Consider the following 143484-nt stretch of genomic DNA (forward strand, 5'->3'; position numbering starts at 1 on the left):
TAATGTTCTTTTATCAGCTTCTTAGGAGGTGTCCGCTCCGTTTGTCTGCATGAAACCAGGAGTCTTAGTAGGAATCCTCAGTTTTGGTGTGTTTTTTCCCCTTTTCCTTAAGAAGAATTCTCTAAATCCAACAGTGCTCCTTCTGCCCAGATATTATCCTTCCTCCCATTCCTCACAGCACTTGTTTGGGGTGGAGGGCGGGGGGGAGCGGAAAGAGGGGAGAGGAGGAGGAGGAGGAGGGAGAAGATCTTTCTCCTGTTTAGTCATTAACTTGCACGGCTCAAAGAAAAGGAAGATTTAATGGGAGAGATCCTGCATGTGTGCTTTGTCCTCACGGCATTCTTGCGGATGGGAAGACCGGAGGATGCATGGGTTTAATATTTGACCACCACCTGGGCGACCGATTTTATTTTTATTTTATTTCATTGCTGCGCTCAGTACTCCTGCGTTTGGTCTTCAGCTGAGCTGAGAGAGAGACAATGAAGTTCTAACACGCCTGACTTCTCCCAGAGTCAGTAAAACCCAAAAAATTTCCAGGAGATCACCTCAGGTTCACCACTCACATGTCAACTTTCCTCGGGAGCAGGGGAGCATCTCCCCCCTCCAGACGAACCGGAGCTCCGTGGTTCTAGTCCCTCTCCCAGCCATGCGAAACTGCAGAGCTTGGAGAAACCCCACTGATGTTCCAAAACCCAGCCATGCCCTTGCGCTCAAATTGATTTTGCCTCACTCCCGCGTATTGATTTACTGAGTCTGCACGTAAAACCCTAATTCCTCCCGCCCCTACCACCCCCATCCCCCTTTCCCTCGCTAGACATAACCCCAGAAAGTATCTGACCTGGTGCTGTGGGAGGGGAGAGGGGGGGTTGGTTTTTAGCTGAGGTGGGGGTGTGGAGCAAAAAAAAAGAAGTAGCTCAGGACAATGCTTAATAGAAACGGGACTAAATAAAAATGCAGGCTACAGCCGCTTTGTCTTTGTCTGCTTGCCTTCATCACCCAGATACCTTTCTTTGTGAGCCTTGATCGTTAGTTTCCACGGTTTTAAATAATCAGTCACAAAAGAGGCAGACAACTAGGTGTTGGGAGGCATAAAAGTTGTTTTAAGTGGAATTATTTATTTTATTTTGCGGCCAAAAAAAAAAAAAAAAAAGAACTTTTCACCAACGTAGAAGTGATTTTGGTGATAGTAGTGCAAGCTCTCTTTTCTCCCAAACGCTTGTGAGAAATAAAAAACCTGGAGATGACTGTCTTTTATTTCCAGGAGTAGACTTCAAAATACGTGCCAGAAATGGACAATTCGAGTGTCCTTTCTCCACATCAAATGCGAGCTGGAAGGGGGATTAAAAACCAACCACGTGGTAGATCTGGTTTTATACTTTGCAACCTCCAGCTCCATTTATGTTCTTTACCCTGCTCAGGGAAGATTAGCCTCTAGATGGATGTGTCTGAGGGATCACCTCGGGGGCAGATCTGCATGCAGAAACCGGTTTTTGTCATGGCTGGAAGAGAGCTATGACCCAGCAGAGCGCTCCATCCCAGCGGCTCCCCCAGCATCGCAGGAGCTGCTGAGCGCTCCTGCACAGCAAGCTTTGTGAAGGCAACAGCTTGGAAGGGGAAGATCTTCAGATCTTTCCCCCTTCTTCTCCTCCTCCCTGGCCTGTGAGTGATTCAGAGTCCCAAACCTTAACTTTTTGTTACCACCTTCATCCTCTTAATCTCCTTCATCTTCAACACCTCCTCCTCTATCACTACCATCTTCTCCTCCATCTGTCTGCCTGCTGGATCTCCCTCGCTTGCTTGCTTTCCCCCCTCCTCTTCCACCTCCCTCCTCTTTCTTCTTGCCTTTTCCTCCTCTCTTTTCTTCTCTTTTCTTTCTCTTTTTCCTCCTCTTCCCCTACACGTTGTTGTTGTTGTTAGAAAGGATTCTTGCACCCCCTGGTGCTCTTGCGTTTTGTGTGGTAGGAGAGGAGATTGTCTTCTTTCTCTCTCTCCCTCTGGTTGCTCATTATTCAGAGAGAGACACAGAGGGTGAGAGAGAGAGAGAGAGAGAGACGGATATCTCAGGTCATCTGCAGCTGCAGCAAACCAGTGAAGGAGAGAGAGAGAGAGGGAGAGGGAGAGGGAGAGAGGGGGGGAAAAGCAGGGAAAGATGGCGATCCTCCATTGCTGAGACCTGGCAAGGAGCACATGAGACTCACAAAACAACTTCCACAACAATAACAAGAAGAACTAGGCAGAGAGGAAGAGGAGAGGAGAGGAGGCAGCAGCAAGAGCAGCAGTGCCGGGACGCTCCTGTAAGTTCTTGCAATTAAAACCCATCTCTGGTTTGGCATTGGAGAGATCATCTCTCGTCTGTGTTGTGTGTGTGTGTGTGTGTGTGTGTGTGGTGTAGCGTGTGTGTGTCTCCGTTGTGTGTGCGTGTGTTATTTTGTTTGGTCTTTTATGTCTGTCTTTCTTTCCATCACCTTCCTCTGAAATCCATTCATTCGGTCAACGGAGGAAGAAGGAAGAAAGAAAGGAAGGAAAAAAAAAGAGAGAGAGAGAGAAGAGAGGGGAGCGAGAGCGGGGTGTTTTGTTTGAGAGAGAAGTCTCTTGCATGGAGGAGGAGAAGAGGAGGAGGTGCTGGTGGTGGTGGTGGTGGTGGTGGGAGGAGGAGGAAGGCGGTTAATTAATTTTTTGTTGTTGCATTACGGGGGGGATGTGGAGGGGGGGTAGAGGTGGGGGGAAATATGGGGAGATAAGTGAGATACCAGCCGAGCTTTCGGGGTGGGGGGTGCCTGAGAGGATATGTGTGTGTGTGCGAGGTCTGGATGGTGCTGTGCGTGTGGACTTGGATCAGAGACGGGAGACACACGGAGGAGAGAAAAGCTCCGTGCTGGCACGACCCAGGCAATCGGGTGACCTCTTTCTTCCTTCCTTCCTTCCTTCTTTCCTTCCTTCCTTCCTTCCTTCCTTCCTTCCTTGCTTCCTTTTCTTCCTTTCTTTCTCTCTCTCTTTCCTTCTTGCTCTCTTTCTTTCTTCCTTTCTCCCAGCCACTCTTCCCCCTCCTCCTCCTCCTCTTTCCTCCTGGTCCCCTCTCGCTGCCCTCCTCACCCCGGCGGTGGTGCCCCCTCCGCGGCTCTCCTGGAGTTGGGATGCGGGGGTACCCGGTGGCTGGAGCCGGGGCTGGGGGGCTGCTGGTGCCCGCAGGAGGTGGCTTGGAGGAGAGGACAGCGTTCAGCTGGAGAGCAGGAGCCATTACACACGCTTGTGCTCTCCTTTGAGAGAAAGGAGAGCGAGAAGGGAAGAAAGGAAGGGGAAGGAGCCCACTTCTACTCGCTCAGTTCCCCGATGTCCCTACCTTTTAACCAGGCAAAGGAGAAGGCGCTTTCTCCCCTTTGCCCCTTTCTCAACCCACCCGGAGCAGGTTTCTCCCTATCTCTCCCCCTCTTTCCCTTTCTTTATCTCCCTGTCCTCCATTTGCAAGCTGTCTGCTTTGGTTCCAGTCCAGGCTCCACAACACAAAGCTTCTCCTCGCTCTCACACACATGCACACACACAGTCCACAGGCTCTTTATGTCTTCTGGAGTAACCTTCTCCTTCCTTCTCCCCCCTCTCCGTGCCCCCCGGCTCCCCTCAGCACTGTGGTTTCTATTCTCCTCACACAGAGAATCCTCCTGGAGCTTCATGTGGTTGTGATCTGATAGGATTCCTCCCCTCCCTTTCCCCTTCACCTCCCTCTCTTTTTTTTTGGGGGGAGAAAAAGGCAAAAGTTTCATTTGTTTCTCTGGTGTTTGGAAGGGGAGAGACCTCCCAAGTTTTTTGAGTGCTTTCTTGCTCCTGCTTTTGTGTGTGTGTCTGTGGGGGTCTGTTTGTCTCAAGAAGGCTGCTTGCATGTCTAAGAGGAAGTGACTAGTTTGGCAGAGAGCTGTGATCTGAGTCAGGTAAGCCATGTCATGTTCTCTAGCTCCACCAGAAAATGGAGGAGAGAGAGAGAGAGAGAGAGTAGACAAAGCTGAGATGGGAAGTGCTCCTAACATTGTGGATGTCCCTCCATGTTTCGAGGCTTTGCTGGGCAGAGGAGCTGGCTTAATCATGATTTTTTCCCCCTAAGGTTTTCCCCTTCAGATTTTTTCAATGCACAACATTGTGATGGGTCTTCTCTCGCTGTCTTCATGCTATCAGGAAATGAGGATTGGAGGAAATTGCTCAGATTCTCCTTCACACAGAGAAACACATCCTCAGGCTTTTTTTCTCTGATGCTTTCATGTGGAGGTCACCTTTCTAGATATTTTTCCTTGGTTAAAGACCACAGGATTTTGGAGGTTGATCAGTTGGCCAAGTAAATAGTGTATATAAGCATATATTTTTAGATTTCTGAAAGCATTTGGAGGTAAGTGCATGCAGCTTGAGGCTGCTCAGGTTCTTCCAGAGGGTATCATGAAATGTCTCTTTTTTTCCTAGGTGATGATGCCTAATTTTTGGGATTTCTAACATCTCATTTTCAAGAGCATTCCTTCTTTTGGATGCCTTTTAAATTAAGATGGAATATTTCTCCCCACTCACTAGGTTGCATTAAAGTGATACTGGCAAGCTTTTAGTAGGTTCCTCAGAGCATCATAACATACATAATTTCTCTTGGAAAAAGCAAAACAGTTTTCACAGCTGTCTTTTTTGGTGTCATAAAATACTGTTTTTTCCTGAAAACTTACAGCAACATTCTTACTGTGATTTTAATGTCATTATGGAAACCTGAGATCTTTAAAGCGAGATAGCAGTTGAGCAAGAATCAGTGTGCTTTGTTTTTAACCCACCTTTTAATCTGAAGCAATTTTGAGTAGACCCAAAGCAGGCCTCGGATCTTCTCCCACCCACTGAAATCTGCACAGTAGATGCAATTCCTCAAAAAGTTCAAAATACACCCTAAAATGCAGGAGAGGGAAACGGGTGCAGTTCTGCTGAGCTTGAAGGCATAGCTCCATGGAAGGGTGTCAGTGATGTCCATACATTGATTATTCTAAGATGTTTAAGGAGAAATGTGGGAAGATGTTAAGTGGCAGGATGGGGGACCAGTGAATCTGAATCAGAATACCCTCCCAGATGTGCAAAAAAACCGGAAGGATTTGAGGATTGCCGTGACAGGGTGATGAACTCGAGATCCGTCTTAGAAGTTAAAAATCAATGCCCTTGTTTTATTTTTGCTGTGGAAGAAATGTTTTAATGTGTAATCTAATATACCTCGGAAGGATATTGCTTTATCAACTGTGCATTTCTTAAGTTCTGGTTGCTGATGTGTCACCCAAATTATTGAGGTTCTCTGGTTGCCTCCATCTTTCAGAAGAAGGCCTTGGAACATACCATTTCAGGTATGTTTAATCATATATTTTGACAAAAATAGAGGCTAACTGCTTTTGGTTTGGGGGTTTTGTTCGTTTGCTTGTTTGTTTTTGCTGCTGTTGTGGTGTTTTGGGGTTTTTTTCCCCCCCCTGAGGTGATATTTTTTGATGGATTTTTCAGACCTCTGCACAGGTCTAAGTCAGCCATTGAAGAAAAATTGAAAAATTGCCCACTGACCTTTGCTTATTTGGGTCAGATCCCAAATATCCATCCCCCTATATGGACTGTATGCAGAGTGCTTGTGGTTCAGAGCTGTGAATTCTCCTTTTACTTCTGGGGAGGTCAGCCCAGTGCTGGCACTACAGGGTGCCCTGCAGACACACTGCCCTTGAGCGTGGCATGTGCAATCCAAGAACAGCTCTGAGATTTAAGTCAGGATCTTTTTGGGAGGGCCTATTAACGCCCTAGAAAACCAAATGACGTTGCAGTAGTTTTAATGGGGTTTTTTTGGTTGGTTTTTTGGTGTTTTTTTCTGGGTTTCCTCACTATGAGATTGAAACCTCTTCAGAGAATTGTACTCTTGTCAATGGTGCTTCTTGCTGTGGTTCTGCTCAGACAGACTGAAGTTCACCTTGCTGTTAAAGTTCTAGCTGAAGAACTTTGATTAAAAAAAAAAATCCCAAAACAACACAAAACAGTTCTACCCACCAAAAAAAAAAAAAAATCCCAAACAAACAAAATCCCCAAAACCCATTGGTTTTTAAAGAAGCTCCAGAAAGATGATCTTAATTCATTCCATGGTAGTGACATGAATGTTTCTCCTAATCAGGCATTAATTTCTTCATTCAGACAATGGCTTTCAATTGCTTTTGGTTTGGGGTGCACAGAATCTTTTATTGGTCCAATCTCTAATAGAAAGTGTAAGCATTGGTAGCTTATTCTCCACTATTTAAATATGCTTTTCTTAATCACTTCTCTCACACCTACTAGACATAGCCTATGAACCACTGCTTTAAAAATATTTAAAGGATTATTTGATTTCCTTTTACATTTTCACTAGCTTCACACCCGGCTATGTTGTTGAGAAACTTGATATGTCATGTTTACAATTTCCTTCCATAATTAAAAATATTATTTTTTTGCAAGAAGAAAACTAAGAATACAATAATGTGTATGCTTGGAGTGTGAAGAATATGAGTACATAATGGGGTGCTGGAAAGGGAAAGCAGGGCAACTGCAAGTGGAAATGGAAAATAATATGATCATCCAGTGACCTTTATAAGAAAATTCGTTAGCATTGTGCACTTTGACTTAAAAGAGGAATTGACTTTTATGAAGACCGATAAAAGGATGATTAAAAAGACAGTTGACAAGTAGATGACTATTGTTCAACATAGATGTCTGGACATCTGGCAGATGTTCCTCTGGGCCCCAAGGAATGGGCAAGTTTAATTTTAACCTTAAAAAGGAAATGGGAAGAACTTAAGTCTTATAATAGTACAACTTGCATTTTGAGGAAGATTACTTCAGAAGAGCTCAAAAGATGTCTCTTGAAATCTGGAACTCCCAGAAACCCAGTGTGAATAAGCATTTCCTATTGGGTTTTCCCATTATTCCAAACAACATTTGTGGAGTTACTATAGAAATTGAGATTACCTCAGTTTACTGAAACACTTTCTCTGTGTGGTCTTGTGGATAATTTCCTTAAACGGGCAGAACAACACTACTTTGAAGTAAGAAACTTCATAAAAAGGACTTGAAAGTGTGAAACTGGTGAATAGCTGTGTACTACTCATTAACTAATATTGTCCAGTGTTGAAGCTTCACCAGGAAAACCCAGGGACAAATAGGGATTGGAAGAAGCTGCTGATGGAGGAATGAGGTCCTGTTTTCCACAGATCAGGAAAGGTCTACAAAGGCCAAGATGTCTGTGTTATTTTGTTTCCTTGTATTTTGCTACACTTACAATCTACTGTAGAAGAAAAATAATGGAAATACTCCTTTGGCATCGTGTATTTCTTTTATTTTGACTCTTTAACAGATACTTTTCTACTTTGAAATAGAAGGTTATATATTTTATGAACTTGTTCTGGATGAACATGATCTGCTACCAGTGCCAGAACTGTATAATTGGCTCAACTTGCATGTTTGATCCAAGATGTGTTCAAGTGTGAACTTCTAATTGCTGGCTTCAGCAGAGATGTTGAACTTCATCAGCCCAAATGCCTACTTGCTTTTCCATCAGTTGGGTACTAAACAATCAAGAAATCTCTGGGCCCACAGGAGGTGAGCAGGAGGTCTGCTGAGTGTTAATTGAGGAGAGAATGAGAAATTCCATCTCACTCTTCAGAGAGTGAGAATAACTTTTGAGAGAGGGGGAAAAAAATAAAAGGAGAGTGATGAGAGTGAAGGTTGCTTAAACATCTGCTAAGTTCTCAGAGAGAGGAACTCTAATGGTTTAATCAAGAGGTGCTGGAGAAGGTGGTGTGATGCAAGTCCTCAGCTGCTGGCAGAGACACAGTTAACATTGTACACGGCTGAACTTCAGCATGGCACTTCTCCAAATGAGTTGACTGTTGAAAATAAAATGTTCCAGAAGAACTGGGAGAACAGGAAAGAAGTTAAAATAGCACGGTTTTTATGCCAGTGCTGAAAGAAGAAAAGGGGGGAGGAAGGGAGATAGATCGACTTATGATAATTATCTTGTTGGTTGTAGCAAAAATAAAAAAAAAAAACAAAGGTCTTTAGTAGAAGTTTCCAAACTTAGGGGACCAGGTTTAATAGAAGTGGTCTTTATTTGCATCCTGAGTTTTGGAAGTGTTCTGCTTTCAGCTTGTGTTTGAGAAGTTCAGCACATAGGTAAACACAAAGTCGTGTGAGTTCTCTTGTTTTTGGTTTCTGTTCAGTTTTGTTCTTTCAACGTTAAAAACAATACCAAAGATCTAAAAAGTCTGCCCCTTGTCTCTTGATCTTTATTAAGCTGTGCCAGAGGTTGCAGCACAAATACATCTCTGAAGGGATTTGAGGAAGAGGAGAGAGCTTGAGGTAGGGAAAGAGGAGCCATTGCGTTTGGTGTCTTATAGTTGAACGCAATCTTAAATATAATGGTTTTTTTTTCCTCTGGGCTCTTTTCAGCTGTCTGGGAGTTGAAGGTCTTGGTGTGGTTGCTTTGGTCAGCTTGAGGCAACAAATGTTACTGCAGTAACTCAAAATCTCCTGGCCTAATCACTACTTGAAGGAACATTTCCTTAAGCAATGTTTGGGACAGAGCTTTCCCTCATCATTGGTTTTGACTGCTTTGTAGCCATTTTTGAGATACACTTGCTATCAGAAGATAATTCCCAGACCTAGCAGCAGAGCTATACATTGTATTTTACCTTGATCAAAAGTCTTATCGTTTTCGGCTGGTTTTTGTGGTCCATAATTATAATTATGGACTCCACAGCTGCTGTCTAGGGGGAATACAGTGGGGTTTTGGCTTGGGCTAAAAAGCAGCCTCAAAGGTAGAAGATGTTAAGATCCATCAGGAGAGGCAATTAATTAAGTTGAGTTTAGCTGGTAATTGAAAGAAGATGGAAATAGGAGACCTCAGGATGTTCAGGAGTTGTTCTTGAGTGGAGTCAAAGGCAGTGTCTTAAAGAATACTTGTTTAATAGTGTCAGCATAGAGAGCTGTAGGCGCAGCATCGATGTCATGAGTGATTAGGAAGGACTTATTTAGAGCTTATTAGGGTAGCAATCATTGCAAGGCCAGTGTGTGTTGAGGACAAATAATTCTGGGAAAGCACTTGTATCACTGGGTTACTTCTATTAGTTTTGAACCAGTTAAATTAAGAATTCAGTTCTTGACGTGTGTCACTTGTTACTTCCTGGTGGAAAATAAGACCTTCTAATTGGGATTATGTGTGAAGAAGCTAAGTGCTTGCATTATGTGACAGTGTTTTTCCTTCTCCTTCCAGTTCCAGGAATATGCAATTAATAACTTGAAGTCATTTAGATAATGGGTGCTCAGCAGCCCTGGATGTTGTATTTGCAGCACTTGTTACAGATGGAGGCTTTGTGCTGACCTGAAGATTAGGAAGTGGGATGTTCATCAGAGTGGCATTACAGTTGCTATTAAAAAGGTCTGGAAAGGGGCCTGAGAACCCCAGCTGCTGTCATGGTGTGGAGGAAGTCAGGCCTTCAAAGGATACAAGGATTAGAGCTTCAGGAAAAGTAAATGGTAGCATCAGCACAAGTAGAAAATAGGCAGAGCTGTTCAGCAAACAGAAGAAAAGTAGGCTAAGGCATGCCATAATTATGTGCAGTGGAAACTTGCTGCTAATGGAGCAGTGGCGTGGGGTAGAGAGGCAGGAGAACGATTTTTCAAGACAAAACAAAGCAGACATTGCAGAGAATGATATGGGAAGACTGAGGATTCAGTGTGCTCGTGATAATGTGAAAGAGAAGACTTTGTTTTGAAAGATGCTAAAAATGGAATCTTCTGATGCACATGTGGTCAGTGTTTCCGTGGCCTGGTAGGACAATAGGGGCTTCTTTAGCACTGCTGGGATGAGCAAACCCTTCCTTTCCGCCTGCAGCTCTTGGGTTCAAGCAGTGGCTTGGGATGGTATCGGTGGCTGTGGAAAGAAGGCATCACAGGATATTCCTTTTGAGAAGAAGATGGGTCATCCTGGGCTGCACTGTTGTCATGCAAATGCTTCAAAACACAATGGCCACTTATCACAAGGGCCAGGCAGGCACATTCCTCCCACACACTGTCCCCAGACCTCTCCAAAGAAAAGGGCAGAATGGGAGGGAATGTGCTTGGAACCTGTGCTCCAGCAAACACAAAACACTTTCTTGAATTTATCTTCATTTTTCTCTTGAATTTCTTAAACTTTCTCCCCTTTCTGTCAAATAAGGAGCAAAGGCTAAGGGAGAGACTACTTGTGCTGGAAGATTTTGGTCCAGCGTGATGGTGATGTGGAGGGTGGTTCATTTACCTTTTTAATGACTAAGTTGCTGGAGAATTTGATTGTGTAGCTGGAGAGGGATCATTAATAAAGGCCTTGCTGTAGTCCAAAAGTCACAATTCGGCTGGCTGATGGTGCTTAAAATGGTTGGGGTTTTCTTTGTGATTTTTTTTTGTTAGTTTGTTGGTGGGGTTTTTTGGTGGTGGTGATTTTTTTGTTTGTTTGTTTGTTTGTTTGTTTGTGATTTTTAATTTTTGTTTTTTTGTTTTAATTTTTGTGGGTTTTTTTTAATTTTAGTTTTTTTGTTTTGTTTTTGTTTTTGTTTTTTTATTTTCTTGGGGGTTTGGTTTTGTTTTTTTCATTTCTGCCTCCCTCTCATTGCTATTAAATGGACAGCTGAAATACATCCTAGGTCAGAAATTCAGAGGGATTGGTAAAGGTGGTTTATGTCAGTGGTGATTGTTTAACAACTTCTTTGTAATTTCCTTTTTTTCCTATTTTAATTTTTAATTTTCATGGTTTTATTAAAGTGAAAACTGCAGTCTGGGCTAAACTTGGGATAGTTTGAGGAGTGCTGGTCTTGAGGGGGATGCAGTGAGTCAAGGATGAGTACTCATCTCTAGTTGAGCAAACTGCTGCTGAAGAGAACTTAAGAGGCCCATGGATATTTATTTATTTTAACTCAGGCTTGGATTCTGCAGTCATAGTCAGACTCAGCTAGATTTGTGAGTAAGTGGCTCTTTGTTAAGGGTATTTGGGTCTCTCTGACCAAAAAGAAAGGAGACCAAAGAATTGCTGTACAGCCCTTGAAATATTGCTCTTTTTTTTTCTTAATTCATTCAACTATCTATCCTTCTACCCAGTAAAATAGGCATAATTAGGATTTAACATGGATCTTGGAAATGACCACCCTGGTGCTGGATTCTGCTGCTGTGTGTGTTAAAACAAGCCAAGATAAGGAAAGAAAAGCCTCCTTTTGTGAGTGGTTCTGGTGTGTGAGACTGGAGCACAGCTGCTCTTCTCTTGGCGAGCACTTGAGAGATGAGATGTGGTTACCTGCCACCTTGTTTTTGTGTCCCTGCTGTCATCCTGACTGAGCCTGTCTCCTCAAGTGTGTTGTTGCTTGTGGTGAGTATGGATGAATATATTTATATATACACAGTACCTGCTTAGTTGGTGATGCAGCCAAGTTTGGAAGGCAGTGGCCAACGGAGTCATCTTCTTGTTTTCCGCTGTCTTGTGAGACAAGTGGTGCCCTGAAGACAAATAAATAAATAAATAAAACGTCAATGTGAACAAATTTGGAATTATTTCTCTCTGTATTTGATTGGAAGATCTGATTTTGCATTCCAGTTTTGTCTGCAGCTGGGTGGCTCAGGCTGCAGGATGTGGGACCTTCGAAGCCTTGCTTCCATCATGCTCAGCTAAATAGCTTGACGAGTGTAAAAAAATGTAACAAATGGCTGATGGAAAATCGAGAGCAGCCAGACAGCTCTCAGCCTGGTTAATTAGCTCCTTGACTGCTGAATTGTTCCTGCCCCGTCATATGGCTGTGGCTTGCAGCCCTGCGAGAAAGGGTTTGGCTTCCTGGCCAGGAGCGCGCATCCCAAAAGTTGAATTAATGTAACTTGAAGTCAGTGTGGACAGGTTCCTTTTGGTCTAAATGACCTTTTATCTTTGCTGGGGGTGGGCAGTGGGGAGAAAGCATATCGGCTTTCAGCTGTGCCAGGTCATGCAGAGGCCAAGTTCTCTTGTCTGTGATCAAGCATATGGTGTGAAACAGCCCGGTGTGCAACAGCACTGGGGCAGAGGAGCACTCCAGCAGCCCTTCTGTAGGTAAATGTGACCCAGGGCCACGTCCTGCCATGCAGGATGGGTGTGTTTAACCCTTCAGTGGCTCCTGCTGTGTTTCCATCCTGGTGGGTTGGGAAGATGTCACTCAAGAGCGCACGGGTTTCTCCTGCCAGAGCACCCGTGCTTGTGTGAGACCTGAAATCTCTGGCTCCAAAGGCTTCACTGTATTACTCACTGGGGCTGCTGAGAGAGTGAGTCAGTGTGTTTGGGTCTTTGCATGAAAAAATGAGCAAACCTGAATTATTGTAAAAATTATCAGATTGCAGAGGTGATAAATAAACTACAATGAACTTTCCGTTCCACGTCCTCTACCACTGTTCTGCTCTCCTTCCACCGTGGGTCAGGGGGGAAGACAGAGATTTTCAGTGTGCTGTTCTCCCAAGGAACCACATAAAAAAACCCTGCTGAGGCTGTACTGTAGTCAGAAAATGTCTTTCAGACAGTCAGAAGTTGCTTGGCAAGATGTCAGGCAGGTTGACCAAAGGTTGCAGGAGTTGCGCTCCTGCAAAATGAACATGGAATGGTTCCTGCCCTCCATGGTTCTCCAGTGCTTCCACAGGTTCTCCAGTTGGTGTACAGGAATATAGTTTGCTTGCTGGTATTCTGGTCTTATCTCTGAAGATATTTATTTTAAGAATTCATGTCTACATAGGTTTGTTAATACTGTACTGTAATATCAGATGGGCTGCTGAGACCTCAAGGGGGTGAGGAATCTATTTTTAGTGTGTTTGAAGGGTAGATGATGTTTCAGGTTGTGGAATGACTTTCTAGGGGGCCTGTCACCATATACTGAAGTTTTGTATGTCATGGCAGTGGAGGCCAGTCATATGATGATGAGTTAGTAACTTAAATGGGACATTAAAAAAAATCCTGCTCTTTGGGGAAATTTTAAAGATAGATGGAGCTAAAATGTCACACTGCCTGTTCTCATGCTTTTTTCCTTGATGTGCTGAAGACATCTAATCCTCTTTACAGGTGAATTAAGCAGTCTGCTTATGAGCTGAAGGCAATACCTGCTGATCTGTTGACATCCAGATTGGAGGGTTATTCATGTCTCAGTAAGACTTTTAGTAATGGATGACCACAAGAGCATTTTAGCTGCCCAGGTGGTGTGAAGAAGACGGTCTGTGATCTCCTTCCACATCAGAAGTTAGTCACATGTAGGAAGTTGGATAGTAGCAGTAGTAGATGGATAGTGCCATCCTCTTTGAGAGTGTTTGACACCCCAGCCTGCAGAGGTTTGGAGCTTTAGGTTGAAAAGATCCAGCCTCAGACAAATGCATGTGTGCAGCAATCTGAGCAGTGAACCCAGTTGTGCTTTTGAAGCCCTGCACTGTGGTGGCAGCCACGGAGAACAGATTTTAATGATTTATTATAGTTAGATTTTATGCAGATTTGCTTCTTATTTCCTTTGGAAGACAGCAAAACTGCAACTTTTTACAGGATTCCTCTTACATTCCTGGGATTTTGTTTAGTGTGCAGGCATGTGCGCTTTATTTATTTATTTTGTAACTGCTCACTGCCACTGCTAGGAATGTTAACAAAGGCTTTTTAATAGGTCAGACCTCACCACTGTTGCATTTTCATAGTTTCCATAGTGCATTTGGTAGATAATAGATGGTGGGGAGGTAAAGCCCTTTATGCTCTGAGAGCTCATTCATGTGAACAGTTGCTGTGCCCTGGTTCTGAATTTTCACTGCAGCTACTTGTGTGAGTAAACATTTGAAGATCAGATCCTTAGCTGCTTGGAGTAATTCTCGTGGAGCTTTTCAGGGAGGCGTTTTGAAAATTACATCTTGAATTGAGGATGCCCTTAACTTTCAACAGCTTCCACCTACATACATGAGATGCTCATTTGTGGTTGCATGTGAGGGCATGGCTGTAGCAGATTTGCAGGATTCAGCGGAAGCATATGCATTAGATAATTCTTTCACTTTCATTTGTGTGCTCTTTCTTTCATTCTCGCTGTTTGTATTTTGACAGCAGGAGCATGTATGTTATAAATACTCAACTTTGACTTCAATTAGTGCTGGCATGTCCCTGAAGTACTGTTTCATGTGACTTTGCAGATGTTCTGGTGAGAACATCCCTGTTGCTGTGTTGTCTGTGGATAATGCTCACGTGTTCTGGAGCCCCATCACTAACTGTGGTGGTTTTGGAAGCCGCTTCTCCCTCTCAGTTTTCCTCTTAATTAAAGGGATTGGCTTGCATAGATACTAGTATGGTAGTGGCTTGTTAAAGACAAATGTTTTGGATCAGGAAAAATGCAACCTATGTCCTTTTACAATGGCAGAAGCATGTAGCTTTGTGTGTGTGTACATAATACAAGTTCCTATCCATGTGGTTCATGCTGCTGTGGTGCTTCATCTGGCAGATCATTTAAATATTTACTCCAAAAGAGCTTGTTCTCTGTTGGTGTGAAGCAGCATTTCCAGTTATTTTTAGGTCATTTTCATTTTAGCAACCCTGTTGGAGATAGACCAGATACGAGGGCTCCAGACCGTCCCTGCATTTTGGTAGAGATTAATAAAATAAAACTTAGTGGTTTGATCCCAAGAAGAGAGAACAGGTCATCTGGTTAACAGAAGGTTAGGCAAAGCAGTGCAGCGCTGAGAGTGCCATAAACCAACCCAGAATATCTGGTAGTCTGTCCAGTGGCTGTGTGTGAAGCTGAAATGGTGCTCTGGGATCTGCAGAGCCAGCAGTTCTGTTACCACTGCTGTGACGCAGGAGATAATTCTGTTGGGCAAGCATCAGCATGGGGGTGGATCTACAGCACAGGATGTGTAATGTCAACATGAAGCATGGGAGCTGGCAGTAAGAAGGAAAGCAGCCATTTCATGCCAGTGCAGGAAGCCCAGATAGATTTTTTTTCTTTCCCCCCCTCTGCATCTTGTCCTTTTGTGCTGCTTTCATACTTCGTATTAAACAATTACCTTCTCTGCTTTGTCATCTGGAAACTTCAGCCCAACAGGGTTTCATTTCTTCCTCTCTTCCTGAACCTGTGGGATTTTTTTCTTGTTTTTGTTTTTGTTTTGTTTTGGGGTTTTTGTTTGTTTGTTTTGTATGTTTCTTTTTTAAAAAAAACATACAAAACAAGTAGCAATGAAGTGCACTCCAAAAGCATGTCTGATGGATTATAAAAGGGGCTGGGGAGAGGCTGAATGGCTGAAGAGCAGATCTGGAGAAAGAGAAGAGCTCAGTCATGTGCAAGTCCTGAGCTTCAGATGAAGCTCTGCTGTAGATCCTGTTGGCTTTGGTGCAGACACAGTTTGCTCAAAAGCTGTAACCATTTGAGAACATCAAACTGCAGCTGGGAAATGCAGAAGGTATGGAGTGCTGTGATACTGCGTAGACCTTGAAACTCTGAAATTACTAAGAAGCTGTAGAAAGCTACTGTAACTGTTCCTGCTTTCTTTTTACCAGAAATGCACATTTAGAACGCCTTTGTCCTATTTGGCTAATGCATAACACCCTTCTGGATTGGTTGGGGGTTTTTCTTTGTTTTTTTTTTTTGTTGTTGTTGTTGTTTTTTATTTGAAGAGCCAAACATTGTTGCTAGTCTATCTAAATCTGCAGAAAGATTTCTAAATAAGTCTACTAAGCGTTCAATGGACTTTAAAAATCTGGTGGTATGGCTTCTGTCAGCTCATCACACACTTGGCTTTGTGGTTTAGGTTTTTTTCCCACCTATAACATTTGGAGATATCTTCCTGTAGCTTCAGCATGGGAAACTCTTGGATACCAAAGCTTGCTCCTTGATGGGTACAGCAGAGCTGAACTTCATAATCAGAGCTCTCATGGTTCCCATTGCCTGTTCAGCAGGACCTTCAGATAATGTATTACACATCCCCTTGAATGAATCCTTGTCTTGGATGCCGTTCTGTGGCAGCCCTTGGAAAGCATGACTTTCTTCATGTGCTCCTAAGAGCTGGAGTGGGAGTAGTCAACCCACAGGTATGTTTTCCCAGTTGCAATTTGGTGATGGGAGGAGGGGATGCATATAAAACATGGCTTGTGTGTGAAGACTGTTTGTTCTGTTCCGCAGTAACTCCATCCTTTAAACTGCCCCACTGGCCCCGTTCAGATTTTTTGGTTGGAGCTGTGGGACTCTGGCACTTCTGCATAGGGAACATGCAAATAAATGGCATTGAGGAGTTACATGGGACTTGAACACCATCTCTCAGGGCAGAACTCCTCTTGGTTCCATAGATAGGCCATGGTGTGGCTGTTTCATCATCAGAAGTATTAAGGATGCAGGTGAATCAAAATATTTTTTTAAAAAAATAAAGTATGGGCACTCCGTTCTGTCTATCTATGTAATTTCCACTGCAGGTTGTACTTTGTAGTGGCTGGTAGTTTTGTGCTTTTCCTGGTGGTGTTGGAACAGTTTTCAGAGCATGCTGGAGGAATGTTCATCAGAAGTGAACAAATGAACAATGCCACCAGAGATTGTCTGCATGTTTTCTCATAGACCATCTCTGCACTGGGAAGAAAATACATTGTCCTTGACTTTTTTCCTACTGAAAAAGGTGCTACTTGCTGAAGATAGTTTATTATAAATAACTACTAAGATGATAATCTCACCACAGCATGCTTGGCAGTCTTCCACTGAGTTAGCCTGTTTCAGCAAGGAGCTGTCGCTTAAGATACAAAGCAATCTGCAGGGACATATGATCACACACACTGACTGTTTTCTCAGTCATCATGGATGCCTTATCGTTTCCTGTGCCTGTAATTAGGAACTGGAATTATTATCTGGTGAACCAGCAGGATCCACCTCCAGAAAGATGGACCTGAGTTCCCACCTCACAAACATTATGGTTGCAGAGAAGCTCTCAGTTGTGGAGGCTCTAGTAGACGAATGTCTGTTAGACATGGGCTTTTTGCCTTTTATTTTTGTCACAAGGATGGATGTGAACTACTGGGGAAACTCCTAATATATATATATATATATATAAATTCATATGTATATATATATATATGTATGTATATATGTATGTATGCTTACAGCAGTCATTCCTATTAGAAATTATGGAGAAATGCAAGCCTACCCTTGGCAATGATGTAGAGAGGTTTATTTTTTTTTATTGTTAGCTTTGTTTGGGTAAATAATGACTTCAGGATCTCTGAATGTTTAGTTTTGTAGGGATGCTGTCCAGAAGAAAGATAATGATAAAGAGATAAGAGACGATATCCACTTTTTATGAGAGTATCCGAAAACTAATATTAGTATCTGTATACACCTAGTGTCAAGATTTGGCTGTAGTTACATAGCTGGATAGTGATTTTTTTTTAATTAGAAAAGTTTACACTGCTTTGTGGTACATGACTGTTGAGTTATCATGTTATTGCAACAGTTATGTGATGGATATCAGTGGCAAACTTCCTTTCAATTAGAGTGCTGGCAAGTGTTTGCCTTTTATTTGTTTGAAAACAACTTGATCAGGCCATCTCTACTGCTTTGTTGACAGTATAATATGAATCAGAACTTTTTCTAACTTCCATGTTACTCATGGATTTCATTCTGTGGTGCTTGATGCTTCTCAGTCCTTAAAACTTCTCTTTAAAACTTGGGCATCTGTGGTTGCTTTGAAGTGTGGAATGTGATATTTAGTGGAAGAAACTGGTGTGATTGAGGTGGAACAAATGAAGATACCAGCAATGATGATGGACTTTTTCTTCTACTGGATTTGGCAGATGATGTTAAATCCATGTATCTCAACGAGATCAATGAGAAAGCAGGAGACAGGAAGAATTTAGGCAATTTAGGCAGACACTGACTTGCAAGGCTTAACAACAGCCCTTTTTTTTTCCCTAAACATTGCAAAAGCATGGAATTGACTCATCCAGACAGAGAGATGCCAAATCTTTATCTAGTGATGGTATCCTTCCCTAGAAACTCTACAAAGGCTCTGCTCTTTTCCTGTGAAGTTGTGGGAGCAGATTCATGGTGGAATGGGCTCTGCTCACGTCTAAGATGAGGAAATTCTTGGAGCAGGTTCCTGGTATTCAGTGTCTCACGCGTGACTGTGGATTGCTCTTCATCTCAACAACTGACCCAGATGCTTTTACACTCTGGGATGGCTCTTCAGAGTCTGTCACGTCCATAAATCACCTGCCTTGGACGACCTTGTGTCTTTAAGGAAAATCCTGTGGAACAGTTCGCTTCAACCTTACTGAAGGACACACTCTGAAGAGCCAGCTCATTAAGCGAGCTTTGAAGGGTGTGCTCTGCAGAGCAGCTTCCTGTTATTTGGTTAATGGTTGACCTAGTTCTACTGCCATATGCCTCCTGGAACGCATTCTAATATAAAATATGTGCTAAAGCAAGACTGGGATAATAGATGGAACATCAGAGCCTCTGTGGAACAGAAATCATATAATGCTGTTGCGTTTTGGAGGGTTATCATAGTTACTAAAAATGGCAATATCTTCATGGAACTGTGCTGATTCTGATGGCAAGCTCAGGAATGTTAAACTCAGCCACCCATGTTGGGTTTTTTTTTTTTCAGGCTGGCCTTGTACAAAAGGTTTGTATCAGTAATTCCCCCGTGCTCCGTGTGTGAAGCTAAAGTTAGGTAGTGAAGCATTCAGAGTGATATTACAGCTGTGAGAAAAGATTAGATTAGATTTGGCTAAAGGCAGGAGGATTTTTTCCCTGTGGTAGGTGTTTTTTCCATTGCAACCATGGATTAGCAAATTTTTTTTTTCCTTTTTAAATGCTGGCAGAAGCCAGAAATTGGTATTTGAGCTTTTTATCTGATAACAGAGACTGCATATTTATGTACATACTTACACTTAGGCAGAAATATAAGAAATTTGGAGGTGGTGGGTAAAATTCAACCTCCAGCCTGGGTGTGCTGAAGTTCTGAAGAACTTGACTGTCTTGTGTTTTCTGGTTGATTTGGTTTTGTGCCCTAGGAAGAGGAAGGATGTATGATAACAACTGTTTCCATAAGCAAGTGTGCATTATGGCAGAATAAGGGGAAGGGAAAATCAAAGCCACGTTTTGTAACCTCTTGAGAGCTCAGGACTCTCTATCAGTAGAGGCTGGCGATTTATTTTTCTTCTGGCAGTGTGGGAAACCAATCTGCTCAGCAGACAGCATCACGGTCGTGTGTTCACACAACCTGGCAGTGGCCAGCCTTTGTCTCTTGGGCTGCAGATGGCTTGCAAGCAGCCCAGGTCTGGATTCTGGGCAGAGGTATGTCACCACAGCGGTGGGGGTGGCTGGGGCCAGCCCAATTTGTCTGTGTGGGAAGCAGAAAACTGTCAGGACACGCAGAGGCAGCTGCTGCTGATGAGCACGAGGAGTGCCCAACCTTCAGAGAAGTGGTGGGAAGTCTTGGGAGTCACAATAATCTTGTGCCTCTCCAACTCCTTCAAGCCTGTTCAGGTGCTTCTGGTGGCTCTGTGGTCTTTTGTGTGAGGCTGGGAGTATTTTACTTCATTTGTGTAGGACACATGCAGCAACAGTGTTGTGCAGTTTCCACTTCTGCCTTAGCATTTAAGGATGAACTGAGCTTTTTGTAGGAGAGCTGCCTGGTGGAAAACAAAACTGCAACATTTTTAGCAGGATGCGGTGTGTTCTGTGAGCTGTAAATCATATTGGTCATGAAAAAAAAAAAGAAAAAAAAAAAGAAAAATCTCTGCGACTGACACAAGCACAGCTATTTGTGCAACCTGATCAGAACAAAGGATAATGCTTCTGCTGCAAGATCAGACAGATCTGACGTTTCAGCAGGCTGGGCAAATGAATGGCGGAAGTGGTCCGCCTCCTCTTATCCATTGTCTCAAAGATGCAGGCTCATGGAGAAGAAAGGGAGTTTGAATAGGGCTTCTGAAGGAATATGCTGCTTTGTGTTCTGTGGGAAGAGAGCAAGGAGGAGTTCTAGAAGTTCTCTGCATTGGCAGGCTGACAAGCTCACAATGGGAAAATGTGGCAGTGGACTGCTGGTGTTGGAGGAGCACTTTCCCTTCTGCAGCCTGCCTAGAAAATCTGATCTGTAATTAGGAAACTGGTGAAATGTTCCAGGCCTGGAATATGGGACCAAGTCTATCCTGAAGGAAGGTCAGTGGGTTTTTAAATCCAGTGAACTCTGACCTCCTGCTTGAGACTTCTTCTATAATTCTTTTCTTTTTTTTTTCCTTTCCTTTTTTCCTGTGTCCCCTCAATAGTCTGTGTGTTCCAGGATACCTCTCAGTTGTGTTCCTGATGGGATTCTTGCATAGGAAAGGCTGGACTGATCAAATTACTGGGACAGTCAGGACCTTCTGCTTGGGAAATTCTTGTGGTTTTTCGTGTTCCAGCTGTCAAATTAACCCAACTGGGATTTTAGTAGCAATCTCCCTTTTTAAAAGCATAATGAAGCCAAAGAAATGTGAGAAGGGAGAGAGCAGGACAGGGATTTTTGATAAACTGGGTAGAATTGAGGGTTACTTCACATTTCAGAACTACAATATATGAATTCCAGCCTCAAGGGGTATTTAATCTGAGAAATGGATCCTTTGGAGGGTGGGGGGTAGAATTTATATCAGTAACCTGGCTGGTTAGATTTCTGTATATTACCTTTTTGCATGGTCACTGGGACTAGAAAATGCTAGCAGTTATAGGTGCACCATGATCAGAAGGCTTTCATATGGAACCAGTTTTCTTTAAAATCGAGCATTCCTTGGCTCAGGGATCAACAGCTGTATTATTTTTTAGCCATGACGCTATTTTTCTTTAAGTTAATGGAGATTAGATTTGTGTCTGTGATAACAGAACCAGTCTTGGTCGTCCATGAGATCCCTTCTGCCCTTTGTTTTCCCACGTACAGCCTAGACGATGCTGTCAATCCAAAAGAGACATAAATTAATTCCACAGGATGTTGACAGTCCATCATCAGCATGCACTGGGAGCAAAGCTTGCTGCTTTAGAAGCCCACTTTAAAAAAGCACATCAGAAAGTCATCAGACTCTCCTGATTGGAAGCCTCTGTTGAAAATTTTAAATGTGTGATGGCCAGGCTGCCGTGATTGGCATGTTCAGTGTCCCAAAGCAATTGTGAAAATTCACAGAATCACAGCAAGGATCAGGTTGGGAAGTGACCATTGGAGATTTTTTGGTCCAACCTCCTCTTGTCTCTTTTCAAGAGGCAGCCCCAGCTCCCCCAGCCTTTCCTGGTGAGGGAGATGCCTCAGGCCCTTCCTCACCCCCACAGCCTTTGCTGGCCCTGCTCCAGGAGCTCTGTGTTCCTCCTGCCCTGAGGATCCAGAGCTGGACACGGCCCTCCAGAGGTGCCTCCAGGGCTGGGCAGAGGGGCAGGATCCCTCCCTGACCTGCTGGCAGTGCCCTCCCAAGGGCACTCCAGGATCCCCTTGGCCTCCTTGTCCCCAGGACACTCTGCTGGCTCAGGGACAGCTCTTTGTCGCCCAGGACCTGCAGGTCCTTCTCTGCAGAGTTGTTTGTGCTGGTGCTTGGGCTTATTCCTGCCCAGGTGCAGGACCCTGCATTTTTGCATTTCAAAAGGTTCTGCTGTGCCCATACCCTTGAGAAGGGCAGCAGAGCACTCCCAGTTTTGTATCATCAGTGAACTTGCTGAGGGGACACTCTCTCCCAAGCCACCAAACAATCATGGACCCAGTACCAAACCTTGGGGACACCACAAATTAGAGGACTCTGTGCCGCTGGTGACATCCTCTGAGACCTGCCCTTCAGCCAGTTCTCAGTCCACCTCACTGTTGCCTCTGTTTATTCTCAGCAATAAAAAAAAAAAGGCTAAAAAGCCATCCCAGAGGATGTGCCATGCTGGATTTGACCCAAAAACCACCAGCATGTGTTTCCAGCTTCTTTGACCTAAGGGGAATAATATTGGGGATGGGAAATAATACCACTAGTGTTGCTCCTGTATTCAACCATGGTTGCAAACTGTGTCTAAACTAAGCCAGTGTTATTTGGACAGAGTGATCAAAAATGTTTATATTCAAAAATGTCTAGTGGAAGGAGTTCATTGAGCTTTCCATACATGCCTGAGTGTGAGGACAAGGAGAAAAATCTCATGGTTGCATATAAATCTCTCTCAAAAAAAAAAAAAAAAAGGAGTATGAGCGTTCTCTCAAGTTATAAAGTTTTGGATCTAAAAGTGAAAGAACAGTATCAGCCTGGCACTAAGCAGAGATTAAAAGGTCAATTGTGTATCAGTGAAGGGTGCAAAATGATTTCTTACAATCCTCTGCTTACTCACCTCTTCAGGAAATAGGAGGGACAGCAGAGGATCTTGGCTAGGTTCAGAGATCCTGAGAAAAGTATCCTTTGAAGCTGTTACATTCCCAAATTTATATTGGGCAGATCTTATCTTTGTGGGATATTTTTATTATTTTCTTAGTAACATGACTCCTAGTAATAAGACAGCTGGACCAGGCTCTGCTTTCTGAAAATTCAGAGCACGGTGCCAGTCATAAAGCTGATAATTTTTTTTTGCCAAAAATAAAAAAAAATACTATATTGTGGCCTAAATCATGCGAAGCATGGAGGATTGGCTTGCATGAAACTTTAAATGACAGCAATGTGCTTGGCATCTATTAGGTCAAGCAAGGTGGATGTCTGAAGTTCCTGTGGACAAAACTTGAATTTTGGAATTTATCAATTACACTTAAAAGACTCCTGGGCTGCCATCAAATGTTCCCAGTGGAGCTGAGCTGAAGGACACAAATGACCAAAACATGTATTTGTACCATCTTTAGATCTACGTCTGACATACTTTGTGGTTTGGTTTTGTTTGGTTTTTGGTGTAAAAGGGATTGAGAATGGGTCAGTGCCTCAGGGATCATGCAGATGGAGGAAGCTGTTTTTTGCAGCTCTAGGAGAAAGGGACCATGCAAAAAGTGCAGGAGAGTCATAGATCTCCTTGGCCATTGGCTTTTCTGGTGTATCAGAAGACTTTTGGATCTTTCCAAGACTGAAGTAAGTAATGACCTTGCTTTGATGTATCAAACAAATAACACCAGTGTTGTGCCTTTGAGAGCCCTGATCCCAAAGAGATAAGCAAGGGTTTTCCTTTGTATCTTGGACCCATTCCATTCAAAACAAAAGCATCCCACAGGTCAGGCAAGAAGGGTATCTGACAGGATTTAAAGAGACTTTTCCGTTTTTTCTGTCTGTTTTCTATGCCAGTAATTTGTATTTTTTTATGTGTCAGACCTAAACGCCTGTCATTCAGTTTCTATCTGTAAAAGACAGAAAATGTGGAACAGAAAATGGTCTGTGACTCACTCAAGCCACTGTGTTGGCTTTGAAGCTTGTATGGACTTGAAGAAAGACTCCTGTCTTCCTTTTAATTAAAGAAAAAAAAAGTGATCCTGCAAAGTAGTAGATATTTAAAATTGTTGGAATAGCTAAGTGGACTAGGCTGGAAATGCTTGTGCTGGTAAAGGTCTGAAGCCTGGAAAATCGTGCTTCACCATGAGAGCTCTCAGGTAGTCCATTCCTCCCCTTCAGAGGTTTTCAGGAGTGCATTTGGAGGACTAAAAGGAGTCAATTTGCCTGCCTGTGTACAGTACCACAGGAATCTGGATAAAGCTGTAAAAAGATGTAGTGGCTGGAACCTGAGACTAGAAAGATGCTCATTATGTAAACAATTCCTAATTTCTAACTGAATTGCAGGGAAAAAAAAATTAAGACCTATTGGAATTTCTGATGGACTGTCAAAAGTTGTAAAGTGTCAAGTGTAGCTCCTTCGCAGATGCTCTGGTAGGAGACAGGCTTCATTGAGTTGTTTGTGGACAAATTGTGTAGCTGTGAAAGCTGAACCTTCAGCAGGAGGACTCCCAGCGCTGCTATCTCAATTTAGGGATTAAAGCCCCACTGATGAGAATCCTGCCATGTGGAGCTGCAGGGAGTCCAGGGAGGTGGTTGGGTTCTACCAGAATGTGCAAGAAGATTCTTGCACACCTGGCAAAGAAATGGGAAGCAAACAAACCAAATTAGGTGAGATGATAAGGCTGACTGTGGGTTTGTAGTTATCAGTTAAGGCTTTATTATTTGTACTGGGCATTCCTCCATATCTCCATTTTAGGCTTAAAACTATGGACAAGTGATATGCATTAGGGCTCTCCAAGTGGAATCTGTGCAGAAGGTTGGTAGAAGCTGCTTTCCTCTTCTCATTTTTCTGTTGTCTCTACCACAGAGGAAAAAAAGGAAATAGAATTTTTTTGAAGTCTGACAGAGCTACTGTAGATTTTCACACTGTAATTTCTAAAGGATAAATACATCCCCCAGAAGGAACATCTCTGGTTTCCTCTGGAATTTAGCAGCACTTCAGTCACCTCGAACTTTCGTCCTGGCTTTACAGATGGAAACCAGAGGCTTTTGTCCTGTAGTTACCATAGAGGAGGTTGTTGCACAAAAACCCAATCATAATTTGTCAACATGTCAGTTTCCTGGGGTAGCCTAACATTCTACTATAGATAGCCCAACCAAGCCATCTGAAATTATTATTAGCAGCAGAATTATTATTGTAAATGCTTTTCAGTAGATTTGAGGGTTTCAGCAATTTCAGTAGTAATTTGGTTTTCATTTTTTGGTAGTCATCTCTCAAAATCTTAGGCTTTGGTCTGTCAAGGGTGATAAATCTAGGAAACCTAGAGATTAGGCCATTTTGTGTTCTGTGCTTATAAAAAACTTCAACAGTTAGCACTGTCATCAGATCCTCTTTTTTGATAACTGATGCAAAAACAAGTCAGTTTCAGGGGAAAAATAGTTCATTAGCTTGGTTTTGAAGGTCAGCAGTAGAGGCCTCACTGCAAATGCTTCTTTTTTTTTTTTTTCTTCTAAACCAATTACTACAGCAGGATGAAGGAGAATTTTGATTCCCTAATTGACAGGTTGCTTTCAATTCTAATTTATAGTTTCAGTTTTAGAAGTGTTCTTTCAAGATTCAGAACTCTCTATGGCAGCAGTCTGACTGAAGGAGCTCTAGAAGCCAATGGGAGAAGAAAGGAGATAAGGAATGAAGAAGGGGGAGGATGTTGAAGCTGTTCCCCTTGTTTTTGGAATCAGTGACTCTTTTAACCTGTAAATAACACTCTTAATTAGTGATGTCCCATCATAAAATGCAAGTGAAGATAAGACAAGATATAAAAAGATTGCTTCCTCTTGACAAACCACTTTTTCTCCATTTCTCTCCCATGTTCTGTGTCAGATCTTTTCTCCCAGGCATGAGGTGCAAGTCCTTTTGTCTTCAGCTTGAACATTTCCTTTGTTCTAGTAATCAAGCCTACAGATATAGGCCCTGTGTGCTCAGCTGAAAAGGAAACAATTTTTTTCTCCTTTTTTGACAGTGAACCTTCACTGCTGAAATGATCCTGTAGTGCAGGTGGCTTAGAGGTACATGATATCAGTTATTTTGTCAGCTTTTGCAACACATCTGAAGGCTCTCCAGAAAGGGTGGAGAATAGCACCAGTCCCTGATTAGCATGTCTGGGTTCTGCCTCCTTCAGCTTCTGAAACCTGGGAGATCCATTGCAGGTTCTGCTTTCAGGTGAGGAGAAACTCACTCCTGTTTCAACCCTCCACTTCATGATAAAAGGCTGTGGTGAGCACTGATTCACACAAAGGTCTGGTCCTCAGCTGGGGAAAACTGGCAGAGCTCCAGCAAATTTCTAGAAATAAAAAACCTAGAGAAGTCTCTAAAACCACAGCAGTTGCTGGGGCTTGCACAATATTCTACAGCTTGCAACAATACAGCAGCATGAAGCTGGGATGACACTGATGGCTTAATATTTTTTTGTGATCTCCTGGGGTGTTTTCCTATTTTTTGTGAGAGCGAAAATCCTAAGGCGAGAACTTTGCTCCTGTTCTCTTGGTGGCATTGGCTTGGGTGGCTTTGTTTTTCTTTGAAAACTGATAGCAGAAGACTATCCAACCTTCAGGAGTGGAGCCATTATATGTGGGGCTGTGCAACAGGAGCCAGAGTTTAAAAATAAAACACCAGGCTGCCTTCCTGAGGATCCAGACATAGCAAACACACACGCACACACATACGCAGGACCTCGGCTGGCCACGGTTGTATCAGTTACAGAGCCCAGAGCAGCAGACAATGAGAACCAAAAAGGGAGCCTTGTTCCTCAAAAAGAAAGAGGAAGAAATACAAGGCTTTTGTAGCCTCAGATGCCAGTTTCTGGTGTGCACTGGAGGCCCCTCAGCAGCAGAAGGTTGAGGGACAGACAAGTGCCAGTCATTCCTGGTGATGTTTGCTGTAGGTCCTTCCCTGCCTTCTCTCTCCCACATTTTCTCTGCCCATCTGAGTAAGGGGGTCTGAGCTGAGCAGTTCTTTTTTGAGAATGTGCTCCTTCCTTAACAGAGAAAAGCACTGGCTTTTACATCATGCTGAGTGCTGAGTGACCTGGATGGCAAACACCTTCAGAAGAAAGGAAGGACCAACTATTTTGTCTTCAGAGCTGTGTTGCTCGCGTGTTGGACTGCAGATGATCAGATCATCTTTCTAGAAGATCTGAAGGCATACAGAGGAGATAGTGGATAGACCAGGAAGAATAATTTGTGGCAAGAAAGCAGAAAGGTATGGCTTAGTGCCAGGAATACAGCTTGGAAAGCAAGACAAGTTAGGTTAGAAAGGAATGGTCTTTTGAAAGAAAAGGTGACTCTACTCAGACAAACAAGTCTAAGAACCTAGGAAGATACAATTCTTCATTAATTATGAATGTGGAGAGGGATGAGGAAGGCGAAAGATTTAACCCTTTTTTGGCTGCTTCAAAGTGCTGATGTGATCTCACGCCAACTCCTGTCCAGGGTGGGAAGCTAGGGTACCTCCGGGGTCTGGGTGTGGAGCAGCTGGGATTGTTCTTCTCTCAGGTGACCCTGGCAGAAGCTGTGTGCAGGAGGCAGCTGTGTACAGCCTTACCTGTAGCCTGTGTGCCACCTCAGGTGTGCTGAAAGATTGGAGCCCATGCTTTTGACTGCATGGTGTGCCCAGATGCATCTTGTAGTAAATGCAAAATGAGTTTTCAGCCAGGTGTCTTCCAACTGCACCAAGAATGTTTGTGTATCTCAGCTGACAGCTATAGGCAGGAAAAAAAAAGAAAACCACCCAATGGAGGTTTTTCCTCATCTCTGCCCAGGCAAAGTAGCAGTCACAGCTGCCCATGACACACTTGGCTTTCAGCAGAGCTCAAGCTGGTTCTGCTCTGCAGACATAGGATGAAGCATGCTCAGTGTGCTTCCTTTCAGCAGGAATGCCAGCAGTATCTTGGATTACTACAGAGGCTGCTCTGTGTCTGTAAGCTCCTTTTGCAGAGTTTGGGTTCACATGAAATGGGATCAGGAGTCCTTGGTAGGCTGTGCATGGCTCTGAGCACAGAGCCTTTTGGAAAGATGTGTTTTCTCAGACATCCAGACTCTCAGTAGGGAACACTTATTTTATTGAAAAACCTTATTTTCAGAAAAACCATAGTAGCTTTGCATACTGGTTGAACATAGACTGAAGGTGATGTGTAGCCTAAAGGTTTTGTAGGATGTGATTCTCATACAATCTAAGCATTTAAAAAAAAATCTATAAAATACCTTTGTCTTGCTTGTGGTAATATACAAACAATGAAGGATAGGTGCAACTGTCAGCATGTGAAAACTAATTGCTTGGTTTGCTGCTGTCATAAATTTTGTCAGCCAGGGTGGAGTGGAAGTGTGCACATGCTTTGTGGCTCCAGCTAGCATGTGTGAAAGAGAGGTCTGATTAAATCAAACTTCCTCTTCCATGGCCTGAATATCTCCTGCTTAAAAAAAAGACATTAAGGAAGACCCAGAGAGTTCCTCTTGCAGGTATCTTTACGAAGGTGCTATAAAGGAGACTCTCTTTGATGACTGCTAGTGAGTATTGATGGGGTTTGGTCCAGATTATTTGATAGAACAGAATTATTATTATGTTTCTCATTATTTAGAAGAGTTTGGGAAGAAAAACTCAGCAGTTTGGGCAAAGACCTCTTAAGAAAAAAGCCTCTTAGATCACCCAATAATTTCAGTTTTTCTAGCTGCCAGCCCTGCAAAACAAATATTCTTCCTCACCCTCATAAAAAGCTTCCCTAAAAAAGCAGGTTTTTTACCATGTGCATCTTCCACTGCAGTGTCAAGTAATACGAGGGTTAGACCGTGTTAACCAACCCCAAACTCCATCTCCACTGATATTCTTCTCTGCAGCTCTGCAGACATTTTGCCGAGTTGACCTAAATTCTTCAGCAAAAGGCCTGGATTCCGTGCAGAAGGGTGGAAATGGCAACTCCAGCTAGAAAACAAACACAAAGATAAATAAAGATCATCAGTTGTATCCTTGCGTGTGGTGTTTTGATTTACCCTTCCTTCTGGAATTACAACTTCTGCCATGCTGGTGAGCTTTTATAATTTCTTGTGGAAAGTTAGTGCTGGGATTCCAGGGGCACAGGAAGGTAGTGTGGCACCACAGGGAATGGCTGGGGTCTGGAAAGCCACTTTGTGCTGCTGGCTGTGCCACAGACCAGCTGTGTGACCTGGAGCCAGGCTGCTTCACTTCTTCGTGGTTCTCCACCGCCAGGGAAAGGAAGAAGGCTTTTTTTGTGGTGCAGACTCACCCAGCTCGCTTTTCACACAGACAGAGCCCACCAACAAGTGTGGCCCGAACTTAGTGAGTCAAATAAACAGGTTGTGATTGGATGGAGTAGACTGTCAGTATTGCTGCCTGAAATACTTACAGATGTCTGACTTTTTGTTTCTTATCTGCAACTTGAAATCTTCAGCCTTCAGATTTCATTTCAAATTTGCAGCCATTTGAAAACCAGGAAGATACTTCAGCCTCTGCTGTCTCTGAGAGCAAGTCACTTCTGCTGGCCTTAATGACTTGTCTGTGATAAATGAATGGAAACCTGAAACATATGATCCTGTCTTTTGTCATGCTCCAGTGTTCCATAAACAGCAGAAGGGAAAATGAAATTTGCGCAGAACTGATTGTACACTTCTCCCATAGACACTTTGTCAATGAGGTCATAAATTAATGTGGAACTTTGACTCTGCCTGCATTCCTGCAAACAAGAACCCACGCCTGAATGAATGCTTGTTGCTTGAAGTGAATAAAAAAAAAAGAGCAAATGCCTCTTAGTCAAATGACTTTTAAAAGGGAAAAAAGTCTGGAGTGGACTGCAAACCACATTAGGTTCTTTTTTTCTTTTTTTTCTACCATACCATTCAAGGATGTTGGCTAAAAAGAAATCAAATGTCACAGAACACTCTTTGTATGAATTCTGGTGTCATGTATGCCTCTTTTGGGATGAAAGAAACAGGGAGGAGATCCACCTGGCTGGCACGTGGTGTTGCTGAATGCTGTGTCTGAAGAGCTGTTCACATAGCTGGACTCTTAATGCAAGGAGAATATGTTGTTTATATATGTGATTGTCCTTGTCTCCTCTCCATTTGTTAATGACAAGATTCACCCCGTCCCTTTCAACCACCATAAATTAATTTTTTTTTAACAGTGGAGTCTAACATAGGTCTTTGTGCTTTAGGTTTTGCTTTCTGGTTTTCTTTGCTTGTTTGTTTTTGGTTTTTTTTCCCTTGCTTGCTTGTTTCCATCTTTATTCCTTTAATAGGAACAAGAAAGAATTCTTTACGTGGTTCTGCTTTGAACTTAATCCTGCTTTATTTTAAAATTTTCTTGAGCTGGAGGATTCAATGACACTTAATCTACTGAAAGTACTTAGATGTACATCTTGGAAAATCAGCAAGTTGGGAAGGTTCTAAGTGCCTTCCTTTTAAGTCAAACTTGGTTCCTTTTTTTTTTATGGTTCTACAATAATCAGTAAAGATAATAGGAATTATGTACTCATTTGCTTTGGAACTGTGGAATGCAGCACATGTGCCTTTGTCATTATCATAGGTGAATTTACTTCATTGAAATCACTGAGAGCCAGAAAAGCCTTCCATTGCTTTCAGAACATTACTTCTGAACGTCCCCAGATTAAAAGGCAAGCTAAATTCCATAATTCTGTTTGTATCTCATCAGTCTGAAGGTTCTGTTTGGTTTATAGATGGATTTTAAACCACCACAGGGCTTCAGTCTTCTGGGTTTCTTTTGCATATTTTGAAAATTTTTTTTTCCATCTTTCTTAGCTTAAAAACATCTTACCCACTCCTGTCCACTTTTGCATGCAGAGTAAATGTCAAGGTTTGCCTAGCCATGGAGTTATTTAGACAGAGGCACTGCAGTTCCCTACAGCCTTTTTGGGTCCCAAAGCACATAGCCAAAAGCAGAATACCTGTCCTGAAGAGCCACTGTCTCACCAATTTTCAATAATGAAACAAAATAAGGGTTTTTCTGAGGCCAGGTCTTATTAGAAGACCATTTATTGGCCGTTTATTTAACAGTTCTCCCAAGGCTTGTCTTTATTGCTTCTTATTATACACAAAACCAAAATCCTGACAAAGCCTGAGTTGCCACTGTGCTGCCTTTCCTTGAATTTGTCTAAGAATCTTGGTGGAGTTTTAAGTGCATTTTGTTTTCTCCTAATTGGAGACTGTTCAAATTTTTAATAGGCACACATGTAAGTGTTTTTTTAAAATTAATTTTCCCAAGAATTCTCCTCTTTTAAGCCAGGAAAACTGAAAATCTCTTCCAGTCTCCTCTTCTCTGTTACAAAAACAAAGATTTGGGTGCAGATTCCAGGTTACTCAGTTGTTGGCTGATTTAGTTTTGCTTTCTTTTTTTTTTTTAACCTCAGGAGATACTTTTTATTTTGACAGCCTAGTCTTGAACAGAGCTTTCCTTGTGACGAGAGACACTGGGGGTTAAATATGTAGTTTGGCAATTGTTTACATATTCTGGAGTGAAATTTTTGCTTCACTTTTTCTTTTATCAGGTGTCATCCTGTATCTTTAAGGCCACATGAGAATGGTTCTTCAGAAATAAGAGTCATCTTATGACAATGGAGACTGATTATTTTGTTCTAAAATTAGATTTTGTTACCTTCCTAGGTAAATTTAAACACTCAAAGATTGCTGAGTTTTAAATCATTAAGTGCAGAGCATTTGCAACAGCTGAAAAAAAAAGGTGTTGTGTAATGGACTTGAAGAAGAGAAAAAAAACTCTTAACAGTTCTGTAATGTCCACATGTTTGCAAGGATTGTAGCTTTTGAAGGAAGCAGTTGCTTATAATCTAAGCCCTTATTACAAAGAAAATCAGGACTTTTTTTTATTCTTTATGATCCATTTCCTGTTTGAATATTTCTTAGGAGAAAGAAAAAGAAATTGGGTGTCAGTGGCTGACCCTCAAACAGCTTATTTAAAGCAAAAAGAATTAAACTAGGACAGAAGAACTCCATTAGGAGCTTCAATTTCTTACCATTTTTGATACAACTGAGCCATAGTACTAGATTTCTCCTTAATTTGAATGCATTCATAGTAGTCAGGGACACAAGATGTTTATTACTGGAAAGACATGAAATAAGGTTAACAAGAGGTTGGTTGTGGTTTCTTTTTTTTATTTTTGTGTGGGAGATTGTTCTTAATTGTTACCTGCATAATGAAGTATATTTTATTTACAGACAGGGACTAACTGCTTTTTCCTTGTTTTAATGTAATAGTTTCTAATTCCTCTTTGATTAAACCACTTTCTGGCTGGAGAACTTTCATTAACCCTGGTTGATCCACAAATGTTGTGATCCATAATTGCAGGATCACTCAGAATTCCCTTTCCTCCAACCCTGAAGTGCACTGTAGATGTTCCACTTGGTTTCTTCTAGAGCCTGTCTGCCATCTATGTATCACATTAATGATTATGATTATGAGCCAGAGTGCTATTTTAAGACTTGAGCTTTGTATTATTACACCAACTGCAAAAACCTGATTCCTGGAAGGAGTAAGTGAGGGAAAATGGGGAGTAAAAGGAGCAAGTTTCTCATTTGGACCCAGGATATTGCACTCATAGTGCACCTCAATATGCAATCCAAAGGATTATATCTATATCTGAAGTTGTTTGGGACAAATAAGTTGTTATTTTGGGCAATGTGTTACCAGCAACTTGCTCCTCCTTTTCTGCAGCATCCTTTCTCAGCTGGCAGGACCAGCATCTTGCTGCCACCATCACAAAACAGACAGAGGACTTTCACTTGCCCAGGTGGACAAGAACTGTTGGGAGGGGTTTTCAGGGAGAAAGGTGTCAGCCTAATGGTAATCACTGGTCTGAGATCTGTCAAGCGCTGGAAAAGTATATGTTCTTTCACCTGGGGCAGAGATGCTGGCTGCCGTCCTGCGTGTCAGTCAGCGGGCAAATAAAACTGGGTATTCTGTCTGGTATTATAAATGGGTCAGTGATGGATTTGTATTACCTGAGGAAATGAACTGGCGGACAGAGAAGCTTCTGCTTGCTGCCCTGCAAATGTCAAATATAGCAGAAAGCTTGGGGGAAGGGGATGGATAGCTGGAGACAAAGGCAGTGTTAAAATAGCCAGGGTGTCAGTGGAGCTCCTCAAACAAACATGTGCTTCTGAGGGGTAGGCTGGGAGAGCTGAACAATCTTTAGGCTTTGTTAATCAGCATTTTCTTGCCCTCCAGCAGGGTTTTAGCAGTGGATCTTGCTTTATAATTGGAGTCATGCATGAGGTGGGCTTGTATGAGGTGGTGTGCTGCTGCACTCAGCTTTGCTGGCTGGTACAGAACATGAATTCTGGTGCTTTGGTTTTGTGGGGTTAAAAACATTCCTCTGAAAGTCCTTTTCCATCCTCTTCACAAGCTCTGTTGTACTTTTAAAGTACTTCTGGAGCACACAAGATCTCTGGATGGACTGAGGGAGAGGGTTTCTTACTCCCCAGGGTCCTAAGGAAGCTGAGCTCTTATGGGTGTGACAGACAGGCAGAGGGCTATGGCTCACTTGGATCTGATCCAGGCAATGTTCCTTTGGTTCCCAGCTGCCCTGTGAACTTCTCTTAGCGAGTCTTGAGTGACCAAACAGGGTAACAGGGTGCCAAATTAGGGAAGTGATCTCTGGCTGGAGGATTACTCCTCTCACCAGCCAAGTTCAATCTTTGTCACCACAGCTCCATCAGGTCCAGTTCAGTTTTTGCACCTAAAGGAGGAACATGAGTCCAGAAAAACAACTTTTGACATACATCTTTCAAGCTTGTGATATTTGGCATCACATTTTTTTTTAGTTGGGAGGCCCAAAGCAGAGCCTTCTCCTTTTGCATTTGTGGTTTCTGAGTGCTAGTGACTCGGTTTTCACCTCTGTGACTACACTCAGAGCGCCTGCATGTGTTTTAAACCAGCTGTGTTGGCTGGTCTAATCTGAGATCTTTTAAGATTAAAATTCTGTGGCCCCTAAAATAATCCAGCAGTTTCTGTGTTCCCATGGTTTAGCCCTGTCACCAGTTCATAAAGCTGTATTTAACCTCTGTAAAAATACTGTGCTTCTTGTAAACTGAGATTTGGTCCTCTTTAAAGCTCGCAGCACTGCCAGCCACCATGGAACGGGGCATGGGAGTTCAGGGTGAATGGCAAAATTACCTCTGAAGGCACTGGAGGGTGTTTTAAGGGCAGATGGCTATCAGGAGATAATCTCTTCTCTCTTCAGACTTTGCGACTGCTCTTTCAGTCCACGGTCCTGCATGGAGTTTGTCATACCTGCTTTGCCACTGGCAGGACCCCCTTTTAAACAGCTTTTTCTGGCAAGGACGAGGTCTTTGCTGCGGTTGTGCCAAGCTGAGGAGCCTGCTCCTCCCCTGCTCCTTCCAGGGTGAGGCTGGTAATGCATCCTTTGTGTGAAAGCTCCTGGAAGGTATTTGCAAATGCATGAGAAGGAATTAGGTTGTTTTCTGGAGTACCCGGGCACAGGTGCTGCCGTGTTCTTCAGCACCACCTACTGACATCTTCTTCCTCTCCCTCAAACTCAGCACACACCGGGGTTTTGCACCTCTTTCTTACTCGAAGTAATTAACAATACACTCTTGGCTGGAAATTAGAAACCCCAGACCCCAGTGCATTCAGTTCCATTGTGCCATATGGGGAGCACTAATGAGCAGCGTACAAAAGCCAAGCTGCTTGGCTCTGGTGTCTGTTTTCCTCGCCTGGGCCAGCCCTCTTGCCCCTTGTGTCTGTGGAGAAGAGCACTGAGGGGCTGTGGGTTGTGTTGGGGAGGTTAATGACTTGGCTCATGTCCTGTTAGTATGGGAATCAAGTGGCAAAACCACATTTCTGCTCAGAATTTTTGCACCATCCTGTTTCACCTCCCTCTTAAACTAGTTTTGTGCAGCAAATTAAGTATCATACTTAATAAGGGAGAAAGTCCTACTCTGACCATCCAGTTGCTCAGATTCTCATATACATATATTTAGTGTCTTTCTGAACTCTGTAGGGATTAATAACTTGCCATGAAAGTAATTCAGAAGATCAGAAGAACCCATCCTAGCCTTGCTTGGAGCAAGAGCATTTAATGTTTGAGAGCCTTTCTCATCAGGGAAGTTCTTTATCCTCAGACTCTGTTGCCTGTGCTCTGTATCATATACTGCCTCACAGCTAACCCAAAGGAAAGGGACAAAAAAGGCCAGAATTGTAACTTGTATGACAGTCTAAGTTTGTCATTTAATAAGACTGTGGCATTTTATTTGCAATCTGCTTTTATTTCAAAAGTTTGAAGTTTGAAAGTACCCTTCAGGCATTCAGATGGCCTCTTAATGTATTTTTTTTTAAAACAGAACAGGTATATATGTAGACCTCAGGACAGAAAAATAGAGAAGAAACATTATTTGTGAGAAAATAAGGAGTCATCAGCACTTAGGTAGCTTGAATCAGTAAAGCCCTAGAAGCAGACAGATAGGTGCCACTATCTGTGATTCTCCTTTCACCTTCTTCTAAAATCCATGGTGTGCCTTTATCCTGCTATGGTCTTACAGTGAGATGGCTAACAGGTATTAATATTCAATAACTACATTTTTCTGGGGTTTTGGATTTTCTGTTTATTTGTTTTGCCTTTTTTCCACCCCCATTTTTGAGAAGTCATAGTCGTGGGGAGCCAGTTGAGTTGATAGCAGTATATCAATCATTTGGACCCATTTAATCTCATTTATGTGAGAGGTTCTGTGAATCCTTGCTTTCTTGAATTAAAAAAAAAAAAGAAAAAGAAAACTCAACTGTGTTTCTGGCAGCAATGAGAATCATCTCTTCCATGAGCTTTAAGAATAATATGGTTTAGGTATTTTTTTAATGTAGAAGATTTTGCAAGCTGTGATAGATTTAGTGTGGTATTAGTGTCTGTATTCAGGGACATAAATAAATATCTACTGTATGGGGTTAGCCATTCTATTTTCCAAGACAGGGAGATTTCTGAAAAGTTTGGAAGATAATGTAGAAAGCATGTGTAGAAGAACTCCTTTTGTGAAATCAGATCTGAAACCCACTTCAGGTTCAAACAGTCTTTCAGGTAGCTGGATAAGGACATTTTGGGAAGAAAATGAGTTTGTGTCTTCTCAGTTTAGATTGGTTTCATCATTGATTTGTACTGAATTTTCAATAGTAAAGTTCTTCCTGAAAGTACCTTACATTTTGATATACATTTCCAAGTAAGTAAAGGGAAATTTTTACTGGAAGAATGGAATCACAGGCATGAGCTAGTGTATCTCTTATGTCCTTAGCTGTTGACTTTCAGAATTGAAAAAACAACCCTAAACTGGATATATGGAGATATTGATAATTAAAGCTGTAACCAGTGACAGTTTTATCATTAATTCCTTCACCAGAAAATATGAAGCACAAAGTATGTATATTATGGAGTTGCAACCCAACCCACGGAGTTCTAGCAAAATCTGGTTGTATCAAATAAAAATGAAAAAAAAACAGTGAAAAAAATGGTGTTTCAGTTTAGTTTATGTTGTTACCAGCTCAGAGAAGTAACTCCAAAGACAGTCCTCAGAGGACCAATAATACCAACAGCTTGACTGGAATTCAGTCATTGAAAAAGATCTATGAGTTGAGTAGGTTTACCTGACTGTAGTTGAGAGTTGAATTTATTCTCTGAATTCTTAATTAATTATGGGGTTTCCTTTCCTAAATGAAAGGAGAGGTTGGCTCCCTCCAGTTGGAATAGCCTTTAGGTTTCCAGCTTCTCAAAAGTGTCAGGTTTTGCATTACTCCTATGATTTTCTTTGTTTAGTCCTCATTTTTGCTGTTGTCACCTTACATTATAAAAAGTGTTTAAGAAGAAAAAAATCAGGGGCAAAAAAAAGCCCAAAACCCCAAATCCAAAGATGAGGGCTACAGCTCCACTGTGCATGGGCTGAACCTGGCCAGGAGCCCAGGCAGCTGGGCTGGAAGGTCCTGAGCACAGCTGTAGGCACTGGTATAAAACCCAGGCTTCTCTAGCAGGGAAAAAATGCCTGAGGTGTTCCTCATGGGAATTTTGAAAACTTGTCTTATCTGTAATTATATGCCAGCAAATTTTGTTTCCGTAGTGTTTGGTAGTTAATTTCTGGAAGGGTGGGGAAGACTGGAAGAACCTCGAGAACCACGGAGTCCTCATGTTCACCCACTAAACTGTGCCCCCAAGGTACACATCCACCATCTTTTAAATACCTCCAGGGAGGGTGACTCAACCACTTCCCTGCTCCAAGCTTGGGGGAAGAGATTTTCTCTTCAGCTCCACCTTTTTGCTGAGTAAAATGAGTGCCCTGAGTGCAACCTGCAGTTGTAGGGACAAAGCGGGCTCTGATCATCTGATCAGAGGAAGGGCTGGAGAGCTGGAGATGCCTCTGTTTCACATGCAGTGTTACTAATGCTGAGCTGGAAGCTGGTGGAGTGTTGTGTGGTCTGACTGACCTTTTTAGTTGTGGTTGTGCATGTGCATATTCTTAACTTGGAGAAGCTCTGCTGACTCCATCTCAAAATATAACGGATGGGTAGTCAAACCACAGAAGCTCAATTTTTGAGGTCAGTGCCTTGGGCTTTACAATTAATTTTGTATTTTGAAGCTTTAAAACCAAACTTAAACATAATGATTTGTACTACTTTGGCTGCTGCCAAATTCTGTAATTACTGTTGTTCAACAAGCACAATTATCTTTTGTTTTGGATTTTTAAAAACCTCAAAATCTAATGCAACTGTGTCTCAGATGTTCTCAGGCGTTTATGAGTGTAGAGAAGATGCTGTAGACGATTTGAGACCACCTCATGTCTTTAAAACGGTGGCTTTGAGAATCTCTGCTGCCCAATGTTTTGAAAGCTTTTTGCTCGTAAGAAAAATGAGAATACCACCATATTTAAGAAGACGTTGTAAATGCAAATTAGCCAGACAATGGCATTTTAATAATGTTTTGTGAGGTTAGCATTGCATTAGTAAGGGTATTTTAGAAGTCACATATTTATACACAAAGTTGTCTCAAGAGATTGCTTGTGAATATGTTCAAGGACTTCTGGGATTTATGGATTCATTTAATGGTGGTTTTGTTTGGTTGCTTCAGGTTTTTCTTCCCACACTTCTGCTGCTGAGTTACTACATTTGGTAACTCCTGTCTCACTCCACCTCCATTTCCCCTCTAAATGTTTTTAACTGAAAATATAAAGGGTTATGGAATGAGTTAGCTTAGCTGACCATGATGGAGATGTGTGAACCTTGCTTTGTCTCCATGGCTTGGGATGTGTCCTGACTGTGTTTTAACATCTGCTCTTGAAAATGCTCTTTGCTCTTTTCACCGGGTGAGTCTCTCCTGGTGTCACGTCCCATGCGGACAGAAAGGAAGAAAGATGCACATTGTGTTAAAGTTTCTTTTGATATATGAGCTCAAACTGGCAGTGTGTGTTTTTAGCCCTTATGCAATGGTGGAATTTTAAAGAGCATGGAAATGGTGGAGCAGAATCCCTTATCGAAGGCTTCATCTGCTCTCAGCAGGTGATGGGTGGTGGAAACATCACACTGAAGTCCTCTCAGCTCTACCTGAACTGAGGTAGAATGTTCCTCACGGGAAGAGCAGCAAGATTAACCTCTTCTTGAGCTTGGTGCTGCCTTTGTGGTGCAGACCCTGCTGAGATTGGAGCTGGAACCCATTGGAGAGTCTCCTTAAATTCTGTAATCAGCAGCTATTAATGATACCTCTCAACACAATGGTCGGTTTAAGCTTGTGTAGACAGCAACCAGCATCCTCAAGGATGCTTTCTCCAAGCAACACTGCGTGCTGGAGAAGAATGAAGATGGTGGTGGCTTTCACCTCTTGGAGTTGCCCGGATTGTCCTTTTTTTTTTTTTTCCATATCCTCAGCGTTGGTCTCCCTTCTGGTTTTCTATTTCATAAGCTGGCCTGAAGTTTTCCAAAAGAGACAGAGCTCAGAGCGTTTTGCGGTGATGTTTCTCAAGGGTCTGTAGTTTTCAGGGGGCTGAGGGGGGCGAGGGCTGAGGGGACGGGAGGGGAGGAGAAGAGTGAGATTTTGTGTGTGCGCGCCGTTGTTTTTCATCTCTTCCACACAATGGAGCTTTCAGAGAACCTCTCTTAAAAGGCATAGCTACAGCCTTTGTGTGAAGGGTGTGTCTGCTGGCAGGGTTTGCTGATGCAGACAGGCTGGGTGGTGATTAACAAAGGTCATTAGACTTTGGAATCTGGCAGGGCAGTGGGGTGGTGTGTCTACTGCGCCAAGCAGGAGAGCTCCCCAGGGACAGGCCCGGCTGCAGCCTTCCCGCCTGCTGTCCCCCCTCACTCCCCCGCGCCTCCTCCTCCTCCTCCTCCTCCTCCTCCTCCTCCTCCTGCTGCTCCTGGGAGGCTCAGCTGCATGTCGCCTCTGCCTGTAGGACAGCTTGGACCAGTGTCTGACGCTGTGAATTCAGCGTTTTGTGGAGCCACGTTTTGTCATCCATGGGACAGGGGAACCCAACCCTGAGGAGATGTTTTGGGGGAAACCCCAAAGCCTTCTGCTGAAGGAGAGAAGGTGCAGCTCTGAGGGAAAGGCGCAGGGGGAGGAGAGCAGAGACACGACTTTGGAAGGCAAGCCATGCAGGAGAAATGTGAGGGAGATGTGATTCTGAGGGGTGGTGATTTTTAAAGCATCACCTTGAGGAGGAGGAGTTCAAAAAGGGTGGGGAAGAAAAAAAGAAAAAAAAAAAAAAAGAAAAAGAAAAAAAGGCTGGTGTGCTTGAGCTGAAGCTGAGATAAGTGAGGCCATGTTGTGCACAGGCAAGGAGCTCCGAGGCTCTGAGTGCAGGAGTTGTCTGAGCTAAAATGGCTGCTCCCAAAGCTCAGAGGACTAGGGCAGCTTAGTGAGTCTTAAAGCTTCAGTGACGCAGGGGCTCATATCTCTTGAAAGTGTGATAAACACATTCAGTGGAGCTGTGGCTTGTTTGGCTGAGATGAAAGGACTAAGCTTGGGGGATGGGTAGTGAAAACTGGATGATCTGCTTTTCTGTGAAGTGCTCTAAATGCAGGAGTCGTCTGCTCCATGGAAAAATTTGTTTTCAGGTCTAATGGACTGTGCTAAAGGAGACGTGGGGTGGGGCTTCATTCACTGCTGTAATTTGATCCAGAGCAGATAGCAACCTCTTCCACACAATTTGGTCTGGTGCTTGGACATAAAAGCTTGAGTATCTCGATTATTGTAACTTTGTTAGCTGAAAAGAAGCTGGTGCAGCGTTCATTTTCTTTATTGGTGGTGAGAGGGAGTGGGGGGAGAGAAAGGACGCTGTGCAGCCTGCAAAGTACTGTAGGTAAATGTGAGGAGAGGACTGTCCGGAGTTTGACCAGCTAGAAGTTTATTTTCCAGGCTATCAGAAGAAGCATTCTTTCATCTAAAATCCTGGTGCAGTACCCTCTCTTGTTTCTGTGACTCTCTTGTTTCTGTGAGCATTCTCCTCACTTTGTTAGGTTGCTTCCTTCATACTCCACACACAACAAACACATGGGATTTAAATTGCTGTGTACTGCTGCTGTGTCTTGGACCTCTGAAATGCTCCATTTGTCATCCTTTTCCAGCAGATGCATGGAAGCTTAAAGAGGCAATTGCTGTATTAGCATAGGAAGGTGGCTCTTGTGCCTGAGCACTGCACACAGGGTAGGAGGGTCTAAGTCTTTTGTTTGGCTTGTGCTTTGTGTCTCCTGTCCTTCAGGGCGACAGCCCTCTGTCGCAGGATTAATTGTCACAACTGAACCACTGTTCTTCACTCTGTCTTGTGTTGCTTTCTACTTGAAAGTATGCAGGGCTTTTGGATAAATCAGGGAAGTCATAATGGCTCTTGAGTCTTTGTAACTCATGTTTCCATTGTACTTTTTCAGTATGGTTATTCCCGTTGCTGTCTTTTTCTTCCTCCGGCTGTCTCCATCCCCTAGACTGCTAAAGGCACAAAGGTCTTGTCCCTAGAATAGACTGAAATGAAACTGTAAACATTTTAACAAAGAGTGGAGGTGCCCTTAAAAGCTTGGTGGAAGTAGGGCAGAGCAAAGTATTCTGCCTTGGGTTTGTGTAAGTATCTAACCTTGCTGTTAGGTCTAGGTTTTCAATATCAGGACCAATAGTAGTATGCTATGAAGACAGATTTCTCCCTGTGGAAGCTTTTGATGCATGGTACTGAATGAGGCAGGACTTGGCAACTTCCAGGAAGCTTAGAGTGTGTCTCCTGAAGGCAGAAGCTGCTGTTTTCTGATTGTAGATTCCAGTGTATGACTGGGAGTAATGTGCCATTTCTCTACACATGGGCTGTGGTCTTTGAACAAGATCAAATTCTGAAAAAAACAGCCCAATGTAATGGAAAAGCCAAGAGGACAAAGTCCACTGGATCAGTAGTCACTTGTCAGAGAGTTGAGTCAGCAGCTTGTGAGCTACCTAGATAGGACTTCTTGTGGATCTGAGCAGACGCTTCTTAATAGGGTAAGGAAAGGTTGAGTTCCACGCCGCTGTGTTTGTGGAATCTCTGCATGTGACTGAGTCATCAAAAGCTTGGTGTTACCTTGGTATTCCCAGGATTTGTTCCAAAAACGCTGCTGTAAACTCATACCGTTCTTCTTCTTCTTCTCCTGTTTCTCTTGCAGATTTTTCTAATGTAAAAGATTATCCTGAACCATGGAGGTCCTGCAGTGTGATGGCTGCGATTTTCGAGCTCCATCTTACGAAGACCTAAAAGCTCACATTCAGGATGTTCACACTGCTTTCCTGCAGCCAACTGATGTCTCTGAGGAGAGCCCTACCCAGCCAAGGTCTGGTTCCATCAACGCCAGCAACCAGACCGAGGTTGAATTTTCTTCTGTAAAGGATGAATTCGCAATTGCAGATGACATAGCAGGTAAATCTCAACTCCAAGACTGATCTCAGCTCTTAAGATCTCAGCTCTTACCCCCCTATTTTACATGTGTCTTACTTCAGTGTGTTTTGGTTTCTGTCTTAATTGTGGCTTAAAAATATGCATTATCTTTATGGCTGTGTCAGCAAAGCAGATATGCCATCAGCCATACTGGCTCTGACCATGGCTTTTTTTTTTTTTCCCTGCAAATGCAAGCATGGAGGATGGTTTTATTTCCCAGCTTCTTTTCATGGGGTTCTTCATACAGATTTTTCATTTTCAGCTTTTCGTGGTTGTTCTTCACTACCATGAACCACCTCAAAATTACAACTTTTGTTAGTTTTCAAACTGAAACTAGTTTTATCCACCCCCGGAAGGTAATTTTGGAAACTATCCACCCAAAACTGTACACCACAGTCATTTATATGTAGAAATTATGCATAATGGTCACTTTTCTGACCATTGCCAGATGTGTAGATATTACCATAAACAAGTGAGGGAGTCCTGTAATGGTTGTCAGTTCAGGGTGTGGTTACATTCTGAAGCATACAGGGTGGGTGAAGGAAAAGCCTTTTTTGATTTTATTTACAAATTTACATATACACCTTAATTCTCATTTTAGGGCAAAATGCAACAAGTCAGATGGGGACTGGAAGTTACTATAGCCAGAGCCAAACTTTCTATGGCCAGCATATGGCTCCAAACCCTAAACCAACCAGCAAGTTTTTCCAGTGCAAGTTCTGTGTGCGTTACTTCCGTTCCAAAAACCTCCTCATAGAGCACACACGGAAGGTTCATGGAGCACAGGCTGGGGGGAGCTCAGTGGGGCCACCAGCTTCTAGTTCCCTAAATTACAACATCATGATGCATGAAGGGTTTGGTAAAGTTTTCAGTTGCCAGTTCTGCACCTACAAGTCACCCAGGCGTGCAAGGATTATTAAGCACCAGAAAATGTATCACAAAAACAACCTGAAAGAGAGTTCAGCTCCTGCTGCTGCTGCTGCTGCTGCTGCTGCTGTGTCTGAATCAACGTCTGCTTCTGTGCCAGTGCAGGAACCCTGCAAGGAGCTGCCAGCAGAGGTGGTGGAGCGGAGCATTTTGGAGTCGATGGTCAAGCCCCTGACCAAGTCTAGGGGCAACTTTTGCTGTGAGTGGTGCAGCTACCAGACACCTCGGAGGGAACGCTGGTGTGACCACATGATGAAGAAGCACCGCAGCATGGTGAAAATCCTGTCCAGCCTGAGGCAGCAGCAGGATGGAACCAGCACACCCGAGGTGCAGAGTAAGAGTGCCCAGAGTGCCTCTCCAAACTCGAACTACATGTCCATGAACACTACAGGACGTGAGATGTCGAGTGCTAATGTCTCAAACTTCAGGGGATCTATGGGCAATTCACTCATCAGGCCCAACTCTTCTACATCTTCGAAGTTTTCTTCTGTGTCTTACCCTCAAATGAAGCCTAAGTCACCTCACAACTCGGGCATGGTTAATTTGTCTGACAGATCCCGCTATGGAATTGCTGATATGACGAATTCTTCTGCTGACCTGGAAACAAGCAGTATGCTAAATGACTCCAGCTCAGATGAAGAGCTAAATGAAATGGACAGCGAGAATGGCTTAAACTCCATGGATCACCAGACCTCAGGAATGTCTGCAGAGCAGCTGATGGGATCTGATGGCAACAAACTATTGGAAACAAAGGGGATTCCTTTCAGGAGATACATGAACAGGTTCCAGTGTCCTTTCTGCCCTTTCCTGACGATGCACCGCCGAAGTATTTCCCGTCACATTGAGAACATCCACCTGTCTGGGAAGACGGCTGTCTACAAGTGTGACGAGTGCCCCTTCACCTGCAAGAGTTCCCTGAAGCTCGGTGCCCACAAGCAGTGCCACACAGGAGCAACATCCGACTGGGACACCATGAACTCCCAGGCTGAGAGCATTGCCTCGTCCCTGAACGACAGCACGGTGTCCTACGAGAGTGGGAATATCAACGGCAGGAAGTCAGCCGGGATGATGGAACCCGTGCAGCCGCAGCCGCCCCAGCCGCAACCGCAGCAGCAGCAGCAACAGCAGCAGCAGCAGCAGCAGCAGCAGCAGCAGCAGCAGTCACCCCAGCCCCATTCACAGCATCCATACAAGTGCACGTTGTGCAACTATTCCACCACCACTTTGAAGGGCCTCAGAGTTCATCAGCAGCACAAGCATTCCTTCTGTGACAACTTGCCAAAATACGATGGGCCGCAGTCAAACGCACCGCAGGAGAGCGAGGCAGATGCTCATCCCTCTGCCAGCACAGTGAAGAAGAGCCAGACCTCCATCCTTGGGCTCTCATCTAAAAATAACTTTGTTGCAAAAGCCCCTAGGAAGGTCTCAAATGACTTCCCTTTGGATCTCTCTCCCGTGAAAAAGAGAACTAGGATTGACGAAATAGCGAGCAACCTGCAGAGCAAGATCAGCCAAAACAAACAGCAGGAGGATTCTGTGATTAACGTAGAGGATGATGAGGAAGAGGAGGACGACAATGAGGTGGAGATAGAGGTGGAGTTGGACAGAGAGGAAGAGCAAACAGAACCAATGATAGAGGTTTCCAGTTCTTACGCACCCCAGCAAATGTGGGGCAGGGAGGCTAACGATTCCCAGAAGGAGGCGAGCTTCAGGAGCATGCAGCATGACTACAATTCCACCAATGGGGCGGAGATTGAGCTCACTTTGTCTGAGGATGAGGAAGACTACTACTCTGCTGTCAGCATGAAGGACCATCAGAGCCCTAATGCCTCTGTTCTGGGCAGCCAGTCCAACATGTATGGTACCGACCAGAACAACGAGAACTCGGAGTTCAGCGACTCTGGCAGGCTTTACTATTGCAAACACTGTGATTTCAGCAACAAATCTGCCAGGAGTGTTAGCACCCACTACCAGCGCATGCATCCCTACATCAAATTCAGCTTTAGGTACATCCTGGATCCCAATGATCACAGTGCAGTGTACCGGTGTCTCGAGTGCTACATTGACTACACAAATTTTGAAGACCTGCAGCAGCATTATGGGGAGCATCATCCTGAAGCTATGAATGTACTGAACTTTGATCATTCTGATCTGATTTACCGCTGCCGCTTCTGCTCTTACACAAGCCCAAATGTTAGAAGCCTGATGCCACATTACCAAAGAATGCATCCCACAGTGAAAATTAACAATGCAATGATATTTTCGAGCTATGTTGTTGAGCAGCAAGAAGGGCTGAACACAGAGTCTCAGACGCTGAGAGAGATCTTGAATTCTGCTCCAAAAACTATGGCAACCTCCACCCCCGTGGCTCGCGGGACTGGTGTGCCAGCTGGTTTTAACAAAAGTGCCACCAAGAGTTTCAGTCCTGAATGTGAAAATCAGAAGGAACCTTCAGTTAACACTGTGGTTGTTTATGACTGTGACGTGTGCTCATTTGCAAGCCCTAACATGCATTCAGTTCTGGTGCACTACCAGAAAAAGCACCCTGAAGAAAAGGCCTCATATTTCAGGATCCAGAAGACCATGCGCGTAGTCTCTGTTGACAGGGGCTCTGCCCTCGCCCAAATGTCCTTTGAGCTGGGGGCCCCCATCTCCCCAAAGCTCTCCAGCTTGGGCTCTCAGCCTCCACCACCCCCTCCACCACCCCCAGACCTCTCTACGGAGCTCTACTACTGCAAGCACTGCTCCTACAGCAACCGCTCTGTTGTGGGGGTGCTCGTCCACTACCAGAAGAGACACCCGGAGATCAAGGTCACAGCCAAGTACATCAGGCAGGCCCCGCCGACCGCAGCCATGATGAGGGCAGGGGAGCTGCCCCCGGGCATCCAGAGGCCGCCAGTGTCCATGCAGCAGCTGGGCCGCGAGGGCTCCATGAACCCTCCGGAGAACGAGATGTTCTTCTGCCAGCACTGCGACTACGGGAACAGGACGGTGAAGGGTGTGCTCATCCACTACCAGAAGAAGCACCGCGACTTCAAAGCCAACGCGGACGTGATCAGGCAGCACACGGCCACCATCAGGAGCCTCTGTGACCGTGGGCAGAAGAAATCGGCTGGCAGCCTGCCCGCCCATGCCTCCGGTGCCGAGCGGGACAAGTCCAAGCTGAGAGCCCTCAAGTGCAGGCAGTGCAGCTACACCTCCCCTTACTTCTATGCATTGAGGAAGCATATCAAGAAGGACCACCCGAATCTGAAGGCCACGGTGACATCCATACTGAGGTGGGCGTTTCTGGATGGCTTGATAGAAGCTGGTTATCACTGTGAATGGTGCATTTATTCACACACAGAGCCGAGTGGCTTGCTTGTGCATTACCAAAGGAGGCATCCTGAGCATTATGTTGATTATACCTACATGGCCACCAAACTCTGGGCAGGTCCCGATCCTTCTCCTCCTGCCCTAGTGATGCCAACAGAGATGAAGACCTATAAATGCAGAGACTGCATTTTTGAAGCATCTTCTATTTGGGATATCACCAATCACTACCAAGCATTTCACCCTTGGGCCATGAATGGAGATGAATCTGTGTTGTTAGATATCATCAAGGAGAAAGATACTGCTGAGAAAACCATGCCACAGCCTGATGAAGGTGCGGTCAGGATGGAATCTGAAGACCAGATAGCAACGCCACAGATGGATCAGGATGCAGAGTGTGCAGAGGATCCCAGCCTTTCCCATGAGAAAACTGTCCAGCTGGCTTCTGCAAATCCTGCCATCTCCTCCACTCCATACCAGTGTACAGTGTGCCAGTCTGAGTACAACAACCTGCATGGCCTCCTGACACATTATGGCAAAAAGCATCCTGGCATGAAAGTGAAGGCAGCAGACTTTGCTCAGGATATAGACATTAACCCAGGGGCTGTGTACAAGTGCAGGCACTGCCCCTACATTAATACACGCATTCATGGCGTCCTCACACACTACCAGAAGCGTCACCCGTCAGTGAAAGTCACTGCTGAGGACTTTGTGCACGATGTGGAGCAGTCAACTGACATAGCTCAGAACGACGTGGAAGAGACAAGCAGGATTTTCAAGCAAGGCTATGGTGCTTACCGCTGCAAACTCTGCCCCTACACCCACGGAACCCTCGAGAAGCTGAAAATCCACTATGAGAAGTACCACAACCAGCCCGAGTTCGACGTTTTTGCCCAGTCACCGCCAAAGGTGTCTGCCTCAGTGGAGCCAGACATGGTGACCGAAATCAAGGCCTCCCCAGAAATTGCTGCTGAGGACGTTGGGGAGGTCTCCATGCCAGCGCCTCATTTCTCCAGTTCTCACCTAGTGTCTCACACAGTTTTCCGGTGTCAGCTCTGTAAATATTTCTGCTCCACCCGGAAGGGGATAGCAAGACACTACCGCATCAAACACAACAACGTCCGGGCGCAGCCGGAGGGCAAGAACAACCTCTTCAAGTGTGCCCTGTGCTCCTACACCAACCCCATCCGCAAAGGGCTTGCGGCACACTACCAGAAAAGACATGACATCGATGCTTACTACACCCACTGCCTGGCAGCCTCCAGGACAGTAAGCGACAAACCCAATAAAGTGATCATTCCATCTCCTCCCAAGGATGACACTCCTCAGCTCAGCGAGGAGCTGAGGAGGGCTGTGGAGAAGAAGAAGTGCTCGCTCTGTTCCTTCCAGTCCTTCAGCAAGAAGGGCATCGTGTCCCACTACATGAAGCGTCACCCCGGTGTTTTCCCCAAGAAGCAGCACGCCAGCAAGCTGGGGGGATATTTCACTGCCGTGTACGCTGATGAGCATGAAAAACCAGCCCCAGCCGAGGAGAGGAACGACTTTGAAAAGCCTGAGGTGGAGGCTGAGGCTCAGGAAATCGAGTGGCTTCCCTTCAGGTGCATTAAATGTTTCAAGCTGTCCTTCAGCACAGCAGAGCTGCTGTGCATGCATTACACTGACCACCACAGCAAGGATTTGAAGAGGGACTTTTCCATACTTGGAAGCGGCACCCGCTCTCAGAGCCCTGTCTACCAGTGCAAGCACTGTGATACAAAATTGCATAGCACAGCAGAGCTGACTGCACACTTGAATGGTCACAATGAGGAATTCCAGAAGCGTGCCAAACGTCAGGAGAGGAGGAAGCAGCTTTTGAGCAAGCAGAAATATGCAGATGGTGCTTTTGCAGATTTCAAACAAGAGAGGGTAAGGATTTGTGTGTCTGGTCTCTTTCTCTGCCCCCTGCTCCCCACCAGGGAGCCCACCAGTGCCCACTTGCATGTTCTCTTTGACAGCCAAATGACCACAGGCTAATGAATGACTCAGAGTGCCAGTGAGCTCCATAAGTCAATTACACATCCTGCTTTAATTTCCTCATCCATCCTCCCTAGGTTCTGTAGGAAACCTTGTTCCTTCCTACCGCTTCCTTATGTATTTTCTTTATCTTCTTTCCTCCCTCCCACGCTTCTGGAGGGCCATCCGTGTCTGACACTTGCTTGTTCTTTTGTAGCAAGGCTGCCATGTACTTTCTCTACAAAATGTCCCATCCCCTTCTTCCATGTTCCTCTGAATAACACATCAGTTTTCTTCTCAACCTTCTCTCTCTCAGTCCTTTGTCTCATTGAGCACTCGGGGTTAGCATGACACAGATCTGTCTGGTGACAGGAGCTTTGGGCAGGTGCCTCATAAGGAGAGGACCAAATTGTTTCTCCATTTCTTGACCACTTCCCCCTTCCTTCTGCTTCAGTTTGAAAAAATACACTTGCTCAGGAAAAGCTTTGCACAGAAGTTGGGGAAGTTCTGGGGTCGTGGAGGAGGAGGCACAGATTCAGGCCAAACCAAAATGGTCTTCTAGAGTACCGCTGTTAGCCATAAAATGAATGTTTCTTCTGCACAGATGTCTTGTCCATGTACTTTGTAGGAATTAATGATCTCAGCAGAAATTGACCTTGCAGTTCTGCAAGACTGGACATCAAGTGTAACATCAGGTCTGAAGTCTGGTCTGTGCTCCTAAAAAACGAGGTGGCAAAACCTGCTTCAGTGGTTTGTGCTTGTGTGCTCAAACAGGCTTTTGGACACTTGGAGGATGTTTCAAAACTCAAGGAGAGGAAGGTGGTTGGCTACAAGTGCAAGTTTTGCGTGGAAGTCCATCCAACACTCAGAGCCATCTGTAATCACCTCCGCAAGCATGTCCAGTATGGGAATGTCTCTTCTGTGTCGGCCACTGTAAAGGTAAGAATTCCTGAAAGGTGACTGAAAGGGACTGAAACTACTTGCATTGTTTGAAAGAAAGGCCTCGTTGATAACCTGTGGAGGGCTCTCGTGTAGCTGGATGGGTTTTGAACCGGGCATTCCGGTTCCGCATTATGTTTTAATCTAACACTGAGTTTCTGAAGTGTGTTTGGTTCGTTTCAAGATGTTTTTTAACTTCTTTTCACTCCTGATCCAGGGGCATGAAGACTCTCTAATTCTCATTTCTTCTCAGACACAAAGGAGTTGGTGTCGTTGATGACCAAAAGACGGTTTATGAGCAGGAAACTTTCCCAGCTGTTTTATGGGCTACATTTCTACTTAGTTAAGCTCAAAAAGAGTCGTTTGTTTCCTTTTTTTTTTTCTCTGTATGTATATGATTTTTATTTTAGGAAGAGGAAGTGTGCACATACAAATGTGTGAAGCTGCTTGTGGTGCACCTTTCCACATGGAATTTGCACACTGGCTCCAGACAAAGCATTCAGTGGCCAGCTGAGCCAGTGATCCCCTCCAGGTGATTAGGTGCAAACATGTTGTTCCTTTCTCCCTGTGGAAAGGGGATGCCTCCTATGATATCTCCAAGGACAGGTGGTGTTCCAAAGTCTGATTTCCAGGATGTTTATTGGCAGGGGAAGTGAAAGTGAAGCAAGGCTGTGGGAATTAGCTCTTGTCAGAGGCTCCAGCTGCATGAGTGACAGGCCTTTTTTGGTGACATAATCTGCTTTTTGTGATGAAGCCCTGTCCTTCACAGCCTTACTCTCCCCACCTAAGAGAGCTTTCTTTGCCCTACCACTGACCTTTCCTTACCTTCTCACCTAGTACTCCTGACAGATTCAGATGCTTCTCTCCTAAGAGTCCTTTCCTTCTTCTCAATTCTCAAGTGATGCTTGTGCAGTGCTTTCTTTTGAGTTAATAAAATCTTGCATCAGGGAACAAAAGCTGAAAGCCATGGCCTAAAGAATGTGCTGGAAATGCCTCTTAGAGGGTGTTTAAGTAGCTGCACAAATACATGCTCTGGTTAGAAATGGGAAAGGAAGGTTATGAAAGAGACTAAAAAAAAGGACTTTTTCTGTTTGCTCTGTATTTTTGGAGGGTTCTAGGGTCTTAGTCTACTTGCTTCTTGAGCGTTTGATGCTAGCTTGTTCTAGCTTGTTTCTTGTGAGTTTGATGCTGATGAACAAAGTCTATTGAAGAGTAGACAGTTATATTAGTCTGCAGGGTAGCTACAGTCAGCTAGAGCAAAATAAACTAAAATTAACTTCTCTGTAACTTACTAATTATTATCTGATCAAGTTTAGAAGAGTCACACCAAGACCATGGAAAGATAGGTTTCTTGTCTTTTTGCATGATCTGACACAAACTTGCTCAAGGAATGAGTTGTTTTTTGGTTTTTTTTACATATGCATACATCTATGTAATAGATGTAATTATGTTTTTCTCTCCCAAGAATAGGTCTTTTTTTTCAGAAAGCCATTGATGTGGAGCTTGTGTAGGGATATGTTTTGAGAAATAAAGCAGTGGGAAGCCTGGAGGTTCTGGTGAACACAGGGAAAAGCCTGAGGGGCAGAAGGGAGAGAGAATTGATGGCTTTGGGGGGATATGTCTTTTTTAGCAGGAAGCTGAAGATCCTTCAAACAGAACTTTGATGGAGGGTTTTGAGGGAGCCAAAGACCCTGGCATTGTGGAATTTACAGAAGCTGAATATGGAGCATCCCTGGAAGATGAAGCCAGGCCTGGGGGCTACCACTGCAGCCAGTGTGACCGGGTTTTGATGTCTATGCAGGGTCTGCGGTCCCACGAGAGGAGTCACTTGGCTCTGGCCATGTTTGCCCGGGAAGACAAGTACAGCTGCCAGTATTGCTCCTTTGTCTCTGCTTTCAGGCACAAGTAAGTTGTGGCTTTTGCTTTTTTTTTTTTTTTTTTTTTTTTTTTTCTTTTTGTTTTTTCTTTCTTTAAATTTTTTAAAATTATTTTTGGTTTCCTAAAGAATCGCCAGCTAGCGGTGCTGGTTTATGGGCTGACACTGAAGGAGAGCTCACCTGCATTTATGTTGAGCCACACTTTTCTCGTGGTGTTTACCTTATTTTCCACACTGCAAAGTCTTTGGCCGTTGTGATTGGCTGTTTGTAAAAGATTGCACCTCTGTGTGTTCCTGAATTCATGTCAGCCCTCTTTTTGCATGCAGGGGAGAAGCATGCAAGCCAAAGAATAAGGATTATTTCAGTGTGCAAACAGTGCAGCCCCACCACTTTTGCACCTTTGTAAAATGCATGAGAATTAACAAGCCAAAAAGAGAAAAGTTAATCTTACATATTTGAGAAACTTCTGCTGCATATAGCTACCTTGTTTGTAATTACTGCTTTTTTTGTTGGCTGAGTTTTCATTTCTAATGTTAAAACAGTGTCATAAATTTACCTTAAATCAGACTTCTTTTCTTAGTTATGGCATGCAGTTTCAGTTAAATATTTCAAATTTATAACAGTGTGTTGAATGAGTGACTCCCTCATCCTGCTTCCTTGTCTGATATATGCTCATCATTAATAGTCACATTTCTTGTCAATTTTTCCCTGAGATTTGACTTAGCTTTAAGTTTGTCAGTTTTAAAAATTATTTTAATAATAAAAAAATATATATCCCTCCCCAAAAATGGGGTTTGTGATATATCTTCCCATGGCACCCGGACCTGATTCACAGGTCTGTGTTTCCTCTTAATTTCTGGGGAGAGAGATGCTTGTTCACTGTTTTAACAAAAGGAGGCAGATCCAGGTGCTCATTTGATGCAGCAGTCTTAAATTTGGTGATGACGTCACCATTTTGCAATCAAATGCATGTGGAAGAGAAGACATTTTTTAGTTCCTTGTGTTAAAAAGCAAAGTTTCTGCTGGTGTCACAGCATTGCAAATTGATGCCACAGTAGGAAAGGTCCCCAGAGTTGAGCAGCCAAGGCTAGGAGAGGTACTTGGGGGAAGGATGTGCACTGCTGGGTGTATCCCACCCTGTTTTGGCAAGGCTGGCAAGTGAGGGGAGCCCCTGCAGGGCTTGCTGTTTGCCTGCAAACTTGCTTCAACAGTCAGACTTTTGTTGAGTTTGGTGCCTAGTCACTCTGTTTCCTGCTAAGGATAAGTCATGTCCCAGAAGTTGCAGGATGGGTGAATCAAAAAGTGGTGGATGGCTGGGAAGAGCTCACCACCTAACTTGATGATAGGTGTGGTCTCTGTTGTTGAAGCTGTTTGCTTATTTTATTTTTGTTTCTGATGCAATTATTCCCCTGGGAGATTAGGTCGGTGAAGGAACCCAAGCCAAATGTTTAAACAGCCCACTATTCTCCCAGATCTGACCAAAACTATAAAACCTCCTTCTGCAAGAGTGCAGCTGGCAAACTGTGTAGTTGTGAATACAGTTTTAATTACTGCCATGTTGAATACCTTAAGGTATGTATATTTATAATAACTTAATATGTATTACATACCTCTTTGGCAGTCTGCTTTAATTGTTAAGTAATCTCATGCCCTGGAGGCTGTTTAAAACAAGTTTTGTTTTATGAAGTATTCACTGCGAGTCTTCAAAGCCTTACTCATTTAGGAGACATTTTCCCCTATTTCTCTGGAAAAGTTGTGCATTTTGTCTGGTCCCAAACTCCATCCTGGATTTCTGCTAAGTTGCATTTGTATGAGGTGACCCTGAGAGGAGATACAAGTTCATTTTCTATTTTTTTGCTGTTATCAGATGTTTGAATACACAGGCTTCAGTGTTAGCTCTTGTAAACAGGGATTTTCTGGCTTGGGCTCTTGTCAGTGTGGGACTAAAGATCACGTGAAATCTTGTGTAGTGTGACAGGGCTGGAACAGCTGCTATTTGAGCTACATGTTGATACTCTGTAAAAGAGCAGGACAATTTAGGACAAATGAAAAGAGCTATGCCTGAAATACATCTAGAACTGAGGTGAGGGTGGAGGGCAGTTTTGGCAAATTGCAACTCCTGTAGTGTCTCTGCCCCGTTGTTGTTCCATCGCTGTGCATGAGATGACTCAAGCCAAGACCAGATCACAAAGCATAAATGTGTCCAAAGTGGAGGGCTGTACTGGAAATATTTACAGCTTGGGCTCAGACTACCTGCCTGCCACCCAGAGACAGTGAATTCATGTCTGTCAGCCACAGCGTAGGAACTGCAGAGCTCTGCAGGATTCACTCAGTTAGAATGAATTTGATCTTCTGTTAGAAAATGTGGGAAGCATCCTTTTTTCTACTCCAAACTTTACTGAGCTGCTAGGACAAATTGTGTCGAGAGCAGTTTTTGATCACTTCACAGTATTCAGGCTGCTGGTACTTCCATTTTCCCTGAAGAAAGTAGAGGCTGGTCTTTGCCACCCCTTCTTCTCCTGCTGAGCTTCATGTAGAATCTCCTACGCTGCTGCTTCTGAAACTCTGCTGCCTTTTAATCCTGGAACTCATCAATTGTAGCCTGCTGGCACCCTCCCCAGAGCAGGATCTCTAATCTGCTTTTGCTGCTGTAACCAAAAGAAGGCTTCCTCAGTAAAGCTGGTCAACAAAAAATTATTATTTTTTTTTTTACTCTTGATCACCAGGGCAAGAGGGGACATACATATTTTCACAAAAAATGTTTGGCAGGAGAAAAATTGTGTAACAACAATTTAATAAGAAAATAATTTCTTGCCTGTTTCATGTTTCTTCAGCTGGTCCTCTCAGTCTGGATCATGCATAACTTAATTTATACTAATCTTGCCCTATAAGTTTATTTAGGTGGCTTGCTCTCTGCATATACAGAATTGGTGTCAGCTCTGCTCCTTTCCTTGACACTAGATTTGCCTTCACTGTGCGAGCAGACCTGTTGAATTTGCTGGAGAGAGAGTGAAAGAGGACCCTTACTTGCTCTGCTGTTGCTGTAAAGTGCTTTGCTCTGCCTCTGAAGGCACAGCTGAAACAATTGACCCTTTTCTGTCTCTCCTCAAGCCTGGACCGCCACATGCAGACCCACCACGGGCACCACAAGCCGTTCCGCTGCAAGCTCTGCCCCTTCAAGTCCTCCTACAACAGCCGCCTGAAAACCCATATCCTCAAGGCTCACACTGGTAAGTTCTGCCCTCTCAGTCTTGCAGCTGAAATGGCCCACTGTGTTCTTGTGGCTGATCACAGATGCTGGGTTGAACCACGTGTTTTGTCACCAGAGCTGGGTAAGGTTTTTTCTGAGGGTCGCAATTGCGGCTGGACAGCCAACAGAATCTGTTGGGCTAAGTGGGAGTTTGGGAAGGGCAAGGATTTAAATTGATGGGTACTTCACGAACTTTTTTCTTCTCTTTTCTCTTACATGAATGATATTTTTTCCCTTATTTCTGCTTTTCTCCAAGTGGATTTCATGGCTTATACCATAGATGCCATAACAAAACTGGCAGTGAGCATTGCTCTGCTCTTTGCATTTTTGTTTGTGCTTTAGGTGACTCTGGGAAAAAGACTGTGAACAGCACCCTGGTTTTTGGTAGAGTCTAATGCTGGCTTTCCTGTTAAAACCTAACCCTGTAAACACTGGGAGTCAGGTCTGTGTGCAACAGACTGAGAATGTCAAAATTGCATTACCAAACGTGGAAATTTGTCTTGCAAATCTCTGTATTTCAGTATGGAATCCATACCAGCAATCAAGCAAGACATACTTCTGAGGAACAGGAGTTGGGAAGGTGATGTGTCACACAGAGTAGGTCACCTGAAATTGTTGCACCTTTGATTATTAAAAAGTGAGACTTCCTCACTTTTTAAGTGAGGATTTCCTCATCTTTATTCCTTGGCTGTAGACTCTTGGCACCGTCACACATCCTTCATTGAAAGGTTATCTTTTGGTTTGCAGTCCAAACATGCACTCTGGTGCAAATAATAGGATAGTGACCAGTCTCAAAATCTGAGAACTAGCCCAGCTGTTTAAAAGTTGTGAGTAGAAACTCCTTGAACAAGAGTTTCTGATAAAAAGACCCACAAATATGTTCCTTTTCTTAGTATTTGCTTACTCAAAGCCATATACTCTGGGGTGGAGGAAAGTGGAAAAATGGGGAGAAAAGGCGTAAGAAATTTGTAGCTGTCTGCTGATACAAAAAAGAAAAATATTGTTGCCATTGATCCAGAGGCATTTTTCATCTACAGAAATACAGGAGGGATTGATGGTCTTGTGTACTTTGTTTCCTGTATATTTTTGTGGATTTCACAGAGCTTGTGCCAGTTTCTGTACTTAGATGGATAAAATAGATTAGCTTAACTTTTGCCACCTTCCTTTTGTATGGGAGGGCTGTGGCATTCTGTCCCTTCTAGGAAATCCAACTGTGTGCAGCAGTTCCAGTTCACAGAATCCCACGTCCTGTGTGGATGAGCCATGGTTCTTTATTTTCACCAACCATTAAGTAATGTTTTCTGTATGCTATTACACAGCTGGGCTCCTTGCTTGAACCTGCCAGATAATTAGACCCAAAGTTACCATGCAACTAATATTTTCTTCACACTTCTCTCTATGAAATTCATTAATTTATTTATTAAGAATTCATGCTTCTGAGCTTTGTTTAGTGGACAGACACCCCTTGCCAGGGCCATGTTTTGCATTCTACAAGAACACAATTTCATGGTTGCCTAGATAGTGCTTGCACAGTGACTTGGGTAATAGGGTTTCCAAAGGCTTATGGATGTTTCTGCCTCAGTCCCATTTCTACCAAGTGGATGGTCACGTCACAGAAAAGTGGCTTGTATGTTTTTCAGTCAGAACTTTGCTTTGGTGTGTTTTGACTCAGTCATTCAGAAAAATGTATTACTGAACAAGCATGTCTGGCTTCCTCAGACTCCCCAGTTTTTCAATGGCATGGTGGTTCACTGAACCTCTCTTATGTTACTTTTTTTTTATTCAAATGTCAGTCGTCTCATTATCCACTTACTCAGAATTTAAAACTTCAGTCCTCCTGAATTTTCCCTGAAATCTCCTGGAGATCTTTAAAAGTCCATAAAATCCTGAATCCTGAAGTATTTTACTCAGTCTGCCTCATTTTCTGGGTGTGAATCAAAATTCAGTGAACTACAAAATCCGCTCTTGTGTGACAGCTGGTACCAGTGTTTCTGGCATTTGTTTTTCATCCAGTGTGCGTGCCATCTCCTTTGGCATGGAGCAAAACAGTTTACAGTTACTCTAAACGGGCTCTCTGTTGTTTTCATCTGAACTTTTTCACCTATTCTTTATCTTTTTTTCCTTTCTTTTTTTTTGCTTGTGTTTTTGAGGAATCCTTGTTACCAATTTCTTAATCAGCAATTACTCTGGAAATGCAGAAATGGGTGATTGTAATATAAGAGCATTGGTCCTGTTCAGTTTCTGTGTATTCTGGAACATAGTGCTTTGAGTACATATCAAGTGTTGAGACCCACTACATAAATGCTTACATTTATTTATTTGCATGTGTATTAATATGATCACTTGGTGAGATGCAAAACTAGCAGTCAAAAAAAGTGCAGAAGACTTCTGTTGGGCCAAACTGTAGCTTTTCCTCTGCAATCAGGCACATCCTTTCATGCTGTGATGTCCATTGGAAATGAATAGTGCCATATTTATTAGTGTGTCCAGGCTGCTTGGTATGTAATCATCTTTTATTTGCTTTAATGTCTTGTGGTGCTTTTAAGTTAATGGTTGGTGCTTGTTGTCATCCAGGAATCTCTTACACTGACAAAGCCATGAAGGTCTATACCTGTATCTCACTGGTATCTTGTAACCTTGGAATATCTTTTGTCCTTAAATTATTGTGTTCCATTGAGCAACTCGTTGTGCGTGCCACTCAAGAAATGTTGTATTTCTGTTTGCAAAACGGAAATGTGTAATTCGTGCAATGCACAGGTGAGGAATGTCACTTGGAAAAACACAAAGGGGAGCTTTTTGTTTCACCACTTCAGACTCTTTGAGTGTTCTTTTTCAGATGCACCAAAAAAGGGCGTTCTAAGAGTTTGTATTTTGTCCTGATGATTAGCATGGTTTTTCTGGAGGACAGGGGTGGGAGTTTTGTGGAGGATGCTTGCTCATAATTTCAGGTGTGCTTACTCTGAATGGCTGCTGTGTTTTCATATTCTCTTTTGGTTCATTTATTTCTGGTGTGGGAAACAGTGCTGCTTGAGAACCTTCTTTGCTGGATTTGTCAAGAGGTGGAAAACATTTTCTGGTTCATCCATTACCAAAACTCTCGTTCTTCTGTTGCTGTTCATGAATATTTTGCTTCTGTATTAATTTTGGCACCTTTTGTACAACCCATGTGTGGCCAGTGTTAATCTTGTACCTGGAAGTGGCACTTCCAAAACAATAACTTGGCACCTGTATATAATATCACATTGTTTGTGTTGGGACAGTTTCACTTTGTGTTCCAGTTGCCTCCATGCCTCTGTGCAAAACAAATCTTGTATCAGGATTTGTTTCCCCTTGTTTGCTGTCTCTATGGCTTGGAATGTATTCAAAATTAAATCCACTACTGTGCATTACTTCTGTTCTTTCACTTCTTTTGGTGGTTTCTCATAACACACTTCCACACAGCCTGGTAGATACACCCTTTTTTTGTACTTGGCATTGCCGTGTTCGCCAGCCTTGACTTGGTTGCCACTTCTTTGAAGACTGATGCTGCCTAATGGCAGGTTTTTCTTAAGGAAAACTGTAACCTTTCCCAAATTACACCACACACTTTTTTAAAATTTTTTTTTCCTTTCTTTCTTTTTTGTTTGTGGAGGGCCCTTTGTTAGAGTTTTGTAGTGTCCTTCTTGCTTCATTAATAATGACGCTGGATGTGCTGCATGCAGAAACAAACAACTTCACCATCTCTAGTCGCTGTGCTCCCAAACAAATTTGGAAGTGCTGTGGTTAAGTTGCTCCATTTTCATCCCAGAGTCTGTTTTCTTCCCATACCATGCAACACAGGCATGCTGAAAGTCTGATCTCTGTTTTTCTTGACATCAGCCGCTGTACAAGGATCTGCAGTTGCCAGAAAGTGATACTTTGGTCCAAAGCAGGTGTCTACACCCACTCCAGACTGCTCCATCAAGGAGACATGCATAGCTTGTTTCCTTTGGGATCAGTCTTTTCTCTGAAGAGTCCATGAGAATTTTACTGCCAAGTTGAGTAGGAGAAGTGTGAGGGCCCCATTTTGTTTCTTTTGTGAGCTGATGACTTGCCTGTATTTCGCTCACCCAGGTGAACATGCCTACAAATGTTCCTCCTGCTCATTTTCCACCATGACAATCAGCCAGCTGAAAGAGCACTCCTTGAAAGTGCATGGGAAAGCACTGACACTACCAAGACCCCGCATTGTCAACCTTGCAGCCTCACACGCCCACCACACCTCCAAGAACCACACTCCTGCTGAAGAAGTGGAGGACTCTAATGGTAAGAGGTGCCTCAGAGCAAGAATTTAATTGTCTAAGGTGCCGCTTAATATTTTTATTGCAACCCAAATGGCAGCAGGCAGCTTTGCACCAAAAGCATCTTCGTTTGGTCATTAAGAGGAAACCAGAAGTTGCATCAGAACCCAAGAGTTAAACGTGATGTTGTAGGAAGTGATCTGCTTTAGGTCCTCACCAGTTCATAGTACAATTATTTGTCCCCTCACTGCAGCCGCTGACTTTAAAACATGTCACTGCTGGCTTTGCTAGCAGAGATTTACATTGTAGAAAATATTTCAGACTCATAATTTCCATTCGTAGCCAGTGGGAAAGGGGTCTTCAAATCCCATCCATGCTTCTGATTCTCTTTTATATTCATAGAATCACAGAGTGGTTTGGGTTGGAAGGGGCACCTTGATGATCATCTCCTTTCACTCCTCTACCATGGCCAGGGACACCTTCCACTATCCCAGGTTGCTCCAAGCCCCATCCAACCTCACCTTGGACTCTTCCAGGGATGGGGCAGCCTCAGCTTCTCTGGGAAACCTCTGCCAGGGCCTCACCATCCTCACAGGGAACAATTTTTTTCCTAATGCCTAATCTCATGAGTAGAGCACTTTGATGAAACCACATGATTAAGCTTAAAATGTGAACCAGTAATAGTAGGAAGAGTAATTACTGTTGTTGTCTGTTGTACAGAGGATACCAAAAGTGCCTTCAGATATTCAGCTGCAGGAAGGAGAACCTGAGCACTGTTTCCTTTTCAGTGCTTCTTTTGAAAGCTGTTGATCCCCTTGTGCTGGAGGGGTGTGTAGAAGATGCTTGGAAAGCAGCAGAGGGAGGGACACTGCTTAAACAGAGAAAATAGAAGAGGTGGTGTGGGGTATCACAGCAAGCTTTAAGGCTTTTTAAGTAGCAGACTATGAGGCATCTTCTGGTGTCACTTCCTACCAGTTAAGAAGAGAGCTCTTCTTTGGAAAAAATCCCTTAATTCCTGGATGAGTTTCATTGACATGGAAGGAGAATATTTGCAGATGTTCAAAGAACTGGAATGTATGGAAGGTGTGTTAGAAGAGGGGAAAATACCTTTTTATTTTCCAGAGACTTGAGTGGTTCTAGCTGCTAAACAGCAGGAATTTTGTTGTTTGGTGTTTTTCTTGGGATGCTGGTGAACTAAGGATGGGAGGTAGATATTATCTGTAATCGTTTTGTAGCATTTTTGGTCTCCTATTTTCCTCTGTTTCTCACCAAACAAAAACAACAAAAAAACTGAAAGTGAAATCAGAAAGAGTGGAAGAAAAAAAGTTCAGAAAATGGCTAAAAATAATTGGAATAAGTAAATCAGCATAAAAATACCTTATTGAAGGGGAAAAAAAAAGGCAAAATATTTTTGTGATTTAGCAAGTCACTTTTTGGGTCAGAATCAGAATCTTAACAAGAGATTTTGACCAGCTGCTCCCAGACAACGTATTTGTCAACAAGTTGTCTGGAATAGTGCAACTACTGAGTTTTTTTGCTAATGCTAGCTTAAGCTAATCCAGCAAACTGAGTACATTTTGAGATGTGTTCTACTGCTTTATTTTTTTTCTGCTTTTAAAATAAAATGTTCCACTACTGACTTAAGAAGTGGAGAATAATTTTCAGTGGCTGTCCAAGCCTTTCCTGTGTGTTAGCAGTCTTTTATTATTGGTGTGTGGACAATACTCTGTTTTGGGAAGGATGGTTCAGTTACCTTTTTTTTTTAAATTTTCCTTATCCCAGGAGCTCAAACTCTTTACTAGTGGAGTTAAAATTCAGGATACCTGCTGTAACCTGCAAAGGATGATTTTGCAGCCTTTAAGAACTCTTCCTAGAAATAGTTCAAACGATGTCTCTGTTAACAACAGCATTTCATTGGGTTGACTTTGTGACCTAGACCTGTATTACAGCCTGAGACCAAGGCCAAATTTGTCCCAGTTAGCTAGATCATCTTTAAATGGAGTTAATGGTTAAGTCACTTTGACAAGAATAGAGGCTACCCACTGGGGAGCTCATCAGACAAGTACAGGTGTTACAATAATAGTGTTAGCATTTTCAGCATTGCTTGAGGAAGGAATAACCTGCTTTAAGTAATTTTTTCACATTCTACAGTTGGCTGCAGATCAGGTTAATGGTGGCTGTTCTTGTGGCATCACATGGGTTTTTTTGGGTTTTTAGAAGGCAATAAATAATTGCCTCCATGGCCCAGGCCTGTGAGTCACAGGTGGTGTGCAAGACTAGATGAAATAACTGGTCAATAATAATAGGAATAATAGGAAATAATAGGAAATGCAGGCACTGTTATGTCCAGCTAGAGTATTAGGAAGGGCTCACGTGGTGTGGAGTAGCTGGATTTTGTCTGTTGGTGTGTGTGAATAACCTGCAGTGTGAGCCATGATCAAAGCCAATTCTCCAGGGAGGCAGAACTCAACCTGGGCTGGGGTGAAAGGCAGACAAAAAGCTGCATCCCATTGTTAGGGAGATTGTTTTGTAGGTTGATGGGTGTGCAGCAGGCTTGTGTAATTGAAGTGGTTGCAGAAAGGAGCTGTTCTTGCCTGTGAATAAATGCTGTGGTTGGAGGAGGAAATACAGCAGGGTGGTTTGGGGAGCTGGCAGGACTCATCTTGTGGATTGTTAAGCTCTGTAAAAATGTGGGAGAGGGAGAAGGATGCTGAATTGTAACAGCAAAGTGCATGAATAGAGCTGATCTGCAGCAGCAACACAGTGGAACTTCTGTGATGCTTCTTTTCCTTGCAAAAATTGTTCCCTGATGGGCCTTCCTTAGAACATTCATTTTGTTCTTTTAGATCCATCCACCCATCCATCAAAAGAGGTGAATGTATTCAGATTTCTCTGGCTCATCTCTTTCAGCTCTGTGTTGGTAGCAGCAGACCTAATCTGGAGTACTCAGCTGCACATCCCAGAGGTGTTTTTGGGGTGCCTGGTAGGCTTTTCATGGAACTGAAGCTGAAGTGGAGTAGGTACTGAATGTTTTGGGTAGAGCCATCCTTGCCAGCTATAATTCTGATGTCATTAGAAAGCATAACAACCTCTTCAGTCCAATTAATAACAATAATTCAGAGCATGTGTGCTCCTCTCAGGGCAGTAGTGTAAGAAGGCGATGGTGTCACTCTTGATGGGTCAGCAGGGAAGGCCTTTTTTACGCATGCATCATTCAAAGATCCTGCCTTTTTTATCCTACCCCTCTTTGCCTGCTGGGCAGTATTTTAATACATAAAAAAACTGTTTTCACTGTATCCTCTTCTAACCAGAAGTAAAGCACTCTGTGGGGCTTTTTGGGGGGTGTGGAGTGATGATATTTTGGTTTGTGGGTGTTCTTCTTACAGACAGACACAAAAAATTCCCAGAAAATACTGGTCATGAGTGCTGTTTTTCTGGTTTTCATGGTATAGGGGCATTAAATGGTTTGTAGTGCCCAGCTCTTGTTGACACAAATGAGGTTGCCATTGTGGTAAAATGTTCTTTGGCTCTCCTGATAGTTCACAGGTGTTTTTTGTCTTGCAAGAAGGAAATGGTGGGGGGTTGCTGTATATTTGCCTGAGTGTTTGGCTTGTTTGTTTGAATTTACTTATTTTCAATTTACACGAAAATGTTCCTTGAAAATTCTGAGAGCGTGAGCAGCAAAAGTTAATTGTAAATGGGAATACTACAAACTGCTAGGAGGACTGGATGAATCTCCTCACAGGATCTGCTTCCACGTTCTTTCAGCCTTTCTCAGAATAAGAGCTTGCATTCATGTTAATCTCTGCCCAGAAAGGGTTTTTTTTGGTTTTTTTTTTTTGATGGTGATGTCATCCTATGGGGCTGTGTGTGTCACAGGTAAGTGTTCCAAGCTCTGCTCCTGTTGAGGGCAAGGCAATGGAATAAAAAAAAATTAAAAAAAACAAAAACAAAAAAAAAAAAAAAAAAAAAAAACCAAACAAAAAAAAAACCAAAAAAAAAACCCACAAAAAAACAAAAAAAAACCCAAACAACTGCATTTCCAAGGCACCACGCTGGAATGCTCCCATCTCTTTCCATAAGAAAGACCTGCAGAGACACAGAGCAGACGCACAAAAATTGTGTGTCTGAGCGTGAGAAAACACGGCACAGCTGCAGGACTTGTGTGCAGAGGGATCATCAGCTGAGGGCAGAGCACATGGCCACAGACACTGCCTGTGTGAGTGGGGTTGTAAATTTAAAATCAGTGTGTTTGTGGTCAGGGGCTGGTGATCTGCCCTCCTCTCACAAACTGCAGAGACACATGAGCTCAACCCCTTGCCATTAAGTAAAGCAGAGTGACTTAACAGGCTGATAAACAGTTTCATCTTATGCCTTCAAACACAGCAAAGGCTTCTTAAGAGCATGTGAAATACCTGTCCTAAATTGCCCTGGCTGCTATTACTGATTTTTGGAGTAGCCCTTTATTTTTTGAAAACAACCCCTTGGGCCTAGGCATGTTGTAGAGCAAAGCACTGCTCTTTGATCATATGGCTGGCAGATTTGGAGCTTCATAAATTTCCTTGTGCCGTGACTGCGTGCAGTAATTCAAAATTACAGCTTTTTAAAATTTTAGTGTTTAAGAATATTGAGTTGTCGAAATAAAACAGCAAAGTGCTAGGCTAAACAGACCTGGATGTGGTTTCTAATGTTTCCTCAGTCATGGTGCTGTGGTATAAGTCCATTTCTTTTTACTGGCCACCAGTTCTTGATCTACAGAAAGTTGCACACTATTTGTGTGCAGATGAAGTTCAATAATTGTGCTTTTCACTGCTGTGCAAACCAAACAGAATTTATCATTAATACCAGCACACATCACAAAACACATGTAAGTAAGGTCAGAACTAGAAGATTTCCTGAGTCTCCCAGTACATGGTATGTCAACATCTTAATTAAATTTAATTAATTGCAGCAGCAAATGCATTGAAAACTGCTAAGTGAAACATCCAGTGCCCTGTTCCAGGTTTTTTTCACTGAACTTTAGCCTTTGCCAGCGGAAAATAACTTTGCCTCATCTAGAGGCTGAAGTATAAATACATCTGCTTGCTTTGCCAGGGCTAGGCTGGGCACGAAACTGCTTGACTGAGTCTTGTTTCTTGGACTGTTGTTCCAGAGCTGTAAATCCCTTCCCATTTTAGCACACTTTTCCAAAGTAGATTGTGCATAATCAGACTGGATGTCTTCTTCTGTGCTGCCTCACAGATGAACTTCTGAAGGGTACAGAGGGCCTTTGGCAGGTTTTGCTGAAGCAATTTCATGTAATACCAGAACGAGGGGAGGGCTATGGGCAGCAGGGCACCATTTCAAGAAAAATCCACAAATCTGGTGCCTGTGAGTCATGATTCTGCCTTCCAAACCTTTCAGATGAGAGTGGCAGGCTTCCCATGTGGCCAGACATACTACCCTGATTTTTGGGTTCTCCTGTTTTATGTTGTTGTTGTTGTTGAGTCTTTTAAATCCATATCATGCATTGTGGCTGACTTGCTTATTTTTATTCACGTGCGCTGTTACTCTTGATAAGGGATATTTTTCTAACCTTGCAGTCAGGGCAGAAAGTTCCTAAGATGGTCCCTTCCCCTTTGGTGCTGTTTCTCTGTTATTGTTGCTTGTGTGTCTTTGTGTTTTATGGCTGTTGCTGTCTGGGGAAAATCACAATGGTCAGTCCTCACAGCCAGAAAACTTGGTGTTAGAGCAGAATGTCGTTTAGTTCTGGGTTTGGGAGTTTTTTGGGAGGAGGGCTTGGACAAAGACTCCTTTGAAGTTTCAGGCCCTTTTGTTTCACTGCAGTTTGGCTGGAAGGGCGGAGAGCCAGTAGTGACTGCAGGGCAAATCCAGGCAGAGCTACAACAGCTAATTGCTTTAATTGCCAGGTGAGATGGAAGGATTGCATCCATGTTAAGGATGCAAGGTGGTGATCTGCATACTGCAGAATAGAAGATGGTTTTGCTTTTGTAGTTACACTTGGGCTGCAAGGAACTGTCTGCTTGTTCTGCTTGTTTCCCTGCTTTTGTGCCCCACAGGAGTGATGCCTCACAGGAGTGATGCTTCATGCTCACTCTCAGCTATCAGATTAACCTCTGTTACCTGAGGGTGCTTTTTTTTGTTTTTCCCCACTGTGCTCCTTCTTTCCCTAACCTAGAGCAAGTTCCTGCTTTCCCCTCAGCCTTTGCTCTTCTTCCCAGAGTGGCCACGCTGCCTGACAGTGCTTCTAAAACTCTGCGGTAATTGTTGATTTGTCTCACTCCTTGTGGTCAGCGTTAAGCCAAACATCAGATGCTGGATCATATAGGACTTTTCTCCTCCATCAGATTGGCAGGGACTGGTGGAACAAGCACAGGGCTTGTTCACCTCCACTTTTACTGAACAAACTCCTCACTGTTCCAAGGTCCTGAGGCACTGGGGGGATGACCTTGTTCTCTGAAGCTCTCTTCCACTGGGGTATAGTTGTTTGGCTTCTGGCCTTTTCCTGCAGCATGTTGAGAACTGTTTTGTGGCTGGTGGAACAGAGGGAGATGTCATTGGCTGTGCTGAGGGGAGTGTCAGCTCGCTGTTCATTGTGCTTTTTTTTTTCTGATGCTGTTTTTTTGTGCTCGAGCTGAATGGGCAAAGGCAAAGCCAAGACTGGAGAAGGTTGGTGTCAGCCTTGTGTGGAGTTGGCCACCCTGCTGTGATGGCATTGCTGTGGCCCTGGAAGGCTTGCCTAGGCTTGGAAGAAGACAGAATGTTTGGGCAGGTCAAGAAATTAATGAAGGAAGAAACATCTGATGCAAAAAGAAGTTACCTGATAGCATTCACAGAGAAAGAAGGAAGAGTATCCTGACTCCTGTTGTGGGTTGGGTTTTTATTGTTTGGGTTTTTTTTTTTTTTTCCCCTGAGGTTTTTGGTTTCTTTTGGCTCTGATTTTCTTGTTCAGGATAAAGGACAAAGTGGTAGATGCTGATCTCTTGTGTGCCTGGGGAATTTGTGATCACTCAACACAGAGTGAAAAGGATGCTGTTGGCTTGAAAAGGGTACAGGGTATGCAAGAGGGCATTTCTGCAGAGCATCTTACCCACGTATCACAGCTTTCTCTGTCAGCCTCGCTGATATCCTCCCTGTCACCTGAGACTCCAGTTTATCCCATTGATTTAAAACATGCTGGAGGGATCTGGTGCTTGGCAGAGAGGTAAAAACTTTGCTCATTTTTGCTCTGTTGAAATGGATGTGTGTTATCATCATAGTTGACAGCCCAGGATTTGACATTTAAGTAGCTGGTTTTATTTCTTCTTTAAGGAACATTGTTACTACAAGTGCTTGAAAACACTGCCCGGAGTGTTCTGGGCTCAGAGCTGGTGATAGAGATGAGGACTTTCTGTTGGCAATAAAAATAATGTCAAGGTGTGTGCTGGAGGTCTCCACAACAAATTGCACAAGTTCACGTTCCTGAGCTCTGTAGTTAGAATGGATCCTTGGTACCCACATACTGCCACTGTAATTTTAGGGTCAGTTTTAAAGCAGAATGCCAATAAGAATTGCTTGATAAATTGATTTTCCCCCCTCTCTTCATTTCAAGCTTTAGAGGAGAGTGAGCATTTAGATGACAGAAACATGTGTGTTTGTGGCACTGTGTTTGTATTAATACAAATATGTAGAGCATCACGCAGGGAAGGAAATGTGAATATTACCTGATGAATTGCCCTTAAAAATGAGAAGGAAATCATGGAACACAACAGCATGGGGATCAAATGGCTACTGATGAAAAAGTAAAAAGTTGATTGGTAGATTATTGTATTGAGTGAAGAATCACTTGAAGTAGAACTTTTTAAATTCCAAAAAGAGCCTGTTGCCAGTAAGTCCTTTTAGTAGGTTGGTTAAATCAGTGTCTTGCTAAAGCTATTTCCAGTTATGTTTGTGTTCCCTCTTCTGCAAATGCACTTCCATTTATGAAGTTTGAGTTTGATTCAACAGAATAAGGAAGAGCTGGACAAAATTTTAATGTGTTTTATGGAAATAGGTAAGGTCATGGAGGTCCCAGTGTTTGATATGTAGCAGAAATCCTGGTTTTAAGTGCAAAGGAATTTCTGTTGACAGTGAGAGGATTGTGTGCAGCCTAAATGTGACCAGTAAGCAGCCAAGTCACCTAAAGAACAGGAAAGTTAGATTGATTTGAGGGTGGGAAAGAAATATTGTTGTGGGGAGAAGAGATGAAAACAAGGGATAACTGGAAGTTATGGTGAAGCATTTTCTGAGCACTAAACTGGTCCTTCCAAATTACAGCATCAGCAGAGCAGGGTGGTGCCTGCCTTGAAAGCTCATGAAAATGGGAATTTCTGGTGTGTTGAATACTCTTAAACAGAGGAGCATGGGGATCTCCTGAACTGATCTTTTTCTTCTTACAGAAATACTGTGGTATAACTTTTTTCATCAATTATATTGCTTTTCCTTAGATCTTAATTAGTTCCTGCTGCTTTCAAATATATCATCTTTTACAGACTATTGTAGGCACTCCTGATCTCAACTATGCAACTCCAAAATTCTTGTTCAGGCAGCAGGGTAAGAGTCTCTCAGTGGAAGTGATTCAGATGATAAAAATTATTTATTATTTTTGTCTTGAGGTGAAATTTATGTCCCTTGGAAGTTACTTGGATATTAGCACAAGAAGCTGTATAGCCTCTGTGCTGTCTCAGTCCCAATCAGAGCTATAGTATGCACACAAATTCAGAGGAAATTCAAAGTTATAGAGAAATATGGATATAGCTTCTCTCACCTCTTCTGAATAAATAAGATTACATACTTCATGTGCCTTTCTCATTGCTCTCTTCTGAAATACATGTAATATCCTTCTCACAAAAGCTGGTGTGTCATGATCCAAGAAGTGGTCTTTAGAGATAAAGCTGAAATAAATTCCACCAAAAAGGTTTGGTTTTGTTTTGTTTGGGGTTTTTTTGGTGGGTTTTTTTTTTTTTTTTTGGGGGTGGTTGTTTTTGTTGTTTTTGGTTTGGGCTTGTTGTTGTTTTTTTTTGTGGGGAGGGGTTTGGGGTACTAGTGGTATATAAATCCCTTAAATGACGATTTTAGTCAGGGCTTTATTTTCTTTACTTTGTGATTACTCTTTGCTTTTTTCTTTGGAGTGTGCAAGTGGGGGCACAAAACTTTTGTCTGTTATCTCTCGCTCATAACATTCTGGCAATGTAAAGGTTCTTAAGCAGAAATCAGAATTTAGGTAGAGGACTATAGGCTCACACTGTTTTTAAGCATTCAGTGAACAAGACTTGTGCTGTCTGTTTCCCTGAGCTTCGTCATGAATGTTTAGTTGCATCTCTCTGAGTCTGAGTCTCTTCTATCTTCCCCTCCCCTCAGCTTAATTTATTGCCAGAACATTTCACCCTCCCACATACTCTTCCTTCCAGGTCAGTGCTGTGTGGCATAAAGTGAACAAATGTGTGCAGTCTTCACAATCTTTGTATGGCACCCTGCTTCGCCACCTTCCCACTTTTCAAGCTGTTGCCATTCATGGCTATGTGCAATCCTGCCACTCAGTCAGCTGGTAGTTTTGAGCCCCGTTGAATTTTGGAAGGGATTGTGTTCCTAAATCTCCTAAATTCCACCCTTACGCTTATCCTTAAGCATTTTAAAATAGCAATTTGCCTTATGTTGTCTGTTGGTGTTCTTTGGTGCAGCATTGCATCTTTACTCGCTTTTACAAATTTTTTATCCAGAGGAAGCTGCTGCTTTTCTGAAATCCTTGGATTTTTTCCTGTCGTTCTTTGCAGAAATTTTCTTTTTATGAATGAATTCGGATAAAATTAAATAGCACTCCAAATATTTTCCTCTTCGTCTCTCTAGAACATTTCCTTGCAGATCTAGAATGTCCTAGACCTATATTAACATTTCATTTCCTTTTTTTCTCTCACAAAGTGTTACTAAGCGCTTTCTTTTATTTATACATTCCCGTTGGGTTTTTTTCCTTATCTCATGAGCCAAACATCTCTGTCCCTAATTTCACTGTTCTTACAAATACTGGTCTCCTTTGACTGGTTGATGTTTCTGTGTGAATATACCAGGAGGGCATGGTGTCTTCACTTTTATCTCCCAGTGACTCCTCCTGGTCGTTGAGCTATTAAATTATTAAAATTCTGTAAAGTCAACAACGTCACTTTCCAGTGCACTCCAACAACTGCTATTCCTGAGCAGTGTTCCTCCCTCCACCCCTATCCATCACTCTGCAGGCGTGAAAGTGTTTATATTACATATGTCTCATTCTGTCTACCCTAAAAGGATGGAGCAGTGCTTGAATTTCCTCCCTCTAAAAAGTCCTTTTCCCTCTTGTTTCTCAGCTGTTGCTCAGTGTCTCGTACTTTGATATGTCTGAGTGAATTTCTGGCTTCTTCTTGTTGGGTTTAGGAATCTTGTGGAAGGGTTTTGCTGTTGCATATGGTGTTCGTTGATACCTCTGAAAATACCTAAAAACAGCTGAAACATCACTGAATTTCTGTGTAAATTTATGTTTTCAGTTCGGGATCTGAAACTGCTTTTTTTTTCTCCTAGCAGGAATCCCAAAGTTTTGTTTTCGTTTAGGTATCTCAAGCATGTTATATGCTACACAGGATCTAATGAAACTTTGGATTTTCATTTTGCTTCTATGGTGGGTTTTTATTGTGTATTTTCTTTGCACATTTTTTCCCCAGTGTGTGACCCTGGGGTATGCAGGGAATCAAGCTGAATTTTCGTGCTCTTTTGGCTGAGGTAGTAACTTCCAGATTTGTTGGCAGACTCAGATTTGTCCAGTCTTTGGGACTGTACTTTGGATGAAGTTTTTGGAGTGACAGCATTCCTGAGCAGGGATTTTAGTGTTCTAAGCATTCTGCAAATGCCCCTGGAGGGACACAGTGAGACTTGAATGTGTGTTCTTACCAGAATGCAGCAGTAATTTAGATATAGCTGTGTTGATAAATCACCCCATGGACAATCATTTCTCCTTCTTTCCTTTCAACTTCTGGAATTTTGGGTATAAAAATGCTCTTCTCTACTAAGGAAAGATAATGCCTTTTAGATGCATAGGTGCTGGCAGGGGTTACATTATTTGTTGGCCTTGTTATTTGTCCTGTGCAGGTAATTTGTAGGTAGATGCCATATGTAAAATCTCAAAATTGAGATTCACAGCATTGCCGCTGTTTTTTCCGTTTTTAACTGCAGCAGTCACTGTTAATTTTTGCCTCTTGACACAACTGTAGGTGTCCTTCATTTTATCTCAGATCATCCGATGCTGTTAACTTGGTTTTGGAATTGCACAGTGAAGTCCTTCCATTCATTTTGAAACAAATTGGTCTTTAAAAAGAAGCCTCAGTGTTTTGGGTGTGGGCTTTTTTTGTTTGTTTGATTGTTCAAATGAGTCAGGGCTAAGTGTTCTATTTTCTTCCCTTTCATTGCATATATGAATGTGCTTTATTTTCTTGTGCTGGCTCAAGGCCGTTGAGTGAAAAAAAGAAAAGCGCCTTTTTTCTTTAAAATGTAAATGGTACTTCCTGGTGTTTAATTTTTCTTAATTTCCCTTCCATTCCTGTTTATTCACTGCTGCTGTGTTTTACATGTAGTTAATACAATTTTTCTGAAATCTTCCTTTTGCTTGCTTTAAATGTTCTCAGATTTCTTAGGCTTTTAGGGCTTTTTTTACTTTTTTCAGACATGGATGGCTCTTCCTGCTCTAGGCCAAGAATGTTAACACTTTATCAGAGTGCACCCAGCCCTTTGTGCTTGGGGGTGCAGGAAGAAGAAGAGGTGGAACTTGCATTGTGTACAGCCATGACTCAGTTTTTGGGTTGTGGAGGAAAAGCTCTGCTCCTTTCCTCCTTTGTCCTCTGGCCTGGCATCCTGTTGTTGGGGCAACACCTCCAAAAGGTGTCTGGAACAGCAGCCCACTCTTCCAGCAGGAGTAGAGCAAGGAAAAATGCAGTTTTTAAAGCAGTGTACTGTGACTGTGGATATGCATGCCCTGGCCCTTCTCTAAGACACTGCTTTTAAGACGTCGAAAAAATAAATTTAAAAAAAATATCCAAAAGCTCATCCCCTATCCACTGTTTCTCATTTGCTGGCAATTGGCATTCTGTGTGCCAGAATGCATCTTTGGAGGCAGGCTCTGGTCAGCTGGTGCTGGTTTTGGAGTGGCATAATGAAGGTGGGGCTCAGTGAAACCCAGGCAAAAACTTCTTCCTGTGCCTTCAGTCAACTTTGGGCTCTGTCCAGGGTGTTCCTGGTGGAGCTGGGCTGCCCCTTCAAGCCAGGGGAGCTGTCTGGCAAGCTGGTTCTCAGACACCATCAGGAGCCCTATGCACATGTGTTAATCCTGAGTGTTTTCCTTCAGGAAGTGCTAAATCTTGTGGTACAGCAAGTGTAATGAAAGAATTTGGCAAGGGAAAAGGCAAGGAGTACACTAGACTGCCATTGTTCAAGGGTACAGCTCACTGGAAAAACTCTTCAGATGGCTTTTAAAAATTCCTTTAAATGTCGTGACTCTTTCAAGTGTAATGAAGCAACATAATAAAAACTGTGGGGTGGCCTGTGTGAAAGGTAGAATTTTCTCCTGGCTATTGACAGTGACAGGGAAAAAGCTACTTGATGTGCCTTTTATTTTATTGTTTTGTTTTGTTTTGTTTTGTGTGTGGGAATTGACATGGAACTATCTGCCTCTGCAGTTTTCACATACCAGATTCCGCAGGGTTGTGTAAATAACCGATGGAAAGTCCGAAAGCTGGAATAATAGACACCAGATGATAGGGGGAGTAAAAACATCTGAAGCACAGTAGATCTTGCAGACAACAGCAGAACTTCCTTCTCCTGAAAAAAATGGTTTTTTAGACCTGTAGCTTTCCTAGCCATGGATATCTCTGGGACTGTGGCCAGGAACATTGGTGATGTGGTGGAAATTTTTGATCCTTTCTTCCTGAGGCGGGGAACAAGTGAACCACAAAGTAGACTTCAGTACCCTAAGAGTAGTTTGACTAGAACACATTAAAAAAAAAAGAAAAAAAGAGGAAAAAGAAACAAACAAAAAAAACACCCTGTTTCAAATGCTATGAACTTTCTTTTTAGACTGCCTTGCTCTTGCCAGGAGATCTGTCTAACAGTGTTTTGAGCTTTTAGAATCACTGAACCTGGTAGCCCAGAGAAGTGAGTCAGCAAATCCCATCTGAGCCCTCAAAGTCCTGTTCCAAAGTAGGGGTGAGCACACAGTTGCTGCCTTTGAGAGAAGAGAGACTTCTGCAGAGGGGTTGCAGCTCCTCAGGGCTGTCCTGTGCCAAAGTAAAGGATGTGGGGAGCCTGCTTCAAACACAGGGGAAAGAAAGCCTTGACATTTAAACAGGTGGAGCTCGCTGTGAGCCCTCCTGGTGAACAAACGTGCTGTGGAAGTGGTGGAAGCAAGGGATGATAAATGCTGCCTTGTAATCCAGCCTCACTCAGCTGAGGGGGCTTGGATAAGAAAAACAAACCCAAATTTCATTTGTTTTACCAGAATCTTTCATGTCTTTGCCTTCCCCTTTGCTATGTACACCTGGTGGTGAAGCCAGGGGTGCCTGGAGACATTTACGTGCTGTGTCTATTTTGTTTCAAGGTCTGGTTTGGTTTTTTTTATTGTCATTATTTGTTACTCATTTTTTGGGCATGTGTAACCCCCTGCCTGTGGTAGTGGGAAAAGAAAGCAAGCATTTTGCTCTTTTGAAGACAGGTGGAGAAGTCCCCACATTCAGTGTTGTATAGGCCTGTTTGCCTTTTGTTTCCCCATACTAATTGGTTGGATTGGATGGTGTTAAGTTCCCACAAATGTGTGTCTGTGAGGGAATTCTTATATATCTAGCCTTGGGGAATTCAGCTTTGGAAAATGAAGAACACATCGAAGCAGGAGGTGGCTGGTACAGTTTGTGTCCTTACTTCCCTCCCACCTCCCCCCTCCCCTGGCTATTCTTCCCCCTTCTAGAAAGCTTAGGAAAAGAGCCTTTTGTCTTCTATTCAGGAAAATTGCACTGAAATTCATCTGTGCTTTATTCATCTGCTTTGATTTGTGCCATTCATGGGCAGCTGTGGGTTATGTAGAACAAAGCAGATGAATTCGTAACTTCCACATTCAAGCAGTGTGTTGGGAAAGGTTCAACACCACCCTCCCTCCCCCCACACTCCTTTTTGGGGGTGTCTAACCAACATATTACGGCTTTCAGTTTCACTACTGAGACATCTCTGGACTCTGTTTCCTCCACATGCCATTAAAATGGTGTGGCAGAGTTCTGCTGGCTTGTAGAAGGGATGTGTCTTTGGAGATCTCTTTACTCAGTATGGCAAAGCAGCAGTTTGAAAGTTTGCTTTACTGGAATTTATGATTAAGCATCTTTATTTTCCAATAATGATTTAATTTCTAACATCATCAGCATGAGCATGGAAGAGTATCCATTTATTTTTCTTCTTTTTTTCTTCTTTTTTTTTCCCATATAGATAGATTATTTACATGTACCCTGTGCCAGATCTTCACCTTATGTGAACTGGCATAAGAAAGAAAATGGATTACATTTTTTTCTTCTTTTTTTTTTTCCCATAGATAGATTATTTACATGTACCCTGTTCCAGATCTTCACCTTGTGTGAACTGGCGCAAGATATTTGAGAGGATCTGCTCTGATTTTATGTGCCAAACACATAAAACATTTGGCAGTATGATTAAAGGGCTTTACCTTCAAAAATTAGGTGTCTTAAAATCAGGCTTCTTTTTTAGACTACTTTAATTTAAATGTGCCACTCATTTTCTCCCTGAATCAAATCTAAAAAAGCATAATTTCTATTTCTCACCTTATAAATTGTAGAATACACATTAAATTAGATTAAGAAATGCTGCACCTCTTAATCCCTTCAGAAAGCAGGATTAGTTTCATAACCAACAGCTTGGTCAACCCCCTCCAAAAGCCAGCAGGTTCTGGAGCAGGCATCATCAAACCTTTTTTAGATTTGTTGATCCACCTGGAATAACAACTCCACTCTGTTTCCCTGCAGACTCTTCATACTCTGAGCCTCCTGATGTTCAGCAGCAGTTGAACCACTACCAGTCTGCAGCTTTGGCCAGGAACAACAACAACATCAGCCCAATCCCACTTTCTGGGAGTGCTGCAGGAGTGGAAAAAGCGGAAGCCATCCTTAACTGTGAATTTTGTGAGTTCTCCTCGGGGTACATTCAGAGCATCCGGCGCCACTACCGCGACAAGCACGGAGGGAAGAAACTCTTCAAGTGCAAAGATTGTTCCTTTTACACAGGCTTTAAGTAAGTACTCTGCTAAACAGATGAACTGAACTCATGAGGGGTTTTTTTTCAGCACTTGAAAAGACTTCTGAGGTCTTTGATGGCCAACAGGAACATGGGCACTGCTGGCCAGGGAGAGGAGTATAGGAAATGCCATGCCAGATCACAGCAGCATCCATGTAATCCATTTTCTCCTTGCCTGCAACAACCGGGACCATCTGCTGCAGACAACAGCACAGTTGCAGAAGGTTTCAGAATCATGGAATTGTTTAGAATGGGAAAGACCCTTCAGATCATCGAGTTAACCGTTAACCCAGCACTGCCAAGCCCTGTGTTAAATCTCAGTGACACATCTGCTCATCTTCTAAATCCCTCCAGGGGTGGTGACTCAGCCACTTCTCTGGGCTGCCTGTTCCTGTGCCTGACAACCCTTCCTGGGAAGAAATTTTTCCTTACATCCAGTCCAAATCTCCTCTGGTGCAACTTGAGGCCAACAGGTTCACAACATCCTCATTGTCCGCTTGGCACAGTCCTTGCAAAAGTCATAAACTCTTCATTTTCCCCCCAAGTTCCAGACATGCCATGCCAGTCTCATCTTTTGGCACATTGAGTCAGCATGCTCTTACACCTTTAGGATTTTCTCCTTGGAGAACATCCAGTGTTCCTGGATTCCTTTGTCCTCCAGGATGCCCTCCCAGGGGACTCTGAACCAGTCCCCTAACCATGCCAAAGCCTGCCCTCTGGAAGTCTAGTGTGGCAGTCTGCTGCACCCCTCTTTATTTTGCTGAGATTCTCTGAGAGTCAAAAACTATCATTTCATAATCCCTTTGTCCTTAAGTGTGAAAATTTTCTCTGCAGAAATAATGTAATTTCCACATGCAACCAGCTTGAAACGTGGGACAATCAAGTGTCCAGCGGTGACAGGGGAATTTATTTCACCTTACTGAAGAAACCCTTCTCATGTAATTTTATTTTCCCCCCTGGTCTTTCTAGCTTAAATGATAGAAAGATGCTATTCTCTAGCATATCTGATAGCATACAGAGACATTTCAGAAAATCCAATTGTTTAAATTTAAAGGCTCGGTGCCTTGTGCGTTTGTTTGTGTGTGTGTTTTTAGCTGCTCTTCTGTAAGAAAAGAGAAAAAGGCACATGTGCAGTTCATCATTTCCTCCTGATGTGCTGGGCCCTTGAGCATAACGCCCTGAGCTGACATTTGAGGTCTTGAACTTGTTAACAGTGACAGTAAACAATAGGACTGGATCAAGGGAAGGAGTTCTGTTGAAGAAAATGTTGAGCACAAACCTGAGAGAATCCACATGGGAGCACTGGGTCTACCCTTTGTTGCTTCATTTTTGCTCTCCCCATGTTAAAATTTCCTGCTTATGTTTAGTATCCTGATTGCTCTCTTAAATACTACCAGAAATTTACAGGTCCAATCTGCCTGTGTCTTTCAAGTGCCATTTTCTTTCACCTTGATATTATGAAATAAATCAGGCAGCATTTAAACACATTCATAGCAGTGTATTTTCTGTCTTAAAAAGGTGAAGGAAGAGGCAAAAAAAAAACCCTCAAAAACATGCCAATCCGCTCTTCAAGCCACCTTAGAAACTTAAAAGCATGAGAGCAGTGACCAAAGTTGATAGAAATATACCTGCAGAATTCAGTGATTGCTGGATTGGGTCCAAAGCCACTTTTTACTCTAGTTCAGTGTGTCAAGCCCCATAGCTTTTGCAACATTTATCACTGTTTTAGGAGAAAATAACCAAGTGCCCCAAGTTTAGAGACAGTTTTTGATTTCAGTAGTTGGGCTTGTGGTTAAATGGATGTACAGTTAATTTCTTCTGTTATGTGTTATCTCTTGCAACTTCTAAGTATGCAGCCAGTGTAATGCCAGCATGAAATTTTTGGTTCAAAAGTACTGTGAAGTATTCATTCATTCTTCCACACTAATAAGTACAGTATTCTAAGTCTTGGGTTTTCAGATCATTACAGCTGATGGTTTGAAAGTTAAACAACTCAGTGCCAAACTCGCTGTGAACGCAAATCCCTTTGGTACCCACAATCTAAACAGTTTGGCTGGTTAGATCAAGATGGCTAAGGATGTTTTCTGCCTCAAATAAGTTTGTCCTCCCCTCTGCAAGCCCAGAATAGCTGACAGATTTTATTCAACTTGCTAAAAATTCAACTTTCACCGGAGAAAGCGCACTGAACATTTCAGCCTGAAGACAGATAGCGAGCATGAAGGATGGGAATTCTTCTGCTATCTTGACTATAGCAGTGTGACTATATGGAGCAGCCCATGCAGCAGAATATCTTGTCACCAGGAGTGTTTGTTGCTTTGAGGGCAGGAGCCTGCAGATTCCTCCGCTCATGTGTCGCTCATGTGAGCAGCCCCTCTGCGGGGCCGCGCAGACAGGGCTGAGTGGCATCTGCACCTCTTTACACCACACATCCCTTATAGAGAGATGTGGCACCTCGCTACTGCCTTCCTGACTGCTGCCATTGTCTCCCTCCTCTCTCACAGATCTGCTTTTACTATGCACGTGGAGGCTGGGCATTCAGCAGTCCCTGAGGAAGGACCCAAAGACCTTCGCTGCCCTCTCTGTCTCTACCACACCAAATACAAACGCAACATGATCGACCATATAGTTCTGCACAGAGGTAAAAACATCCATGTCCATGTCTGTGTCCAGTGAGGGGAGTGCTGGACAGGGCCCTGGTTCTGGTTTCATTCAATATTTCAGACTGGTTTCATTAATTTTTTCCTCTCTCTGTACATGAGGGCAAATATGTCAAAGGAGTCACTAGCCCTTGATTGTCTTTTTGTTTCTTTTCTATAAGATGCAACTGATTTATTTCCTGTACAATTCAAAGTTTTCCAGTGCTGAAACAGGGCAGATTTGGGATAGTTTTTAAGGTTTTCCTCAAGGGAGGTGAAAAACCATCAAACACCTGTTTAGAAAGGGTTGCCCTAATTTGCAAGTTTGATCAGAGTTGTGCCCTGACCATGTCCTTGTTATCTTAAAGGCCTTGCTATCATAAAGTCACCCAAAAGGTTTATCAGCTAACCATAGAGGCCTCAAAATATCCCTTGATAAATTCCTTGAGTATTTTCTCCTCTGTGTTCTTAGGGACAAAATAATTATCTCATTTTTCACTTTACCGTAAGGCTCCTTTTCTGTCTACACCTCTTAATTTTTAAATACATTTTTTTTCAGCCTGCTAAAAGTGGGAGTAGGGGTTTCTATATTCTATTAACTGTGGGCTTGGTAGCTCAGAAGAGACAGCAGTTTGGGCTCTCTGGGCTGGGATTCCTGCCCACAGCTATCACACTTGATGCTTGTGGATGGTCTGTTGGCTGCCGAAACCCAAACCCATGTGTTGGGATGGCACTCTGCCTGCGTGCAGGTTGGGCAGAGATTCACAGTGGGGTACTGGTGGTGAGCAAACACAGGTTTTGCATGCCATCTTTTTCCTGGAGGAGATTCTGGTGTGACAAGTGCTGTCGTAATTCCATGTAGTATACCACTTCTCAGTGCTGGTAGCTTGGAGTTCTTCTAGTACCAGCTCAGTGAGCTTGGCAGAATTCAGATTTCTTTCTAGCAGGGCTAGAAAGAAATCTGGCAGGTGTAGCAGGGCTTCTGTGAGGGAACATCTGGGGAAATGACCAGAAAGCGCATTACAAAGCTGACATATTTGGTTGCAAGGGTTTGGCCAATGCTTTGGCTTTTACTTCCTGCCCTTGGAAGTGTTGCTGTGTCAGATTTTTCCTGGTTTTCTCCATTTTGTGGCCATGCCAGGGCTCCAGCAGACAATGCCAGACCTTTAAAATAGAGGGAACTGGATGGGTTTAGGGTATTTTCCATCTTGGCGTAGGTTGGGTGTTGGGATTGTCCAGTTGCAGAAGTGGAAGAGCTCAAGCAGCTCTACTGTTTGTGCAGAGCTGTTTCTGACCAGTTGAAAGGAGGTTGTCACCTCCTGGGTGAGTGAAACTGTGGATCTTTTCTTCTGTAGGACTTCCTTCAGTTGCAGAAACCAACCTCAAAGAGTTTTTGCTGCTGGAGCAAGCCTTACGGCAAAAGGACATCATGGTCTACACACCACAGTGCTGGGGGGAGGAGAAAACAGGGTAAAAAAAGTTTTAATGCAAAGGGGATTATAGCTGATAAAAAGTCTCAAGAGGCCACAAAAGGGTTTTCTTTGACATCACATATCCAGGGTTCATACTTACAGTGATTTCTTGTGCACACATCCAGCTAAAAAACAGCCTTCTACTGTTGTGCTTAATTGTGTGGCCGCTGAAGCAGATGGTTTTGACAAGATTTAATGTGCATTGGAAAAGAGACTGAGGGATAGTCAATGTAGTCTGAGATAGCCTTCCTGTTTTATGGCAATTGCATTGGCAAAGCAAGGGCATAACCCTGAGCTTCAGCCCAAGAAAATTAGTTTTGAGGTAGATGAAGTGGTGCAGTATGTAAAATCAAGAGTGAAGGATTCGATCCGCTCACAGTTAATGTTCCTTTTGTGCAAAAGGCATGTTTATAGATGCATGACTCTTACATTACTTCCAAGTTGGTGCACCCCTAATCCTTGGTGAAGCAGCATGTGCTTGAAATGGAGAATATATTTGCCTCCTAATGAGTGGCTACAGAGGCTGAATTTCACAGGGTGAAAGCAGTATCAGCTAGAAGCTTGAATGCCTAGTGAGAAGAAAAATATATAAGGCAAGGAATTTGCTTTCCCATGAAGAAGGAGAGGTTCCAAGAACTTCTCTCATGCACCACCTGCCCCTGACCAGTGCCAGGGCAGTTCAACCTCCCTCCTGTGGGTACAGGGGGTGCTGCAGGTCGCTGAGGAGAAGTTTGGCTCTCTAGTTCTTCCTGGTCTCTATGACAGGCAAGGGGAGACAGGGAATTCCTGATCTAGCAGCATGTTAGCCTTTAATTTATGCTGCACAACACAATTAGTGTGTCACAGAACCAGCTAGGTTGGAAAACAGCTCTGAGACAATTGAGTCCAACCCGTGGCCATTCCCCATCTTGATCCCAGCCCAGAGCTCAGGGTGCCCCCTCCAGGTGCTCCTGGGACACCTCCAGGGATGGGGACTCCAAACCTCCCTGGGCAGCCCCTGCTAAGGCCTGACCACCTTTTCTCCTGATGTTATCCTTTCCAGTAGCATTCCCCTTGTTAATTTTGAAGTATATTGGTGTTTTTCCAGGGCTGAATCCAACTTCACCGTTGGCTATACTTTTAAATCCTTGGGCACTTTTGTTCCTTATCCTTCCTTTAAAGAACCCAGTGATTTTCTTCTTCCATATAAGAGAATACCACCCATATGTTTGAATACCTTTAATTATCTTTAAGGTAAATTTTCAGATTTACCCACCTCCCCAAAGGCTTCCTTGCTACAGATCCTGGTTCCTTGCACATGCTTTTTTTCTGGCATTTTGCATTGTACATACAACCTCACAGATACATGCAGAATCCTTGTGCTGTGCTTGCTTTTGACTACTGGAATCCAAATACTACTTGTTCTGTGGGTGTAGTTTGGATTTCCAGGCAAAAATGTGTATTTTCAAAACCCAGGATGACCAAGTAATTGGTCTGTCTAGATAGTAGGGCTGCCTTTTTTGTTTTGTTTTGTTTTTGTTTACCTTTGAGGGAAGGAATTGAGTTATATATGCTTTGATGTGCTGCTGAACAAAGATCTCTCCTTATAACTGAGGACTAATAGAGTCCTGAGCTCTCTTGTGCCTTGAGCCAAAAAATGTATGTCTGCTTTGAGTTGCAGTACTGAGAATAGTTAGTCATTAATGTCCTTTCAGTTCATTCCCTGATACAATTAGCCTGAATATTCCAGCCTAGTGTAAGGATTGGATTTCTTGAACCAAGATGATGCTTTTGTTAGGTGTTTATTTTGTTGTTAATTTTTTAATTACCACTCTTGCAAAATTGTTCCACAAGTTGGGACATCTTTTTGTGAGGTTTCTGCAGTAGTCTTTGATTAGACACAGATGGAACTTTGAAGAAGTCTCACGGGGGGTAAAGAGGCTACCTCTTCAATTTTTGTGTGGGGCTTTATGGTTTGCTGTAATTTTGTTGGTTGTCCAGACATGATAAGTGCATTCTAAATGAGTAATTAAATAAACAGGGCTTTGCAGGGGCAAGCTGGAGGTGAGAACATCACCTTAAGAAATGTAACATTCCAGGTCCAGCTAGCCCTGCAAGTTCCAAAATCATAGCTTGGAGGAAGCTCACTGACATGAACACATCATGTAAAAATTATAAATCATTCCCTGAAATTGAAATCTTTCAGTCTAGAGTTGATATTGGTGTCTATTTTGCCCTTCTCTTACTGTGTTGCCTTTGATTTGGGGGCTCTGTATGTGTGATTGTGAGGTAATAGGTTTTGTTCACATGAATGAGAGAATGCTGCTTACTTCAGGCTGGTAGATTTAAAGTTTTATACCATGGCATGTTTTAGCCTTTCTAATCCATGCCAGCTGTTAGAGGAAAGGTGAATGTTAAAATATTTTAATCAGTATTTCTGGTTTTGAAAACTTCCCTTGGCTTTTTCACTTCTGAAACCAGCTGTGTCACGCATTTCTGAGGGCCCAAAAACACGCAGCTGCAACAACCTTGTAAAAAGTTTCTCTAGTGATCTCAGCAGCACAGCTTTGAATTCTGCTGTGTCTTAAACCCTATTCTCCCCTCCCCTGTTTCCACCCTGAATGGCCACTGTTTGGTTTCTTTATAGTTAGAGAAGCTGCTGTTGGTGTAGAAAAGAATCGTAAGTCTTTGGGCGTTTGGTTTTTTGGGGGGTTTTTTTTGGATTAAGGCATAGCCTTGGGGAAAACTTAAAAAGAGGAAGTTAGGAGATAGATAAGTTTTGTGCTCAGGGAGAAGCTAGGCAAGATGGAATATTTTGTTGAGCTGTAGAAAAAAAAAGTCTTGCTGTAAAGGGAGTGTGTGTTTCTGTAGTTGTCTTTGGATGTAATTTTACCCTCCTCACTAGAAGAAAGGGCCCTTTGGCTCAGATCCATGTGTGCACTGCCACGTCTCACATTCCTTCAGCCTTCATGTCTACCATAAGAGATTCAGGCCTCTTTTTTTTTTTTTTTTTTCCTCCTGTCCTTGGGGATGAGCCTGGATGAGGAGGATAAAAAAAACCCTCCTTTAGTATGCAGTGCATAAGGAGAACTGTTAAGTTTTAAGTGTTCTAGTTCAAAATGCCAGTTTGGGTAACAAAAGCCTTAATGAGGATCTGCTGGTGACCCTCAGCTGAAGGGTGAGATTTGGGGTTTCTCTGGTGTGCACAGCATGGAGGGAACCACAGTGGATGAGTGTTGAGGCATATCAGATTCTGGCTGTGTCAAATGACCGAAATTAATTGCTGCTCTGTTAAACATCACTGCTTTGTTATAGGGAGTGCAGAGTTTAAAAACTCAGCAAGAACATTTTCAGTACATCATGAGTACAGAGTTTGGGCTTTGGGTAAATCAGGAAGTTTCTGCTGCTGGCTGAACTTGCACAGCCTTTTTCCAGGGAGAAGTGCTGCATTGCTCACCTTCTCAATCCCCAGAGGGGCAGGTTTGGGTGTGGTGGTGAGAACCCTGCTCCAATTTGTGCAGAGCCAGCAGTGTGTGATGCTTTGGGAAGCACACCCTGCGGCTCCCCTGTTTATTGCTTTTATGGAAGCAGTTCTCAGCTGCTGTCAAGTAACTGAACAAAACCAAACTTTTGGTCTGGGCTGATTTATGGCTGGTTTTGTGTTCCTAGGCTCTGCTCCTCTGACTCATAGATGGAGTCTCACTTGGCCCAAAACCTTCCCATTCCCATCCTCTTCACCCCCTCACCAGTCACAGAGGACACCTGCATTTGTGGCTTTTGGGGATTAAGAGGAGCAGGATGGTTTTGCCAGTGTTGTTAAGTGAGTGTTGTGCTGTCCCCACAGAGGAGAGGGTCGTTCCCATCGAGGTCTGCCGTTCCAAGCTGTCCAAGTACCTGCAGGGAGTCGTTTTCCGCTGTGACAAGTGTACCTTCACCTGCTCCAGTGACGAGAGCTTGCAGCAGCACATAGAGAAGCACAATGAACTGAAACCTTACAAATGCCAACTCTGCTACTATGAGACCAAACACACAGAGGAGCTGGACGCTCACCTTCGAGATGAGCACAAGGTAGCTTTAATTTGTGGCGGTCTAGTCTTTGCAAATAGTGAATTGGTTTAATTTGCATATCTGGCTAGCCAGCTTGACACTGGTTTTTTTTTTTAATCCCTCCCCAAATCTAATCCCATGTTGTGCTTCCCTTTGAGTTATTTTTTCTTCTCCCTCCCCAAATCTGAAAGCTAACCCCATGTTGCACTCCTGTTTCTCATTTTTCTCTTTATTTATCTTTTTGTTGTTGTTGTTTCTTCAGAAACTGAAGAATAATCGTTTCTGAAGCTGTTCAGATTGATCAGAATTGGCAAACTGCTGCTGCATGCAGAGTGTGATTATCTGGAGAAGGCCCTTGTGTATGCTGGGTTTATCTAAAGGGGGGTGGGGAAAGAGTTGTGGAACAATACCAGGGCAGTGTGATTCAGCCCCTGTGAAAGGCAGGAGATTCCAAACACAGGATTGCTCTGGTAACTTCAGCAGCATGACATGCCATGCATATTTTAATAACAAAGAGGTCTATACATCCCCTTGTACCTTTAACAAGGGAAAGATAAACAGCAAGTCTAACCAGGTCCTCAGTTAAGACTACTTTGGAGTTTTTGTGGATTACCTGAGAACATATCAGGTCCAGTCTTTGAGAAGTCTTTAAAGGCTCTCCACAGACTGCTAGCTTTGAATTTCTGTAGCTGAGAAATGTTTAAGTTCTAGAACTGAGATGTGTTTTGGAATGTTTCCTAGAGTGCTTCCTTGGCAGGTTTCCAGGGGAGGCAGTTATATGCCTTCCCCTCTTGGAGCTTAGCTGCCCACTAAAGGTCCTCACTAAAAGCTTCATTGACTGAATGACTTTTCCTTAAAGCCAAGTATATATGGAAGGTATTAGCAGCAGAATCCCAGGAAAAAAAAAAAAAAAAAAAAAAACAACCCAAAAGAACAACAAAACAACATTTTCATGCTCAAAAAATATTTGACCGTTTCATAAAACCGAACTTTCTTAATTTATGTTGGCATACAAGGCTCCTCTACCACCTTTATTACTTCTGAAGAGTCTTGTGTGATTCAAATGGTATAGAAGGTGTTCCACACCTCCTGGTGCCTGCTGTGTCCAGGAGGAACTGTTGCTTGGGTTTTTTTGACACAGTGCCTCAGTCAGGGATGATTATTCCCTTAACTTAGCTTTCCCTTCTGATCTGGACCTGCAGTGGTGGTGCTGGTACTGTAAGGTATCATTTCCCCTTTTTTGGGGGGTAAATTATACCTCTCCAATTTGTCTCTTAAGTTCTGGGCTCAGATACTACCCAGGTTGTACATTGAACCTTAAAAAGAGTTCCTTCACATGAACTGAGTTGAATCAAGTGCCTTGCAAGTGGTCTTGTTTGTTTAAACCTCTGTGGGTGACGTGTTAAGTTAGAGAACCTGATCACAGCTGTCTGTTACCCAGTACTAGGAATCTTCACGCCTCCATATTCAGGATCCTTTGCTGTTTGGATGTACCCTGCAGCCTGTTCCACATCCTCCTTGGGCTCATTCACATTTCCTTTCCCACAGAGGGGTAAAGAGCAGCCAGTGGGTGTTGCTATTTCATTCAGCCCCTTGCAGGATGCGTTGTGCTGCACTCGCTGCTCCCTCTCCATCCCCTCTGCCCGCCTGGCTCAGTGCCTGTGCTGCTGCTGCTGCTGGAGGGCTGTCTCTCTGCATGAAAGATGAGTCCAAAACCCTTCCCAGCAGTGATCAATGAGCTCAGGGGGCGCTTGTCATGCAGCAAGTATTAGCCTCGGTGTCCTGGTCACACTCTCCGCCTCTGCTGTAAATCTGGGCTGCTGCTCCTCTTGGATGTGGAGCAGTTCCTGACTCCTGTGCCCTGAGCTGCTCCTTTCATACTGCTGCTGTGAGCTGTTAAGTAACTGGGTGCGTTTTACCTCAGGGTTAGCTGAATTTGACTGCTGGGTGAAGTGTTCCCATTATAGGCTGCTGTATCAGTTTGCAAAGCACTTCGCAGCCCGGGCGTAATGAAAATTAATCTGTTATTAATGAGTGAGAGTGTATGTGCCACACAGCAGCCATGTGCTCAGTGAAAAAAAAAAGAACCATCCTTTCATGAATAAAGCTGAATGAACCCGTCACAGAGAGTTCCCCTTCAGCATGGATGTGTGGTAGCAGTGTTTGATCACAGCAGTTGAATAATGCCTTAAAAATGAGGATACAGCTCGATGTTTTACATTTCTTGGATGAAGAGATGAAGGGGGTTTACCCAATCTCATTAATTACCAAAAAAAACCAGAAATGAGAAATGCAGAACAAACAGAAATGGAAGAATCACTGCCCCTGGAAATAAATGAGTGTTAATTTGATTATGGGGACTGCATGTCACCTCGAGCTGAGCAGGCTTTGGGGTGTACCTGGTTTTATTCTGCATTTGTGGCCACTTTCCTGGCTGGTTGGTGATTGTGCTGAGTGCTAACAGAAGTGTTTCTTTCAAAGGTGAGTCGTAATTTTGAGCTGGTTGGACGGGTTAACTTGGACCAGTTGGAGCAAATGAAAGGGAAAACAGAGAGCTCTAGCAGTGATGAAGAAGAAAAAGAAGAAGAGTTAAGCCCCAAGGCTCAAGAGAGAGGTCAGTGCAGCTCTTTGATGTGTTGGGGGGACTTTTGTTGGATTTTTTTGGGCACTGCAACCTCCCTCACCAGTCCAACCATGCCAGGTCAGCTGTTGAGTGGACAGCACATATCCTGCAGACATAGTAACAGAATCTTACTGAATTTCCTGAAGACACAGCTCCAGTGGGAATCTTGTGTTTCTAGTCCTCCTTACAAGTTTTTTGTCTGTTCAGAGAGAATACATACTATGAGATAGCATCTGTGACTAATCTGCCTGTTCAGATACCATCTATAAGGGCTTGGAAAACTATGTAAGTGTATTTTAGTGGCCTGTCAGATTTTCTGTTTTGGTAACCGGTTTGCAGCTTTCACTTGGCATTGCCCAAGTGGGGGGTGAAGGGCTGCTTTATGGGCTGTTATTTATCTCTCTGCCCAGCATTCTTTGTCAGACAGTCAGCCCTGTTTGCATTTGCTGCAGTTGGCAGCTCCAGAGCCAGGGTACATCCAAGCCCACCTGTCTGTACCATTCTATATTTAAATACATGCCTAGGTTTGTATTGAAGAGTAATCCCACTTATTTCAACAAAGCTAGGCCATATAATTTTGGTTTGAATAATAAATTTGGTTGAATTTAGATCAGCAGAGAAAAAGTACGTTCTCTGATAGTTAAATGAAGGGTTTTCTTTCCAACAACCTTCTCCCATGAAAGGCAAGTTATTCCAATATCTGGTGTAACTGTGTTTTGTTCTGGTGCAACAATGCATCATGTAGTGCAACAACTGTTTAATATCTTTAGTCCCCTCATGGCTTGAAGGACAGGCCACCCAATTCTTGATGCTAACAGCTCCACTTAGCCAAGTTCTGTGTACCTCAGCTAAAGGTACACCACCATGTTCAGTGAACATTTTCCTCCTGATTTTTTAGCTTTCAAACTCACTCAAGAGCTTTTCACGGAAAAAAAAAGGCATCTCTGTACATGTTTTCAGGCATTGAAAAATTCCCATTTCTGGATTCACAGGTAGTTCATAGAACTAGATCATGCTTCTTACCTTATGACAGCAAGACCCCAGCATTTTGGATTTTATTTTGTGTCCCTGCAGATTAATTCAGTTTGTGCTTATCAGCAGCGCTTCAAGAGCAGTTAGTGATGGCTTTTAACTTCAATGAGAATGCAAGCCAATTCGATAGGAAACCATTTATATTTTAGAGAAAAATACCCTGCACAAGGTCTTAGAAGGTAGAAAAATCAGAGGAGGGATGCCAGTTCCACATGTGCACCTCAGAGTTCAGCATTCCTCAGGGACAGCTCCGACTCTCCTCTGTGGCTGGAGCAGTGATTGTGCCATGATTTGACTAAAGCATCAGCTCCCCTCAGCTGTAGATGATTAATGTCCTGTGTGGACCCACTGCTAGCAGGGGGTGAGGAGTCAAGCTGTCCTTGTGAGGATTACGTGAGCATTACACACAGGCACAGGTGCTGAGGTCACCTTGGAGGCACCAAGGAGAAGAAAGTGCTCTCTGCCAAGCCTCACAAATCCCTGTGCGTGTGCCACATGTGCAGGGGGGGCAGCCCAAGGTGAAGTTCATTGTTTAAATTGGATTTAGGTTACACCCTGGAAGTATAAAAACCATCACCTTCCATGCTGGAGTATTACATGTGCAAGGGTTAATAGATGTGCTGTCCTCATGTTTCAGAGTTAAGCAAGGCAGCATTTTGATGATTTTCTTTTATTTTTTCACCTCTGTCTCGTTTTCTTTAATCTGTGGCTGGCTAAAATGATTTCTGCATGCTTGTTTGGATGACCAGCCTAAAAAAATCAGGCGTGTTTTCAGGTTTGCTTTGCAGCATTTCTTTCTTCTCTAGCCCATAGGGTTAATGTTTCACCATTGTTTTTTTCAGGTTTTTTTTTTGTCCTTTTCATCCTCTTAACCATTTGTAATAGATTATAGTAAAATAGAATATAGAATATAGAAAATGCAGAAAACACTTACTACAACAAGGATATTAGAAAAGATCCAGTTGTATTGATTGCATTTTTCCAGGTGAGTTGTGTGAATTTCCACTGTTAAGGCGCAAAATTTTTTGAAAAATGTCCCAGTGAGACAGGAACTGAAGGATGCATGCTGGCATCTCTCTAGGCATTTCCAGAAGATCATTCTGACCCAGAAATGGTTTGCCCTGGTAGCAGAGAGCCAGACCTGTGTGTGGGTTCAAACAGAGCCTGTCACAGTGGCTGATGCTGTCACAGCTTCCAAACCACATCAAGCTGTGCAATCCTGGGTGCTACTGGGGTGCATCTGGCAATTCCAGCCTCTTTGGTGCTAGCCGGAAGTGGGATTTGCTGAGAGTGCTGCAAGTATCTGTCTGAGGTCTGTGACTTTGGGAGAATCAGGATTTTCTCTTGCCTGGATTCACCACTTTGACTCGAGCTGCTCTGTGCTGTACTGAAGGCGCAAATAAGAACTTGTGGCTTCTTCAGATGGGCTGCTGGACCAAGCAAAGGCCATTGTCCATGTGGACAGGCAGAACTGGGCAGCACTCTTGGATGGGAAAGGAAGGGGTGGTAAAAGATATAGAATAAAAGGAGAATAAAATACCATGCCAAGAAAAGCTTTTCCAGGTAGAGCTGTGCCTCAAAGAGGCTGTTACTGATCTTTATGTCTTGGTCTCAGCAGATCAAGAGGTGTTTTTTCCATAATGGGCAAAAATTAAGTGTCCATGAGTGTTTGTATGTGTGACAGAGCAAAACCATAGAGAGATCAGATGTGTGTGCAATCTGTTGCCTCTCCTCTGCAGAACCCAGGGAAGAGCATCTTCTGATAATCCTCCAGGGAAGCAGCCCAAATTCACATCCCTAGAGGCAAAAGTTACTGGGGAGTAGGATGAACAAGATAGTGTTGTCTGAAGGTGTGGTGGATTTACTAGAGTAACACTTGCTAAACTTAATGGGATTTGCCGGTATAAATTATGGACTGGCTTGGGTTGGAAGAACCCTTTAAAGAGCATCCAGTCCCACCCCTGCCATGGTCATGGTCATCTTCCACCATCCCAGATTGCTCCAAGCCCCATCCAAGCATTTGCTTCCAAAACTATTACCCATCAAAAATATTTGTCTCTGTGTCATGACTAGTCTGTGTGTTGCAGTGTGTTTATACATTTGTGCCATGCTTAAGGTGTTAAAAATCCAGATGTAAACTGAGCTGATGGCATTTGCTGCTTGCATTCTGGTGTTCCCCAACACAGCAGCTTTATGGTATTTCACCACATAATAAATGACCCCCCAGCAATAAGAAATACAAAGAGGATTTTTTTTCCTTTCATGGGAAGAGGCCAAAAAATTGTGTCAAGAACCATTCCATATAAAACTGAAGTAAACGTTAACTAGTAGAAGTGTGTCACAAAAATGCATTTGCAGGACTTAGGTGTGGGTAACAGGGGATGTGTGAGCAATTTTGAGTTCACAGGCTGATCCTGAACAGAATAAGTCTGAGAGTGAAGAAATCAAGTGAGCAGAGATCAGAACCAAAATTAAGCAAAATCCCTTTTCTTTTATTATGTAGTTCAGGAGGAGTCAGAAAGACATTCTGTTGATTTCTTGCTTAAGATAATCCCTGCTAAGGAATTAATGCTCTGAGCAGATGGTGCTGTCTCATTTCCAGGAAAAGAATCAAGTGAGATAGTTCATGCAATTATTTTCAATGGCTTGTGCGGTGATCTTCTTAATTTGTGAGAAAATGTTTCATCTTTTGTCAGAGCAGGCTGTGTTCACATGGAGCTTGGCTTTCTGGAATGTCATTCCCTGAGCTGCCAGTGACTTCACTCATATTACAAGGTGCTTGACACTTCTGCAAATGAGGCCCCAAGCACTTTGTGTGAAAGATTAGAATGAGCATGAAACACCTATGCAGTTAAGATACAGCACCTAATCCATGAGGCTTTATGATCTATTACAAGAATCACATGTTAAATGTACCAAATCCTTGTGTTTCTTGAAATTTGTACTACCGGTTCCAGAATTATAGATGGACTTGAGTGGGGATTTTTGATTTTGCTTTTCTAAGCTTTGCAGTGTTCGGTTCAGAATTTAGATTCCGCAGTCTCTTCATTTGTTGAAATAGAGGAGCAGGGACTAGCAACTTGTTACCCTTAATTGCAGAGATGCTTTAAGACCTAGGGTGGGATTTGTCACTTGCAGTGTCACTTTTCTTTTTGCCTGCTCCATTTTCCCAGTTATTTGACAAGAACTTCCTTTTGCTTCTCTGGAGTGAGAGGTGCAGCAGAGAGTAGGATTACTATGATGACAATGCCCTTCTTGCCCTGGCATTTCTGAGCTCATGGGCTGTGCTGTCTTTTTCCCAGATCCCATGATTTTTCCTGACAGCAGTGCTCCAGAGAAACGCTTCCCGTGCGAGTTCTGTGGTCGATCCTTCACCGAGGGCTCCGAGTGGGAGCGGCACGTCCTGAGGCATGGCATGTGAGTTGCTTTCTGTTCCCTTGCCAAGCAGCCAAAGGTGGCAGTAGATCTCTGTATGTTCCCCCCACCCCATCCCTGCCCTCCCAAAAAAACCTGCAGTAAATGCCAGCACATTTCTGTGAAGACCAAATTTGTCATTGGATAGTCATCGAATGTCTCTGTGTCCTTTTTAACTTTGCTGCCCAGGGTGGCTGTAAACTGTAGGGTTTAACTGTGATTCTGAAACTTAAGATTGTCCCTAGGTGAATGCCTCTTGGCCAGGATTAACTTTCCCTAAGTGTACTGTTGATTTTTTACAAAAATTTTTCCTCTCTAGAGCAGTTTGCACACTGTGGGATGATACACATCACAGACAGGAGTCTTGGGAGCAATCTGTTTCCTTCTTTTGATGTAGCTCTCACTGGTAGCAGAGACCTCTTTTCTAGCCAGAGTTTGTTCAAAGAGTAGATTTCATTCAAGGCTGCTGACATGTGGGAAGCATCTGAATACAATATTGTGGGTTAACTGCGATGGAATGAGAAACAATAACTTCTCTTACCCTTAAGAGAATGTAAGTCTGAGCATAAGTACTGGAAGTGCTGCAACCTATGAAAAGTTTTATTAGATTTCATTAACTCTTTGGGAAAAGCTCTTCTTTCCTGTACCTTTGGTGCCCGCAAAGTCTTGTTTACAAGGAACCTGGGAGATGGGAATAAACTTCAAGTGTCACAGTTTGAGTTCTTCCTTCTGACCCCAAACCTGTCCCAGCACAGAACAGACAAAGATTCTGTTTCAGGGCTAGAATGTGCCACCAGCACCTTTATCCCTCCTCCTGATCCTTTCCTTTGGAACCAGTGGCGTGGCTGCCTTTTTGTAGAGTGATCTGCTGCTGTCCCTCCTGTGGCAGGCACTGGGCTGGCTTTGCTGTGTGCCCTGACAGTTTCTGTTTCTTGCAGGGCGCTGAACGAGAGCAAGCATAGGAGTGGTGAGGACAGCCAGCCCAAGGAGGACGTGGAGGACACAGCCAGCACGCTGCCAGAAGAGAAGGAAGGCATCGAGGCCATGGTCCTGGACTACTCCCACACTGGGGAAGCAGCTGTCAGCATGGTGGCTGCTGATCAACCTCTCCTAGACACCCCGGAGGCCAAAACCGAATAAGAAAAAAAGCGAGTTTGGTGTGGTTCTAATCGACAGTACTTGAACAGTGATGAGCGGGGCTGGGCAGGGCGGGCAGAAGGAAGAAATAAAGCTGCTTTTAGGACTGAATGATCTATTTTCAAAGCACTGGTACCTGTGTGAGTGTGTGTATATTAAAGTTATTTAAGTGATGGAATAAGTGGCTCCATTACATCACTGCATCTTTGTTTTCCTCCCGGATCTGACGATGGGAAGTTTACGCTCATCTTTGGACTAATGAAGCAAAACTCCCCGTGTTTTTCCTACATTTCACATCGTGCTTTGCAGTGGAGACTTCGATTGTTTTATGAGTGGAAGCGTCGTGAGCGTGGAAGAAGTGGTAGGGGGACAACTTTTGGACGCACAAGTTTGTGTGCGTTTTTCTAGTTTTAATACATAACGCTTTTCCAGACTGAAAGCAATTGCTTTAGAAAAGAAAATTAAAAAAAAAAAGAAAAAAAATAAAAACCACCACAGGGAAAACAAAACAAAACAAAAAAAAAAGAAAACAGAAAAAAATTAAAAAACAAAACAGAAACTGCTTTGCTTAAAACAGTCACCTGTTTCCTAGTACCTCAGAATTAACCAAGGGAGATCTCTGCATTTGTCAGTACTACCTGTTGTTGTTGTGGTTAAATGTAGAGAGACTGCTGGGCAAGGTGGTGAATGGAGGAAGAAAAAAAAAAAGTTTTAAAGAAAGGAAAAACAAATTGTGCTTAAAATCCCAGTGTGGGTTTTATTTCTTAAAATACTGTGATTTTTTTAATTATTTTAGTAAAAAAAAAAAACAAAAAAAAGAGAGAGATACTTTAATTCCTAGATAACTGTTTGTGAATTGTCATCCTTTATTCCAGGTAAGCTGTTTGTTAGTATTCAGTTATAATTTTAGTATTTGGTAGATTTCATGTGACTGATTGTGCGGTTTTGTTTGCCACATGTTTTGTTTTCTATCAGCCTGAGGTGTTACAAATACAGCACAATTAATTTTCTCATGTAAAAACGAGTATTTCTTTTTGAGTGGGGGACAGGAAAAGGAGACTAGATCTTGTGAATAGAACCTTTTTTTGTTGTCGCTGTCGTTGTCGTCGTTGTCCTCGTTAATTTTAAACATAATGGAGATAACAAAGAAGTTTTAACTTTAAAAAAAAAAACTAAAGAACCAAACTTACAGCACAGCTATGCAGCTCATGGGCCAAACACATGGGTCCTCATAACCGTTCTGTTGCTTGTCATATTAACATCTATCCGTCTCACAACTGTAAATTTTCGTTGAGATTGGCTGCCTTTTTTTTTCTTTTCTTTTTTTTTTTTTTTTTTTTATTCCGTCTGTGGTTTGTGCGTGGGTTTTTGGTTGTTTCTCTTTTTTTTTTTGTTTGTATTTCTGGTTTTTTTTTTGTTTGTTTTTTTGTTTTGGTGTGGTGGGAGGGAGGGGTGTCTGTTAACACATCTTTTTGCAAGCGGAGGTGAGTTGGTTACACACGACATTGAGCCTGGAGAACTACTTTTAACTCGATTCAGTGGATGGAGTTGCTGAGTTTTTTTTCCCCTCCTCCTTAGCTTTTTAGCATGAGGGGAGCAGTGTAGAATGGATAGGAACCTTCATACCTTAAGTGGCTGATCCTGCAACTACCCCCTGGGTAGAAAGCCTATTTAAACTCAATTTGGGGATTTTGCCTGAGCGGCCAACACAGGATCTGGTGCCCACGGTATGTTCCGATTGTGAACAAAAAAAAAAAAAAAGAGGAGAAAAAAAAATTAAAATTATTTCAGAAAAAAAAAAAAAAAAAAAAAAAAAGAAAAGAAAAAAAAACTGAAAAAAAAGTTTCTTTCCAAAAAGTAGAAAGTACTTGACTGAAACCTAGTTTTAGAAATGCATGTGTCTTCGTTTGTTTTTTTTGTTTTTTGGGGGGGATCTGGGGGAGGGGGAGGGGGGAAAATAGGAAGCTCTCCAGGAAATTGTGTCCTGGAGAGCTTCACTTAATAGCGATGGCAAAAATGTTGCATTTGTGGAATAAGTGCTACTTGAGAAGCATGGTGTTTTGCTTTTGGGGATTCATCAATTGTGTGTTAGGGGGATTCTTTCAATTTTTCTGTTGTTTTGTTTATGGTTTTTTCTTTTTTTTTTTTTTGTTTTTGGTTTTTTTTTTTTTTTTTACAGGGAGGGAACATCATAGAAAAAGACACATTGGAGGGACAAGTATAAGTACACATTTTGTGTCTGTATTTGTTTTTTAATTGGCCTCATTTCAAATATATTTAAACAGTTCCATACCTGGATTGGGTGTTTGTAATGGTTACCAAAAAGGAAAAAAAAAAAAAAAAAAAAGAAACAATGATTGTGACATGCTTTTATCACTACTTAATTTTTCAAATAACATGTAAATATTGTAATCCATTGGATTTTGTTTTGCTAACCTGTAATAAAAAAAAATATGGGACCATTATCCTTTTAACAAGCTTAGAATGTCATATTTTTTTCCTTTTATTCTTTTCCCAAAAATGTATACCTGATATATTGTGGACACACATTTTAGGTGCATTATTATGATTCTGTTGACTGTAATGACATAGAATTGAAAATAACATTTTTTTCATTGTTTAATTTATACAGAGGACTTTTTCAGAGTTTGACAGAAGGAAATAATAGCAAAATGCTAACCCATTGGCTTCAGCACTCGGTATTTCCTGATTTTAAAATTACTGCTTACTGATGGGGGATAGGAAGGGGATACTGAACTGTTGCACTGACGGGTTTGTTTTTTTTAAAAAAAAAAAACAATGAAAATTAATAAAAACTTTTTAAGAGTGCTTGCTCGTCTTGTGTGGTTTTTATATTGATATTACTCTGGAGGTGGGTCCCTACAAGTTACTGGTTCTGCAGCTCTGGAGGGAGAGCAAAATCCTCTTTTTTTGCTCCTGCAGCCTTTCCCCCAGTATTTCACAGGGAATTTTTGATTTGCAGGTTGTGGGGAGTGGCTTGCCCTAGCTCACACAGGTCTAGGGTCTACAGCATCCCCCAAAAATGCCTCGAATGTGCCCCAGCCCAACATCCTTTAGAGGTCAGGGACACCCTGCCATGCTCTGCTGACTCCTGAACCCAGACATGGAAATGAGGAACTTTTGCAAGCTGTATGGAAAGATCAAAATAGACGGAGACAGGCTGGTGTGTGGATTACCAACTCAGCCCTGTCATGAGCTGTTGCAATATTGCATTCCCCAGTATCTGATGACCTGCTGGATCCAGCACTGCGGCTGTTCCTGGTCTGGAGCTGGATATTCACCAAAAAAATCTGGAGCTTGGTGTATTTCCTCATTCTCCTCCAAAAACCCAAAGTGATGCTCGTGGTGTTGTCACAGAATCTTCCTTTGCTAAATACAGCAATTTTAAATGCATGTTGGTAAGATGTCAGAAGGTTGTTGGCTTGTTTTGGGGTTTTTTTTGCCTATCTGGTTGTGTTTTAAGCAGATCCTGTCCCCAGTTTTAGCAGCTTTCTGGTTGTTCTGGGGTTGGATCTCAAAGGAATGTGTATGCTGTGAAACAGCATGAAACTTTTGATCACCTGATAGCTTTACTTGCTCATACCTTTTTCCCTAGGAGTCAAAACATAGAGAAATACTTTATTTCCCTGTTAAGATGCTTATGTCTTTAACCTGTGTTTACAGGAAAAGGGTAGGAATGATACATTTTGGGCTGTCAGACACTACATTTGTTCAAGAATCTCTGGAAACATTTATTCAGAAAGGACTACAAGTAATTTGCACATCATGTGTTCTAGCCCAGAGCCTACCTGCACTTTCACTAAATTAAAAGAGGGCTGCTCAGTGATATATCACTAAAAATAAATACATCACCGATGTAATAATGGAATACCTTGGGGTGAGTTCTAGATTCCTGCAGCTGCATTTTCCCACCCAGCTTAGTCTCAGGATTGTGTGAGTTTGAAACAGAGCATTTGCTATCCACACCTTTAGGTATCAGGCTGGATGTGAATGTATCATAAAATCACAGAATGGTTTTGGTTGGAGGGAACCCTTAAAGACGATCTTGTTCCAACCCTCTGCCATAGTCAGGGACACTTTCCACAATCCCAAGTTGCTCCAAGCCCTGTCTAACCTGGCCTTGAGGGATGAGGCAGCCACAACATTCTCTGGGAAACCTGTGCCTCACCACCCTCACAGCCAAGAACTTTTTCCTAAAATCTCGTTTCCTAAAATCTCATCTGAACCCATTCTTTTTGATTTTAACCCTCTCCCTCTTGTCCTATCACTTCAGGGACAGTCTCACCCAGTCCTTCCTTGAGTTCCCTTCATGTCCTGGATCACCTGTGTTGGCTGAGCTGAAATCGCAGCAGTGGGAGGGAAGAAGCAAAGGGAAAGGTTACTAAAAATGATCCTTTACCCACATTATTACCCCTCTGCCTCCATGGGTAAGTCCCTTTCTTTGGGCTGAGAGCCCTGCAGACACTTGTGCCATGGGACAAGTGGGATTTTGCACACACTGTGCTCCCAGGCTCATTGTCCTCCCTTTGGTTATGGAGCCTGGGTAAATGTTTGCCTCATTATTGCTATCTTGACTGCTGGAATTTCTCTCCAGCCTGGAGGTACAGTGGCTGAATGCTCCCCATGCAGAGCTCTTGCCTTTGTATTCATTCCGGAGCAAAGGCTCTGCAGGAGTTGCTATGGGAATAGGAATATCAGGCTGATATCTCCCTCCCTTCCAAACATCCAGCCTCCCTGGAGAAGAGTTCAGCCTTTGAGGCTGTCCTGTGACTCAGGAGCAGCACTGAAGCTTGGCAGAGTCACTTACAAGGCTGGATCTCTGGGGTTTCCAGAGGAAAATCCACTCTTTGGGAAGTGGGTGTGAAATTTTGGTGCTCCTGGCCCATTTATCTTCATGTGAACCTGCACAGCAAAAGTCTCCAGGTTACAAAGAAACATCTCAGCACAACTGCTGGTGCTCAGTTCAGTCAAAGCTGGCCCAAGTTTCTGCTCTCTTCCTCCCCCTGCGGTCTTCCTTCAGTGTTTTTCTGAGAACAGAGATCATAAACACCACTGGCCTGGTCTAGTGTCAGCAATAATCCTTCTTTTGGCAGGAGGCTGAAACTCCTGATCTCCAGATCTCCCTCCTGAGCGTGTTTCCCAATTCCTATTTATTTGGTGTTCTCTAAACCCTTGACTTCTCCAAAGCCTTGGCTTCTCCTGCTTGTCTCTTTTTGCAAGCCCATGTCTACTTTGAGGATGTGCTCACTGACTCTTCTCTGAACAGCATTTCTGCCTGTCCTGTGTCTCATCATTCCTGACCGAAAGGCAAATCTAAAGGTAGGAGCAAAAAAAAAAGGGCATCTAAATGTATGCTCAGTGGCACAACATGTAGCTGAGACAGTGATTTCTTACCAGAATCAAAGTGGATTTTATCAGATTTTCTCTTTAGGTTTCTAGGCATCACTGCCAAAGGACAGCACACAAGAGCCTTTAACATGTAGAAAATTATCATCACAGAGGAGAAGATACCAATCTCTATTTCAGATTTAATTCATTCCAGCTTGGGTCCCACAATCCCTTCTCTCCAGCACCCTCACAATATGCTGCAAATCAAGAAAAACACCCAAAATGGTGCCAATGTGGGGAGATTCTGGGTTTGCTTTGCTCTTGTGGTTGAGCTGATGTTCTCCCTCTTTATAACTGGAGCAGAGTTCTGTCAGTTCACAAAGAATGGGAAAAAAGGCTCAAAAAATAAGCAAAATAAAGTAAATTCTCATGCAATGCACTGTATTGTCCACAACAGACAGAGTGTGCAGCAAAGACTCAGGTAGCACAATTAATTTTCCTTTTGCTGCATTTGAGATCTGTTCTGTTCCAGCAGAATGTGGGAATTGATCAGATCAGTTGTGTTCCCTCTCTGCCTCAATGTCTTGACTCCTGAATGAGAAAAAAAGAAAACCCCATGGTGAGCAAGAAGGGAATAATCTGTCCCTAATGAAAGTCTCACCTTCATCCATTCTGACAAAAGTTTTATCCATGGAAGTAGAAGAAGTCCTGCGTCTTTCACATTCATTTTGTGTTTCGATAAGTTACAGTACTTTTGCTACCAATTCAGACTTAGATTTGACTGTACACCTAGTTTTTCTGATGAGAACTGAGAGGTAAAATACTTTTGTGCTAAAAATTTTTGCTATTTCAATATTCCAAAAATAAATGTTTCCTAAAAGTTTGTTGTGCGAGCCCTGACGTTGTTCATAAAATGCATTTTCCATAAAATAATTAGTCAGGAATTGCAATTGATTAATTTCAGCAAGGATGCTTTGGGAAAAGATGAAGTCAGGCGCTGGAATGAGAAGAGACACACTTTCCTTCTCAAGTAATTTCTCTTTTTGAATATTTGGTGGTGCAGCAGCAAATACGCCTCAGCTCGACTCTTGAATTCTCTGTGGAGTTTACACTTCTGTTAATGAAGAGCTTAGCTCAGTCTAGCCAACTGTACATGCATGACTTCCAAATCTAAGTGAAATCTGTCTCCCTGCAGCTGTTCTGTTGTGCTCTCAGCAGCATTTAGGGAGAGGCGGGTATTCACCAGCAATGCCTCAAATTAATTTAGCTCATGCTGAAAATGTTGGAATGAAATTTAAAGTTTTCTCTGCCACTGAAGAAAACCGTATTTAGCTGCTGTGCCAAGTATTGCTTCAAGTATTCCTTGTGGAATCATTTAGACCAAAGCCACTGCAGGCTTCTAGCAGAGATGCTGCAGTTAAAGGAATTTTAAACTATTGCAGGTAGTTTTTGTCTGTAAGAACCAACAGATAATTTGCAGGCAAGCTCTGTAAAGCACTAGGCCTTTGATGTGTTTTCTCCAGGAAAAAACACATATTTTCCTCTGCTTAGACTCCTCAGTCAGGACTTCAAGCACGTGATTGTTGAAGCCACGTGATCTGAGTAAAAATAGTAATTCAGAAGTGGAAAGGGTTTGGTTTCTCATAGGTAAATAAACATCCAGCACTCAAAACATGCTGCCTGCAGAAAGGCACCAGGCCTTTGAGATGTTCTCCTGCAGCTGCAGATTATTTCTTGCTAATACTATAGGAATACCCTCCTGGAAAACAGGTTAGAAAATTCTGTTTGCTCCTTTAAGTTCCTCTTCCTCCTTCCCTTGTGGGATTACTCTGGAAGCCAAGTGGCAAACGCTGGCCAGGATGGGGCTGGTAGGAGTTGGTCTGTTTAAGGAGACATTATTATGGTTGTTGGTTGGGGTGCTGCCAACAGGATTTGTGTTTATTCATCCCAGTGGCAGAAAAAAGATTTTTGGGGGTCAACAGCTTTGAAAATGACTGATCCCTCCTTGAGGAGCTGGTTGTGCTTCTGTGCTGTTAACCAAAAGCAGGCAGTATTGATAGTCAGGTGTTGGTATCATATCCCATGTAAATGACTCAATGAACAGCAGAAAAGAGAGTATAATTATATTCTTAACACCAAATTAAATGTGTGTTGTTATTTAATCCATTTAAAAGTTCATGTTTAGCAATTAAGACCTCATTCTGCAGGGTCTCATGCTGTAACCTAGATTTCTTTGCATGTAATTTAATTGGAAAGCTGACAAGGAGATGTTTATTTCCCTCCCATTTATTTATATCAAAAGGGGTGCTGAGTCAGTGGGCTGTTCCTGGGGACATTCTGCATTCTGGGAGAGCCTTAGAAGGAGAGAATTCACCTGCTTTGTGCCTATGATAAAAAAAAAAAAGGTAGACTTTCCCCTCATGTCATCCTTGAGAGCAAACTTTGTGATTATACGCTGCAAATTCAAATAGAGGCATGATCAGGTACCTCCACCAGCCAGTAGTGGAAAAGTGCTGTGCCCACAGGTGGTGAAAGTGCTCAGGGAAGAGGTGATCACTTCATTTTCCATGCAAAACTGGAACCTTGAGCAAGACAAATTTCCCAGATTCCTCAGTTAAAAATGTCCAGATGAAGTTTCAGAGCGCTGCCATCCCAGAATGGACACCAGCAAATGCTGTAAATGAAATATCAAGGGCACAGTGCAGCTGGACTGCTCTCCAGCACTCAGGTGAGTTTCCGCTTTGTGGGAGCTTACTAATTCTGTGTTCATTAATATTTTCTGCAAATACCAGGAACTCTGGTATCTGCAGAAAATATCAGAGTTTTTCTGCAAAAACTCTTCATCTCTTGGCTGGTTCTTATGCACACAAATGTGGTTTGCATTTTTATCAAGCTAAAGTATCTCAAACCTTGCCATTATACTTCTTTATTTTTTTTCCTTTTTTGCTCCTTTTTTTTTTTGATGCCTAATCTGAAACTAAAGATGGGAAAGGGAAAACAAAAGCAGAGAGTGATGATATAAGCCTCCTTCTTGGTTTCTTTCTCTCTTTGGGGTTATCTGCAGGTCCTGCCCATGCTGACACAGTGGTTTCCCACACAAACCGCAAAGCAGAGGATGAGTATGAGATTTGGGAGCTTGAGCTGGGCATGAGTTGAACCCTCTCAGCTCCAAATTTTGCAAGAACTTTGGAGACACTGCCCCAGTCCCATGGTAGGTCACCCATAGCCTGTCTGAATCCTGATTGAAACTTTGTGGCTCAGATCCACGTCTAGAAAATTAGAAAATCTAAACTGATGGTTCCTGAGCAACCTGCCTGCACAGCTGCTTCATTGCTGGACTGCTTTGCTCTGCTCCAAGTCTTCCAGATTGCCTTCAGCTGACTGAGCAGTGGGGAATCTTGTTTTCCTCTTCAGTAGCAGGCTTCCAGCGCAGCTTTAGTTAGTCCAGGTTCTCTCCAGTTTCAGGCTGGGATGTTTTCCTTTTGAAGGTAGTGATAGTCCCCTCTTGACTAACTTTACTGTGTCAGGAAGAACACTCATCAAACCTATAATATTTAACTTTGAGCCTCTCAAAGCAGGAAGAGTTGTACAAACTTGCATTCAAAATCCCCAAATTTTAATTCCTGTTTACAGTCCAGTAAGAGACAAGGGCTTAGAACTACGTATAAATATCTGCTGTCACCATTTCAAGGTCCCTTTCAAGGAGGATCAGTTGCACTAGAGAGACTTTTGTTGTTCATGAAGTATTTCAGTTATTTTAAATGTGATGTTTCTTTTCACCAGCAGTAGATAGAGTTTGAGCAGAAGTCTGTTGGTATTTCATCCTCTGCCACTAATGCTCTTTCACAGAGAGTAATTAGAGGATGGAATTATAAAAATGGAATAAGAAAATAATCTATTTTGCATGACAATGGCATAAAGAAATCATGGCACACAAATATTTCTGCAGTGTTTCCTGTAGTAGGAAGAGATCAGAAACCTTTCACAAAAAATCTTACTATGTAAAGGACAAACAAGTTGTGTCTTGCTGTTGGGGCAGTAAAGGGGTTTAACATCCCTTTTTACCAGATGGAGAACTGGTAGAAGAGGGAATGTGGTTTTGAGGAATTCTATCATAACCCAAAAATTAATTCTGGTGACTCAGGTCCTTGTCCATGGCCTAAGCCTGAAGATGTTTAGAAATGGAAAGGAAATATTTTTAATTAAAATATGTAATTAATAATTAATATTTTATATTAAACCAAATATTTAGATATTTAAATATTTAATTAAATATTTTATCCAAGTTATACCTTTCTGCACAAAAGGCACACATTTTTCTTATTACTATTTTTATTTTTTAATGTTTTTTTTTTGTTTTGTTTTTTAATCTTTGAATCTGGCAGGGTACCATATATTAGGAGTTACTATCTAGATGAGTAATGACTAGAATATTGTCAAATATTTTCAAATCAAATACTGTCAAATAAACAAATTTGGTGAGAGGATACCCTTTTTCTGAGGGGGAACAAATTTCCACACCTCCTTGGGGCCTGTTAAAAAACATTTTTGAGGAAAGAAAGGCTTTTCTACCAATTTTGGGGAGAACCAACCACACATCTGTGTGTCTGGGGCACAGGAGAAGACCCTCTCCTGTTGGACCAACCACTTCCAGACCTACCCCATGGAATCAGGGTGTCCCACCCTCACCACCTCCTTGTGCAAGCAGAGAAACCCCACAAGTCTCACTTGGCAGGCTTGGAGCTGAGGTGAGGATGTGATCTGGCTTGGAAAATGGGAGTTTTGTTCTTCCAAAGCTGGTTGTGATGGGGAGGATGGGTTACATTAGCTTGGGCAGCAGCAGATGGATTTTTCAGGAAGATGTTCTGGGAACATGCTCAGGTTTTGCCTTTCATGTGGTGTGTGTGTGTGCAGGCTGGCAGCTGACTTAGACTAAACAAAGGGCAATTCTGCCTTGTGGTTTCCTTCTGTCAACACACTGTGTGGTTGGGTGGTGTTCCCAGTGGCAATCCACATCAGGTATTATTTTCCTCCCTCTGGGATCCCTAGCAAGAATCCACCCTGGCTGCAGGTCCAGGTTGCAGCCCTGCCCCCTGCTCTGCTGGCCCTCACCTTGTTTTTCCTGCTTTTTCCTATTTCCTATGGTAATATCCAGTCCATCACTTCCCTCCTGGTGATGCTGGTGGCCTCCAGCCCTCCAGTTTTGGCTCCCCTCTCCCCTGGCCTCTGCCAAAAACGCTCCTGTTTATGTCCTCCACCACTGACCTCCTCTTCCACCATGAGGACCTTGTGCAGGACCCTTTTTCTCTGTCCTGGTGGAGGCCAGCACGGTGTGAATTGCTGTTCACACCTCATTTTCAGGCCAGATTTTTAAGGCACAGCCTCATAGAGGTGAGGGTTGTAGACCTTGCTGTCCTGGTTCAGAGCAAATTTGGGAAAGAACCCCCAAAGGGGCTCCTGTAGGAAAGCAAATTCAATCAGCCCCTCTCCCAACTGGGCCTGGAGAAAATACCTCCTTGGAGCAAAGTGGAAAAAACCTGTTTATTAAACAATAAAACCTAAACAATATTAAACAATAAAACCCCTTGCTGCTCCAAAAGAGATGAGAAACTGAGAAAACACCACCCCCAGGTTGCAGCTCAGCTCACTCAGTCTCTTATCCGTCCCTGCGGTGCTGGAAATGCCACGTCCCGGGCCCGGCATGGTGGCCACAGGTGTGAGCTGCCAGTGCTCTTCTGGTGTTGATTCTGGAGAAGATCTAAACAGGTTGAAAGAAAAGGGAAAAAACCCCACAGTCTAGGGAACTTCTTTGCCTCAGCTAGCTAAAACTAACTAAAAGAAAAGGAGAGTTCTGTCCTGCTGTCTGTCCATCCACAGACATCACCGTGCAGGAGCAGGAATGTGGAGGAGTGAGTGCAGTTTCTGAAAAGAAGCTCCGTGCTGCTTCTCTCTCTCCCTTCACTCTTGGAACAAGTCTTAAAGGTGCAAAACTTATTTTTCAGCAAAACCAGAACAGATGACTGGGGATAAAAGCATCATATAGTCAAGCCAGGACACTTGCTCAGGAGCATCTCTTCCCACTGCTCCTCCCCTGCTCTCTGGCTCCCTCAGGAATATCCTGAGGTGATTCTGGAGCCAGGGGAAATTGACAGTGCATCATTGTCTCCCATCTAAAATCCCTGAGAAACAGCAGAAATCACCCAATTCCCAGGACAATTCCAGCCCTGCATGTTTGAGGGGTGGTTTCACATGGCTAATGAAGAGCTCAACAATATTTTAGTGATAATTTGGTACTTAACTTTTAGCCCGTTATGTACATGCTAATTAAATGTTTTAATATGCTGTACATGTTTTATGTATTAATAAGCAATAAGTGTACAAGTTACACTTTTTTTTAATGTGATTTAGAACTAATTGGGGGGTGGTGAGATTTCCTCCTTTATATACCTATTAAACCCACATAACTGCTGTTTTTACAGTTGATGGGTGTTCAGTTAACATATAGTAATTGCTCTTTAAGGGCTTCAGTAAGTGCATGTTTGAGGCAATTTACAATGCTGGCAATTTCCTTTCCACTATTCCTCAGAGGTGCAGGGAAGTTAATCACACCCAGCTCTGGATTTCACCGGGAGCTCCTCTCTGTGCACCTTGCTGTGCGTGCAGCCATGAGGGATTCCACTTTCAAGGATGATAAACACACAGGGGAACACTTTATTGGCTATCACACAGCTGTTTGGGCTGAAAAAAACCCCTTTGATATCATCAAACCCAACCACTAACCCAGCTCCGCCAGGCCTGAGATGCCACATCTACATGTCCTTTAAATCCCACCAAGGATGGTGACTCCATCACCTCCCTGGACAGCCTGTTCCAATGCTTAATAGCCCTTTAAATGAAGAAATTCTTCCTAATATCCAAACTAAATCTCCCCTGGCACAGCCTGAGGCCTTTGGTGAGGAGCTTTCTGAGGCTTTTCTTCTCCTCAGAATGTGGAATTTCTGTGGTGGTGTGGTGGGAATGCTGAAGGCTTGTTTAGACCGAGAAACAAGATGTATAATGTTAGTGCACTGAAACACAAATCTTCCAAATTGCACCTTTCAGTGCACACAGCAGCTGGGAGAAATCCCTGCCTTGGTAACTTCTTTATATTTAATTGCCATTCCTGGGGTATCAAGGACTCCATGACTAAAAGTCACTGGGTTCAGGAGTTATGCGAATTCACGAGAAATTTCAAGGGCTCATGGAATCATTTAGGTTGGAAAAGACCTATGAGATCAGTGAGTCCAACCATTAAGTGCAGTAGTGCAGTAGTGAGAGGACTGGACATAGAAAGGAGATGTCACCATAGCAAATGATCTTCCATGCCACGTGTGACACAGAAACACGAGAAGTCTCAACTGTGTTTCCAAGGGAAGCCTATGATACAAGAAAGACTCCTCTCTCCTTGATAAACTGAAAATTGATTATCTAAAGAGTAGTGATAGACTGAGAGTTAGTGATCTGAGAAGTAGATGTATTAGAAATTTAGTAGGGGGAGGAGGAATGTTTTTAGAAAGTTTTCATTCTGAGTTCTGTGGGTGTTTCTTTCTATATATAATTGTAAGTTAATAAAGTTTTTCTTCTTCATTCCTAAGTTAGAGCCTGCTTTGCTCTATTCCTAGTCCCATCTCACAGCAGACACCAGAAAAAATATATTTTCATAGATGCCCTGACATTGTGCCAGCATCAAACTGTGACACCCAGCACTAAACCATGTCCCCAGGAGCCACATCTACACATCTTTTAAATCCCTCCATGGATGTTTACTCCATCGCCTCCCGGACAGCCTGTTCCAATGCTTTTCACCGTTCCTGTGAAAAAATTCTTCCTAACATCCAAATTAACCCGCCTCTGCCCCAGCCTGAGGCCGTTCCCTCTGCTCCTGTCCCTGTTCCCTGGGAGCACAGCCCGACCCCCCGGCTGTCCCCTCCTGGCAGGAGCTGTGCAGAGCCACAAGGGCCCCCCTGAGCCTCCTTTGCTCCAGGCTGAGCCCCTTCCCAGCTCCCTCAGCTGCTCCTGATGAGCTCTGAGCTCCAGCTCTCCACTGCTCAGCATCCCGAGAGCAGCTGGGATGCAGGGATGCGCTGTTAGAAAAACAAATCAGGAGGGGCATCGCTCCATGTTTCCTGGTTTATCCTGCAAAGCCACAGAGGAAAACAACCATCTGTCCCCTTTTCTCTGGGTGGATCAGGCAGTCCCTTCTCTGTCTGCCTCCAGAATGAAGCCAGGGATGCTGTGAGCCCTGGTCCCTGCTCCTGAGCTCGGTGTCACCTCGGGCAGATTCCTCTGTGCCCCTCCTGCCCTTCTGGGGGTGTGTGACAACTCTGCCTGCCTTCACTCCCGGGGAATATTGCTCATTCCAGGCTGCAGGCTCCGGCAATAAGCTGTTCAAATGCTTATTTAAGGCAGATTTAAAACCAGACAAACAGCACCACCCTTCTGCCCCATTAATTTAGACATTCTGTGGGCAGGAGGAAACTGCTTCCTGAGGCAGCAAGGTGCTCTTGCTGCTTAATTGACACAGTCATCTGAAATCCAATCTACCAGACAAAGCAAAGGAGGAATGAAATAATTTGAAGACTGTGTGCCAGTGAGAGAGAGCATGTGGAAAAGAAAGCAAAATTTTGGTTTTATTCCACTTCATTCCTTTTGCATAATGTTGTATCCTTTTGACAAGGCAGCATAATAAAGCTTAACTCCCTCTCTGCTGTCCACCCTCCAAATGCTGACTTAAAAGAAAACAGCAAAGCTCTATCTTTAGTGTCAAATGAACAATGGGCTCTCTTCCAACAAGAAGAAATGAGCTGATTTTGAAAGAGTTCGGAGAAAAGTGCAAAATGTTCTTACTCCTCATGAAATAAAAATTTGAATGATAGTCACTTGGCTCATCCTGTAACGTGTCAGCTCAAACTCTGCACTCCAGGTTTATATAAAATATTGGTTTGGGGTGGAGAGAAGGGCCAGAAAGCCCATATTGTGGATAAGAAGAGACAGAGGCACCATAACATCTAATCCACTTCAGAAACAGTAACTAATTAATATTTCCACCACAAGATGGTATATTTCATCCTATCTCACTGACAGAGCTTGGCCAAAGCTTTCCAAGCAGGCTGGGGAGGCTCAGTGCCTCAGGCAGAGCTGTGCATTTCACCAGGGGCTACAGGGAGCTGCAGGGACTCACTCAGCACAAAAAGCAGGAAAAGTGCTTTATCCTACAGGGTGATGGAGACCTAACAGAGCACCAGAGGCTGAGATTAGCCAGGAGCCTGCCTGACAAAGCTCAAAATTTGAGACAGAGGTTTTGCCAAAGCTACAAGGCAATTCAGAGCTGTCCCCACAGAGACAGGGACAGCCTTGATATCCCCCAGCTTTTCTGATTTTGTCTCTTTTTTTCTCACTTTTCTTCTTTCTTAAGATGTTCAGCATGGAAGAGACACTTTGCTGACAGTGTTTAGGCTGCTGTTATTTTTGTTGAGAGCTTTCAGAAAAGTTTGGAAAAGCTAATTTAAAATATGTTCTGGTGGGTTAGAGGAGTTGTAGATTTAGCATTTCTGAAGGAATGCCTTCATTTAACCCACTTCAAGGTGTTTGGGAGGAACACCACCAGTCTTGTCCCCCATTCCAGAAAACAGCCACTGGGCGAAATGAAGCTTTCAATACTCCCTTCACAACGTGGCAATAATGAAAAATCCCTCATGTGTTTGTGCTTGCCCACAGCAAAACACATATCAAAATGATAATTTACCTGGATGTGCATAATGCCAGGCCTCAGCAGCTGTCAGAGATCTGGCAGCTCGGCATTGTCTCAGTTGCTCACATGTCTCCCAGTTATTTTCCTCCTCCAGTGCAGTGTTCCCCACTGACGATGATATATCGAGACTTGGCACACGCAGCTGGGAGAGGAAAAACAATCTTAAAGGTCAGGCTTGGGGGTAAGGTTGGAATGAATCCTGCTCAGTTTTCTCCTCCATGGAGTGACTCCTGCCTCAGTCAGCTGTGACAGTGCTGTCCTACTCCTACAGGCAGTGGGAATGTGGGGAAAGTGAATTCCACAGGAGGTTCAAGGTGGGAAAAGAGGGTGTGAAATCTGTGAACCAGGTTCACAACGTGGACTGGTGTTTTAGATCATTTTTATTTTTACTTTTACCTGGCTTCTGATCCAACAGTGGCTGTGGAAAGATACTTGAAACAGCAAAGAGCAACAAAATATATGTTCAAAGCAAGTTGCTCGGAGGTATCTGATATTCTGGCTTTATCACAAGGCTTAGTATTTAGGATTCTTGCTGGTTAAAGCAGAGTGATAGTTAAATGTAGCCACATATCCTGTTTGCTCTTAGTGCTTCTGAAATTGCTGCCTGTGAGTAGCTAGCATCACCTAGAAGCTCCTGTGGCGGTGAGAGTGATAATGTTAATTTGGCAGAGAGCAGCAATGTAAACACTTCTAACAATGCTCATTGCCCTGGAAGTGGGAAAAGGATTTTTTTTTAGTTAAGGGTGGTGAAAAAAAAAAAAGCTTGTTCTGGAAACCCTGTAGGCTTCTATCTGCATCTGAGGTATGATTCAGTGAGTGTTGATGTGGCAGTGTGATTTGCCCTAAGCTCTGTTTCCAAAGCAATGATGGCTGGAAACTTTCCACAGGCGAGGTTGAGGTTTTCTGCTGGGAGGCGCTGATTGCATGGATGCAAAACCTGCCATGCAGGAGCTTTGCTGTGCCTGGAATCTCCTGGAAAAATCAAAGCCAGTGGGTGCCACTTCCTCAGAGTCACAGTGATTTCTTCTGTTTAGGGACAATGTGCTGCTGGTAGAGGGAAGCATTTAGTTTTGATTGGAACCTGCAGCATTTCTGTTCCACCAAGACCCACAAACCCACCCCAGAGGACTTCAACACCTGGGCAGTTTATTAAACACACACTCTGAAGCAGGAATCCACGCTTTCCAATTCCTCTTAAACCTAGTGCTGAAGGCTGGGCTGCCAAACGGGGGCACAGCAACCAAAGAGGGATTAAAGTTGAGTTATCTCATCTCTGTGGAGCAGAGATGCAGAGGGAAGGTCTCGGGTTGCTGTTGATAACTGCTGCCCTGTGATGTGTAGGATGTCTCTGCTTCGGCCCACGCGACTGAAGAACGAGTCCGGACTCTTCACTTTTCGGTCTTGAGGTTGTTTATTAATTCTTATCTATAAAATTTTCTTTCTGCCCAGCTGAGATCTGCTCAGCAGGGCAGCCACAGGCACTCTGACTGCCCCAAAGGTGGTGTTATCCTTTTATACTACAAGCTACATATAACATATTTACACATAATTCCCAATACCTATCACCTATGTTAGACAGTGCACTTCTACTCTAAACCAACCCCCAAGTGCCAACCTCACTGCAGAAAATGGAGAAGAAAAAGAAGAAGAAGAAAGGCTAGACATGCCCAAGTTCCTCCATCTTGTTCCCATAACCCCCATACCAAAAATCCTAAAATTGACATTTTCACCCTGTGTTAATTTTATTATTACAGCATTCAAACTTCTGTGACTTTCAGGTCCTCATATAAAGCTGGCAATTTGTTCCAGGGGTCAAAATCAAATCTCCAGGTGTTCTGGGCTGCATGCCAGGGTCTCTGAGCCCCCCTGGCGGGGTCCTCAGCAACTCTGGACACCTGGAGGGATGTACTGAGTTCCGACAGGATGGGGACTCTACAGAGTGATGGCATCTCAGCCAGGCATCAGAAGTGCCAGGGAGTCAATGCCTTTAGTGACAGCTTCTCTGGAACTTGGTAAAGAGGCAGGCAACTGAGAAGAGAAGCTCCAGTTACCATCCCTGGATGCAGGCTGGACACCGGAGAAAAGGATGAGGTCAGGATTACAGAAACAGCACGGGCTGAGGGAAGGCAGAGCATGTCAGCCAGCGTTGCCCTGGTGTTTTTCCATGACCTCACCAGGCTTGGTTTCTCACCTTCTGAAGCCCAGGGAGTCTCACTAACTGAGGATCCTAAAGAAGGGCATGCACTTCTCACACTCTTGGTGAAAAATTCCCCTGTGCCAGGGAGCTGGATCATGCCTTTAGACTTGCAAGCATCCCACAGTAGCTGTTTTGTTTCCCTGTTGTATGCTACCACCAGCTGCTGCCTGAAAACTAGAGTATTTTCCCCTCTCTGTGCCTTTCCAGAGATATTACCACAGCAAAAATAAAAAGAGTTTTCAACTGTCAGTGGACTTGCACTGGTTCAATATTCTTTCTTGTTGCACAAAGTCTTGTTACAGGTTTTCCTGAACCTCGGTTTAGAAAAGGTTGAGTCTCACATGATGCCCAGAGCTGTAATGCTCCCTTTCTTACAAAAACACCTATTTTGCTCAACTGCACATCTGTGGCTTGTTGCTCTCTGTCAAGGGGACTGCAAAAATAAAACCACAGAAGCTTTGTCAGCTTCTCCTTCCTCACCCACACTGGTCAGCCCTTGCTTCCTCCAGCACTTCATGCTGCTGCAGAAAAAAAGATTATGGACTCTGTCTAATTACCCCCAGAAAGATTTAATAAATACAGTAAGACTCTGGGTACTATTAAAAATATTTTTCATAAAGAGAAAAACATAACACAATGAACTCCTGAGTATTCCCCAACCTATGGCAGTGACAGCAAAGCTGTTGATCCCCTGTGGGGGCAGCTGTGGCTCTAAATTTTGGTTCCATTGCAGGACAAGTGCTGCCTGACAGAGTTGTGGCAGGCAGATGGTGCAGGACACGAAGTTGTTGGGATGCAGTGGGCATGAAGAAGTGGGAAAGGTGATGGCCCTGCAAGGACAGGCTTAGTGGGGACCATGAACATGGAAAGATGGGAACACCATGGAGCTAGAAGGTGTGTGAAGATCTGGTGTTTGGGTAGCTGTCACACAGTTCCATAAAGAGTTTGGATGAAGCTGTTCCCACCCAGTTGCAGAGAAAAAAAAAAATAAATAAAGAGGGGAATCTTGCTGGCTCCACACATGCACACACATGCATCTCTGCAAGAGCAATTTCCTGATGAACTGGAACTAAAGTGTTTGTGAGGTTTCCCCCAAGGCAGCAGCTCTTCCACTGGCACACATCACCACCTCTCCCCTGACTAATGGATTTACCCCCCTTTGTACCCCGCAAAAATCTGACCAGAGGCTCTGGCCACAGTTCTTTGCTGCCCTGTTGGGTACTCAGAGGTGCAGATTTACATGACCAGGTTCTTTGAAATCCCATTTTGAAATCCCATCTTTTGGTTCCAGTGACAAAACAAGCTAGCCTGGAGCACTTCCAGTGATTTGGAAGGTCTCTCTATAAATAGCAAGCTGGATCCAGCTCCTCAGTGTTTCTAACCATGGTTGCAGTGACGTTGGGTGGTGCCTCATAAATTTGTGAGAATTTATGGGAGTTATTGCTGCTACTGCCTGGAGAGCAAAAAACCCTCATGAACCTCCAGGAGCTCAGTGCATACATAATTTCAGAAGTGTGTCTGACCACTGGAGCTGCTGCTCAGCTGAGTGGCCTCACCTGGCAGGGATGAAAGGAGCAGGATGAGCAGTGTGGGCTCCTCTGTGCCCCAGCCCTGCCTCCTGCTTGGCCCAAGAGATTCAGCACAAGGCAGGATCAATGCAAGCGTCTTGGTTTGGAAAGACAGGAGTCTGTTAAGGAAGGTAGGAGCCTCCCCTGAAATGGAGAATGTAAACCCTCCCCACCCCTCTGAATTGCTATGAATTTTAAATTAAGGGGCTCTCCGGCAAAAAATATGGGAGCAGGAAATAAGAGTTCTTTATTAGGGAATAAAAAATAAAAGGATAAAATAAACAATGCAGTGCACTAGAACAACACTGACAGAGTCAGAACCCAACCTGACACCCTGTGGGTCAGGGTGTTGGTAGCAATCCAATTGGAAATGTGGTAGCAGTCCTCCTGAAGTGTCAGGTGTGGTTCTGTTGGAGCAGGGGGTCCTGTAGGGAAGGATGTATTCTTCTTTGGAAGATGCAGTGGAAGAAGAGGCAGCTGCTGTTCCTCTGGGGAATGCAGTGGAGAAGTTGTGCTGGTATTCCAGAATCTCCAGACTATATCCAGGTAGGAATGCTTGGCTCCTCCCTCGGGGCTCACATCTCACCACGGGATGTTATAATTCTTATCAGTCATGCAGTGACATTCAATAGTCTGTTATCAGCCGAGGTCCCCTCCCGAGGGAGGTGTGATTGTGATCACTCAAAGAGAGAGATAAGGCAAACTGCCCACTTGACAAAAGACAACTGCCATACAGATCATAATAGAATACATCTTGCCTTGTAATCTGGAGCAGCAAGGTGTCCTCCTTCACAAAAAACCCACATGTATTTCTTGACAAAGAGCTGCCCCTGAGCGAGGCTGAAGAGCCTGGAGAGGTGCAGGCTCAGCCTGCTGGTGACCTCCCCACCCTCCGTGCCTTAGTGTACCACCCTCTACTGTTGGGGAAGATGAAACAGGAAAGCCTTATAAATATGATTGTCTGGCAAAAGATTTTGAGAATATAGAAACTATAAGCGAGATTGAAATGAAAGCAAGCTTTGAGATACCTTAGTTACTGAACAACGGGAAAACAATGATGTGGCCAGCTGAAGGTAATCTCCTTTTGATGAAAAAATACCCTCTGCTTGCAGACAGGTCCAAGGGTCAGAGCAGACCCTACTAGCTTGGCAGGAGGGGTCCAAAGAGTAGTTTTTAGGGTTTAAAATGTAACACAGTATGGTAATGTAGTGATTCTTATATGCTGTATGTAAATGCTATAGGATTTGTATATTGTACCAGATTGGTTAGAGAGAATCGGAATATTCAACACAGAAGATGATTTATTGTATTGTAAGGGGAACCTCGCCCTCTTAGTTTATACCCCTCTACTCTATTACGCTTTCACTCTCAGGTCTTACTCCTAGCTCTTGCCCCTCTTGCCTCTTAGCTCTTGCCTTTTACTCTTGTAGTATATGGTAGAGATAATTCATGCTGTTAATGTATAAAATATTGTAAAATCCAAACTATGTCTTTTGACCACCCTGGCCGGGAGTAGCGTCTTATTCAGATACAACCAGTTCCCGGACTTTGTTGAGATATCACCGGATTCTTTAACGTAAGAATAGAAGCTTCCAGGGTGATCATCACTGGCCTCTCCTCCCCAGGATCATTCAAGAGTTATTATCACCTCGAAGATTATATCTACCACTATGATCGGGCGCCACCCTGATGCATGTGAATGCTGACTTCCCCGAAGTTCTCTGACAACATCGAGACACCGGGTCTGAGTCTTTGTCTACCTATGCACATGTAAAGCCCCAGTTCTGCATGTGAAGAGACACAAAGAACATTCGGTCATCTCTGCCTCGGACAGAATAAACTGTATAAGAACTCGCTGTGCAAAGCAGCATTTGTGAACAGGGGAGACTCTGACATTCAGGGGTCAGGTCCGTGTGTTCACCCAGCGCTGATCCTGGGCTCGATGCTGCCCTTGGCTGTGGTGGTTTTTGACGACCAAACTTCAGTCTTGTGGACAAATTAATATATCTTTGCTAAATTTTCTTGTAAGTTTGGCTCTCGATTTGATCATTTATAACACTCTCTTACCCCTTTTACTCTCTTATGCTTTTACGCTCTTACCCTCTCATCCTCTCAACCCCTCTCTTCTCTTGGGCCTGCTGCGGCTGGCAGCTCCCAGCAGGGCCCTGCACCAAGGCCCTTTGCAATAAACCCCAGGTTCCACGACCTGGCTTCAGAGATCTCTCGTCTCCATCTGTCCCAACCATCCATCTCCCCGTCACTCCTACACTCTACCCCTTCCTCCCTACCTGTCAGGCTCCCCAGCTCTGCCTCAAGTGCTGAGGGCATGTGGGGAGTGCTCAGCCTCCTCTGTGAGCAGCAGGAGTGGAAGGCCCTGAGAGGAAAGCTCTGCTTTTCATTCTGCTCACATCAATCCTTGCAGGGTGGTGACAGGAGCTCAGGAAACAATTTAGTAATGATCCACGGACCAAACCTGTCTCCTGCTGCCTCAGGGATGTCATCTCCAGGGTGTCTAGGGAAGGGAGAGGCTGTGGAGTGCTCCTGTAATTACTGGGGTCACCAAAGCAGTTGTGCGCTCGCAGAGGATCCCCTGCTCTGCAGCAGCTGCCTGGCAGATGGAGATTAAATGCAAACATCAGAACTGGTGAAATAATAACAACAGCCGCAATAATTACAGTTACAACCATAATAATGGGGTTGTGGAGGTGGAGGGAAGCTGCTCATAGGAATTTCTGACTTGGGCTTCTTAGCAGATTTGTCTGTTGAGGCCACGCTTCAGCTTTGCCTATTCAGTGCATGCATAACACCTCAAAAATCCTCTTTTTCTACCAGCTCATGCATATAAAACCCTTGCAGGTTGCTGATGCTGTCCCAGGATCACTGGCTGGCCTGTGTTGGCCAATGTCTCTGTTGTTTCTGTACATTTTCCTCTCCTCTGTTGCACGGATATTGATCCTTGCTGCAGGACAGACTATCTGCAACCCTGCCACAAAACCCTGGATCCTGGTTGGATCCAGGACCCTGAAGCAGGTGCCCAACAGTAGAATACAGTACTGTTTCAAGATGTAAGGATTTAACCAAAAATTTCAGGATCATTGACTCTGTCTTCCAGAGGAGAAAGCTGTGTTACAGACTGAGGGAGGGAAAAATTCAAAGCCAGTATTTTTGTGCCTGAGTATTTTGCTTTCTGCAGTCTCAAGCCTCTATCATTATAACCTGGTGAGAAATTGAGGTTGGACAGATTTATTAAAAAAAAATGTGTTTCCTTTAATTAAAACCTTGTAAAATACATCTCTGCTTTAAATATGGCCTTAAATGGCTCCTGACACCATTGCTGCTACACCCCACCCAGATCTTCCTGTTGGTGGGCAGCCAGGGTGGCTTTTGAGAGTTTCGCTCTCATTTTCTCAGCGTGTGGAAGAATATTCCTGAAGGCACCAAAAAAAAAAAAAAAAAAAAAAAAAAAAGGAGGAACACCATACATTCCACTTCCAGGGACTGCTAAGTTTGAAATCATTGTTCTCTGGATTGTATTGGCTTTAACCTGGATGCTATTTAATCCCATCATCCAACTGACAGCATTGTGTTAGGATGTATGGGATAGCTCTCAGGAGATTACCAGGCAGGCTGGGAAGGATCTTTTGGTCTGAACTTGCTGTATTATATTACTCTGGAAAATAAGAAAAGCCCAAGATTTGCCCTGATTTCACAGAGGTGTTGAATGATTGCAGGTGCTTTTGATTTTTTGGAATTGTGTGCTCTTAGAAAAAAAAAAAAGAGGTCGACCTGAAGTTTCTGTGAACTAGATTTCTTCCTTTTTTTTTTTTTTTTCTCTTTCTTTCTTTTTTTTTCTCCATGGAAAAAAGAAAAGTTGCTTCCTTCCCAAAATTAATTTCCATGCAGACCTTATGACCCTCAGCACCTTGCTATCTTGTTAACTTGCTGGTTGCAGCACTTTTTTGCTGCACAGGTTGGTGAGCACACAAAAGCCCCCCATAGGAAGTTCTGCAGCACTTTCATCACCCTGGAACTGGGTGGGAGAGAAAAAAACCAAGCTCACCTGCTAGAAACTGCCAGTGTGTGCTTCCAGAGTTATATGTCTGGCTCTAGAAGGGATTTTACCTGCACCGGTAAGGTAAGCAAGGTGAGGATTTGGCTGCATGTCTCACAAAGTCTGATGGATTGAACGCAACCAGGGAACTCCCAAGATGCTGTCAGCCAAGTCCTTTATTTATAAAATTTTCAGCTCCCTTGATTGTTACAGCTTGCTATGACACAGGTGAGGTTAGGCTTTTTTTTTCCCCCTGCTTTTTAAAATCAGAAATACTTCCCACTCCTTTCAGGAATGAGCGGTGTTTAACAAAAGCTTGCCAAGGGCTCTGCAGCTTTACACTGTCACCCTGCACAGCCCTGCTTCCAAAACCCAAATATCTCCTCTGCTGTGCCTCTGAAGGGTGGGAGTAGCTGTTCCTTGAGGCTTAGGTAATTTATTTTCCTTCATGTTTGCTGATATTGATGGTTACGTTACAAAGAAGGAGCTGCCTGTTCTGGAGGAATGCAATGTTTGTCCAGGATTCGATTTTGAAACTGAGCAGCCAGGAGAGCATCAAAACTCAGGGCAATGATGAAACCAATAGCCTTGGAAAAATGTCCTCAGGATTTGGAAGGAAGTGGCAGAAGTCAGGAAAGCTTCCTTCCCTGAGAATGGGACTGAAGGAATGCAGAAATGTTCCTTGTGATAGAGTTAAATTCAGGGCAGAAAGTTACTCACAGAGCAAGAGAAAACCTCAGGAGGGAAATGAAGGTTTCTAACGATCATGTTGGTGAGGAAAATAGAGGAAATGCATCAATTTGTCTGAATTTAAGACCCAAGGATTGTGTGCATCTTTCCTAACCCACCCTGCATAAGGAGCTGAATCTCAGCCCAAAAATTTGTGCTTGGGCATCTCTGCTGGCACTGGTGGGCTCCTTCTGCATCCTGCTGTGTGTAGGTGAGAACTGGACCTCCTGGTACTGCTCAAAAACACTCACTGGCATGTGATAACTGCAGGCTCCTGGCAGGATGCTCCCTCTTCAAAGCACATTCCTGAAGGTTCACTCAGTGCTGCTAGGGCAGCCTTGTGTGTGTGTGTGTGTGTGTGTGTGTGTGTAGAGCAACTGCTTGGTATTAAGTACCTAAACCCTTGGTGAGCTGCTTTGGGGTGGCATAAACAATGTCATCTGGAGATGACTGTTCCTCTCCTCCTTTCAGCCCAGAACAATTGGGGTAATAGATGAGGTTTCCTGAACAGATGAGTTCGACTCACCCAGCTTGATGGACAGAAGGGAGGGGAAATGAAGTAAGGGGCCCAAAATAGTCTTAGAGACATTGGCTTGGAAGGGAGGACAAAACAGGGCACAGGCTAGAAAATAAAAGACCCACAGTGATGTGACATTAAGACCATCTGGACAATGTTTGGCAGCAGTTGAAAAACAAACAAAGCCCTGAGAAGGGTTTCTAAAAGTGAGGGGAATATAAACGACACACTGATGGGCAAGTGCTCAGAAAGATCTGAGCTCTTCTCATCTCTCTGCCTTGGTGCCTCCACTTTTGAAAAGGGGAAAAAACAAAACAAAACAAAACCAACCCAACATTCTCTCAGGGAATGTGACAGTTTGGAGAGAGAGATTCCTCCACCGAGTCTTGGCTTGCTTGCACTTGGAGGAGCTCTCTGAGAGATCTGGCTGAGACAAGGGCGCTGGAAAGGCAGGTAGCACAGTAACGCTCACCAGCAATGCAAATAAATCCCAGCAATAACAGCAGAACTCAGGGGCTGACATGCAGGAGGGTGCAAATGGACCTGTGTGTTTGCACAACATCTCCCAAAATGATTGAGATTTCTGTGTGCTGCTGCCAGAGCAATGAAGTAACTGTGATGGCATCAAAAGTGGTGCAAGGAGAACCTCAAAGACTTGAAATCCTTAGGGGAAAAAAAAAAAACAACCAACACTTTTTGGTAGCTGTTTTGGCCATGAGAAATGCTGTGGTTGAAGGGGGAGCAGGACCTGCTGCCTGATTTTCTGAACTGAGTAAGGTGGCTTTCTGAAAACCTTTTTTTTAATTTTTTTTTTCTGAAGAAAATATCAAAGCAGAACGTTTGCTGTACTTTCCAGGCTCGTTTTTTGTTGTTGTTGTTGTTGTTTTTGGGTGGTTTTTTTTGTGTGTGTGTGTGTTTTGGTCTTTTTTTTTTTTTTTTTGGTGGGTTTTTTGTGGTTTTTTTGGGGTTTTTTTGGTTTTTTTTTGTTTGGTTGGTTGGTTTTTATTTGTGGGGTTTTTTGTGTTTTTTGTTGTTTTTGGTTTTTTGTTCGTTTTTTGGTTTTTTGTGTGGTTTTTTTTTGGTTTTTTTTTTTTTTTTTTGGGGGGTTTTTTGGGGTTTTTTCCCCACTTGAAAGTTTTTTTTTTCCTCCCACCTATCTTTTTATTTAAAAATCCCAAAATCCATACCAAACCCCAAAGGTATTCTAACTACAACTTTTTCAGGCTGTGAGTCAGAGAGATAAGGAAAAGAAGAAAGGCCAGGGAAAAAAAAATATCCCTGTTTAATTCCTTGTTCCACTCCCCTTGATAACATTGATTTTGATCCAAGTGCCACAGCAACATTGCTGGGAATGTTTCTCCTATCTCCAGTCCAAAATTAGAGTGAAGGAACTTTGCTGGCAGGCATCTAAGCTTTGTTTTGGGGAAGCATATCTGTATGGGGAATCATGGTTTTGGGCAGCAGCTGAGGATGTGGGCCCTTATCCACCCAGACTGATGGATGGAAAGAAGTTTTCCTACCCAACAATTCCAATAAATTCCTTAAAAACACCACTGCTGCTGAAGCAGACAGGTGTAATTCTGTTAATAGCAGACAGAGGGATGGCTTGCCATCCTTCCGTATGATGTGTTTGTGCCTCCTCCTGCTGCTCAGAGAACAGGAAAAGTGATTATCAGCTTTGAGGTAAGAAGTAGGGTTTTCATGCTGTTTTGTTCTGTGTGTGTAAAACAGGAAATTCCCCTGCCCCCTCCTTCTTCTGATTCTGCTCTTGCCTCCCCAGCCCTGGTTTCTGGATCCTTTTATCACAACTGCTGCAAAATTCCTTCTTATCTAAATTGGCTTTTGTGGTCTTGCATCTGAGGAAACAATCCACTGCCGGAGCACAAACCACAGGGCTCCAAACTCCTGATTTCGCACTGATTTCCCTGCAGCTGGCCAGCAAACCCCTGATTCCCAACTTGGCCACTCCCAGTTACTAAATTCACAAGAGCTAGAAGAGTTGAATGATGTGAGGGTGTTTAGTGAGGGAAATAAGGTTTCATTAATTAGAAATTAATACAAGTGTAATCTGCTTCCATGTGGACCTTCAACACCAAGGGGTTGAGAGGAGTGTGATCTTTTAAAAAAGTGTATTTTCCCCAAGGTTTTCAGGCTCTTTATCAGTGAGCAGAGCTGGGAACGATGGCTGGAGGAGACCCTGGCTCCTGTGGCAACTCAGGGACAAACAAGGGAGGTGCTCACAGTGGTCAGACAGCCAGGAAAACCCTGCTCTGGGGCTCTCTGCCATGCCAGATCCACAAAGGAGCCTGAGGAAAACTGAGGCAGTGAATCTGAGCATCAGCAACCCCTTCAAGCAAAATAATCCTCTGATGGAGGTGCTTTACTTAAAAAGTCAAACAGGAAACCAGAGAACAGGCCTGGAAGAGCTCCATGGCCATGCCCCAAGGCTGGTTTGAGTTATGGATGTTTGTGTTGTGGATGTTTGTGTTATCTCTTTTTCAGCCCCTCCAGAGGTGGTGTGACACCATGCCCTGGGGCTGGATGTTTTGTTTCCTGAAGCTGGAGATAATGACCTTTTCCATAATTTTGTGTCCCATCTGGAATGGAAATGGGAGGCAGGCTGTTCCATTCGCCCTCAGAGCAGCTGAGGACACCTCCCACACCTCCCTTTGCTGCCCTCTGAGTTGGACAACCACCAAAGGTGTTTTTCTGTCCTTGCAGGTCAGGATTTCCAGGCTCTCCATCTCACTGCTGCTCTCTTTTGCATTTGCTGCAATGGAACCTCATTTTCCTTGGAATCTGATGCCCACAAAATGGAATGTTTTACATTACATGCAAAACCTTTGTGTGAAGAAGCAGAGGGATGACTTCAGATGTGTTAGCAATAACTGCTGTATTCCTGCATCCAGACAAAACTTGTCTGCATCACTCCTGGCTTACATGTAATTTCTGACCACCTAAAAACCCCAGATATTTCTATACTGTATTTGCACAATTGATTATTCCTTCCATATTTTTTGGGTTTTTTTTTTTTTTTTTTTGAGTCAGTTAATTTACTTTCTTCACCGTTTTCCCAGGTTAATTTCCTACTCTGTCAAGATCAGATTGAATTCCTCAGCCTGTTTTTCAAAGCTCACAGGCCCTCTCACTCACAACCTGCAGACTAATGAATAGTCTTTCAAGTCCCTCAAATCAATAAAAATATTGAATAAAAAATGTTGAACGCAGCCTTTATCTGAATATTGTTGCAAATTGACTTTTTATTATGCCCAGGTAATCTCTGCTTCACTGAGCAGTGTCTCCCTGAAAGGAGGCACACATAGGAGCCTCATGCAGGAAAATGCAATTTGAGACATCAGAGATATGTGTGGGGAAAGGAGGCAGATTTTGGAAGCAGAATTTGGAGGCAGAATCTGGAGGCAGAATCTGGAGGCAGACCTGGTTTATGGCCAAGGTTTCACGCTGGCTTCAGGTCTCACCAAACTTGGGAATGACATCAGGAATCTCTTCCTCACCAAGCAATAAAACCAGGAATGTGACTTTCAGAGGCTGCCAGACTGCACTGACTCACTCCTGGGCATTGAAAAGGGACAAAACTCCTAAAAGTATCATTCCTTCACTTGCTTTTACTACCTGACAGCGGTCCAGAACTTCCTATAACACTCACCAGCAATTACATGGACTGCCCAAAGCTATCTGTTTCTCTGTTTTCCACGGGTATTTCATATGCAAAATGAATATGAAATACCCATGCTCCCAGCAGCTCCTGTGCTCCCAGCAGCTCCTGTGAATTCCTCTGATTCCTGAATCCATTCTTGTTGCAGCAGCCAGGGGCGGAAGGGCTCATATAAAAAGAGAAAAGGTGATAATGGATGTGTCCGCGTGTTCTACCAGCCAAAGATATGGGCTAAGACACATATTTATTACTGATTCTTCCAGCTGCTGCTTTGTTATATAAGAAAACTCCGACTTTTTAGGGACTTGAAATGAGTTTGCTCAGGTTCAGAACTTCTTTAGCTGTTGTTTTAGATCACCTTTTTCACAGAATGCACCAAGCTGTAAACACAGCTTGCCCTGCCAGTCTGAAATTGTGTGGCTGATTCAGCTCCAAAGTATATATTTAATTGTAGAATTTTCTTCCTGATGCAACAGCAGTTAAACCCCTTGAGCAATTAAGTGATTTCCAAAGGGATGCTGACTCAATTAAGTGAATTTTGCGTGCATTCAGGTGTGTTTCAAGAGTCCCACTTTTGGTGTATGCTGGAATTTGTCTCCTCTGGGCTTGTAAATCACTCCCCCTTTGGAAAGGCAAGATTTCTGTCCTTTATAGCAATCCAGGCTGGAAAAACTGCTCTGTGTTGTTTCTTGGGAACCTGTTTGATGCCAGCACCACTAAATCTGCCCAATTTCCTCATGCCACACCCAGTGCAGCTGGAAGAAGTGGCTAGAGAGCACAGGAAGGACAAAATAGACCCTATCTAAAGTTTTGTTTGCAGCAACCCAAAGTTTTCTCGAGGACTGAGACGGGATGTGCTGCTCCTGAGGGGGAAAGCTGCCTGGGATTCAGCGATGAGAAGCAGGAAAATCCAGCCCTGTCCACACCTCTGGCTGCTCTCCTGATACCCAGGCAGGTGTTAGGAGGCACCAGGCAGCCAAAATCAGCAGATTTTGAGTGAAGTTTTGCCTCTTTCCAGTGGTTTCTGACACAGCCTGCCACCACCCCACCACACCAGTGTGGATCCAGGTCATTCTCTGTTATTGCAATTCTCCTGCTAGGGAGAGGATGTCAAAGAGGGAGGGATTTCTTTGGAAATAAATTTTTTTAGGAAGAAGAGAGAGAGCTCAAGCAACAGGAAGTCTACTCTGGGTCCACGACTGCCTAAACATCACATTTCTCATTTCAATCTGATGTCTCTTACCAAATCTCCTCCTTCTTATGTGTGTACTTTTAAAACCTATCTGAAGGTAAATGTTTTTGTTCAAGCCTAAAGATTTGCTTGACTCTAAAGGAGTTATTTTCTTCCTCACTACTTTTTTGTTTTATAAGGGAGAAATAAGAAAATAAATTTTAAAAAAGCTGTAAAAAAACGTGTAAAAATTGTCACATGGCCAGTAGAACTAAGATAAGTGCAAACACCTGTTTTTTGCAAAGTTCCAGGCTTATTAATCTGTAGTATAAGTAATTTTTCTGCCCATCGTGGCCACAATGATTTCTCCAGGTGTGGTCAGCTCATCCTGCACTTCTCAGAGCATGCTCGTTTCACTGTCCAGCCGTATTTGCTGTGGGATTTGGGGTTTTGTTCTGTTGTTGGTTCTCTTGCAGGGGTCTTGATGGTGTTGCCTTATTTTGGACAACCCCCAAGCCCAAAAAAAAAATCCTGCTCTTAACTCCAAGAGGTCCAAACACAGCTGGGAGATTTTTAAGACCAGTATTTTTTTAGACCAGCCTTGTTTTAGCACTGCCTCTGCACCATGGCAGCCATCTCCCAGCTACAGGAGGTCTTCATTGGATCTCCTTCCCATTCCTCCAGGATTTATTCAGTCCTCAAACAAATTATTTCAAGCCTCTTGGAGACCTTATTTACCATATTCTTACTGCATTTTTATAGTGGAGTTTGTGCACATTATGAGCTTGCTTTCAATATTTCTTTTTTTTTTTTAACCCTCAGGAACTGATTGGAAGAGGGAAATGCTTTGTCTTTTTCACAAATAAGAAGAGCACATTATGGACTTAGATGAGACAGATACTGGCCCAGCTCTGGATTTTGCGGCCATCTCACTTTACAGGCAGCGCAGAGGCAGTCAGGGGATCCAGCCCTAAACAGGAGGGATGCCTGTTTAGGCAGAGCAGAGGAGATGAGATGGGCTCTCCCCCAGAAGAGCAGGTTAATCCCCAGGCTATTCCTCCTGCCAGCTTTTTTTTGGAGACAACTTTTGGCCAAGGCAGAGGGGAGGAAGGCTCACTGTGTAATCCAGCAGCTGGCTGTGCCCCAGGCATCTTTTGTGCAATCTCCAGCACTTCTTGTGTGCTGCCAAACTGTGCCCTGCCACCACGTGATAAGCTCTGACTTGTCCTAAATTATTTCATGAGAATCCAATCCCATAATAATAATAATAATAATAATAATAATAATAATAATAATAATAATAATAATAATAATAATAATAATAATAATAAATACAAACAAAGCCACATGAAGAGGAAGGACAGGGTGCTGCCACAGTATTCACAGGGGTCTTAGGATGATGGAAGAGATGAGGATCTGACTCCATGTTTCAGAAGGCTTGATTTATTATTTTATGATATATATCTTATATTGAAACTATACTAAAAGAATAGAAGAAAGGATTTTATCAGAAGGCTAGCTAAGAATAGAAAAAGAAGGAATGAATAACAAAGGCTTCTGGCTCCGACAGAGAGTCCAAGCCAGCTGGACTGTGATTGGCCATTAATTAGAAACAACTCTATGAGACCAATCACAGATCCACCTGTTGCATTCCACAGCAGCAGATAATCATTGTTTACATTTTGTTCCTGAGGCCTCTCAGCTTCTCAGGAGAAGAAATCCTAAGGAAAGGATTTTTCATAAAAGATGTCTGCGACAGGGTGGTGGCATCCTTGAACACAGCAAGTGAAGGATTGCTTTGCCACCTACTTGGGGGTGACAGCATCTGACCACATGAGGAGCTGTGAAGGTGAAAACGAGGCTGTGGAATTGTGTAATTGAGTGGTTTTTCTCCCTGTGATAAAGACTAAATTAAATATAACACTAAATAGTTCAGTTAATTAGGGTTCCACAGTGTAGCCTTTGCTCGTGTTCTAATTTGTGCCATTTTGAAAGTGGCTGCTTCTTCCACCTCTGCCTCCTTACAAATAAACCATATGTTTTCTGGATCAACTCATCCAATTATATCTTAATTGTTTTTAGGAGCACATCTCCCTACTACATTAATTGTCATACAAGGATTTGTGCACACAGGGTCAGATTCCCACTGGTGGTATTTTAATTATTATTACAGCGCCAATATGGTCTTTAATAACTTTTTGACACACCAGAGGGTTCAGCAAACTTCTATCAGCCAACAGACATGAAACAGGATATTTTTCTGTCAGGATTTTGGTGACCTCTTTGATAATTTCCTTATAACATGACTGAAGAAGGTGGATAGAACAGGGACAGGCCTCATATTTGGGTATTGGAATGCGCCTGGTGATGTATCTGACGCCACCACTCCCACAAGGATGTCTGACATGCCCTGAGTGACACAAACAGGGTGATTCTCTCATTTTGTTACATTCCCGAAGTGTGGAGGGCCACAAAAGATTCACAAATTACATTTGTAAATATGTAGTTACAGATTTAAACGGAGCTCAAAAAAAACCCCAAAACACCAAAGAAGGGTTTGGTTTCTGAGCTGCCACTGGCAGTCAGTGGGGCTTGTCCTCCTACATCACTTTGCTGCTGCTGCTGCTGCTGCTGCTGAATCTGCATCTCCCCCATGTGCATTTTAGCACCTTCCAATAAAGCGTGTGGTGAAAGACAGGGAGAGGACAGGGGATGCTGGAACTCACAGTGTCTTACTTATATTACAGGTTAATAAGCCTGAAACTTTGTGAAAAATAGGTCTTTACACTTATCTCTAGTTTTATTGGCCATGTGACAATTTGTTACAGCTATTTTTTTAATTTTTTATTTTTAAAACAAAAAAGTAGTGGGGAAAAAATAACTCCTTTAGAGTCAAGCAAATCTCTGGGCTTGAACAAAAACATTTACCTTCAGATGAGTTTTAAAAGTCCACACATAAGAAGGAGGAGTTTTGTAAGAGACATCAGATTGAAATGAGAAATGTGATGTTTAGGAAGCAGTGGACCCAAAGTTAGGCTTCCTGCTGCTTGAGCTCTCTCTCTTCCTCCTAAAGAATTCATTTCCTGGTGAGTCACATTTTAGGCTGCTCTGGTTTTGTAGGTTTTGTGTTTTCATTTGGGGACAGATGAGGAAGGTGTGGAGCTGTGAGACGCAGGGAGCCCCATGCCTCCCTCCCACCTCTTCAGGCTGTGTGAGCAGTAAAAAAGGGCCAAAAAAAGGTCAAGCCACACCTAAGAGAGGAGCAGAATATTGCTGGAGCTGAGCTGGGGTGTTTGATCTTTGGTCTTGCTCTCTCTGCCCCCAGAATATTCCCTGGGAGAGGACGCAAACTGTCGGAACTCAGTACATCCCTCTGGGTGTCCAGAGTTGCTGAGGACCCCGCCAGGGGGGCTCAGAGACCCTGGCATGCAGCCCAGAACACCTGGGGATTTGATTATGACCCCTGGAGCAAGTTGCCAGCTTTGTATGAGGACCTGAAAATCACAGAAGCTTGAATGCTGTAATAATAAAATTAACACAGGGTGAAAATGTCGATTTTAGGATTTTTGGTATGGGGGTTATGGGGACAAGATGGAGGAACTTGGGTGTGTCTGGCCTTTCTTCTTCTTCTTCTTCTTCTTCTTCTTCTTCTTTTCTTCTTCTTCTTCTTCTTCTTCTTCTTCTTCTTCTTCTCCATTTTCTGCAGTGAGGTTGGCACTTTGGGATTGGTTTAGAGTAGAAGGGCACTGTCTAACACAGGTGATAGGTATTGGGAATTAAGTGTAAGTATGATATACGTAGTTTGTAGTATAAAAAGACGACACCACCTCAGGAGTGGTCAGAGTGCCTGTGGCTGTCCTGTTGAGCAAATCTCGGCTGGGTAGAAAGAAAAATTTATAGAAAAGAATTAATAAACAACCTCAAGACTGAAAAGTGAAGAGTCCAGACTCGTTCTTCAGTCGCGCGGGCCAAAGCAGAGACATCCTGCACATCTCGGGGCAGCAGTTATCAACAGCAACCCGAGAATCAACAAGGAGGACATGATGTGTGAGCTGCAGAAGTGACCTGAAATGAAAATACAGACTGATTCCTCGTGTCTGCAGCCAGACAAAGTGATCCACCTTGGAGAGGTGGACACTTGCCCATGCTGGACACTTGTCCTTTTCAGTGCTGCTTTCCATGGCCAGAGAGACCCAGCTCAGGCACTTCAGAGGGCATGAACAAAGGCACCACCATCAAAGCTGCACTCTGCAGGACTGTGCCTGCGCTTAAAGCATGCAAATTATGGTTCCCAAAAGCCACTCAGAGGCTGGAGGAGCCATGGGTGGTTGTACAATCCTCCTGCAGGTGGCACTGGAGGTGGGTGGCACACGTCTGTGTCCTCCAGGGCTGAGAGATGAACAGGGTTGTGGCACTGGGGTGTTGGAACCCAGAACATTCCTCTGGCTGTCCAGGACAGCCAAGATCCCTGCCAGGGGGCTCAGAGACCCTGGCATAGAGCCCAAAACACCTGTGGTTTTGATTATGACCCGTGGAGGAAATTACCAACCTTATATGAAGATCAGCAAGCCACAACAGTTTAGGTAGAATAATAGTGAAGTTGTCACAGGGTGAAAAAGTAGATTTTGGGGTTTCTAGAATGGGGGTTCAGGAGGCAAGATGGAGGGATCTGGGCATGTCCAGCCTTTCTCCTTCTTCTTCTTCTTGGCCTCCATCTTCTGCTGTGATGGTGGCACTTTTGGATTGGTTTAGAGTAGAAGCTCACTGTCTAACGTGGGTGATAGGTATTGGGAAGTAATTGTAAACCTTGTATACAGATTTTTTAGTATAAAGACATAACACTGCCCCAGCGGCAGGCAGAGTGCCTGGAACTGTCCTGCTGGACAGATCTCGGCAGGACAGGAGAAAGAATTTTATCGATAAGAAACAATAAACAACCTTGAGACTGAGAAATGAAGAGCTCTGACTCCTTCTTCGAGCACCGGGCTGGGAAAAGAGACTTTGTAACACATCTTGGGGTCACTCTGACCAGCTAGAGATCCCGACATTGGGGAAGCAGCACAAACCCAACATCTCAGCTCTTTGCTCTGCCTCTGGGTGCTTTCCATGAGGTTTCTCGATTTTGGTGGTTTTTTTTTGGTTTTTTTTGTTCTTTGGTCCAGCAGCTACTCACCTGAGAAGGAATATTGCTCCTGCCCCATTCCAGTGAAAATGAAAAAAGGGAAGTGTGAAGTTCTCAGGTCCTGCTGGGTTTCATGCAGAACTGAGCTGCAAACAGGACCCCCCACAGCATCTCCTCTCCTCAGCTGGGCCAACCCTCCTGTGGGAGCATAAAGGAGCTTTATTTCAGGCTGGGATCTGGTTTTTGAGGTCAACCCCAGAAACAAAACCTCTGACAAGCAAAGACTTTGTAGCCAAAGAGCAGAAGATGCCAGAAATCCAGACAGGGGCCTTGAGGAAGGGAATCTGGAGGAAGGGTTGTTCAAAACCTTCTGTTCTGTTGTCTACCAAGCCCTGGGAACCTCAGTCCCTGCTCCACCCTGCTCAATTGCCGAAAATTGGCCCAAATTGGCACAAATGGACACTTTTATTTAGAATATGTGTATGTGTACATGTAGTTGTATTTACATTTCTATTAATTTATCTTTCTCCATCTTTCCTTTGTATTTGCTTCTGATTCTTCCTTCCCTTCCTTGTTCCCACAAACCCAGTGTTTTTTAAACACTTTTATTTCTTCTACTCTGGCAAAATGGTGAATTGTGATGGTTCGAGGTGTAACCAGAAAATCTCAGTTGCCTTGCTGTCATTTTCAAATCTGACTAAACCTCTTGGAAACCTAATGATTTATTGAAAATTAGTAGGGCTTAGGATATTAAATTTCTGATTCTCTTTTGGATTGGACACATAAACTGCATATCTTCCAATGGGCCAACCCCATTCCTAATGAGAAGCTCATGGGAAACTACAATGATAGGCAAGAAAATTACCTGGAGGAAAAAGTGGTTTAATCTCGATTTTGATCTCAACCTTTCCCCCACTGCATTCACCTGAATTTGTGTTGAAGATTGCATGCAAGATGTTTTCCATTACCATCTGTATGGCAGATTACCTTGTCAAGTGGGTAGTTTGCCTTATCTCTGTCTTTGAGTGATCACATTCACACCTCCCTCGGGAGGGGACCTCTGCTGATAACAGACTATTGAATATTGGTGCATGACTGATAAGAACTATAACATCCCATTGTGAGATGCTCCGCCCAGAGGGAGGAGCCAAGCATTGCTACCCTGATATAGTCTGAGATTCTGAAACTGCAGCACGGCTTTTCTCCATGGGATTCCCCAGCGGAACAGCAGCTGCCTCTTCCTCTACTGTATCTTCAGAGGAAAGAATACATCATTCTCTACAGATCCTCCTCGCTCCAACAGAACCACACCTGATACTTCAGAGGACTGCAGCCACATTTTCAATCAGACTGCCACCAACACCCTGACCAACAGGGTGTCAGGTTGGGTTCTGACTCTGTCAGTGTTGTTCTAGTGGACTGCATTGTTTATTTTTTAAAGAACTGTTATTTCCTGCTCCCATATTTTTGCCTGAGAGCCCCTTATTTTAAAATTATAGCAATTCGGAGGGGTGGGGAGGATTTACATTCTCCATTTCAGGGGAGGCTCCTGCCTTCCTTAGCAGACTCCTGTCTTTCCAAACCAAGACAATTTGTAAAGCACACAATATCTTTCAGATGAGCAATTCTGCAGTGCTGTCCCACTGCCATGAATATTATTTGAATCTTTATTGATCTTCAGCATTGTTCCAGACTCTTTTATATTTCAAAGGTAAAAATTAAGAAGTAAAGATAATCTCAATGCAACTGCAAAAAAACAAAACAAAAAAAAACACCCCAAAACAAACAAACAGACAAACACACATCCGAAACAAAAAACAAAAAACAAACCAACCACACAAAACCCAAACCAAACCAGCACATACACACAAAAAAACCAAAAAAAAACCCAACCACAAACAAAGAAACAAAAAAGCCCCCATAACAATCAAATGCATGATTTAGTCTATAAATAATTAGAAATAAATTGCAGCTATGAGGGAGAAATTTTTTATTGCTTTTCATAGCTAATTCACAAATAATTACTATTATTTGCTCTGGCAAAACCAGCAAAGGCCACTGCACAGTCAACAGCACACAGAGATAATTATGGCCTTGCTATTTGCAAGTTAAAATCTTGTGCCTGACCACTCAAGGTTCTTCATTCTACACTTTGTTCAGGTGTTTTTCTACACCACATTCCTTCATAACCAAAACTTGTTTCTGCTTGATTGGAGATTTTTGCTGTTGCCACTAGAGGTCCATTCACCACCACAAATATAGAAGAAAGGGGCAAGCAGTGCATTTTCTTCTCCAGAATTTATTTATTTAAATCACTGTTCAGCGTCAGCCTTGGGGTAATGATCTAAAGGATGATGATTGTGGGCACCTTAGAGCAGGAGGGGAGAAGTCAGGCAGTGCCTCTGCTGTTTCAGGGTGTACCATTTGATCTGACTGATGTCATCCTTTTGGTTTGGTAATGGGCTCTTCTTGGGTTTTATTTCCTGTTTTCTTATGTGCTACGCCCAGGTGTGTGATGCCCAGATCAGCACACACCTGCTGTGCGAGCACATTCACCAGTGATAAAAACCAAAACAACAAAAAAACCAAACAAAAAAAAAAAAAAAAAAACCCAAACAAAAACCAAAAAACCAAAACCAAAACAAACAAACAAAAAAAAAAACAAAAAACCCCCAAAAACAAACAAACAAAAAAAACCCAAACAAAACCAAAAAACCCAAACAAACAAACAAAAACCCCAAAAACAAAACTCCCCAAAAAGAAAAAAAACCCAAACCAAAACCCCCCAAAAACCAAAAAACAACCAAAAAAACCCCCCCAAAACACAACCCCCCCCCCCCCTAAAAGGCCAAATGCTCCTCTTCTCCCCCAGACCACCACACTCAGTTACCACAAACTGCAGTAGCATTTGTTTCAGCCTGGGTAAGAGCAGAGTCCATCCCTTTGTTCCCTGAACTTCCCTTCTCCCTCCTTCCTTCCCCCTGCCTTTGTCAGAGTCCCTGTGAGCGCTGCCTCTACCCCATTTATCTTTTCATCCCCGGCTCTGCTGTGACATCCCAGGGTGCCTGTGAGGTTTCCAGCATTTCTGACATTAAATGCAAGCGTTTTGCTGCTCGTCAGGAACGTGCCTCAGCTCAGCTCTGGAGGGAAGGAACAGTGTTGCTCTCAAAGGTGGGTTTGGCTCACTCGTGGCTTTATTCTGTTCCCCTGGTAATCATGAGTAAAATTCCTGCTGGATGCAGTGAGAGTAAAGCTGGGCTGAAGCTCGTGGCTTTCGATAAATCTCCCTGCAACCTTCCTTTGGGTTTTCTGTTTTTCTGAAGGACCAAAATTAGAAGGCATTCACTGAACTCCACTTGAGAGTTAACAGCTGTGCTGTCTGTCCCTCCTTTCCCTTTCAATCTGTGTGGATCATCCCTCTCAGCACAGGACAGGATCATGTCCCACCTCAGGAGAAGTGGTAGGAGGAGACCTCATATGGAGGAGAGAGTCCTGAAGTACTTTTCCTTGCCTCTCTCTGGAATCAACAGCACTGGGCTGGCTCTGTCTATTTGTCACCAGAGCCACTGTCTGGCACGCCTTCCACCCCATACTGTCCCCATGCCTCAGCCTTTTCCTTCCCTCCTTCATTTTTTGTCCTGTGGACCATAACAGCTTGGAAAAAATCTTTGGAGAGACAACTCGTTTTTCACTTTTCCCTTTCCCCTTTTCCCTTTCCCCTTTTTCCTCTCCCCCTTTTCCTCTCCCCTTTTTTCTTTCCTTCACTCCTTGCTTTTTTTGTCCTGTGGACCATAACTCTTGGAAAAACTCTTTGGAGAGACAACTCACCTCTACTCAAGCTGCCTTTCAGGCCCAAGGATCTCAGGAAGTTTAACTCTTCAAGCTCATGTAGGCTCCCAATAATTGGAGTGATTGAACAAAACATCATTTTTAATGAATCAGTCAGCTGCCCACCTGTGGACATTTTACAATTGAATTTCCAAGTTTCCTCTTCCCCTGCCAGTGGAGATTGGTAATGAAACTGAGCACTGGTAGGGAGGTCACCTCAGGATGAGTGTTTTCATAATTCACATTGTGTCCAAATCAGGAGCGGCTTGGTGTCCTCCACAGAGACCTCTCATTTGCTTAGGCACTTGGAATGTGAGATGAGAGTTTCTCCCTGGCTTGTATAAATCTTTACCTAAAGTTAGATTTCTTAATATATCTATTTTTATTATTAAGGCATGAATTAACTATCTACATTTATAACAGGTCCAAAACAATGTCACAGTTACCAACAGGAGAAGCCATTTTACACCCCTGATCTAAGAGAAATGTGCTGTTCGGAAGAGCTTTTAATCTAGAGCAGTGTTTCTGAGCCCTGCTAACCCAGGCTGGGTTAGATTACAGTGATTTACTGGTTTTACAAGTTTCTTCATGGCTCAATTCTCCAAGGGTGGACAGAAAGATGCTTTCCACTGAGCTCTGGCATGCAGCAGAGGGATGGAGAAGTGTAAACCTGGACAGGTGATACAGGTGAAGATTAGGGGATGTATCTGCAATTTCCAAAGATGAGCAAAAAGAATACAAAATTTATCCTGCTCCCCTTAAATCTTCACTCTCTTCAAATGTGATTTTGGATATTGCACAGTGCATCAAGGCAAAGACTCCATGGAGGCTTTAGAACGTGGCTCCTGTGCCCCTCAGTGGGAAGGACAAACCCCATGCCAACAATTTATTTCTTTTCCTGTTTGTCACTCCTTGGAAGCTTTTTGGCTTTGCTCATCACCTGACCGAAAAAAAAGCCAAAAATGCAAACCAGGGCAGGCGTCATCCTGCGGGCCACAACCAATGCAAAATGAGAGGAGCGCACTCCTTTGTGGGACTGTGTGGACACCAAAAAAACCACCCATAGCTCTGCCTCCAGCTACGCCACTAATCTGTGACTTAAGGGTCGATCTGGAATGATAATCTTTGCCTCCCTGCTCCAAAAAAGCCTGATAGGAATGAAGTGGTAAAAGGGTCACATCTCCTCTCCATGTGAATCATCAGGAGAGGGAGGGTTTGCCCCAAAGGGGAGCAGCCCAGTGAAGGAAAGCAGGGCACTCGTCCTGACACACTTTGCTTTGCATCCAGAGGTTTAGAAGAAATCCTGCTGGCCTCAGTGCTGGAGCTGTTTACTGGTTTTAGGCTTGACAGCCTATTATTAACTGCAACAGCGGAGAACACCATCTGTCTGCTCCTGAGCTGTTCCATCAGGCTGGGAGTTGGGGGGTTTGGCTTTTGTCGAGGGAAAAGGTGTAATTGTCCTGATTTAGTGAAAGGACTTGAGTTATCATATCTAAAGCAGAAATTTGAACCCTCAAACATTTTTTCTTTCCTTTATGGCCTTTTGATATCCTGAGCCCATTTTCTCTTGACAGCTTGCTGCTTTTTCTAATCATTTGCAGGCAATTTAGGAAATACAGGAAGAAGACAAATAGGATAAGGACAGAGCGGGACTTCAAAGATTTTGGGGCAGGTCATTAGCCAACATGTCTAGCTTAATAGCTAGACACTAGTTGCTTCTTTTTCATTATCATGTGAACTTTAATGTTCTATCTTTTCTCTCAGCAAGTAATAGGACTAGATCTTTGTTTTGTTTCTTTTTTTTGGGGGGGGAGAGGGATTTTTTGTGTAAATGAACTGTTGTTTACAGTTGGCTAAATTTGGAGGACCTAGAACCTACCAGTTGACATCTGACAGAGGAATGGTAGACTGAACATCCTTGGGATGAGCTTTAAGATAAATATCACAGAAACTGGAAGGATTATGAGCAGGTGTTTTTGGATTAAGGGATGATGGAGCAGTTTGCTCCCTGTGGAAAGGATCCATGCTGGAGTAGTCCACGGAGGACTGAAGCACTCAGGAGAAGGTGGAGCAGGGTAAGAGAAAGGAGAGGCAATGTGTGATGAAGTGACCAAAGCCCCATTCCCATCCCAGTTTGGGGGGAGGAGGTAGAAAAAAATCTAGAGTGAAGCTGAAGGAAGGGAAGAGTACAAGGAAGACGTTTTTAGGTTTGTTCTTATTTCTCATTATATTAATCTGTTTGATTGGCAATAAATTGAATTAATTCCCCCAAGCTGAGTCTGTTTTGACCATGATGGCAATTTGTGAGTAATCTCTCCCTGTCCTTAACTCAACCCATGACCCTTTTGTCACGTCATTTTCCCCCTTCCCTTGAGGAGGGAGGGGAATATTGGTGGGCTCCTGAGAGCCAGCCAAGGTCAGCCGAAATAGGGCACAGAAATGGTGAAAAGTATTGGAACAGGCTGTCCAGGGAGGTGGTGGAGTCAGCATCCTTGGAGGGATTTAAAAGATGTGTAGATGTGGCTCCTGGGGACATGGTTTAGTGCTGGGTGTCACAGTTTGATGCTGGCACAATGTCAGTGCATCTATGAAAATATATTTTTTCTAGTGTCTGCTGTGAGATGGGACTAGGAATAGAGCAAAGCAGGCTCTAATTTAGGAATGAAGAAGAAAAACTTTATTAACTTACAACCATATATAGAAAGAAACACCCACAGAACTCAGAATGAAAACTTTCTAAAAACATTCCTCCTCCCCCTACTAAATTTCTAATACATCTGCTTCTCAGATCACTAACTCTCAAATCTTTAATTGGGCTCTTCTTTGAAGGTTAATACAATCCTCATGAGCACTGAGGGTCTGTTTTGTTCTGCACCAGGATGAGACAAGGAGGGGGAACTGGTTTAGAGGTGAGAATTCAGGCTGGCTTTGAAAATGACTTGCTGGCTTCCTGGAATAGAGCCCCTGAGTGAAATTCCCTCCACCTTCTCTGCTGCCGACTGTGTTTGTCAGCACCCTGAGCACTGTGCCCAGCTCCTGTGCAGCCACCAGGGTGTGGTGGTGTTGCTTTTGCAAAAAAAAAAGCCAAGAGAAACTTCCATCAGCAAGCAAGCGTGGGGTTTTTATCCCTGCAAAATGCAGAGCCAAGTAGCACAACGTTGGTTTTTGCACACACACGCTGCCCCCAGCCCTCCTTTTTTGCTGGCTGGATTACTCCTCCAGCCCTTGTCCTACAGGTGAGGGATTTTCCAACCCCTCAGGCAGCCAGGATGGATGGTGCCCACTCCCAGCCTCCAAATAGGAGTAAAATTCCCTGAGGAAGTGGGGGAAGGAAGGCTTGGGGGCACTGCCACCTCTTGCAGGTGACAGTGACACCACCACCTGCTCCCTGGTGGCTCCTCCCCAGGGTTTGCACTGAGTGGACCTGAATCCAGCTTGCTGTTAATTAACAAGAAATTAATTCTTTTATACTGCAATAATACTTCACTGTCCCCACAAGGGAGTCAGACTGCAATTCATTACGTTCTTAATGCAGTAAATACAAAAGTGAAAAGAGCCAGCTGACATTGTAATTATAGCAGGCCTGGATAGATGTCATGGAAATAGGGGTTTTTATTTTCCTTGAAGAGTTGAAGAAATCTTAGACTTGCTTTGCAATAGTTAAAGGAAACAAAAATGAACCCTCCACACTCTGCATTGATATGAGTGAGAACAGAACACTGTGTGACTTCATACAGAAAATATGATGTTTTATTTTTAAAATTGACATTTTGAGAATCAAAATCAGATTTGAGCCGGCAAGACAAAGTATTTTTTAAGTGATGCTCTTTTGCCTTGGTTGTTTTCCAGAAAACAAACAACAAAGGAAGAAACCAACCTTCCAACTTTTTACTTATATTTGTTTCTCTCTCCATAAAGGCTCTTCACTGGCACGGGTAAAGAATGGATTAGTGCTATTTTGTGGTGGGATTGTGATCTACAATTAATTAATAACAGCAAAGTACCCAGGTATGGGGATTTTTGAAGGGATTTTGAATGAGCTAGAGATAGGACCTCTGAGTTGTTTTTGACGATGTGATTTATTTTTCTTATCTTCTACGTAGACAGGAAGGGTGAGTTTGGCTCACATCTTTACCCCATGGTTCAGAAGGTCACAACACCCTTAGTTACAAGACCTTTTAAGGAGTTACTGACCAATAAAACACTGCCAACAAAGATATTTATGGTTTTGACCCAATCCTTAAATATTTTGTCTTATGGACCAGTGCTACAGTGTAAGCTTCCTTAGCCAATCATGTTATGACACACAAACCCACAGTACTGTATTCTAAACTCCTTGTTTACCTTTGTAACTACTTTAATTTTTATATCTTAAACTCTAAAATTGGAAACTTTCTTCCACTTAATGCGTGTCTGCTCTAAACTAAATCCACATTCTCACTTCTAGCACCTCAGTTTGGGAGCCCTTTCCAAAGTCTCAGATCAAACCCCCTGTTTAATTCTTACCTTTGGCTTACAGGCTCAGAGGTCTGAGAATTCCCTGCATTTCAAATCCCAACATCGAGGCTGAAAAAAAAGGGCAAGCTGCTCTAATGGTTTAGGGAACTGAAGTCCTAATTTGCAAAGGATGGGTGAAGATGATGCTATTCACATCACTATCACATCCTCTTGGGAAAGGTGCCCATGAGGTGCTCAGAACCCCTGCAAGGTGAGCTGTGAGACCTCAGAGGCAGCTCCCTGTGGGAACCCAGGATATTCCTCTGGCTGCCCTGGAGGACTTCAGACCCTGGCAGGGGGCTCAGAGACATTGGCACGGAGTCAAAGACACTTGGGCCTTTGATTTTAACCCATGGAAACAATTACCAACCTTGTGTGAGGAGTTACAAGCCACAAGGATTTGAGTAGAATGATCGTGAATTTATCACAGGGTGAAAAAGCAGAATTTTGGGGTTTCTAGAATGGGGGTTCAGGAGGCAAGATGGTGCAATCTGGGCATGTCCCGTCCTCCTTCTTCTTCTCCTTCTTCTTCTCCTTCTCCTCCTCCTCCTCCTCCTCCTCCTCCTTCTCCTCCTCCTTCATCTTCTGCTGGAATGGTGGCACTTTTGGATTGGTTTAGGGCAGAGATAGACTGTCTAACATAGGTGATAGGTATTGGAAAACTATTGTAAATAAAGCACACATAGTTCTTGTCATAAAAAGCTAACACCAACCTTTCAGCAGTCACTGTGCCACAACCTGACCTGCTGGACAGACCTCAGCAGCTCAGAGAAAGAATGTGATAGATAAGAGAAAATAAACAACCTTGAAAAGCAGAACCAGCGACTCTCAAGTTCTTCTTTGCTCACAGGGCTGGGAAAAAAAAACTTTCTAACACCTCAGGGGTCATCTCAACCACAGAAACCCGAGAGCTCCCAGCCCAGGTTGATCCCTGGAGGAAGGGGGCTTGTGGTTGCAGACTCCCCTGGTGGAAGTGGTACCTCAGAAAGCTCCAGAGGTCCCCAAAAGCTTCTCTGAAAAACCTGCTGGGGTTTTTCAGAGAGGTGCTGCCTCCAGTCTGCTCAGTGTGATTCCCCTCCCTTGGGAGAGACAGGTATTCCTTGTTATTCTTGGCTTGGGCAAGGAGTACCTGAAATGGCTTTTCAGGGCAAAAACCAGGGAGACAAAAGTCTCCGTGCTCCAGGACTGGCTAGATGCGGTGTGATAGCTGTAATGAGCCAGGACTGAGAGATAGAAAGCAGAACAGCAGCGTTGAGGATTTTCTGCACTTTGGCACTGAAGTGTTACCCCTGATTTTGAGTCAGATCTGCCTTTCCACTTTTTCGCCTGGATAAGCCTTGCTGCTGCCTGCCTGGCTCATTGCAGAGCTTGTGGAAATGAACCTTGAAGAGGCTTGTCAGGCATTAAGGAGTTATTGTGGAAGTCACCAGTATTTATCCCCATTTGATAGGGCACAGTGCATCAGAGGAGGAAAACTGAGTTTGCTTTTTTTTTTGCAGCAGAGATCTGCAACAAGGCAGCAGCTTCTCCAGAGAGAGCTCACACACTTCAAACATTATTTTCAAGACAACAACAGTAAAATAAAACATTTGTGCTGCAGTGTGAGGGAAGCCACAGGCATCAATGCAGCTGCCACCACTGTCGTGCTGCTGGTGAGTCATTGGTGAATGCCACTGGGATGACATACTGGTGAGAAGCTCCAGCTTGTCCATCTTGCTGAGTCCTTCCAGAGTTTTGGACACCAATGAATTTTATGAGAGCAGATCACTCAAGGGCATAAAGGCCACTGCACCCCAAATTGTGTGCGCACAAAATGTTTTTTTTAGCTCTCAGTGCCCAGTGATCACCTGCACTTAGAAGAAAGGGTAAACTCACTGTGTTTGTGGAAAAAGTGTGTTTATCTATGTCAAGGAGACCACCATGCATTTAAGTCCTGCTCTGATTTTGTCATCCACTTAGAGCAGGAGGGTGGGCAGGTCCTTGGCCCCTCTGGCAGAGCACAAAGCTGTGGTGGTGTGAACTGTGAATCCATGGATGTATTCAGGGATGAGCATCCATCTCCTGGAAACCAAAGAAAGAAGCCTCTGTGAATGCAAAACCAGCAGTGTGCTGGTTTTCCAGCACAAGTGGTAGGTGTGGGTGGGCAGGGGATATTTGACACTGACCTCCAAACTCAAGCCTAGCAACTGGTCCTGTCCCAATTTTCACACTTCTTGCCATCACCATTACTAAAGGCAGGCAAATCTATCAGGACAGACCTCAGGAGACCATCAAGTCCATTTTCTGAGTCCAAGGCAGGCTCAGCTGTGTCCAGGGCATTCCCAGTGAATGTTTTCTTATACCCTACTCTTAAATACATCCCCTGACAGAGGCCCCACCTTCTCTCCTGGTGCCCCTTTGCTGCTGGACTGCCCAAGCTTCAGCATCAGAGCTTGAGCTCATCACCCCTCCAGCTGTGCAGATTTCCATTCTTTTTCTACCTCTCCTCCTTAAGTATTTGAAATTCTCTGTCATGGTCATCTTGAATCACTTCACAATCTTTCTCCCATTCTGTCCCTTTCCAGACTTCTCACTATTCCCACCACGGATTGGGAAATTATTTCCAAAATGGGACATAGCTGCCATGCAGAGAAGGGAATTGCTCTGGGTGTGTTGTACATAAAAACCCTGTTTGCACACCTTACAATCTTCATTTTCTTGCTTTTCCCACAGCAGCAAACCACTGCCACCTCCCCCTGGCTCTGCTGGACCCTGGTCAGCTGTGGCTCCCTGTTCCCTGGGCCTTTCAGGTCTTGGAAAGACACCTCCACAGTTTCCAGCATTCTGCCTGAATTTCAGCACTCTTCAGGGAGCTGAAGGTTGTGAGGTGCTACAGGGCAGGGGTGAGCCTCAGGTTGCAGATGCCTGCCTGGTGTTGGGCTAAACTCACCAAATAAGCAGTTCCATCTCTGCTTCAGCATCGTGGTGGTATTCACAGGGGTCTCAGGATGATTATATATATATATATAAATATAATATAAAATATTGGTATATAAATATTATATAAAATATTTAATATTTAGATATTATATTTAATATATTATACTTAATATAATATATATTACATATAAATATATATATTTAATATATATTATATATTGGTGTTGGGCTAAACACAGCCCCACCAAATAAGCAGTTCCATCTCTGCTTCAGCATAGTGGTGGTGTTCACAGGGGTCCCAGGATGATTATATATACATATGTTTGAAAATATATATATAAAATTTATAAGATATAATATTTATATTTATATATAAATATTACATATTATATATAATAGATACAAATATTAGACATAAATATATAATATATATACATTACCTTAAATATAATACAATATATTATAGTTAATATAATATATATGATATACATTATATTGTATTATATTAAATATATTATATTGTATTATATTAAATATAATATATATCATATATATTCTATTAAAAGAAATTGATATATTAAAACTATACTACAAGAATAAAAGAAAGGATTTCATCAGAAGGCTAGCAAGGAATAGAAAAAGAATGGAATGCTAATAAAATCTCGTGACTCTCAGGCAGTCCTATACAGCTGGGCTGTGATTGACCATTGATTAGAAACAACCACATGAGACCAATCAAAGATCCACCTCTTGCATTCCACAGCAGCAGATAATTATTGTCTACATTTCATTTCTGAGGCCTCAGCTTCTCAGAAGAAAAATCCTGGCCAAGGGACTTTTCAGAAAATATCATGGCTACACAGCATGTCATGCAAAGCAGGCAATGGCCTGAAACTCTTTTATTTTACCTTTTAAAACCAGGTTAAAAATGGCCAGTGAGGGAGCTGGGAGCTGGCCTGTGCTCAGGCCTGCCGTCAGGAGCAAACAGAGCTGGCCCAGTGGGAGCTCCTTGATCTCCAGTGTGACTTCCACTCTGCACTAACAACCCCAATTTATCTGGCAGCTGTGACCAGAGAGAAGCTCACAGTCTCCAAGGAACCCAGAGGAAAACAAAACCACCCTGGTTTGCCTGAATCTTTTCTGCCTGCATTTTAGCTTTTTTTTAATGGGGTATTTTGTCAACAGGGGCTGGACCCAGCCCAGGGGTGCCCAGGGGGCCGAGAGGCCGATGGCCCCTGGGCTGTGCCAGCCGTGGGATGGCAGCAGGAGCGGGGCAGGGCCCGTCCCTGTGCCGGCCCTGCTGAGGCCGCACCTCGAGGGCTGGGGCACCTGTGGGCCCTCACACAGGGAATGGAGGGGCTGCAGCGTGGCCAGGACAGGGAACGGAGCTGGGGAAGGGAATGGAGCCCCAGGAGAGGCTGAGGGAGTTGGGAAGGGTCAGCCTGGAGCAAAGGAGGCTCAGGGGGGCCCTTGTGGCTCTGCACAGCTCCTGCCAGGAGGGGACAGCCGGGGCGGTCGGGCTGTGCTCCCAGGGAACAGGGACAGGAGCAGAGGGAACGGCCTCAGGCTGGGGCAGAGGCGGGTTAATTTGGATGTTAGGAAGAATTTTTTCACAGGAACGGTGAAAAGCATTGGAACAGGCTGTCCGGGAGGCGATGGAGTAAACATCCATGGAGGGATTTAAAAGATGTGTAGATGTGGCTCCTGGGGACATGGTTTAGTGCTGGGTGTCACAGTTTGATGCTGGCACAATGTCAGGGCATCTATGAAAATATATTTTTTCTGGTGTCTGCTGTGAGATGGGACTAGGAATAGAGCAAAGCAGGCTCTAACTTAGGAATGAAGAAGAAAAACTTTATTAACTTACAACTATATATAGAAAGAAACACCCACAGAACTCAGAATGAAAACTTTCTAAAAACATTCCTCCTCCCCCTACTAAATTTCTAATACATCTACTTCTCAGATCACTAACTCTCAGTCTATCACTACTCTTTAGATAATCAATTTTCAGTTTATCAAGGAGAGAGGAGTCTTTCTTGTATCATAGGCTTCCCTTGGAAACACAGTTGAGACTTCTTGTGTTTCTGTGTCACACGTGGCATGGAAGATCATTTGCTATGGTGACATCTCCTTTCTATGTCCAGTCCTCTCACTACTGCACTACTGCACTTAATGGTTGGACTCACTGATCTCATAGGTCTTTTCCAACCTAAATGATTCCATGAGCCCTTGAAATTTCTCGTGAATTCGCATAACTCCTGAACCCAGTGACTTTTAGTCATGGAGTCCTTGATACCCCAGGAATGGCAATTAAATATAAAGAAGTTACCAAGGCAGGGATTTCTCCCAGCTGCTGTGTGCACTGAAAGGTGCAATTTGGAAGATTTGTGTTTCAGTGCACTAATATTATACATCTTGTTTCTCGGTCTAAACAAGCCTTCAGCATTCCCACCACACCACCACAGAAATTCCACATTCTGAGGAGAAGAAAAGCCTCAGAAAGCTCCTCACCAACTTGCAAAACACACACTGCCCATGAAAGAGAGTGCTTCCCCTTCATGGTTCGCCCAGCAGAACTTTAATATCTACAGCAGAAACAGCTGCTAAAGAGAGAATGTGAGATTTAGAAATTGAGGGTTGCTGGGGCATGCCTGTCCAGTGACTTGGTTTTGTTGGGTTTTTCTTAACCACAGGCATAAGAATATGCATCACAAAGAGGAAGGCACAGAAGGGAGAGAAAGGAGAAGAAATCTCATTCTTTACTCCTCCTGGGGTACAAAAGGGGCTGTTTTGATTCTGCAGTCTAGTGCAGTGTAGTGTTTTCTTCATCTACACGCAATTGCTCCTGTGTTTTTGCTGCACTCATAATTTGGTAACCATTTTTTTTTTGGATTTAAGTGGAGGGAAAGGTATGTTCCTATCCCATGCAGTCAGACACCATGGAAAATGTGATAGCTTACAGCACAGACCTTCTGCCAGTGGGAGAAAAAAAAAGACAGCATAAACCACCCATTTTAGTCTTTGAAAAAAAAAGATAAAATTACCCTTTAAGCTCTTGCTGCCCGTTTCATGCTGGGCTGAGACTCCTCTCTCAAACCCAGTTCAAAGCTCCCACTTTGCTGAAGTGACCCATCTTTCCCTAATACAGAATTACTCTGGTGCAAGGGGACAGGATGCAAGTATCCTCTGCCTGTGCTGGGCCAGAGGATTGCAGCACAAAGATAAAAACAAACAAAACCCAGTGGCAGCACTTCTGTCACAGTAACATCTTAAAACCACAAGTCAGCTCAGGGCTCCGCACTTGTGAGGTGAAAAATGAAATAAACGTCCCTGGTTTTTATAGTAGAAAGAAAGGTTGTCAGACAGCAGCACACTGATCAAGCCTCAGCATTGAGTAATTAAAAGACTCTCTAGCTAAGTAACTCGCCTTGTTTTACAGTGGAAAAAAATAAAATAAATTTTAAAAACGCAGAGGCAAGAGCTTATCTACTTCAGATAAGTGCAAGATACCGTTCCAGCAGATTGTTGGTAGACCATCCCACCCACACAGCAATTAAATGGGACACATTTTAATGATGCTGTATGCTTCGAAGAAGGGGTTTTTTTTTGGTTTTTTTTTTGTTTGTTTGTTTGGGTTTTTTTGTTTGGTTGGTTTTTTTTTTGTTTTTCCTCCAGAGCAGAATGACTTCTCTCATAGCTTCTGCCTTATGAAAGTTTAGCTGTTTTGTCAGTTGAACCCTTTGCTCCCTTTGCCATGCACCCACCAGGTCACCCTGACACCAGAGCCCTTTGCTCCTAGGTACACATTGCAGGATTGCTATGACAGCTGAGTCCCTTTGGCAAATATCTACACCAGGATCCCAAAACAAATAATTCTCCACTGCTCTTTGCAGTGAGCCAAGAATACAGCCCACTTTAAAGCAATGAAAACTCTTTCTCTGGAGTGCTGCACCTTTAATAATTAATTTATAAATTAATTTTTTTTGCTTTAACAAATTCTCATCTGATCCACGAAAATACGCACTTCACTTATTGTTTAGTAAGAAAGTCCCTGGGAGACCTGATGGACAGAGCAGGGTGGTGAAAATACAAATTACACAGGCAAAGCAACAGATTTCTACTTTGTGGCAATGTCCTGGTCCTGAATATTTTCATTTCTAGATTCTCACTATTAGAAGGCAAGGTGGAGATCAGGTTTGGGCAACCACAGACCAAAGCCCACCACCTGTTTTGCTGACCTCAGAGCAAAAAAAAAGAGAGAGGATGAGTTAATACAGTTTAAGAGGAGACAAGGCAGGTGAAGTGACTTGCCAAATCTCACCCACCAGGGAAAGATCATCTTAATTACAAATAAAAACATTTACTTCTCTTTACAGTGAAGTAAATTTTTACCACTCTCCTGATCAGTCCACTGTGCAATTCAAAGAAAAAGCTTGTGTTTTTTGTCTTGGTTTGGCCAGTGTCAATCAGCAATTGAAGAAGAAACCCTTGGGCATGCCTAAAATCAATAAAATGTCCAACACTTAAGGGCTTTCTGCGTGGTGGAGGTAAACCCAGGCAATTTTCCTGATCTGCAATGATGTTCTTTGCCTCTGTGCTCCAAAAAAGCTTGACAGGAATGAAGTGGTGAAAGGGTCACATCTCCTCTCCATGTGAATCATCAGGAAGGGGCGGTTTGCCCTGTAGAAGACAAGCCAAAATCCTTGGAGGAACTTTTGATATAGATTTGAAAACGAGAACTCTTCTTTCTGCTGCAAACAGAAAGAAATTACTTTGATCCACTAAAACTGATAAAGTTCAGACCATTTCCACAGTGAGGCACCAAAGACAGACGAGGCACCAAAGACAAAGGACCAAAGGGTAAGCTGGCATAATTCTAGTCAGGACCCACTCGTCCTGCTGTCACAGACATCTTCTATGAAAAACCCTTTCCTTAGGATTTCTTCTTCTGAGAAGCTGAGAGGCCTCAGAAACAAAATGTAAGCAATGATTATCTGCTGCTGTGGAATGCAACAGGTGGATCTGTGATTGGTCTCATGTGGTTGTTCATAATTAATGGCCAATCACAGTCCAGCTGGCTCAGACAGAGAGCCTGAGCCACAAACCTTTGTTATCATTCCTTCCTATTCTATTCTTAGCTAGCCTTCTGATGAAATTCTTTCTTCTATTATTTTAGTATAGTTTTAATGTAATATATATCATAAAATAATAAATCAAGCCTTCTGAAACATGGAGTCAGATCCTCGTCTCTTCACTCTTCCTGTGAACACCGTCACAGTCCTGCAGCAGCTGGTGCTCATCATTTTGCTGTATGGGGCTTTCTGACTGATGTTCCCCCTCTCTGGAGGTGCTGCACAGGCCTCCTATGAATTTTTAAGCTGCCACATCTGCCCTTGCAGGGGCAATCTTCTGGCTCAGACCCTCACAGCTGCTTCCAGCACAGAGCTCAAGAAAGGACACCCATCCCAGCCATCCCTGCTTACCTGGGCAAGGAGCCCTTTCCTGGCCAGAGGGGCTGGGGAGACTCACCTGAGCTCCACAGGTGCCTCCTTCTGGAGGCTCAGAGTGAGACCGGGGGTGGGGGGGGGGGGGGGGGGGGGGAGCAGGGGGGAGGTGTGTTGAGCCCTTGCCAATGCATTTCCCAATCAGCCTCAGCTGATGCTGTGCAAGAATTTTGGTGCTTGCCCCAGGCTGACCTCCTCTCTCTGTGTGGTCTGTGTGACACACTGCCAGATGCAGCACTGCTGTAGTCCTCGGAGCAGTTCAAGGTTATTAAAAGAAAAAAAAAAAGGGAAAAAAAAAAAAAGAAAAACAGAAAAACCAGCTCTCTCTTCTGAGAATGGGATGGTGCCCAACAGATACAATGAAAAGAAATTAAATGGTGCTAATTTGTTTATTGCTTGCACTAACATGGCAGATTAAATAGCAAATTTATAAACTGACTGCACTCCCAGCTGAAAAATCACAGTGCTTGGAAGAGAAAAGCCCCATAAGAGTGCTGCTGTGCTGCTTAACTGCTTTTGCAATTGTTATGACCCACCTCCCTGCCTATTTCACAAGACATTTCTTTTCCATTTCTGCTCCAGCTTAACAGGTGCCTAGTACAGGAAAAGGAAAAGGAAAAGGAAATGAGACAAACATGGAGGAGGACAGAGGCAAAAAAAGGTGGGTGTGAGCAGGGCAAAGGGACACGGAGACTCATTGGAACAGTGCTCAGACTTGACATTTGCAGGGTTTAACCTGTGACAAAGGCTCATTCTTGGGAGCAAGGGGGCACCTGTGGGCCTCAGAAGGAAGGCAATGTTGTTATAGGAAGCAGAGAGGAAGAGGCCAGTGCTCTGACTCTTCTATTTGCTCATCAGGCTGGAGGAAATAAGATTTCCTCATGTTGAAGGCAAGCAGCAGAGACTCCCCTTTAGCAGCAGGGAAAAAACAGCGTAGAGGACTGGTTTCTCTGGTGCATCTCTGGGCATCATTCTGGCTGCTCAGGAGGCCAGGATGACTCTGTGAGGGCTGTAAGATTAACAGGCAAAAGAGAAAAAGCCTGGAAACCAGTGATGTTGTACTAATGAGAGCACAGCATCACTTTAAAGCTTCCCTTTTATTTTAAAAAATGTGATTTTGGGCTCCCGATGCCACAGGGAATAAAACCAAAATGTAGAAGGGCCTAAATACAACAAAGGGAATCTGTTATGGGAACAGCCTCAAATATGGAGGGAAGCTTTTCAGTGAATGTCCCAGTGGGAGAAGTGATATGAGCACTTCTCTTCCTTATCTGCATCAGCAATTCCAGTGATCAAGCGGGAGGGTCAAGAGGTACTCAAAATTTCTGCCAAAAGTAAGGATTTGGCTTGCTTGTGGATGGGACAGGAGGACACCAAAATTAGTGATTCTTTAGGACCAATCAGTGTTAATTACATGCATGTGTAGGAAGGTGGTGATAATGGCCTGAAGCAACTCTGAGTTACCCTGCCTAGAGCAGATTGTTAGAGCTGTGACTTTGCTTTTCCCCACCTTCACCCCCGGATTAAAAAAAAAATTGAGCAGCTCTTGCCTCTATTCTGGCTCTTGCTCATTTCCTCCTTCTGCTGAGCAGCCTGCAGCACTGGTGATCCCAAAACCACACTTGTGTCCCCTCTTCATCCTGTTGCCTGCAGGAGTGCCAGGCTCTGGCTGACAGGCTGCTCTGCCTGAGTACTTGTGAAACAGAGAGGCTGTGCCAAGGACTAGGCAGTTCTTCTGAAAACTGAGCACACAGATCAGTGCTTGGCCCTAAATAAGGGCATAAAACACATTACGATGTGTGAGTGTTAGAGCTGATCCAAGCCTTTGCATTCTGAAATCCTGAGGGGAGTTGCTAATCTAATTTCAAGGGGGAAGGAATAGCAGGGGGAAGAAGGTGTTCTTCTAAAATGTTGACGATTTCTGTGCACCCTGAACATGTGAGAGGTGCTCTGCACAACTCATTCTGGTTAGAAGTAGGTGGTGATTCTGGCTTTGGACTGGGACTAAAGCAGGGGCTGTGCTCAGAGTCACCAGAACTGGGCTGCTCTCAGAAGCAGCTGCCAGCAGGAAGGCTCTTTGATCTCCAAAGATTTTTCCCTACCTGGTATGCTGCCAGCTCTGCAAGATAACATTTTGCTAACCTCTCGTAAGACTTTCAGGAATTTCCACAGGAAACAAGCAGGAGGCCAGGCCCTGGAGCTGCTCTGCAGCAAAAAAATGACAGGGGGGAGTTTGGAGTGAGTCATATCTGGAATTCAGGGAGGTGCAGGGGTGAGGTGGCCTTGCCTGCATGGCTTTGGGCAAAGTGCTGCCCCTGTACAGGTCTGAGTGCCAGAGCTGCCTCTTAGCAGATACTGGTGTGGCCCCTAGTCTCTGCTGGTGGCTGTGTGGCCACTCTGACACATACAGAAAAGCTCCTTCCCAGTTAGTCACATTGGATTAATGGAAAAGAAAGAATCCTTGGGCTTCTAAACACCCCTAGCTGAGCTGCAAGGAGAGTATTGAGGAGTTCACTGCTGTCCACCCAGGCTGCAATCCCCCAAAAAAGGCAGATCTACAAGCACACAAAGCTGAAGGTATCATTGAGATACCATCATGATGGCCTCACTTTAAAAAGTTTAATGGAGCCCCACAAAGGGTCCTTTGCCCAAAATTGCTCCACTCAGCTGCTTCCTTTTTACAGCCAAAACAGCACGGCTAGATCTCAGGAGGAGGCGCAGGGTGAGGGGTGAGAATTAATTCTCTTGGAGGACAGGACATCTTATTAATTAATTAACAATTATAATATTATAATATTAATATAATTATAATATAATTTTATAAGATACATAATTATATATAATATATATTATATGCTATATATAATATATAATTATAATATAATTATAATATTAATTAATCAATTAATTAATTGATAATCTTATTACCAAAAATACAGCCAGGGCATCCA

General features: G+C 43.4%; 1 protein-coding gene across 5 annotated transcripts; it reads left to right on the top strand.

Annotated features, from left to right (window-relative positions):
* Positions 1-1427: 1427 nt before the first annotated feature.
* ZNF462 (zinc finger protein 462) lies at positions 1428-90318 on the top strand. 5 transcript variants are annotated; one of them, XM_030968795.1, is made up of 13 exons: positions 1428-2294; positions 41130-41380; positions 42000-47542; positions 48404-48568; positions 50370-50473; positions 53557-53675; positions 57788-57979; positions 73005-73269; positions 75774-75910; positions 81204-81427; positions 83888-84020; positions 88364-88478; positions 89414-90318. In XM_030968795.1, exons 2-13 carry the CDS (start codon positions 41161-41163, stop codon positions 89613-89615), a joined length of 7419 nt encoding a protein of 2472 aa, XP_030824655.1. In that variant the 5' UTR covers positions 1428-2294; positions 41130-41160; the 3' UTR covers positions 89616-90318. The 5 variants fall into 5 exon arrangements, with proteins under 5 accessions (XP_030824655.1, XP_030824659.1, XP_030824658.1 ...); XM_030968799.1 differs by having other exon boundaries at positions 42426-47542; XM_030968796.1 differs by lacking the exon at positions 1428-2294 and adding an exon at positions 2785-2897.
* Positions 90319-143484: the final 53166 nt, after the last annotated feature.

This window comes from Camarhynchus parvulus, chromosome Z, assembly GCF_901933205.1.
Source record: "Camarhynchus parvulus chromosome Z, STF_HiC, whole genome shotgun sequence".
NCBI lineage: Eukaryota > Metazoa > Chordata > Aves > Passeriformes > Thraupidae > Camarhynchus > Camarhynchus parvulus.

What these genes read in the sequence shown, in the direction of transcription:
- ZNF462 (XM_030968795.1), top strand. Translation starts at nt 41,161, where the DNA reads ATGGAGGTCCTGCAGTGTGATGGCTGCGATTTTCGAGCTCCATCTTAC. An exon ending in AATTGCAGATGACATAGCAG is followed by an intron (nt 41,381 to 41,999) that starts GTAAATCTCAAC and finishes TTCTCATTTTAG; the next exon opens with GGCAAAATGCAACAAGTCAG. An exon ending in GTCTCTGCTTTCAGGCACAA is followed by an intron (nt 50,474 to 53,556) that starts GTAAGTTGTGGC and finishes TCTCTCCTCAAG; the next exon opens with CCTGGACCGCCACATGCAGA.